Source organism: Miniopterus natalensis, chromosome 3, assembly GCF_054644295.1.
Source record: "Miniopterus natalensis isolate mMinNat1 chromosome 3, mMinNat1.hap1, whole genome shotgun sequence".
Classification (NCBI taxonomy): domain Eukaryota; kingdom Metazoa; phylum Chordata; class Mammalia; order Chiroptera; family Miniopteridae; genus Miniopterus; species Miniopterus natalensis.
In genome coordinates, this window is record NC_142083.1 from 45,598,045 (window position 1) to 45,742,223 (window position 144,179).

A 144,179-nucleotide genomic window follows, 5' to 3' on the forward strand; every position below is an offset into this window, starting at 1 on the left:
GGCGGGGCGGAGCGCGCACCGTCCGAGCCACGCGCTGCGCCCCCGAGGCGGGCGGGCCGCTGGGAGGAGGCAGGAGGCCGCCCCCTGCTCCCGGGCCGCAGCAGCTGCCGCCAGGGGGGCTGACCGCCTCCCAGCGGGAAGGAATCAGCTGGCAGCACCCTCTCCAGAAGCCCGTCTACTGGAAGGAGCTTAAGATCAGGGCCACCTTCCCTGCCCGGAGCCGCCAGGGTGGAGGGAGAGCGCGGGAGTGGGGAGGGCTCCTGTCTCGGACTTGCTCCGGGTGTTTCCAAACAATAGCAATTCCAGAGGCCGCAGGGCCTCGGCGGGAGCGCTGAGGATGGGCCGCCACAGAGGCAGGTGCCAGGGCCCCGCTCCATTCCCAGGCGACTCTCCTCAGAAGGTTCTCGGGCCCAGCTACGATAACATCGCAGTGTTAGAATCCTTCCTAATAGCACCTAATTTATTTCCTATTTGTTCTGCTTCTTTGTATCTGATTCATGAACTGAAACCTTTTGATTTTTAACAAATTGAGCAATTTAACAACTCAAAGTGTTTCTATTTTCAAATAATCTTCTCTGAAAAGTAATGTTGAAATTTCTCCTTGAATTTTTAAAGCTTCGTGAAAATTCATTGTTTCCAAAATTATTTGAAAAAATAAATATACTGTGTTTTTATACAATCGAGCTAGAAATAGGTGACATTTAAAAATAGATCGATATTAAGAATATTTACACTAATGAGGTGTCCTGGCTTAATAAGTATGTAGATATAAGCATTTCTAAGTTTAATTCCTCCTTTCCCTGCATTCTAATGGTCTAATAAGTTGGAGTGGAAGTCAGAATATATGTTATTGAAAAGTAATGGTACCCTGTAAAAGTTAAGTGTCTCCTTTAAGTCTATACTTTTCAATATAGCAGTCAAGAGTTTAGTACACATATGCATATGCATACAATATAGCAGCCTTTTCCATAAACTAGCTGGGTGAACTTAAGTCTTTTCTCTGGGTTCCAGCTTTGTTAATTTTGAAGACTGGTCTAAATCATCTACAATTCAAAAAATTGTAGTTTTATGAAACATTTTACTTCCATGTATTTTGCAGTTACATAAAATAAGACAGTAATAATATCAAGATCACCATTTTCCTAGCTATTTTGTACAATTAGTCTATGTCATATTTTAACTGTCTCTGTAATACTCTATTACATAGAGTTAGGAAGTGGACTTCCTAACCTGATCCATCACTCCTAACAGTCGAAATAAGGGTCCATGAATATACAGAAAAGATATAAAGAATTGTGTATCTTTATGCATAAAGATCTACTTTTCTGTAAATGAGGTCTTATGTTTCACTAGACTTTTTCCAAAGAGATTCATGATTTTTAAACTGTAAGAACCATTGACCTACCCTGGATGCACTCATTCATAAGCAAAAACACAGCCACCCCAGCAATCATCACATTTACATTCCTTTGCTTGAATGAAACAGTTGGTTCTTAAAGTAACTTAACGGTATGAATGCTATGTGAACTTCTTCAGTAGAACTCCGTTTAGCTGTAGGAAATGAATATCTCAGGAATGGTGTTATCTGTAATATTTTTATGCCCCTAAAAAGAGTGTTAAATTTTCCTCCAGCTATCAAAACTGGTAAATTACTACTACCTTTGATAAGTTTATAACTGTCTTTGGAAGACTGTTTATTTCAGCTATTATAAGAATCAAGAACTATGCAGAGAACATGCTGTCTGATAGTGTCCTTGAAGTTGTCTTTTTCCAGCAATAAAGAATCTTTTCTCAGTTTTCTCCCTACTCTACCCGCAATCCCACCTCTAGTCTCAATCCCAGTCCCCAGCTAGGCCCATTCTTCCAGGCTGACACTGAGTTTATTTAGTTTGCGTTACATTTTCAGCAATCATCAACAGATTACAATGAAATTTTTTTTTTTCCAGTTAAGGACCCAAGTCAGAGAAATTGATTTCCATTTCGAGAATCACAGGACTTCCCTTGGAAATATCAGTGAGTGCACAAGCCATAGACAGATCAAGAGTAGGTGCTCCATCATCTGAATGGGGCTGGGTTATGTTTTCAATTGGAACAAGGTATTAAGTGATTAAATTGTGCCAGCAGACATAGCACTTTTATCAAGCCCTTTTCTATCCAAGCAGGCACAAGGATAGTCAATCCCTGACTCTGAAAGTCCCTAAGGAAAACTCAGAATGCTTTAGGAAACCATGTTTGCAATTAAAGCACTGGCATTTTTCTTCTCATCACTGAATAAAGGCTGAATACCATTTTTGAAACTTTACCTTTTTTTATTTCAATAAGCTGCTTAAGATCCTCTTGCATTCATTGACAGGATTTTTGGCGCCATTCTGCTGCACCAGTCTACAACCATTTAATTGTTAAATGTTAACAGATTACAAGTGACTTAACAGAGGCGCATTCAGAATTCCAGACACCATTGTCTTAATTCTTACCAGTCAGCTTTCACACGAAACAGAAGATCAAATGCCAATTTGGGCACCATATTTGCCCGCTTTTTTGTACACAGAGTTAGAAGACTGGTATGGTTTCTTCTTGTTCCTAACAGCGTAACTGGCACATGGCTGAGAACGAGTGAACTAGTGAATGAATAAAAATGCAGAGAACTCAATGTCTGTTCGACTCTTTGGAACCATGGGAGAAGTGGCAGGTTTTTAGTGTTTCCTATCATGGTTCCTAAATTATAAGTGCTCTTCAATGAAAAATACAAAAGTAACACAATAAAATTCTAAACACATATTATAAACCTGAAATAAAATTGTTAAGTGGTCCATTATTATAAAGTTCTTTTAAAAAGCCTTCCAGCTGAGGAAAATGGAGATGCAAAAACCAAACTTCCTTGGGAACTCCAGAAGATTGCACTGTCAGGAATTGTTCTTAGTGCTTTGTGTGAATTATCTCATTTAATCTCCCAGGAAAACCCTGACACAGGGACTATCGACACCATTTTACTAGTGAGGATACCAAGGCCCAGAGAGTTTAACTCGCTGCTCAGCATCATGCTGATGACTGTACGTGGTGGAGCCAAGATTCAAAAGGAGGCAGTCTGGTTCCAGAGACTGAGCTCTTAGCCAGTAGGCAGTGCTTGACCCAAAACGGTGTTAAATTAATGCTTATATAATTTGCTCTTTTTCTTCCTGTTTGTTATGTGTGTGTTTTTTCTCATCTAATTTTTTGAAAGAAGTATAAGGACATGGGAATTAAAGAAGCATTAAAAAATGCAGGTGCTTCTAAAAATCCAAAGACTACAGTCATATTGTTAATAGCAAAAAAAAAAAAAAGAATGAATGGAGTGAATGAATGAAATGATAGCATAGCATGAACTATAGAGTCAGCTGAGCTGGGATCACATTTTTAACTCCCCAGTTTTTGACTGTGAGACCTTGGGGCAGGTTACCTAACTACTATGAGCCTCAGTTCTTTAACTATGAGTTGGCAATAAAAATACTAACCCTATAGTATTGTTATGATTATCCATAATGAATACAAAATGCTTGATATAAAATAAGTATATAATAAATATCAGTTATTATTTTGTGGGAGATGAGAGGATTGAATTGTATCCTAATTGCAGCACTGACTCTATTTTGAAAATCAAAATGCCAATATTCAGTTAGTTTAGGCTCCCCTAGCTACTTCCACAACATCCCCACTTCTGTTCTTCCATCGTAATAATTTCAGAGAATGTTTTGATTACATTTAATATGAAATCAAACAGTTGTGTTCTTTGTATTTCAGAGGTAAACTTACAAACAGTCTTCCTGCCCCACCAAAGTTTTGTCTTGGAAGTATTAAGAATGTCTCATTTGGAAGAGGCCTAGAATATGAAGAAGACTTGTGCTGGGGCAGGAGGAGGCTTAAAATGAAACTGGACAGTCTTTTTATTTATTTATTTAAAATATATCTTTATTGATTCCAGAGACAGGAAGGGAGACGGAGAGAGAGAGAGAAACATCAATGATGAAAGTCATTGATCAGCTGCCTCCTGCACGTCCCCTGCTGGGGATCGAGCCCACAACCTGGGCATGTGCCCTGACCAGGAATTGAACCTCCATCACCTGGACCCTAGGTGGATGCTCAACTGCTGAGCCACGCCCAGCTGGGCTGGACAGTCCTTTTAATCTGGTCATTAGTTTTCCTGTAAAAGTTCTCTCTGTCAGCCATCTGCTATCTATCTATATCTGTCTGTCTATCTATCTATCTATCTATCTATCTATCTATCTATCTATCACCTATCTATCATCTATCTATCTATCTATCTATCTATCTATCTATCTATCTATCTATCATCTATCTATCATCCATCTATATCTATCTATATTTATCTATCATATTTGTCATATTCATTTAATTACATATTTTTGTAATTTTTTAAAATCAAAGTAAAGCATATACATGGTTTTTTAAATAGTACAGAATGACTTACAATGAAAAGCAAGTCGTCTAGCCTAACTTTCTCCACTTCCATTATAGCCTTTCATAAAGAGTCACTTTAAATGTTTTAAACTGTTACTGAATTTTATTTTTCTGGGGATTACTACCATATTATTAAATAAAATATTTGTACATCTTGTTTTTATTAATTTTGGACATTATCAAAAACTCCCTGCTATGAGAAGTGCAGATATAGCCTATCTGTACCGATTCCCACACCTTATCCCAATATAGTTTTATCACTATTTTTTACTATCGACATTACCTTTCTAATTTTAAATAACATTTTTTCACATGCATTTACTGATGGATCACCCTGTGGTCCACAGGCTCAACTTTAGTAGGAGATTGATTACTTGAGCAGAATGGGGTGAGGAGGGAGGAGTGATCCTAAAAAGAATGACATGTGAGCTCACCCTGTGAGCTTCAGCTCTCCTCCCATTTCACCACCCAAATAGTATTCTTTGTATTTCTCTTACCAAAACTAATACTTTTAATTCATAAAATTGTTTATAAAGTTTTTTTAGAAGTTGAATATAAAATTTAAAATAGTTTTTAAATTGTTGTAGCAATGTATATATTTATTGCACAACCATAATTATATTTCATCTTGCACAGCTTTTAGTTTTTCCTGGAGTTTCCCACTGCCTTTTATTTTCTTGAATTATCTTTATTGCGCATGTTTTGCACATTCTCAGGATGGTATCAAATCTTTGAAAGCTATTTGTCTAAAACCTCCCTCCATTAGCCTTCACATTTTCTGCTCTAATCTTGACATATTTATCTCCAAACCATCTGTACAACACATAGGCTAAGACATCTCATCATTATTTTGGGGGTTGTAGCCAATATTTTCTGCATTGCAGCTCATGTCATTCTTTTTAGGATCACTCCTCCCTCCTCACCCCATTCTGCTCCAGTAATCAATCTCCTACTAAAGTTGAGCCTGTGGAAAACAATTTCTCTGAGTCACTTCTTGTCTAAAAATGTTCTTTATTCAGCCCTGGCCAGTGTTGCTCAGTTGGTTGGAGTGTGCCCTGTACACCGAAAGGTCACGGGTTTGATTCTCCATCAGGGCAAATACCTAGGTTGTCAGTTAAGTTCCAGTTGGGGCTTGTACAAGAGGCAATCAATGTTTTTCTCTCACACATCAATGTTTATATCTCTCTCTCTCCCTCCCCTTTCCTCTCTCTAAAATCAATAAACCTATCCTTGGGTGAGGATTTTTAAAATGTGCTTTATTCAATTTTCACACTTTATTAATAATTTGGCTGATTGTAGAATTCTATGTTTAAAATAGTTTCCATGGGGAGAAACAAGATGGCGCGTAGGTAGCAGCTGCACCCGCCGCCTCCCGCAGCCACATCAAAATTACAACTAAAATACAGAACCACCGTCACTCAGAGCCTCCTGAGATCTGGCTGCACAGAAGCCCCACAACCAGGGAGCTGAAGCACCACCGAGACCAGCAGGAGGGGGGAGAAGCAGGCAGATTGGGGCTGATTCGGGGAGACGCGGCCACAGCCCACACCCAGTGCCTTGGGTTAAACCCGGGAGGGAATCTCGGCGGTGGGGGTTTCCCAGAGGAGTGAGGGGTCCCAGCCCCACAGCAGGCCCCAGCCCAGGGCTCCAGGCCGGGAAGAGACGTCCCAACTCCGTGCTGTGAAACCAGCGGGGACTGTCCCTGAGGGTCGCGGAGGCTGCGGGAGCCCCAGCAGCTCCTCTAAAGGGCCCGGCACGGACTCACTCGGACGCTCCCTCTGAGCCCAGCGCTGGGCAGCAGCCTGAAAGGACCCAGGACACTCGGGGGGAACTAACCTGCCTGAGATCCGGGCGAGAGGCGGAGGGCGGCTTCCTCCCAGGCGGAAGGGCTGGCGGAGGCCATGGCTCCTGTGGCGAGTCCTCCCCGCACACAGCCGGCAGGCAGGCGCCATGTTTGAATCGCCAGCACCTGACTCTCACCTTTGGCCCCGCCCCGTGATTCCCGGAGGCCCCGCCCCTCCCACCTGCAGCTCATCCAGGCCATTGCCAGGGGCTTTTCTGTGCAAGTGGCCTCTGGAGCCTCATGCTTAGGACTTTCCTAAAATCTCTCAAACAAGCAGCAGCGGGCCCCATACGGCTTGATAAGCGGCCCCAGGCCTGGCACTAGCGGCAGCCTGCATTGGCTCACAGCTTGGCCTCTCCTGACACCTCCAAGCCCAGCACAAGTAGCAGCCAACTACGGTTTGCTGTGTAGGTCATGCTGGGTGGCCCTGGGCAAGGCACTAGCACAGGCTGACTTTGCACCTCCCAGGAGGCCCCAGAGACAGTGCACCTGGTGGTCAGACTCGACCACGCTGGATTACAACCCTACCACATCCACAAGTGACACACTAAAGAGGTGCACTTGGTGAACACCAAAGCTCCAGTGAAGTAAATCCTGCTCCATAGGGGTGTCTCCAGCACAGCAGCTCTCTGGCTGTAGTTGCAGCTGGTCCTCACAGCCAATTTCCCGGGGGGTCAATTCCTCCCAGTGATGCCAACAGCAACCAAGGCTCAGCTACAACAGGACAGTGCACACAGCCCACACAGGGGAGCACCTAGAAGGCCCAGCTCAGGTGACTAGGAGGCTGAGCCACTGGACCCTACAGGACACCTACTACACAAAGCCACTCTACAAATTCCAGGAGGCATAGCAGCTCTACCTAATACATAGAAACAAACATCAGGAAGGAGCGACAAGGCAGAGGCAAAGAAACATGTCACAAAGGAAACAGAAGAAATCTCTAGAAGAGGAACTAAATGAAATAGATCCAAGCAAGCTAACAGATACAGAGTTCAGAATTTTGTTTATAAGGATGTTTAAGCAGACTGTTAGGGAAATAACTGAGAAAATCGATAACATAATAAAGTACCAATTTGAAATGAAGGCTACACGAACTGAAATGAAGAATAATTTACAGGGAATCAACAGTAGAGCAGAGGATGCTGAGAATCAAATCAGCAATTTGGAACATGAGGAAACAAAAAACACCCAACCAGAAGAACAAAAGGAAAAAAGAATCCAGAAATAGGAAGATAGTATACGGAGCCTCTGGGACAACTTCAAGAGGCCCAACATTTGTATTATTGGGGTGCCAGAAGGGAAAGAAAGAGACCAAGAAATTGAAAACCTATTTGAAAAATATTTACAGAAAACTTTGCCTACCTGGGGAAAGAAACAGACTTACAAATCCAGCAAGCACAGAGGGTCCCAAACAAGAGGAACCCAAAGAGACCCACAGCAAGACACATCATAATTAAAATGCCAAAGGTTAAAGACAAAGAGAGAATCTTAAAAGCAGCAAGAGAAAAGCAATTAGTTACCTACAAGGGAGCACCCATACGACTGTCAGCTAATTTCTCAACAGAAACCTTGCAGGCCAGAAGGGAGTGGCAAGAAATATTCAAAGTGATGAAAAACATGGAACTACAACCAAGATTGCACTACCCAGCAAAGTTATCATTTAGAATTGAAGGTCAGATAAAGAGCTTCACAGATAAGAAAAAGCTAAAGGAGTTCATCACCACCAGACCAGCACTACAGGAAAAGTTGAATGGTCTTCTTTAAGAAGAAGCTAATAAACAAAAGAATCTGACAAGCTAAATAGATCCAGAGATGCATGCAACAGATGATCATATTTGAGAGGAAAGAGGGAAGGGGGGTGGAGGGTGGGAAGAGATTAACCAAAGAAGTTATATGCATATATGCATAACCCATGGGCACAGTCAATGATGGGGTAAAGGCCTGGGGAGGAGGTGGGAGTGAAGTGGAGGGGGCCAATTTGGGGGGTGGGGAGGGACACCTGTAATACTTTCAACAATAAAGATAAATTTTTTAAAATGCACAGAAAAAAATAAAAAAATAAAAAAGTTTCCATCAGCCCAGCCAGTGTGGCTCAGTAGTTGACCATTGACCTAGGATCCAGGAGATCAAGGTTCAATTCCCAGTCAGGGCACATGCCCAGGTTTTGGGCTCCATCCCCAGTGAGGTGCGTGCAGGAGGCAGCTGATCAATGACTCCCTCATCATTGATTTCTCTCTCTCTCTCTCTCTCTCTCTCTCTCTCCCTTCCTCTCTCTGAAATCAATAAAGATACATATATTTTTAAATAGTTTCCATCAGAAATTTTAAGATGTTGATTCTCTATCTTTTACTCTGGCTGATGAGAAGACTAATCCAATCTGATACTCATTCCTTTGTAAAGGTTCAGAGATTTTCCCCATTATGTAAAATTTCCTGTAGCTGAGGGACAATAGATAGAGGCTGACAACATTGTTCTTACCTAAGAGTTTATTAAGGGAATTTACATACTAGGCTTTTCTCTGAGGGCAGTGAGATGACATGGATGTACCCTGTGCCATATGGCAGGTGATAAGGGGTTATATAGGACAGGGCAGGATAGATGGGGTACTAGATAGGGCATCACTCACCCCGGATAAGGGGGGAAATGCCTTACATGCTTGTCCATGGCAGGGCAATGGCCTATTCCAGAACCAGCACAATGTGGGGCATAGGTGAAGGAGGGGTTGATCGACCAGTCTCTTAGGGTATTTAGAGCCTCAATCTCTGTTCTGTCCCCATCTAACTGGATCTAATACAGGGTTCAGTAGTAGTCAGATCATGACACAGTCACTCCTCCACACATCCTCTGGAAGCTTTTAGAGTCTTCTCTTTATCCTTAGTCATCTGTAATTTTAAATAAGGTATCTAATTAAGTCTTCATTTATTCATTGTTCTGAACATTCAATGGATACTTTCTAATTATTCATGTCCTTCAACTCTAGTTCCACTCTTCAGTTGCCTTTTTTTTTGTTCCTAAAATTTCTATTAGTTGAGTTTTGGCCTCCAAGATTAATCCTTCTTTCTTGCATTTCTGTTGTTTTTCCATTTATTTCCCTACTTGTTTGACTTTCTTTGAAATTTACTTAATTTTACTGTTCAACCATTCAATTGATTTTGTAGTCTGATCATCACATTTTTAAATATCAAGAACATTTACTTTATCTATAATTTTTTCATAGCATATGGATATTTTTATAGCAGCCTATTCTTATTTTACAGATGCTGTTTCCTCATTTTTCTGTGGTATGAATTAGAACTTTTAAGGATTTTGGTGGTGTTGTTCCTGAATTATCTGTTTCTTTTGGGGTATTGATGTCTCCCCGTCCATTGCTCTTTATGATAGGTGTTCTTGGCCTTGCACGTGCATGCTGTTGGCTTTTGTCAAATAGAGATACTTGGTTTCTGTTTATAACTAGGAAATAGTAAATTCATTGCCTAGTAGCTCTCTGAACACAGGTAAGGTCTTATTTACTGACAATTCAATTAATGAAATGTGATTGAGAAGGTGGCCATTTTATTGAAGATCACATGCTTGCCATAATTTTGAGACCTTTGTTCTGGGATGTCAATGCCTGTGAACCAATTTTGGCAATTTCTCTAGAGAAGGTCCTTCATTACATTTGTCTGGAAAACAGTAAAATGCCTTTTCTCTATGCACTGGAGTGGGGCATTGATCATTGCATGCACAATTAAGTACCTGATTTTAGTCACACATCTCTGTTGTATCCTCTCTCATACTTGCTATTTCTGAGTTCTGAGACTTCCAGGGTTCCATAGGTTAGACTGGCTCCCTTTGCCTGTTGCCACCTCTGTACATATTCTAGGTAGTGGCTGCTTTTTCCCTGGTTTATCAGTTGCTACTACTCCATCCAGTTTTCAACTTCCTGAACTTTTTAAAAATCTCTCTTTTGCTCCTAGACTCTTCTTATGTTCTTTGTTCTGTACCTTTAAAGGTGTTTTTTAAAAAAATAACTTGCTAATGTTTTAGGGAGGTTAGATTGCCATACTGAACCAGAAGCTTACGATAAAAAAAGTTTAAACTTTTTGATATTATTTATACTTTACTTATTTCATGCTACATCTGATTTATTGCTTTTTATTGGCAGTTTCTTCTTAATTATAAACCTGAGTTTAATTTACAGTATAAATTGAAAAGAATGTTAGTTCTAAGACAGTCTTTGATTATTTGAATGACCAAACATAACTCTTTCTTTTTCAAACTTATGCTTCAATAATGTGAAACGGATATAAAATGTTTACTTTTAGGGCGTCTTATATTAGTGTTAAGAGCATAGGAAAGACAATGTTGGGTTTACTGAAATTTCTTTATACCACACATCTTTTCAAAAGCTGCTTGAAGAAACTAGGAACTCCTACTTGTAGCAAAAGCATACAGACCAACATTTGGCATTCCATTACTAGATGTAAGCTTGCTTACAACAGAGAACCTAGATCCTTCCTCCAAAGTATCTTCAGTATTCCCACAATAGTCACAGCATTATACTTGATGCTGCAAATGATACACAATCTTTGACCCTAATTCATCTACTCACCTTACTGATCAGCTCCCCAGGAGCTGTGGTCATGTCTGCTTTTCACCACTGCATCTCCAGTGCCTAGCACAGCTCCTGCACATTGTGGTTGATTGATATATGTGTCAAGTAGATGCTGAATGAACCATGTGTCTGGACAAAGTTCTAAAACTGACACTCGGGTTTGGAAGATGTATTAAGATGTATTAGGAATAAGACTCTGCAGTGTGTGATAAATGTTATAGGGGGTCACCTGAGCAAATGCAATAACAGGCATTCAAAGAAGGGAAAGGCTGCTTTAAGCCAGGATGACTGCAACATCCAGTAGAAAATGAGGGATAGGATTTTGATGGGCAGAAGTGAGAAGAAAAAGCTTTACATGACATAAAGGTTTCAGTCAAAATAATATCCAGCTTATAAAATGTTTGCATTCATTCAATATACTTAAGTTTAATACAAAGGCCTAACTTACATTATTCAAAAGTAATAATTTCCTAAAAAAGGCAATGAAGGCAGGTCAGATTTTCTATCTTCAATCAACTCTATAAAGTTACTGAATCTTGGTATATAAAACCACATTCTTGAAGCAAAGTTTAAGAGTTTCATACCATATCTGCTTTGCCTTGGAGCTGAATTAAAATATAAACCAGTTCAATACGTAGATGTCCCTTACTTGTGTTGATTGTCTCCTTTGGAAATAAAGACAGGTATCTCTCATTCCTGATTGTTTTGCCAATTTCAGCTTGTAGCTCTTAGATTTTCTTAATGAAAATAGAATGCCTGGAACTTTTAATGTTCTGTTTACAAATATCCAGGTGCTTGTACTCTAATCAAATAAACTGCAGAGTGGATTGGGCAGAACTAAATGAATCTGCTGAAATTCTCCAACAGAGCACAGCCAGGGAGATGGTGACACTCAGGGTGGGTCGGTACACACACTTGCAACAGTATTATCTGGGGCACCCTTCAGAGCAAGTCTAATATTCCTGATGAGAGAAAGCAGCATCTCAAAAAAGACAGGGATACACATGACTATTTGGAGAAAGAATGTAAACAAGGAAAGAAAAGAAGGAAATAATAAAACAAATGATAAAGTAATAAAATAGTCAAGTACTCTAAGCTCTTTAGTTGGATTAGCTCATTTAAGCAGAAAAGAGAAGGAAAGCAGAGAGGGGGGAAAGCAGATTTATTTTCCTAGAAATTTCTGATTTTATTTTATTTTACTTATTTATTTAAAAATATGTCTGTATTGACTTCAGAGAGAGAGGAAGGGAGAGGTAGAGAGAGAGATAAAACATCAACTCTAAGCGAGTCACTGATCGGCTGCCTCCTGCAGGCCCCATGACTGGGGATCGAGCCCACAACCCGGGCATGTGCCCTGACCTGGAATCGAACTGCGATCTCCTGGATCCTAGGTCGATGCTCAACCCCTGAGCCACGCCTGGCCGGGCAAAATTTCTGATTTTAAAAGGACAAATAATCTTTCCACTGTTGTCCCTGAAGAAGTCTGATGAACTAGACTCAGTCTTACCCTACGGTGGCTCTGAACTTTTGGATCTTGTCAGAAATCAGTCTTGCTTCATATTTTGCATGATAAAAGAGGCATTTACAGGTGTCCCCTGGAAACTACACCAAGACAGCCAGATAGGAAAAAATTCTAAGTGCCTTTAAATTTGGGGGTGATGGGCACTCAAATTAATTATATTAATAAATTTCAATACAAATTTTATATTTCTTATGCATAGAATAACACGTTGCTTTAAAAAATTACTTATAAGCTGTATTCTAACATGTTAAGTCCTCTTCTACAAGGGTGCACCATGCTCTCCAACAGAATGAATGATCAACAGCCTGGTGGAAAAAAGCACGCTGGTAAGATAAGAGCCTAGGAAATGTAGACTCACCTCAGCTCTGGCAAGAATCACCTGCACGAGGAAACCACAAAAGCCAAGGTTCCCCAGATACTCTTAATGTTGCTGGATACTTACATATTAGAGGGCTAACTGCCCCACCCCACCCCAATTGGTTACGCCTTTGAACTGACATATGGATTTAGCTTTGTTCTGATTTAAGATCGCCTTCTTCCTAATAAACTAGTTGAGATCTACAACTCTAGTTCTAAAGAAATAAAGTGGTGTGCCATTAGAGCCATCGCACGGAGGGCCATGTGTCAATCAGGATGCATCTTGGCTGTGCATCTTCATTTTAAAAGGCAAAATCACACATGGGCCTTAGTGGAATCCCACATTAAAAGGCAATGTCAAAACCACCTGCTCATTTTAAATTTCAAAGATTATGCCATATTTTTCCTATTTCACATAGCAGGGCTTACTCTAAAACATGCAAATCAAAGTCCAGCAAAATAATACAAGCTAAAGGCAAAGCAGAAAGAAATCATTAAACCTTCTTTTACAAAGTTTCAACTTCTCTCAAAAGCATCAACTTTTCAAACTTTAGTTTCTTGTGTGTCTCAGAGGGACTAAAAGGTCATTTTCTCATTTGAAGTCTCTAAGCCACCTTGAACACCCCGCTTATCCCGCTTATTTTCCGCTCCCCATATGCCTACGCCCACCCATACACCAATTAAGTGATCAACTGTCAGCAGTTTTTTAGACCAATAGTTTTTAATTCTAGCAAAGCTGTACAACAGAAGGCTGCTTTGAAGTTTGCAGCATTGCCAAAATTACACCCATGTGTGAGTACTGTTTTTGAGGCACACAGGTCCCCAGAACAGCAGCTCTGCTGCTGTTAGCGACAGAGTGTCTCTGGGCAGGAACATTCAGAGCCCCCAGGTGTAAAGGAGTAATACCTGGGAAGATTATGACAGCATTTGCAGGCTGTGCATAGTACTAAAAGCTCTGCTGAATCGTTCCACTGCTGCTCTAGCCAGTAACAAATTGAAGCACTTTATAAAATTTGTAGCTCTTCAATAATTTTGAATCACTTTAAAGTGCTCATGCTCCAAAGCATAAAGTCTTTCTTAACCACTGCAAATGTATAAAAGGCACATCATCAAAATGACAGTAATCAACTCCTTCAATCTGAGGTGTGAAATTGTTCTGTGTTTTTTCTCTTTGTTTTTGTTGTTCACCAAGCACAAAAAAAAAAAAATGGTCATAAGGACACAATGTACAAAATTTTCATTTTTCAACAGCACCAAGTAATCAGAATTCTAAAAAAAGTTCTCAGATGAAAAAATACTTGGTTTGAGATAAAATACCATAAAGGGTGTGTGTGTATGTGTGTGTGTGTGTGTGTGTGTGTGTGTGTGTTACATCAGTCCAGGATTCTAAATGAACTGAAAGAAGCCATCTGCAGGTGCAGACAGGACTGCTGACACAAGTCTTTGGGAATGCCCTTGAAATAACATGTTTCATGTTGTCAGGTAAAGTAAGAGAAGTGATGGCAAAGGAAATGAATTATGCACTTTATAGTGTATGAGTTTCTTTTTGAGTTAAAATAAATTTCCTATGGTTTAAACCATTAACTGAAGAGTACTAAAACATTGTCATGTTAACACAATTTTCTAGTTTGCTTTAGTCTTTAAATTATTGAATCGCTTTCATTTAGATTAGGTCCTTCTAGCTAATGGATCATATCAACCCTAGTTCAAACTTCTTCACCACCAAAACAAGAAAAACACACTTATTTTCTAAATGAAGGGGTCATACCAGATTAGTGCAATAATGCCTTCTATTTCCTAGGATAGTTGGAAACTATCTTAGAAACATTCTATGTCCAGTTTTAACACAAATTTAGTTCACTTCATGCATAAAAAAATTAACATATCCTTACAAATTTGAAGCTGCAGTGACACACACCGCTTCTGCTCACAGCTCTAGCTTGTAGTAGTTGACAGACCTACTCACATGGCTCTGCCTAACTCCAAGAGAGCTGGGAAGTGCGAAGGACACTTACATATTGGGGAAATATCTCTGCCTAAGTTTCTACCCAAAACAGCAGGTGCATCCCACTGTCCATACAGAGGTTACTCTCAAGTCTAAGGTGATAATTCTTTACCAAACATAGTGTGGGGCAAACTTTATTTCCCCTTCCTATATTTGTCTAGTTGATGTAACTAGATTTTTTCTCTTCTAAACAAGAACTCAAACCATTAGGGTAAAACATAAGCAAGCTCTTCCCCTTTTGAGTCCAGTGTGCAAGGGACTGAGTGTTTGCATCTCCCCCTCCCCCTGCCAATTCATGCTGAAATCCTAGCTTCCAATGTAATGGCATTATTGGGCAGGGCCTTTAGAGGTCATTAGGTGATGAAGGTGGAGCCCCATGAATGGGATTAGTGCCCTTTTAAGAGACTCCAGAGAGGTCTCTGTCATTCTGCCCCGTGAAGATACCAGAGGACGGCAGGCTGCAAACCAAAGAGGGCCCTCACTAGAATTAGGCTATGCTGGTATCCTGATCTTGGACTTCCAGCCTCCAGGGCCACAAGAAATAAATTTCTGCTATTTATATATTTATATATAAGTAACCCAGTCTATGATATTCTGTTCTGGCAGCCCAAATGAACTAAGACACAGTGGAAAAGAAACAAACCTCTAGTTGAAGGACACAGCTTCTTTGCACTGTGTTGAAACACACCAACGATGAAGTGAGATGAACTTGTTTCAACAGCCTGTGGTCCTGAACAACTGTGGTGCTTCCTAACCAGGGGAAGAGCAGCCCCGCCTTTCAGCACTTGAACAGGTGCAACAGGCTCTGGCAGCCCTGGAGAGAGGGTCCTGACTCTTAACTAGAAGCTATCTTCCTAAACCCGAACATCCTACTATTCCTATGAAAACAGGTAACTAAAAAGCCAATAACATACATTTCATATGTGGCATTGGGCCTTAAGTTAAATATTGATAACCCAGTTGCTTCAGACAGCTTTATATTTATGGCTTACATACTTCAATTAAGGCAAATTTCAATGTCAAAATCTTTTTACAGAGCTTTTGTCTTTAGGCCTCAGAACCCAAAATAGGATCAACAGGGGACATTTAGCAAGCCAAAAAGCATCACATTTTTCTTGATTAAAAAAGAAAATATGATTTGACAAGGCTAACTTGATGTAGAACAGACTGAGGTAACACTGTTGTGTGTCAGTTTCCATGTGAATTACTAGCATGAAGTTAGAGTGTATTAGGAAACCAATTATATAAGCGGCAGAGCTCCAGGGATTCTCAGGTAGGGGAAGGCTGCCTTTCTAGGATGCAACTAGAAATGTGTACAAGGACTTTGCTTTTGTTTTTTAGTTATTCCAAGGTTTTGTGTGTTGTTGTTTGTTTGTTTGTTTTTTTTGGGGGGGGGAGGCAGGGGCTCTGATGGTAATAGAGATAGAAAACATCTTATAGCATGTGGGACAATCCTACCATAAAGAATTTCCTGCCAAAAATGTCAATAGTACTCCAGTTGAAAAATACTGAGCTAAATAAATACAAAAAACTTGGCAAGATTAAGAAAGCACTGACTCCTTTTTATATTCTTCTTGATGAAGCAGAACTCTCCCTATCATATACCCAGAGAAATGCAGGTTGGCCAGCAAAGAAATGAAACACACCAAGAGGTTGGAGGAACTTGAGACAAAAGTCTGTAACATCTGGTTAGCTTCTATTCAGACATTAAAAAAGTAATCTTTGATACCTTCCTTTCTGAGCAATGCAGTCCTTAAAGGCATTGGGTGGGCTGAGAAAAGCATCCAATCCTGGGGAGGGACACCCCCATGGTTAATATATATTGCTGGATATGTAACCAACACAATTGCAAATGTGTGTGTATGTATGTTTTCATGTGTGTGCACATGCACTCATATATTTCATAGCTCTGCCCACTGCCCACTGCCCACTGAGAGGCTCTGGGAACAATGACAGTCCAAAAACCATAAATGCACCTAAATGCTCGGCTCATAGTTTTTAAATACCATTCTCCACTAAAAGAAACCAGGTTTCTTAGAGAAGTGATAGATCCCAGATTAGGTCAAGTGCAAGATGAGTCTGGAATGTGTTACTGTGCCGGAAAGAAGTGCTCAAAGCATGATGGGGAGATGTCAAAAGGTCACTGAAGGAACTTACAATGGAAAAACATGGGAGAAGTTGAGCATCAAAATAAATAATAGAACAGAAAACGACCCACTCACTAAACAGGATTTTGTATGATTTAAATTAATAAATTTAAGTTTGGTGAGAACCAAGACGTTTACAATTTCAAGGCACCTCTCCACAAAAGCTTTTACGAAAGGATGAAGAACATCTTTATAGTGGCAGACACCTCCTTACTCTAGGGATCGAAGTGAACATCATCAGTAACTGAGTCAGCTGATAGGCTGCAATGAGAAAAGCAAGGTGTCACTTCTGTAGTAATCTTGCCAAAGTTAAATAATCTGAATTTGCTCACAAGGAACCATCAGACAAATCCAAGCTGAGGGTCATCCTATAAAATAAAGGGCCTAAAGTCTTTAAAATGGTCACGAAAGCCAAGACCAAATGAAGGAGCTATTTCAGACCAAAGGGCTGGAATAGAGACATAACTTACTTTAGTGAATGATTCTGCACTGGATTACAATAAAGGCCATTATGGGGACAACCGGAAAAACTCAACTGTGGTCTCAAATTTAGATGGAAGTCATATATCAGTATCAAATATCTGATTCTGACGGTTGTATTGTGATTATGGAGGAGAATGTCCTTGTTTGGTGAGAAAACACACTAAAGTATTAGGGAGTTAAGGGCCACTCTTCGAGCAATTTACTATCCAATAGTTGAGCAAAAATTTTAAGTCCTTTGTACTGTACTTGAAACTCTGCTGTAAATTTACTTCTGCCACTTGGTGCTCATAGTCTGACAGGGAAAACAAGCCTTGAACAAGTAATTATAAGTGCAACAGAGGGAGCTGTTTAACTGTAGAGACTGAACGAAGGCCCCGAGAAGGTGGCCTTTATGCTGAGGATGTAGTGACGCACAGGATTTCCTGGGTGATGGGTAAATGAGAGTGTCTGGGGGGCGGGGGGGGGGGGGGGGGGGGCGGATTTTGGACTTTGCCAATAGGATAATCACTAGTTTGATATAGCTGCCCAAAATCCACTAGACATGTAAAGAAAGTGATTACTGATGATGTCCACCATCAATACCAATAGTTTAAACTCCTCAATGGTTAAAATAAATTTACTGATAAATTGTTAAAATGTGTAAAGAGTAGATTAAATTTTGAAAGAAAAATATGCCATAACACTTTGATTTTAAATAGTTCCTTCCCTCAAATTCAACATATTTTCACTTAGTCAATTTTTGAAACAATCCTGTTAAGAAGTGGTTTAAGGCTATGACTTCCCAAATTCACATAATTCTTAAGGTATAGGGTGAGGACCATGTACTTAATTTTTCCCCCCAATTAGTTTACTTTCAATATTATTTTGTATTGGTTTCAGGTGTGCAGCATAGTAGTTAGACAATCCTACACTTTACAAAGTGCTCCCCCCGATATTTCCAGTACCCACCTGGCCCACACATAGTTATTAGAATATTATTGACTGTATCACTGTGCTGTGCTTTGCATCCCCGAGACTATTCTGTAACTACCAACTTGTACCTTGTCCTTAATTTTTAAACACCTATCCCTAATGCTTTTTTAAATTACTTGCATTGAAACTGTCAGCCATATTCTCATAGCATAAAAAACATCCTATCTTCTTCATCGCAGAAACAAATACATTTACCAAGTATGAGTAGTGCTGAGAAGCCAGGACAAACAGAGAGCTGCGTCGCCGGATCAGCGTCAACTTGCCCGCTTTCCCGCTGTAGCCTGTCCTGTGTCCCTGCTCTTCCGCTGTTCGATGACTATTCTGCTTCTAGGGAATTTCGGACCTTTCCCCCTGCAGTTCACTCCGAAACATAAATGAGCTGCTTCCACGATTCTTAACCTAGTTTTAGTTACGTATCTCTCTGAGAATTATGAACCCCTCCTCAAAATAGTCACACAGAACCATTTGCATGAAACGTTGCGTTTGCTGAACACTCCCCCCTCTCAAGGTCACCAGTGCACCCCAGATTTTGAACCCCTCGTCTTCCAGGCGCCAGTGGCTGACTGTCTCAAGTTCATCTCGGCGCGAGCCCTGCAGGCGGGCTCCGTCCGCCTCGTCGCACAGCCAGGGAACGGGCGCCGCGAGCGGGGGCCGGGAAGGGCGGCGCGTCCCGCCGGCCCCGCCCCGCACTGTCTCGCCGGGAACAGCGCGCAGCCCTCCGCTCCCGCGCCCAGACCTGGCCCCGCCCCGGGGCGACACGGCGCAGTCGGCTCCCGCACAGGCCCGGTCGCAGCCGTTCCCGTCACCTGTGAGAAAGTCTAGCGGAGCGGCCGCCCCTCGGGCCGCAGGGGATTATTTTTCGTCACCCTCTTGCTATGCGGCTCTGGAGGCCGCTTCCTAAAGGCCAGCGGAGCTTCTAGGGTGGCTGGGAGCAGGGTCAGGAGTTCCCGGGGAGCAGGCGCCTCGCCCCCACCCTCCGCACGCCGGGCGGACAGCGGGCCCGGGCTGGGCGGGGCTTCCCGCGGGGCCGCCCCCCCCCCCCCCCCCCCCCAGCCCAGCCGCTCCTCTGCTTTCCCCTCCTCTCCTCTCGGCGCTAGATCCTGGCAGCCAGACAGGATTTGGGAATAACAGGTGCCACATAACTGAAACGCGGGCAGGTGGACACGTTACTTCACCCGGCGGTTACTTTCTAAAGATCTGTATGTCCAACCCGAAATGAAAATGTTACTTCCTTGTACTTCTATGCACCCGCAGCCAGACGGACAAATTTATTACTGTTTGTCTGTTTAACTGATTTTTGGAGCAGGCGGGAGCAAGAGCTTAAGTCCCATTAAACGAATTAAACATGGGCACATTCAGGTCTTAGGGAACCTGAAACAATTAGGTTACCTCTTTTAAGAAAAATATGTAATCATGTATATAAAATTAGGTTAAAAATAAATAGTATCTTAAAGGCCACATAAAATCACAATTATTACAACATTGAAAATACACAGATATCATAAAATCCAGAAAAATAACATTTTAATTAGGTGTCACATCTCTGGGCCAGCATCTCATGACATGAAGCTGGAAGAGTCAATATGGTGGGAGTTAGGTACATTCTGGAAGCCAGTCCTATGCACGAGCGACAGGAAAACACATCAACAAACCTCATAAAACCTGAATGGTATACACCACGGAATACTACGCAGCTGTAAAGAAGACGGATCTCCTACCCTCTGGGACAGTGTGGATGGACCTGGAGAATATTATGCTAAGTGAAATAAGCCAGGCAGAGAGAGACAAACATCACATGATCTCGCTTATATGTGGAATCTAAAGAACTCAATAAACTGATGAACAGAAATGATTCAATGACATGGAAGCATAGGTCAGACTGACGAATGTCAGAGGGAGGGAGGAGGGGGGTGGGTGGAGGGGGAGAGAGTAACCAAAGAACTTACACGCAGATATGCACAACCCAAGGACACGGACAATGGTGGGGAGAGGGACTGGGGAGGGGGATGGGACGGGGTGGAAGGGGTCATTGGGGAGAAAAAGGGACATCTGTAACATTTTAAACAAAAATAAAATTTTAAAAAACAAAAACCTGAATGACATGTATCTGTAATTCACCTTCCCTTAGCTGATGCCCCAGCCACTCGGATACCATCCAGCCTCAGGAGCAGCGCAAGGGGAGGGGTTGCCCGAATTTGAGTCAGCCGTTTTAAACAACTGCAAATTTTGCAGAGAATGTTAAAATTGGAAGAGATCCAAGAAAACAGCTGCTACGCCTGTCTTCATTTTGCCTAGTCGCAAATAATTACCTTTTGAGACCATCACAGAGCGTTTGCCTTAGGGCCAACTGTGGGCTCTGCAGTGAGACTGCCTCTCCCCCCTCAGGACAGAGCTGGTCCCTTGCTCCACTGTCTCTAATCTGGACCCCATCTCTAGGCTCCTCTTTGTCTCTAGATGAATATATGGTCTATACACTTGGTGTTTTCTGCTTTGTGTTTCATTAGCAACTACAAAATAAAGAGTTTTAGGAAAGCGACACTGAGATAGACCACTTATATTTTTTCTCTTCTTCTTATGAATGAGGAACCCTGATCAATGGAAGTTTATAATCCAGATCCCAGACTTCTAAAATAGTGGTTTAAACGGTGCTATCCCCATATCTATGATTCTAGAATATATACATCTTTTCCTTTCAATATCATTCCAATTGCTAAGTTTGAAGTTTCTCCCTTATTACTCTTAACATTAAGAGTACTGATAACTTCTAACATCTTGCTTTCTTACCATTCGGCCACACAAACTCCAACTTTCAAGGCAACCTTTGTCCTTCATAAAGTTCTCTCTAAAAATTAAATTTGCATCAATCCTTTCCAAAGCATTTACCACACTGTACGGCAACCACATCTCTCAACTAGGGCAAAGACTCTTGTTCACATTTAAATATGCAACACACATTATAGTAGGAAATAGAAACCACGAAATGTTTGCTGGGAAAACTAATGCACATTTGAATGAAGGACACACATCACTCAAACATACACTTAGTTTATAGAGGTGTATCAGTGAGAACATCTGGAACTCTGCCTTGCTTTTATAATGTATCTGTTACCACACGAGGCAATAGCAGTTGTAGAAGCTGATGGAGGTTCCCATAACCTCAAAGGTTAGTCAGCAGAACTTCCAACTCTTGTAATCTAAGAGGAAAAACACCCCAGCTCACTCCGCCCTAAAGCAAAAACCCTGATGAATCTTTCTGGGTCCCATTATGAACAGATTCCTACCACTCACCTTCTGATCCATTGCCTTCTGGAAGGTCCTAGCATTTCCTTTTACCGCTGGTGCCAGATGAGACTGGGAAATCTTTGCTTTTATTTTACTTGGGTTGTTGTTTTTATTTCCTTTGCTCAAGGGAGCCAGAAAGTATTAGAAACCCATTTAGACTTTGAAAAATATGTAGATTTAAGAGAAACACCACAAAGCAATAGTATTTTGGCTCTACCCAGCAGGAGGAGATTTCTGTGTTTTCAGGAACTGAATTGGTAAAGGCGGTGTGGCTCTCAGACTTTTTGATTTCAGGGCCCAATAATCAACTTTTTATTGTAGCATAGTAGACCAAATCTATTAGCATCATTCCAAAGCAAAAGATATTTTAACATCACACACACCACAAACCACCTTAGAAAAAAGAACAATCCATTGTATCAATTTAGATTCATGAAAACATATCCTATTCTCCTTATCTTGCTACAGAAGAGCAAATACTCCATTACATTCAGAACCTATGAGCTCTGTTCTAACTCACTGAGCATTCCTGGAGGCTAATATTTACATGATTTTAATAACCTGTAGATAAACTTCACATCTATTTTTAAAATAAGCTTTTTCTTTTAGAATAGCTTTAGATTTACAGGAAAATTGCAGTCCAGAGAGCTCTACATATCCCATACCCAGTTGCTCCTGTTAACATCTGACCGTATGACACCTTTATCACAACAAATAAACCAATAGTTTGTTCAGATTTCCTTAGTTTTGACCTAATGTCTTTTTTTTCTTTCTGGGTCCCATCTAGAATACCACATTACCAGTCATTATGTCTCCTTAGTCTCCTGTAGGCTATTTCTCAGAATTTCTTTTGGGGGCTATTCTTAAAAGTTCTGAGAAGTACTGGTCAGGTATTTTGTAAAATGTCTCTCAACTGCCATTTTTCTGACGTTTCTCATGATCAGACTGGTGTTAAGGGTTTGGACAAAAAAACCACTGAGGGAAAGTGGCATTCTCATCACCTTACATTAACGAAACTTACTGTTGAAGTTAATCTTGATCACTTGACCGAGGTGTCCCCACTGTAAGGTTAGCTACCCCCCAGACTGTACTCTGTAAGAAAGTCCCTATGCAAGTATTTCTGTCCTGAGTAGTATCTCATTGCAGGCATGTGGCAGGGTGCTTATCTGTTCCACTGGTGGGTGCTCGGGCTGTCTCCCATCTGCTTATTATGAGTAACGCTGCTATATTCTTAAGTCTTTCTTTCTGTGAGTGCATTTTTACTTCACTTGAATAAACATGTACAGGATTGCTAGATTCTCAGCTAAATGTATTTTTAACTTTATAAGAAACTACGGGAACTTTTTATAAAGGGGCTGTATCATTTCCAGTGTGGTTGTACCACAAAGTGGGACTCACAAAGCTTGAGAGTTCCAGTTGCCCTGTCAGCATCATGGTGTCAGTTTTTACTTTTAGCCATTCCGGTCGGTATATAGTGGTATCTCACTGTGGTTTTAATTAGCATTTCCCTGACAACGGATGTTCCGTGACACATCTTTTAAAATAATAACTGAATGGAAACCTGTCTCTGAACAGACTCTTGGTGAGAAACAGTCTCTAGGAAGAAATTGAAACCCAAAGTGGGGGTTCTCCACTTCTGGCCAAGAACTAAAATACTGAACAAAATACACAACACAAGTTTTCAGATATTGAACAGGCAGCACAGAAGAGTGATCCCTGAAAGCAGGAAAATTAGGCGCTGAACTGACTGCCCCAGCTTACGGACTGAAGTGTACGAGCCACAGCACAGAGAACTGAAACAGCCGAGAGCCTCCCTGAGCTGAGAATCTGGTGAGGAGAGCGGAGGATCAGAAAGGAGTCGCACACAGAGCTCCAGAGGTTGGCAGGATTCTGATCAATTCATTGCTTCTGAGATTACCCAATGCGGGGGAAGGACCACCAGAAAGGAACAGGCAGAACAATCATGGGGAATCGAACAAGGGTGGGAAGAGGCACCAGCCAAAATGAGAACACTTTCCAATACATGGGGCACTGGTGGAGTACTCAGAAGGATATTTCCTCAGTGGTGGGTAAAAATTAGCACTAAAAGGCTGCTCTTGTCTTCAAAGCAAGCCTCAAAAGAATCAAAACCGTCTCCTACGTTTCCTAGTAACTTAACTGCATCACAGAACAAAGCTCAGGAATAAAGAAATACAGAAATATCTGGTACCCAACAAGGCAAACTTCAGTGCCTAGCATCCAAAGACTTTTCAGGAATGCAGAAAAGCAGAATATGACCGATAATCAGAAGAAAAGTCAGTCAACAGACACAGTTCCAAAATGACACAGAAGATAAAATTATATATTTTGTATATTCAAGAAATTAAAGCATAAACATGTTAAGGAGAGATATGGAGAAAAGATAAAAGATCCAAATTGAACTACTAGAGGTTAAAAAAATAAAGGTCTGAGATGAAAAGTAACTAGATAAATTGAGCACCAGATTAGACTTAAAAAAAAAAAAAATTAGTGAACTTCAAGACATAGCAATAAAAACGATCCAAAATGAAACAGAGAGGAGGGGGGGAAAAAACTGGAAAAAAGTTAATAGACTGTCAATGAGTTGCGGGACAAATTCAATTTAATAACAGACGAAAATCTTTTATTTAAATTGCTTTACAAGACAGTAACAAATACAGCTGAATAACTACAAAGATGATACTTCTAAATTCTCAAATGGAATGACAAGACCAGAAAGTGCTCTTCTACTTAAAAAGCTAAAACTGAAATCCACTACTTCTGCCAAGGACTTTAATATTCTCAAGCATAATCAATACTTAAAGAGGCAAAATAAAACCTATTATCGACTTTGATGTATATGTCTGATCATGTAAATTGAAAGCTTTTTATGCTTAATCCACTTAGTGCTATTATTTAACATTTTATGTAACCATTCTAATCTTTAAGAATCTAGCACCCTTTTCTTTCAACACATTCTTTTGCAGAAAGAGCTGTCAAAAACTTATTGTAAAATTCAATAACGCACTGCAACTGCATTTCTACTCCTCAGGATGGAAAAGTTAGTCTTTAACTCAACCTGCGATAAAAACCCAGTGATCTAAGAACCTTATTGAACTTGTACAAGAATAAAATAAAACCTGTAACAGGACCACCATATTAAAATTGCTAGAAGTTGAGCTCCTTTTATTGTGCTTTTTTGGTCAACTGTGAAGTGTCTACTTAACCTTTTGGTCATTCTTTAATCTTTTTATTTTTTGTGGTAGTTCTTTATATATCCAGAACAAGTCTTTTGTCTCATATTTTGCAAATATTTTATCTCAAAGTATGACACCTTATTTTCTTAATAGGTTTTTTAATGAATTTTCTATGAAAACTTATTATTAAAGTACATTTTATGGTTATTGCTTTTCCTCAAAACCTTTGACAACCCCTAAAATTATCTAGTATTTTCTTATGACTACTTCTAAAAACTTTATGGATTTAGCTTTTGCAATGAGGTATATGGTCCCCCTTGAATTAATTTTTGTGAATAGTGTGATGTAGGGATTGTTGGGTGGGGGTGGGGAGGAGGTTGGAGGGATTGAGAAAAAAAAGAGAGAGAAAAAACTCATGGACACAGACAACAGTGTGGTGATTACCAGGGTGAGAGGGGTGAGGGAAGATGCAAGAAGGTACTGGGGGGATAAGCGGTGATGGACAGACTTAACTTGGGGTGGTGGGCAAACAGATGATGTGCTGTGGGATTGTGCACCTGAAACCTGTATAATTTTGTTAACCAATGTCACCCCAATAAATTCAATAAAAAGAAAATAAAAAATAATAAAAAGCAAAATAGTTTATGGGGATTCCTTGATATAATATATATGCCAGTTGAAAGCACCAATAAATGTCCAGTAAAGAAAAAAAGTGGATATCCTATTATTCCACTGCCAACTGTTGAAATGACTCTGCTTTCCCTATTGTTGTAATGTTGCTTTTAAAACTTTATTAAATTTTAAAAACGCTTAATAATTAAAATTTTTAAATTAAATGTCTTGGTTTCTATAATTCAGTTCTTTCTCTAGTGTTGATATTTGGTTTCAACAGACTATTCACTTGACAGACTATCAATTTTAATGACATCAGCCACTTATCCAAAACAGGTAAGCGGACCAACTACTATAATTTAAAGATGTGGAAAAAATTATATTTCATGCTCTAAGAAATTGTTAAAAATAGAAATGAAAGAACAAAAATACACATAAACACAATTACAGTAATTCCTATATCTTATCATCGCTACTTATTTGAAGTAATTCGAACACGATTTCATCTGTTTAGTTTTTAGAATTTTCTATTCCTAAGTACAAATTGTTTTTCTGTAGAATTACATAAAGAAAAATGCATTCCAAATAAAATAAATGTTAAAGCTAATTTTTGCAGAGCACTATTTTAATACCTCTCATTTTTAAAATTTCGGTAATGGGTACTTAATATACTCAAACTGTGTCATACAGTTAAAATGTTGACATTATCATAATCTGTCCTCAGCCCCGTTACCCTTTGTGTAATTATCTTTGTGTAACAGATTATCTGACAGATTAAAGAGTGGTGGGAAAATTTGTCTGCCAAATGGACATATCATAGTGCTCTAGGCTCTTAAAACTCTTGAAATCCTTTGAGTCCCTTAAAGGTTCTACTGAAAAAATAAAATGTAAACATGTCCAAATTAATTTAAAAAGCACTTGACAGAGAAAACACAAAAGTAGACTCGTGAGATTATATTTGTTGCATGTTTTACTATTTATTAGCAAAAGACGGTACTTAATTCAATGGCTATAATCCTTCCTGTACAATAAACCAACTGAATAGGGGAATACATAATATTGTCCATCTTCTAAAAAACAACTGCAGTGACCTCACAACTAGCCAATTCCAAGTAATCAGAGTGTTCTGTTCACCAATAACTATAGTGAAATAAGAAAAAAACAGTACAATGATCCACATTTCCTTGAGAAATCACCTTCTTTCTCAGTGAGGCTTTGCTTCAATGCTCTAAAATTTTAGCTTTATGCCTACCATCCCTTCTCATTGCCCCCACCGTCCACTCATGAGGTCTGACCACTGCCTACCATATCCTATATTTGACTCACGTTTCTCTTTGTGCAGTATCTGCATTCCCGACTAGATTTTTGGTTCCTCGAGGGCAGGGATTTTGAAGTTTTGTTCACTGCTGTATCGAGGGCAGTCTTTGGAATTTTATAGGCAGTCAAATATTTATTGAACTAATAAAATGAGTACAAACAAAAATATTCCTAGAGAAAACACTCTTTGTGAAATCATTTTTTGATTAAAAATAAATGAATGTCTTCTAACTAACATGATGTATACTCATTCCTGAAACCAAAACTAGCTATTCCATTTTTCTCATGCTTTACTTAACAAAGAGAAATTGATAGCCAACTTAGAAATATATAGCCTTTCATTTAATGTAAACTCTTTATTTTATTTAACATGATAAAACTGAGGCAACAGTGATAATTTAGTTCTATTTAATTAGGTTGAATACCTAATAAGTGCAAAAAGTAGTTCATTATAGGCAGAAAAGGGATGAGAAGAGATGTTTCTTGAGTCTGAACATTCTGTCTACAAAATTATGCTGCTACTTTATTTTGAAAATGAAGTATTTTACCAAATGGAAGAAGTGAGGGGAATACACACGTATAGGGGGAAAACAAACAAACAAATGGAATAGAAAAATATAAACTCTCTCACTCATTTAAGATAGGCCCATTCAACATAAAGTTTGTAGTTAAAGGAAGTCCCTTAGTAAGAGAAGACAAGCATATGCATTATATCTGGTTTTTCTCTTTTCTTATAAATAAGACAAAAAAATACATGAACATTTTACCATTTTAAAGAAGAGAAAGATTGATATCAGCCTTCTGACCATCCTTAGTGTCCATGTCAGAGTATTCATGGCACATATCCAGCTCAGTTATAAACCTAAGGTATAGACATAATGAGATGAGTGGGAGTTAAAAGATGAGATTGTGTGACTATTTGAGACACTGGGTTCAAGCTCTTGGATCATAAGTGTGTTTAAGTTTGATTCTTTAAGCCACCTAAAGCTCTGTGAAGACACAAGATGATCCACATTCAAAAACCACTTAGCTTTATTTTGCTGAATAGAGCCATACACCATGATAGACCATTTTTAATTATGAGACGGCTCAGAATGTGTGTATAAATTCAGAGAATGTTGAGACCCTATGCTTTGTAGTACTGAGAATTTATTTGAAAGAATAAAATCTATCTAGTGAAGTTCCAATTATAGATTTCATAATGAATTCTACTTATTGCTTCCTGGACCTATCAATTCCATTAATAGATGAATATCTTTTCTGAATCATAACTCAAGAAGAAATGTCAGTATTTCAACAGTGATATTTATATGAGAAACAATAAGACAATGAGCCCATTCTACTTGGATGCACTGGTCATTCATACACAGCAATTGGAATTCTGGGGAAAATACCAAAGATAATCAATATGTATACAGGTATTAGGATAAAATTATATGCTTTTCATTTCAGACAAACCAATGGGGTAGGAAGGAGAATAGAGCTCTGTGATTTTAATAGTGCAAAGGGCAGGGAGGGGGAGGAGAAATGAACAAATTATCAAATAAAATTCCACAAATCATACAAAGTAAGATTATAAGGATTCCAAGTTAATTTGGAAAAAATATATAATAAAAGTAACTCTCTGTTGAAGCATATTACGTTGACTAGAGTCTGATATAAAAAAATAATTCTACTAAATTCTAATTTAGGCTATTAAAATATCATTTGGAATCATTTTGCAATACATACATATATCAAATCATTATGTTGTACACCTAAACTAATACAATATTATATGTCAATTTTATCTCAATTAAAAAATATTATTGGATTTACATAAAGTACAAACCCTTTTACACTTGAAGAACATAATTCCTGGTACAAAGACAAAATGCATAAATAAACCAGTTAGTAGTTATAACCATCATTCTCTTCAATTTGTTTTGAAAGGTTTAAAAAAAAAAACGAAACCAAACCCATTACTTAATGTTCAACTGGTGTGAAATTAGTATACTTAGGGAGAATTCAAATTTAAAAAGAGTGAATCAATAGTATTTTAGAAATACATGCTATTCCACACAATAATGAATTCTGTGCCTTTCCCCCCACACAAATGCATTGTGCAATCTTTGAAACTCAAAATAATAACTTTAATAATTTTTAAAATGTAGCTCTTTAATAAAAATGGTTATACCAAGTGAGATTCTTTTCAAGTTCAACATGTGAGAACTTTCACATACAAAATAAATGTTATACTTTGTTGTAATCTTATTATAAGATATTATAAGAAACTGATTTTAGTGATGCTAATATATCTCAAGATATATATGGAATGCTTCTTTGTAAATATACATGAAGTATCATTAGGCTATATGAACAATTCACTTCAACCAAAGAGTTTAAGCCAACTTAAGCACTTATTATTCAGTCTTTTAAAAATTGGCTATTTCCAAAATATTTAATCTACACCAAAATGCAGAAATTTGCTGTATTGAGATTATTCAACTGAAAGTGAATGACAAGCCTTGAAAGTAATTCCAAAAGAAGTTTCAAAATTGCTTTCAATAGTAACAATAGCACTGAAAAATATATATAGCTCCTAAAGACAGTTATACAAAAGAATAGCTATTTATAAATTCTACTATTTGTTAAAAAACACACACACAAATCTGCTTTTCCCTTATTCATTCCCTTTATAACCCTTCATTTTGGGTTTTAGATATAAAAAGCATTAAAAAGAAATTTCTTTTCATTTTGTTTAAATTTTTCAATCAAATGATCTCAATTTCTGAACTGTAAAATAAAAATTTAACACTTCTAAGTCTGGACACTACAAATGTAAGCAAGTCCTATTTAACACAGATTTAAATAGTAACTACAGATTTGCTTATAGAGTGGGAAAGATTCTGATTTTTTGAAAATGACCGAAAAAAATTTTCATTTGGGAGAAATCACCTAAGTATTTATAAAATATTAACTATTCTCACACAGGCAACACAAATAAATTGCTTGCTCTAATAAATTTTCAAAATGTATTTTAATCTCATTCCAAAAAGAAAATGTCTAGATACAAATACATCTCATTCAATGTTTTAACATACATTCAGCAACTTAAAATATATCCAATATTTTCATCTTTTATAATCTCAATATATTATATATTTAATATATAATATATACAATACATACAGGTAGTCAGCAGGATTACAAAGTAATTTTTTTAAAAGTCTGATCAATAGTGATAAATAGTTTTAGATTACTAAAAAGAACTATTTAGGATCATAAAACAAAATAAAATATGGAACGCCCAAAACTAACAGCAAGATTGCAAATGTTCATACAGCCAGTCATTTTAAAAGATCCCTCAAGTTGGATAGAATACATTTTGAAACAATGCTCTTGCTACTCTCAAGCAGCAGTACTTGTAGATAGTAAGCATGTACATCTCCATTAAATTTAGTATTACTATGCAGCTTTCTTTACTGTAATATACAGTAGCTATTTCTTCCTTTCTGTTGGACTTTTTTTTTGTTATTGGTGTTTGAAGAGTGACTAATGTATTACCAACAGAAGCAACTTTAGCTCCTTTACCTCCTCTAATACATGGCTCAGTTTGAAGAGTTTCCTATAGGCAGCCACATGAATGTTAACAGTACCTTAATACCATTAAGAGCAATCAGTAACTGGAGTCATATGAAAAGTTTCAAAGACTGTTTCAGAGGTTTCTGTAAACCAAGGTAATCCCTTGTAGATAACCCTCTCACATCAGTTTATACAAGGAGTTAAAATTTCCAATGCCACAGTATAGTACTTAACAATCTACTCTGTAATTTTACATATTATACCATTAATTCACCTGAGAATACAGAGGAAGCCACTCAAACAAGATACTCTGATATGTTTCTCTTTTCCTTTGTATTTGCTTTCTTCTGGTTTTTGCCAGCCCTTCAAGGGCACAAATATTTGAATCCAAAGTGTGACTTGGATATTCTTTTTTGTTAACTGAGACTCATGCCACAGTGAGATACTGGTGATAGAAAAGCCCAAAAAGGCTTGTAGAAAAGAGACAAGCAGCAATCCACCAGGTTAGAAAAGACAGAAGTCCTCGAAAGAGCAGCGGAGTGAAAATGTTCTTTAAGCTGCTCAGTGCCACTGTTATTTGTGTAACAGTTACCTTCATCTTCCCATCAGCATTTGGTAATTCAGAGTAAACAGAATTGGATGGTAGACTATTATCCACTGGCAAGGTAGAGATAGATTCTGGATAAATGCCCCAGGAATGATTACCTAGAAAATTCAAGACACAAATACAACTTGAAGAATAACTAATTCCAAAGCTTCTCATTAAAAATAATAAATTTTTTAACATATTTAAAATTAAGAACAAAAATTTTAGTGGCACAGCAAATCATTTTATGTTAAAAATAAAGTAAAATAATAATCTTTCAACATATCTAGTAAAAAATTCATTTAACTTGCCCAGCTGGGCGTGCTAAGTGGTTGAGCATCGACCTAGGATCCAGGAGATCGAGGTTTGATCCCGGGTCAGGGCACATGCCCAGGTTGCGGGCTTGATCCCCAGCCGAGGGTGTGCAGGAGGCAGCTGATCAATGACAACTCTGTCATCATTGATGTTTCTATCTCTCTCTCCTTTCCTCTCTCTGAAATCAATAAAGATATATTTTTTAAAAAAATTTTCATTTAACTTGACCAGACTATAATCTGGCCTCATCAGAAGTACATATAAAAGCTACAAGTGTAATTTACTTTTAATAACTGTGCTAAAATCTTCTAAAATAATAAAAACAATTTTTTTCCTTATATATGAATCAACTACCTCTACTAAAGTGACAGGGATAGACTCAGTAACTTCTCAGAAATCTTTTCTTCCCCTAGAATATTAGAATAAATTTCTTTCTCAGAAACTATCTATGATTTCAATGTGAAAGAGTATTAATAGCTTCCAGAACTTTTATCATCATATACTTTGCAATGCTGGATAGGATATGAATCACATAATTTACAACTGAGCTTCTCCTTTATGTTCCATAGATTCCTAAAGGACATTTCCATCTATCATTAGCTCTACGGTATCTACTAAGCCCGCCCAAATAATACTTTTAGTTCCTGTAGCTTCTTAAGCCCCCACACTGGCACCAAGGAAAATGATCAATACAACAGTAGACAGTTCTTGAATAACACCACATGTGGACTTGACACCTCAGTAAACAGACTCACGGGAGAGCTAACCTTGTTCTTCCAGAGAAATCTTTACTCTTTCAACATAAATTATCTATAAAGTAGAACTCACAAAAGGGTTCTGTAATTCATATAAGTTTAGAAGTACCTGGTAATAATTTAAATATTAGGTATTAACAAAACCTTAAACAGTCCTTTTATAACACAAAATAATTAAGATCAACAGTGCTCACTCAAGTTATTCTGTAAATTTGGAAATTAACCTTTAGTAAGCAATTTTTATAAGTAAAGCATAATAAAACCATATGGGCCTGAGTTTTCAAAATCAAAATGAGAAGTCAACTTCTAAAGCTAAAAGTTTCCTATGTTTCCTCTCCAAACTTTTAAAGAGAGAAACACTTTTAAGAGGCACATTTATATTTCTTTGTAGGTAACAAGAGGCATTATTAACTACACGTAGAAAGTAAAACATGCTTCCCACTTGCCAGGGGTCACCTACCTAGTGTCTTCAAAAGCAGAGTTGTGTGAAGCAGCATCACCAGAGGTGCCACATACTGAAGTGCGATGACACAAAGGTAATAAAAGACTCGAGCCACCTGCAACCAACAACATTCTTCAGTGTCTAAGGTGGCTGACATGTTATGAGTGAATTAAACTCCCAAGTAATTGTCAAACTGAATTGTTTAAGAGATAAGAAATCCTTTCATGGAAAAGAAACTAAATGGTAATAAGTTTGTACTTCATAATAAATGCCCCCAAACTGACTTCAAAAGGCTCAGTTTTTTAAAACGTGAAAACATTAAAATAACTTCCTTAAAAAGGTTTAAGTGGTTAATATAAATTGGAGAAAATAACCATTAAAATTTAAATGGTATATATTCACTTACATTTCAAATACAAAACAAAATGATAAAATCTCTAAAGACAGATACCTAAAAAATATCAAACTAAATGACAGTAACAGGAGCATAAACCCTTCAAAAATAAAAGCATCAATTCCCCACCCCATCCTATATGAGCATATCTGACTGAGGTCAAATTATAGAGCATGAAAATATATAAAAGGAAAACAGAAAAATTTTGAATCTTGATAAACACTCCTGATCTATAAATGAAGTAAAAAACAGGGGATCTAACACCAAATCTCTTAAAAAAAGAAAAACACACACAACCCGATTAGAAGTCCAGTCCACTATAATAGTGGAGGGATTCCTAGCACTTTCTTTCTCTGGAATCCCCATAAGTTAAGTATTTACATTTCATGTTCAATTCTTGGAATAATGTTAAATAGAATAAGTGTAGTCGCTAAAATCAATATTTCCTACCCTTTAATTCATAAAGGTTTGACAATATATTGTAACGTCTTTCAAATCAATAAGGGGTCTCATTTTAGCAACAGCAGACATAGCACAGCTTATACCACACAACTGTATGGTACTTAAAGCACTTAAGGCAGGAGGAAGAGGAATTAAGACCCTTTCTCCACTTGGCACCAAAATCAGATCAAGGTCTCTTGATGTCTGTATAAAATCATCCCATTTATTTACAATAAAAATATTATAAAGTAAAATTACAATCTATTAAAGAAAACTAAATCCTTTTTTCTCTTTCAACACGGTATTTGTTCTTTTTCATTTTAACTGGAGTATAAAACGCACCATTTTCTGTAGCTCCACCGTACGTATTCGCCCTGCTTCTTTCTTCATCTGATCCACACATTTCTGGGCTAAGTTTAAGTAAGCTTGCAGGTGATTACGCATCACGGCCAGCCGCAAAGCGCACAGCAGGATTATTAACCACAGTCGCAGAGTATCGAACGTAGCTTCTGTCATTCTACAGACCAAAAAGGTGACATGATGCTCTCAAAGATCATATTATGCTCGCAGGCCAGTTATATGTGTTAATGTTGACCCTATGGCCTATACCTAGAAACCCATACTTAGCTACTGTTGGAGACACAAAGCGAAAGTATCCCACTCTGTCACACACTTACCTGTAATACTTTCAGTTGCATAACTGGACCAGATAGACAAATGTGTCATGAAAGTAAAGCAGCAACAGATATCTAGAGGGGAAAAGTAGAGCAGCACTTGGGATCCTTTTCTCTATGTGCCTTCCTCAATGGAAAAAAATTGGCTATGAAATGAAGTTGAGTGCTCTGAAACTAGAAACTAGTAAAAAGAAGAGAACCACTGGAGACGGCCTGTGGCACTATCGTGGCAAGGAGTCTTCTACAGGGTGGGGGAGGGGGGGAGTTGTTCGTATAGAAAATAATACAATAATTAACAGATAAAACAAGAATTAACTCTGTGTTTTGTGTACTCACAACTGTAAATCTACTTTTGCCCACCCTGTATTATGGCCAGAATTTTCTCTGAAATATACATATATATATATATTTGAATAAGATCTTTCACTCTGCTGAGTTACTGTTTGGGATCATAGAAAAAATCAAGGTTCTGACACATTATGAAGACATCAGATGCTTCGGATTCCTGTCCAAAAAGTCGTTTATCCTGCTATGCGCTGAAGATGGCTCAGTTTCTAAGCAATTCCTCAAGGCTAAGGTTAAGACTCCAGGTGAGATGTAACCTTTAGGATATTTTTTTCTTTCGGAAACTAGACTACTGGTGAGGATTCCTTAAAGGACTTTAGAAATAAGAGGCGATGTCCTTTTGCAGTTTAATGTTCATAAAACCATGGTTCTGCTTTGATAAGAGGATCATATTGTAATTTGAAAGTAATGACTAGACCATGTTGGGCATCTATTCTAATCTCTAGCACAAATAGGGTACTTAATACCTGACTATTGAAATGTGTGAAGTGATCTGCCATGTACGATCAGGAATGTACAAGGGTCTTCCTCAAATTTTTAAGACCATGAGAATAAAGTGGATGACTATTTTTAAAAAACCCACACACATGGAAAAAGGTAAAACACCTTACACACTTCTCCCCAAAACAAGTTCTATTATCACGCCTTCCTTCTGTCCATCTCAAGCACCTAGAAAAGGAACTAAAACTACAATACAGAAGTTGTGGAATTGTACAGTCTTGTTTGAACTATCTGTGAAATGGACGTCAGAAACGGGGTGGAACAAAGGCTTTACTATGTATGCTCTCTTTTGGTTTCCTTTTCAGAAGATCATACATGCACAGGGATATAAAAATGCCAATAGGAAAGCACTGTTGGTTAAGAAAGATAAAGGAATCATTTTTTATCCCTTCGTTTCCATTCTAATGAACGAGAGTAAGGAGATGGTCAGGCATCTGAGGCTGACAGAATGCAAGACAGAAGGGCATCCACAGCCTTGAACCTTTCCAGGGGGCTACAGGCAACACTGTGCTCCCTAGAGCTGTACATCAAGGAGGCTTGACTGGCAGCATGCTGAAGACAGCTATTACACAGACTTTGAGGGTGACAGGTAATGAAAACGAAGGGAATAGAATAAAGCAGTGAATCAAAAAATATTTGCTCAGTTTATGAGTTCAGGATTTAGGATAATAGTCATTAAATAGTACTTCTAATTCAGATTATTTAATTAACTTCAAAAAGATTTGATAAGTTTATCTAATGGGGTATCTCAGGAAGGAGCCTGAGCTGGGACAAAATATGTAAGTAAAGAAGAGGCAGAAGACATTTCTCCAAAATCCTAAAGTCATTCTAGGTTTCACTGTATATAATCTTTTGGTTTTCTTCTTACAAGGTTACGAGAGTAAACCAACTGTTTGCCCACATTTTACTTTTTTGATGCTAAGTCAGAACACACAAATGGGTTTAAATACATTTCCGGGTTGAAACTGCATTATAACCACTTTTGCTTCTGACTACAAATAAAGACCTTTCCATAAACCATTTAGTCCATGTAATAGGCGAAAAACCTGTCACTTGCTTTCTTCTTCATCCCATTTTCTTTGATTGATGGGCAGCCATTCCTTCTCAATCTACCACATGGACTTTGGATTTTAAGCAAAAATTTAAAATCACCTTTGTCTAATCATTTAATGTAATGGTCTAACAAATAGAGAATAGGATAGAGCAGAGCCAAGGCTGTGATTTTGTTTGAACTGCTTACCCAAATGGGTTAGAAATGGGGATGGAACAAAGGAAACAATGATCCCAGGTCAAAGAGGATCCTAGGTCTTCAAGAACAACAAAATTTTCCTATATATACACACAAGGGAAAAATTCTATATCTCCATTTCATTTAAGCAAGTGCTACTAACGATTTTCTTTCCTTCTGTGCTACTAACCTTAACAAAGTTTAGTTAGGCTGAAAGTGGGAAATGAATGTTGGTATAACCACCAAGTACTTTATATATACCAAATCTAACTGAAAACCTTAGCCAAATGATTTAACTTTTGAGTCCATTACTTCATCTATAAAATGAGATGAAAACAGCAATCACACACAGAATTACTGAAAGAATAAACGATAAAATATGTAAAGTATCGATACCTAGCATAATAACTGGTATATGATGGATACATCATAAATGCTGGTTTTCTGTTTTCCTAATTAAACTAAGGCAAATGAAAATTTAAAAAATCAGAGAACATAATAAAAGGAGTATAAAATCCAACTTCTATGACCAAACTTCAAAGAAAGACTGGGGATGCTTTCAGCATCAAAAACTTGAGTTAAAGTTTCTCTGAGACTTTGTCTAGAACCCTGGGATTCTCAGGCTGTACTCTCCCTGCCCCTCCAAATACAAGCAAAAGTTTATTTAGAAAGTCACAGAGGCAGAAGAAGGGAGTCGTGGAAGAAGTGAGCCAGCTGGGCTGTGAAGGCTCAGGAAACAAGTTCAGAGACAAAAGAAAAGCTCTTGGAGCTTAGGAAAGAGAAAGGCATTCGTAACTCAAGCCTGAAGTTAAAAGAAGGGGGAAGTTCCTGGCATGGGGGGGGGGGAGACAGAGAGAGAGGGAGGGAGGGAGGCAAGAAGGGAGGGAAGGAGAGAGAGAATATGCCACTTTTAAATACTTTAATGAATGTGCCAAGTTAAAATTACCATTTTAATAGTGTGTGGGGGGGAAACATTATGACTTATATGGATACTGCCCTAGTTCAATAAGATTAATTCTTTTAAAAAATGTTACGGCCCTGGCTAGGTTGCTCAGTTGGTTGGAGTGTTGTCCATACACCAAAAGGTTTCGGGTTGAATTCCTGGTCAGGGCACATACCTAGGCTGCAGGTTCAGTCCCAGGTTGGGGCACATATGGGAGGCAATGATCAATGCTTCTCTCTCACATAGATATTTCTCTCTCTCTCTTTCCCTTCCTCTCTCTCTAAAATTTAAAAAGAAAAAAGTTATGTTCACCACTGATTATATACCCCAAGACAAATTTTGTACTGGGATCAAAAAGAAATATATAATATAAAATGGATACTGTGGAGTCAATGACTACTCAAGGTTTTCTATTTTAATTTTGATGAGGCAAAACACTGACTTACAACTGGTTGCATTATTTGTGTACTTTCATTTAACTCCAATGATAACTTTGTGAGGTAGATACTATTATCTTCGTTTTCCAGAAGGGGAAACAGAGGCTCAGTGAAGTTAAATAATCTCCCCCAAGTGACAGTTTTAGTGAAGAGCAGAACTGGGGTTTAAACTAGCTCTGTATAAATCTTTCTATTACTTTAACATCATTTCACAAGGCTAATGAGTTAACATATCAAGTACATTTATTAATGCCCTTTAATAAATTGTGTGTTTCCTTACCATCTTCTTCTGTTAAAATATAGTTGTCTAACTGGGGAAATATGACCTAATATTAGATAATAAAGTTAAGGCACTATTTTTAAATTTTGATAGGTGTGATGACAATATTGTTATGTAGGAAAATGTCATTTTTTTAGAGGTACATAGTAAAAATGTTAAGGCTATATCTTACTTGAAAAACTACATCAAAAAACAAAGCAAAAAAAAAGTGAAGCAAATATGGGAAATGTTAATAACTACCATGGGGGCTTCATATATGAATTTTGATTTATACTTATTTTTTCCTCCATAACTTTCACAATTAAAAAATAAAAGAACTACACAAAGTATCTTTAAAATAGGCATAATGACAACTGAAAAATGTCAGATAACAAATGGACAATAAATGAAAAAGCAGAAAAACTTTTAAGTGCATAAAATAATGTTAATGCAGGGTAATGATCATTCACATTCATTAATAAATAGCACAAATTAAATAATGACTTGTAGCTTCAATTTCATAACACATTTTTTTAACATTTCTATTATTTCAAAAACAGTGTCCTAATATTTTCCTTAAAAGACTTAAATACAGTATATATTATTATTTATTATATAATGAAACAAAAACTAGCCCTCAAATACCCATACTTACAAAGGGACGCTTTCTTTACCCAATGGTGGGTTCATAATGTAGTCTTTGGTGATTGGTTTTACCCAGAGCAGAACCATAAATAAAGGTGCCAAGAAGTTGATATGAAGTAATGTTCTGAAAGTATATACGAAATAAACATAAAAATCCAGAAACAAAACACACTAGTAAACTACAGAAACTTGGGACTTAGAAAATGAAGGTAAAAACTTATTTTCAGTATTTTATATATTTAAGGTACTACTATCACCATTATTTTATATTTATCACTATCAATTAATACTGATTTAAGCCCTTGCAAAACTACTTCATTGTCTTAATTTTCAGATAAGAACATTTAGATTCAGGGAAGTTAAGTGACTTGCTCATGGAAATATTACAGGTCAAAAGCAGATCTAGCACTAAAATCTAAATCTGTTCATTTTTGGTCTATTGTTAAAAATCCCCTCCTATCTTTCTGAGGTACTGAAATGATTCTTCAACTTTAAACAATCAATGAATACAAAGAATTTTCAGTATACAGAAGTCATCTTTTGATACTTTTCGGTGTAGCTAAAACAAAACGCCTCATCATTTACAAGCAAGAGATAGTGATGAGCAAGGTCCCTAAAACTAGAAGGCAAACAGGAGATGGAACCTATTGTAATAACTTATAACTAAGGAAACTTTCCATATATAATGATCATGTATATTGTTTTAATTATGTTGTTAAAAGTAAGAACTCACACACTTTTATTTCTTCTTGGAGTATTACAAACATACATGAAATACATTTCCCTATTTTTTACTAACCGAAGAAATTTACATTACTCCCAACAAAGCAATATACCTTAATGCAGCAAAAGGCTTCATTCAGGTATGAGCTATGACTTCATTGTTAACTGCTGTCCCAAATTTGTACCCTACAGAGATAGATAGCTAGTAGGGATTTTTCATATTTTAGAAAAAAGACAAATCCTTCAGATTATTTTATTATCATGTACTACTTTCATCATCTACCACACTGAAGGGCTAAACTAGAGGGTTTTTAATACATATAAACACACACACACACACACACACACACAAAATATCACTACAGTGCAAATGATAGTAATCTATATGTGGAAACAGACCTGGGGCTGGGAACCATAGACACCTGACAGGGAAAAGTGAAACTCTGGTCCTAAGCTCTGGCATGAAAACAAGTACTTGTGCCTGGCCATGGGGGTGAGGCGAATGCTGCTCTTTGTACCAGTCATGTAACTCTCACAACAGAACTAGCTTGCCCACACCCTTGCATCAGGCAGAGTGCTACAACACAATTGGGGGGGGGGGGGGTACAATAATCTGAAAATAAAAACTCCAAATTGCTAGTGAAAAATCTTAAAAAGAGGCCACGTTTTACTGAAAAGGAAAATAAAATGTACCTCCACCACCACCCCAAACCACCACAAATGTTTTAAATGTTTTTATAAAGTGATTCTTTCATCCCACAGGCGGGGTAAACCTTCGGGTGTGGGGGAAGAAAGCAGCAGTATTAGGTATGCAGTGTTGCTAGGGAACACTCTAGTATTAAGGAGCAGCCCACAGCGGTTCAGTTGCTGGTGAAGGACTCCCCTCCACCCACCCTTTCAGCTTATTTAAATCGTAACACTGGGGTTAGTGGACTGAAGTGTGCGTGTAGAGAAGGAGGGAGAACCAGGTTTTGTTTTAAAAGAAGCCATTAGAGAGATGGATGTGGGAGAAAGGCAGGATGTAGCCAAGAGCACACCAAGTAAAAAGGAGGAAAAAGAGGGATGAAGGAGTGTGCGCTGGGAGGTGAAAGTAAGTAAACACACACATGCATATGTTAAAAAATAGAGGTGAAAAACCAAAAGACTGTCAAAATTAAAATAAAGAAAAAGGAGACAGGTAAGAGATATGCATGTAAAAACACTAGAGAATCAGTAGCATTAAGTACGGGGTTTTAGAGCAGAAATGTTAAGAAATAATCACTTGGAAACTTAATGACTATAAATACATATATTGAAAAAGACTATTCTCAACTTGGGCTTCTACTGCAAAACAAAAAGATGAGGTGGGAATTTAGATGTGGATATGAGCTAGAGAGTAAGCCTGTCATTCTGCCAAGGTGTCTACATCAACGACAAAAATCTATGATGGCCACAAAAATCTATGATGACCAGTAAATGGGCTTTGAACTATATATAGATTTTCAAATCTGATTCCTCCATTTGAGAACTAAAATAAAATTTGATAGTTAAAACTAGTCTATGATATTAGACATTGTAAAGTACTAACAATCCCAAAATAAAACAACACATCGTTTTAACGAGTTGTACAAACACCTCTTATATATACAGATTTTACTTTCAAAATGTTTAAAAATATTTTAAATAAAAAATATTAAATTATTTAAATTATTTATATAAAATTTAAATAAAATATTCCATAGATCCTTAGTTCAGTTGTAGAGATTACAATATCATAAATTGATCTAGGTTTAAAAGAATTAATATGAAAAATGACATTTCCATTGTAACAAGTAAAACAATTTAGCAATGATGTTACATATTTTAAATACAGGACTTAAAATTTGGAAGTGAATAAAAAGAACTTGCTTATAGTAGAAACAGAGTATAGTGTGACATCAAATGGTTATTCATTAATTTTCAATACAATAATTTATGATTTCATTACAATAATATACCTTCATTAAGATGGAAAACATATATTTATCTGCATGTGCTTATGTACATTTTCCGCTTACTGTGTAATTTTTTCTGTTGCCAAATTCAGGGCATCCAGATGCATTTGAGCCAGCCGTAATCCAGGAAATGTCAAAAAAGCCCCAATGAGTGAACAGAAAATAGCCAGGAAAAATTTGAAAGTAAGTTTTGAAACAGGACCCCTAAAAATAAAAATTTTAAAAATCTGATAAATTTTTTAAGTTAAGTTTCTAGAAATTTTTCTTCTAATCAATCATTTAAAAAAACCATAATAACAATAATACACAAAGAGTAAACTTCTATAGAAGGACTGTGCTTATTCAATTATCTATAATAGATTTTAGTGAACTATACACTGAATCAGGCACCTCTTTAGCCACATTTGAAAAATACAACCTACATATTCAACATAGAATTTGATATGTGACTCAGATATAAACTTAGTGTAATCTCTGCTGGCAGAAGAATTAAATCAAATTCAAGTAAAAATTCTATGAAAGATACTAATTTTATACAAATGTAAAAATTACAAGTAACAATATTTCTAAAGTGACAGTCCTACTTAAAAAAGAACTCTTTTTTTGCTAATTAAAAACAAAGAACCACTCATAGTAAATCTATTTTAATAAGAATGGAAAAATTTAAATTTAAATGATGCTTAATTAAAAAAAAAAAAAACTTACTGAGATTCTAAACCTTGCTTTTCAAGAAACTGCATCGCACTGTTTGAAAAATTTGTAAATCCTGTAGGGAAAAAAAATTATTCTTACCACTGAGGTAAAATACAGAATCATTCTTTGGAAAGAAAATGCTAGAAAACAGAGCATCTTAAACTTTGAAGTGACTAGTTTAGCTCTTTCATGTGCTAATTAGCATGCCATAATGCAACAAAATTTGGTTATTAGCAGGAACAGTCTTTGAAAACATCCTTTTGATATTTGTACATTCCATGAGTGTGCATAAAATTTGCATTAAGATCTGCATCTTTATCTACGGGAGTAAACTTTAGCATTACAGAAACTCACTGAATTATAAGAAAAAAGTGGAGAAAGAGCAGCATTTCTGCTGGTAAAAAAAATAAAAAAACTTAGCTAAAACAAAAAAGGAAGGAAGATATTACTTAAGAATAATAAAGGTTAGTTATTTATTTAGAACATTACAGAATATGCACCTCTAACCTAATTTTAAAAACTATCTGATATAAAACTTACTTGAATATTGAAGTAAAAAATATTAACACCAGATAAAGCAAAATTGATTTTTAAAGTTGTATGAATTACCTGTTTCGAGTCCAAATTCCAGATAGTTTTCTGTTACAATCAAGACTGCCATTGCTTTCACGAAGAAAAAAAATCCAAAGGTAACACAGACCGATCTTTCACCACCATCTTTTACTTTAAAATAGTGTGTAGTTAATGAAAATAGAACTTTGCTGCAGAAGAAAAAGTTCAGGAAAAAACTACAAATAACTTTGTGGGAGTTAAACACAACCATCTTTACAGGACTGGAATTCCAATAAAATTTGACTAAAACATCTATTTTGATTCTGCAACATGATTAACTATGAGGTGCTCTTTGGAAAGAAGTGAAAAAACTAATGAAAATCTGAACAATCTTCTAAGATTAGGACATAAAAACAAAGCAAATCTAAGTGAAGTCCATAACATTTAAGTGTACATATACAAATTAAGTTGTAATTAGGAAAAGAATGTATTTCTAGTTTTTCTGACTGAAATTTTACTAGGGATATTATAGTAATTTTATGGCATAGGTTCTCAGTGACAGACAAGCCAAACTAGAGGTTATATTAGGGAACTATCTTTTATTGGGACTTTGATTAAGTAGTTTATATTCAGACTGAACACACAAACACAAATCACAGGAATCATCTGTAAATCATTCAGTAACTCAAAATCTGGAAATTCCTAATACCCACTGGTAAGCTGTGGTACAAAAACAAAGTATCTGGTTCACCATTTCACAGTATGATTAAACAAAAGTTCCAGTTGACTACTCAAAGACAGCCAAAGGTTCAACAAGCAGATATATTAAAAATATCAAAATATTTTAATTTCATATGAAAATATTAAAGATAACATTTTATCTGAATTCCCCATAACTAACTTATCAAATCAAGATCAGATCAATGGGTGATCCAAACCAGAACCCAGATTTCCATTATACCAAATAGTTCTCCTTGAAGGCATAAACCCACCAAACAAAATAAAGTTGCTTTGCAAAAGAGTATAGAAAGGCATCTTTTACCTAAACTATATGTCAAGCCTGAAAATAATAACCACTGCCATGCAGTATTTGCTAACTGCTAGGCATTACCAATTAACTCATTTCACCCTCACATTATAGCCAGCTATTATCGCTACTTTATAGATTTAAAAAATCTCTGGCACAGACAGGTTAAGTAGCTTGCCCAAGATCACACAGCTAGATCAGAGGCAGTTGGGATTTCTAAGCCATCTGGATGCAGTCTGTTCAGATTATACTGCCTCTACCAAACTGTATGCAGCATGCAAGTAACATGGTAGTTTAGCAGTCACACATGAAATCTTTTACAAAGAGAGCTTCCATGACAGGAGTAAATAGTTCAAACATTCTCACAATCAGAAGAATCCTTATTCACAAATGGATGGGCAAGGATAAAGACTTTCATCCTTAGTCTTTAAAGGAAGCTGTCCTGCCCTGGCTGGTGTGACTCAGTTGGCTGGGCACTGTTCTGTGCACCAAAGGGTTGATGGTTCGGTTCCCTGTCAGGGCCACGTGCCCAGGTTACAGGCTTGATCCCCAGTAGGTGTCATGTAGGAGGCAGGAGATCCATGTTGCACTTTCATATCTACGTTTCTCTCCCTTCCTCTCTCTCTAAAAATCAACAAACTATTCTTTAGAAAGCTAAAAAAGGGAAGCTGTCCATTGCTGCTGTATTTAAAAAGTTAATATAGTTATTCCCATTCTCTATTATTAGATACTACCTAGTATACTGGATATAAATCTAGAGTCCCAGCTGCTTCTAGGTACGGCACTTATCCTAAGTTAGGCAACTTGAGGGTATTAAAGGTAGATGACATTTTGGCATCTTTCAAATGGAACTTAAAAATGGAAATAAATCACTACTACAATGTATACTCCATGATATCAAAGATTCTTGTCTCTTATCCACTGTTGTAGTTAGAACACCAAGAAGAGTGCGTGGCACATAGTAGGTACTCAACCAATCAATCAGTGAATAAATTTTGCCATAGAAATGTTTTACACAGTTTAGATAAGCTGAATTACTACTAATCATATGCTTTAATGGTAATTAGATCTTTTGAAGAACAATATCAGAAACAACACTATTTCCCTGGGATAATATACTTAAAGGAGAAAACAATACAGAAAAGGTTTTAGTCTAAGATCTGTTTGTATCATTGGCAATGACAAAAATAATTTTCCACTCATAGTTTTAAATTTAAAGGATTTCTGGGTTTTATAAAGGCTAAGGTTTTGGTGGATAGTTCCCCCTTTAAAACGTCAACAACAACAAAAGATACAAAGTACTGTACAGGAATAGCTCATCTTTACTCACCTATTGAATACAGTGGTACCTCGGTTTCCAAACATCTCCGTTGACAAACATTTCAGGTAACGAACGTTGTAAACCCGGGAGGAAATGCTTCGGTTTTGAACACACCTCAGAAGTGGAACATGCCACAAGGTTTAAGCTGAGGGCAAGATCCTGAGGCCTAGCTGTCGGCTGTTGATCAGTTTTTGAACGTTTCAGAACTCGAACAGTCTTCCAGAACGGATTGCATTAGAAAACCCAGGTACCACTGTATTTTTATTAACTTCCTTTAGTCAAGCACTTCATTTTTCAGTATCATCCCTTTACCACCTGCCCTTCACTGTTCTCACCTCAGTTAATTCTACTTTAGCTAAACTCCCTACCCACAAATCTCTCTGCTTTTTCTCAACTGCTAATAAGTAATTATGGAAACAAATTTGAGAAAGTATTTATCTTAGATCAAATGAACTTTCATGAGCTAATCTTGCCACTGCCCCACCCCTGCCGCAAGGTAGTATTATTTTCTAAAAAAAAAAAAAAATTATTTTATTTCCAAGCATTTTAGAATATAATCTACATGTAAGTTGGAGGTACTATCTAAAAATCACTGTACTAGGAAGTGGTTTCAACTTTAAGGACTATTATAATGATATTACTTATAATGTTATATTTTATGAAGTGCCTCATTTGCCCCTAAGACAAGACAAAACCAGATAATGAAAAGCTAGATATAACCTCTTTGAACTTTTTGACTAAAAAGACCTCTGCAAGTTTTTAAATTTGCTATAATGAATAAACGCTTTGGAACACATATAACCAAAAACACATATATGGAGCTTCAGCATTCAACTTCTGAAGACATTTACCACGTCTGTTACTTTCATTCTAAATGTTTTCTTATATTTACCATAACTCAGGTTATATACATACAAACACATATATATACACATATATATCCAGTATTTGAACAAATTACTTCTTCAATGTAAGAAATAAACAAGTAAACAAGCAAATGTCAGTGGTTTATAATTATTACCCCCACCAAATATTTAGCACCTTAACACAGGTTATCTTGCTCAGTTTAACTCTGTAGTGCTCTGGTTATAGAACAACACAGAAATTCGAAACTACTGAAATTAAAAAGCTAATCCACATAGTATAAGTTTTCCCTAAACATACTTGTGAATCTTCTTCCTATTTTGGCTAATAGCTACTAAATCATTTATAAGCAATAAGAGTATACTGCACCACTGCAGAAGTTGGCATAATTTTGTAATAGTAAGCTTAAGTAGGATTGTCGAATTAATAGAATATCAATTTCAATTAGAACAATTAATGGGTTTAACAAAGTACATTTACTTCCCATGTCATTTTAAGATGTAATAAGAATTTTTAAAAACTTTCCCACAACTTAATCATTGCATACATTCTATCACTATTTTTTCTCCTTTTCTATAAGAGTATAATTCATTTCAGCCCGGCGAGGCATGGCTCAGCAGTTGAGCATCAACCTAGGATCCAGGCGATCGGGGTTCGATTCCCGGTCAGGGCACATGCTCAGTTGCAGGCTTGATCAATGACTCTATCATCATTGATGTTTCTATCTCTCTCTCTCCCTCTCCCTTCCTCTCTCTGAAATCAATAAGATATATATATATATTTTTTAAAAAGTATATAATTCATTTCAGAGTTTCTGCATTTTTGCTCTCACATCAAAGACAAACACTGGCAGATTATAGTTGCTTAACGTAAAAACACTTCCCAGGGGAAAAAAATTATGAAGACTATACATCCAAGACAGGACTCTGACAGTATTCAAGAGTCTCCAGCTACGGGAGATAAAGAAAGGACCTGCCCCCACATCAGTGCAAACTCATCCCATTAACCTAGTGAAAATACATGGATCATAATGACAGGAACCAGCTGTGTGTGTAGGCAGAAAAAAAGGTTACAAAACATTGATCTAAACTATCTTGCATAATCTAAGCTTTTGGAATAGTATTCTAATTAACCAAGATAATAAATACATTGTATTTTAAATTTACATTATGATTTGGTTTTCAGCAGTGCAATTAATAAAGAAAAACTACAAAGTTAAGACTTCTCTGCTTAAACTTTCTAACTTCTCATAGGAGAAAACATATATCTGCGTCTATTACACAATTATTTAAAAAACTAAGCAATTTTAAAAGTATAACCTCATTTTATTTATGATTAATAAGTGATATTAACCATTTCCATGAAAGTTGAAGCAGGTTAAGTGTGAAAAATATGAAAGCAAGTAACAAAGGAAAAAACATGATTTTTAAATATATAGGACTACTAAAACTTTTCCCCATGCAAATAGTAGTTTTTGTACAGAATCTATCTCTGAGCACCAAGTTTTCTAAGAAAACAAGTTAAAAACAAGTTAAGTTTTAAAAAAACTTCATCTAATTTTCAACATTCAAGATGGAATTTATGAAACACAAAATACTGTTTCAGAAGAGGGATCATAAGAGTCTGTAATACAGATGCTCAAACTTTTCCCTTTAGGATATACTAACATGTTCTTTACTTATTTCTTCTCCAAAACTTAAAAAAAATAAAAAATAAAGCTGATGGTTCCTTTTACTAGTATCAAACACAACAGGTCCATCTCTTTCTTGGCATTATAAGGAAGAGCTTACAAATTGGGAGACTAAGGAAAAAGAAACTAAAAAACAAAATATAAAAACTCCAGAACTACAACTGAACGGCTTTTGAGATCCAGCTATGATATATCTCATTGCTTGAGGGCCCTGAGCCCTGGCTGGAACTGAAAATGGATACTGGAATCTATAATGGGGCAATTTCTAACTCATTTATTTACACTAAAAAGAGAAATAATATCTTTAGCCAAAACTGATATCAAAAGACCAAAATGAAATTTCTCAAAGATGACATCTACTACCAAACTTTGTTACCATAGAAATAAATTACACAATATGTCAACACTAACAGGAAAAAACCTCCACAAAATTAGATGTAATCTTATCTGTGAAGCATAATCTTCCCCATATCATTAATACTTAAATCAAATATAATCCTACACCACAAACACCTAAAACCTTATAATCCCTGCATCCTCAATTAATATTGAATACTGAATGAACCTTAAAATCAAGTATTTATTGAGTCCCCTGTTAAAAAAGAACCTTCCCATAACCCACAATGTAAAATACACATACAATATTCTATTAATACTATCATTGGGCTATGCCCATATGTTCAAGCTTTCAGTCAATAGTCCCCAAACCTCCACTTAAACCCGAGTGGTGTATTTATCATCTCCTAAATGTAATAGCTATATAGTCTTGGGTCATAACCTATCATCAGAACTTTCTTCCCTTCCATCTACCTAAGTAAGACTCAACTGAAGCCCTACATCCTTCATGAAGCTTGCCTTTCTCTCTCAAGCCAAAACCCATAGCACTAAACTCATAGCACTTACTACTATAATTTACTTGTCAAGTACATCATCCTGCAGTGTGACATAGTTGTAAATAAAGCATTCTCTAGATCTAGACTGCCTGGCTGAACCTTGATTCTACTCTTACTATGTGATCCTCCATGTGAGGGGTTAATTAATCTTTCTGTTTCCAGTTTTTCCATTTGTAAAATGCAACTAAAACACCAACTTCTAATATCAAAAAGTAATATGGGAATGTACACAAGGACAAAAAAGCTAAGTTAATTTTACTTTGGTACAATTCTTAATTGTGTTTAAATCTTTATCCTTTCCCTTGAAAATGTAATCCAAGAGGTACAAGCTTCTACAAAACACAGCAATGTGGTATAAGTTGAATACAGAGGTATGAGTTGACCTCTACAAAAGTAGAAATTGGACTTCCAACTTTCTACTACTATTACTTTCCTGTGCAGCCAGGTAACAAACTCCACTCTGACTCCAGCAGAAGACTAATATTAGCCTCTGAAGGAACTGAATCTAAAGTACAGTAGAGTTTAGATTAAGGCAACCGTACTCAGCACAGAAAAATTAAGTGAAAGTCTACATACTCAAAGGTATACTCACCTTTGAAACGTGCAACAAGCTTCTACACTCCAGGCAGGAGTTTACTCTCCTCTACAGAAACTAAAGACGCAAAGAAAGACCAACAGGTAATGACATTATGGGCTACCTAAAACAAAACCAGCTTCAGTATCACCAAGTCATTCTTCAGTGAAGCTAACCAAGCCCTACTGACATAGAATTTCCAAACTGCTTTTAGCATCTGACTCTTAAATATGAAAGGAAAGCCAAGAATCCCCAAACATTAGAGCAGGGAGCAGAAACCTTTTCTGTAAAGGACCAGGTAGTAAATATCTTAGGCTTTGTGGGCCATAACAGTCTCTGTAGTATATTCTTCTGTTTTTTAATTTTTCTAAACAAGCCTTTAACATTTTAATCATTCTCAGTTCAAGAGCTATACACAAACAGGATGCAGCTCACATACAGCAAGCCATAGTTTACCAACCCCTGTATTACAGCATAGCATTTTATATAAAAGACAAAAGAGAAAGGGTAAGGGGGGGGGGGAATAACTCAGAGAAAAGAGATGGTAAAGGCAGCAGAATGTATCTCATATATACACACACACACACACACGGGTTTTTATACATATATTATCTATATGAGATACATCTCTATTTCATAAAGCTGAGCAAAGATAAGTTCATCTTTGAAACCTGAACAAGATGCTATGGGAAAGGAATGGTTAGATACAAAAAACAAACAAACAAAAACCCTCAGGAAAATAAAAACCGGGGCAGGCAAAATTTTTAAACTAGATTTGAAAGATAAAGTTGAGGAAAAGTTTCATCACGCAAAAAGGGTATTAAAATGACAGGATCAGTCCAGGAGGCAAGCTATCTGACTAAGAAAAGAGAAAGCCCTAGCCAGTTTGGCTCAGTTGTTAGAGCATTGGCCCGCGGACTGAAGGGTCCTGGGTTCAATTCCAGCCAAGGGGGCATGTACCTTGGTTGCAGGCTCGATCCCCAGCCCTGGTCGGGGTGTGTGTGGGAGGCAACCAATCAATGTGTCTCTCTCACATTGATGTCTGTCTGTTTCTCTCTCGCCCTCCCTTCCACTCTCTCTAAAATGCAATGGAAAAAATATCCTTTGGTGAGGATTAAAAAAAAGAGAGAAAGAGAAATGGGGGGGGGGGGAAGATTACAGAAGGAAAGAAATGATCAGAAATAAAAAATAATTTCCAAACTCAAAGTTTCCAAATTAAAAGAACCTACCAAAAGCCCAGCACGAAGAATGAAAAAAAAAAATTCCCAAAGAACTACATGATCATGAACCTTCAGAAACCAGATAAAAGTAAAGATTCCTGAGAAGAAAAACAATTTAAAAAGTCATATGCAAAAGATTAAATATCATGACACTGTATTTTTCAAGAGCCACTTTTGAGGTAGAGGACAATGGAGCAATGTCTTCAAAATTATGAAGAAAAACACTGACAACTTAGAATTACCAATTTAGGCACTTTCAAAACTGTGAGGTCTAAAACTAGTTAGTTATCTCATGTGCACACTTTGGCAGAAAGCACCACCAAAACATCTGAACAAATCAAGATAGAGAAAAAACACTGAATCCTGGATACTGAACTTGGGAGAAAGTTCAGTAATTACAACAAAAATAAGTCCCAGGATGACAGTTGTACAATAGGCTTGAAGAGCAACCAGCCCAGATAAAAGTCAGAGAACTGAGGTCTCTAAGAAGAGTATATCCATTTGGGTTAAAAAGTGAAACTAACAGAAGTTACAAGTGACTCTGTGCAAAAGTAATCTGAAAAGCTAGTGGAATTAATAACACACACACACAAAATAATTTTATGAAATCATTAATTAATGAAAAAATTGCAAAAGAAGCTATACTACCTTATAATGCTCACACATATATTTAAATAGGAATAATAACCACTGAATATTGATTTCAGCAAAAATTGTAAAGTAACTACATTAAGAACATAATGAAGAGGAAGCACAGAGGATGGCACGTTTAAGAAAGAAATATCCTCATCTACCATAACTGATGAATCATTAGTATAAGCATTATATTTTAAAATATGAAGAGTTTCAAAGCCAGAATTAACAGCTAAAACAGAATCAGAAGTGGCCAGGGGGCAGGGAAGGGGACTCTTGGTTTTTAATACAACACTTTTAGTACTTTTTGTCTATAGAAACTATATATCCATATTATTTGATAAAGGTTAACATTTTAGAAAATTTAATCTGTATTTTAACAAAGTTTTGACCTACAATGTACCCTCCACTCAGGAAAAAAGTACATTATATCCTGGAGTTTAACAGGACCTAAAGTACATACAAATTCACAATGTATAAAATACACATGTATGCTCTTACTAATCTTTTCAATGTCATGCACTGAGATTATTTCCACATCCTATGAATTAAAATATAGTGAAATGTTAATGATTAATATTAACCACCTGTTAGAACTGTTTCCTATTCTTGTGAAATACTATCCTCATAAAAATCTTAAGATTTCAACAAAATCTAGTCCTTCACTGACAAAGCCCTAATACATATATATACAACCAGAACAAAACAAGTATTTAACATAATTTATAGAGAAGTAAACAGGTAGCTCTTCTAGGAGTTATATTCTCTCTCCAAACAAAAAATTCTGAGTATTTTCTAGCAATAACCCTAGTGTGTAACAGTTCATTCCTGGCCAAGAAGATTTGCTAAACCAACTAACGTCTATTTTGGGATTCTGTTTTGTAGAATCGTCATAATTTTTCAACTCAAAACTCAAATGCTTCTTCCATCAAACTTCTATTTTATTCCATTTATATGTAAGCCCAAAAAGTAGTACATGATAGTAGAATAAACAAAAACCTCCTAAAAAAAGACTTGTTAGCATTAGATATATCAGAATAAAATCTGGCTTTCTTTTTAAGAGACAGGAGAAATAAATACACTGTGGTATCCCATCTGGAGTTACTCACTGACAACTATGGTTAACTTTGCTTTGAGATCACTTATAGAGAATTCCTGTACTAGCTAAGATAGTAGCGAAGTTTCTTAGTGAGCTACTTATCCAATTTCTCTAATACCTATATAACAAATTGTTTTGAAATAAAGAAACAAAATCTGCTTATGCTCTAATACGATAAATATGCTTATTAACAGTAAGTTATTCACATAGAAGAATAAACTACACCTGAATTACTATAGGAATGGATTTCAAAATAAAATTTCTCTAAGAGCTATTTCCTTTGAATGTTTCTTCATAAATTGTCCACAATTGCCAAGTAAATTAGATAGACTTATTTTTTCCCTTTTATACATAAATACAACCTGATAATGTGAATAACATTTGATAACATACCAAAGTAAGGCCTCTATATTTACAGACATGTAACAAAAAACACTTATTAGGTAAAATCATGGCATTTATTTATTTATGCCTAAGTGGAAATAATGAGCAAGTAACCTCACTGTGAGTAGACTCCCCAAGCCCCACCTTTATCCCTCTAGTACTATTTTCATAAATCATTCTGTAGACTTTGATCAAGAATATGATATTAATAAATATTCAAAATTGCATATGCAAATCATTTTCTTCTTATTTAATAATTTCCCCCCATTATTAACCCCAGTCCTAGTTGAATGTACTGCCTACTTTAAGTGCTAAGTTATTTTGCTTTCCTTGAAGTAAACAGAATGTTAGGGGTAAGATAAAACTTTTTCTACTACATGGCTGATATTTTTAAAGTTCTAATTTAATATCAACTTTTGCAATTGGAATTTGGTCATAATTTCTAGATGCAAATACAAAAACTACAATAGAAAAGAAAAATCATGGATAGTTGGAAAGATTACTTAGTAGCAAAGTATTCTAAATGCATTTATCTTTGAAGTGGAAATAAGAGCTTTCAAATGATCAACAGTCTTAACTTTTAGTCTACAACTGCAAATTTCTCTCAAATCTAGGATAATAAATAAAAAATACTTATCAAGCCACTAATATGTTTTAACTTAGTTTAGATTCACATTGCTATAAAGACCCAATTCTTATATTAAGAAAATATCTTCTATACCTTAAAATTTTAAAATTATTCAATGTTTTATTGAGGAGGAAAGAGATCAAACAAGACCATATTCTAAGAAATATTTTGTTGCCAATAGACAAATCAAATAGATAGTCTCCTAAGGAAGAAACAGAGGTTTTCAGAAGTTTCTCAAAATTTATCATTATCTTATTGTTTCAACTCAGCTAAGAATTTTCATGTAAACTGAGAGTTTTCTACACTGTTCTAAAAAAAATCTTGTTTTGCTATCACTAACAATAATAAAAAACAACTGTTTTTTCCTATTCAAATAGTTAAACCTCCCACATCTATTTTTCCGTAAGAAAAGGCAACTAAAATACCCCAAACACATTACAGTATGCTTTCTCACTGCAAAGAAACCTGGAAACTATACCAACAATCTGCTATAGTGTGTACATTGAAAACTAACAATAAGTACATCAATCCTTATGACCTAGCAAGTAAAATCCTTTTAAAAACAATCTCATCCTATCTTCCAATGTTAAAAACACAAAACAAAACAACCAACTAGGATAATTTTTAACGGAAATATTTTTTCATATTTTGAGATAAAGGTTTAATTCGTATTCTAGTTAAAAAGAAACAAAACCTAAAATTCTCTCAGAGATAAGCTAAAAACTACTATGCATATGTAAAACCATCCCACGAGAAGCTTACAGCCAGCCAGCCTCAACCTAGCCAGATTGTGGACGGAAATAATAGCCAAAGATCTTTGAAAGCATAATACACAGGCTTTATTTTAAAATAAAAGAAAGCAAGGAAGCAAACAAACAAAAAACTATTATCTAATCTCCTGGATTAAAATAAAGCAAAACAACATAGGTTACTTAAGTTTTCAGATTCAGAAGGAAAATGATGATTTCCAAACTAAAACAAAAAGTCATACTTAATTAAAAATTAATAAACAGAAATATAACCCTATCTCTCAAATAACTTCCTGATAATGCTAGGTTTCTGAGCTGACAGGTGAATTAATTTGGCAATATTAATGTCACAGAAGATCTCCAAAAGTTTATAAAAGAAACAAAGCTTTGACACAACATGCTATGTGCAAATTTTCAAGATAAAACAAGTACCTTGGCTCAGATTCAATAGCTTTGACTGTTTCTTTCTCACTAGGAAATCTGATATCTTATGCAGTTCACTTCAGGGTTTAGTGTTTTGTTTTTCTTATTAATCTAAAACAGATTACTTTTGTAAAGTAAAAAATATAGTAATTTAGAATCTTTTAAGGAATTTAGAAGAGGTCTTAAGTTTGCTGTAGTTGTCTATTTCCTACAGCAAACAAATACAACAGTTAAATTACAGACCTTTAATTTACAGATCTACATATAGAACTGAGTAACACACATGACCTTAGAATTTATTTCAGTTTAAATCTAACACATGACTTTTTGCTTTGTATAAAATTTGCATGTCTGGAAACCAAGGCAAATTAAAATTTTAAAACATAGCCTTAAAAACATACATAATAGGGTTTTGTACCTTAAACCATCCACATTGTAAAATACAAGCACTGTGGAAATGTGACTAATGATCCAGTCCTTTAGCCAAATATAATAGGACTACTGAGAAGCTTTATCACTTTGTAGAATAGCTTTCTTCTCACTCAAATTCACGTAATTGATTCAATATTACTCTGTGATACAGCTTATTCATAAGAGGTTCTTTAAAAAATTTATTGTATTTTAATTTTTAAGTTTTACTTTCACCAAAAAAATCTGTTTTCTTCAAAAACACTTTTACCTTTTTACTTTTCCTTTATTCATAAATTTAAAAAATGTTTCACATTATAATATCAGTGTTTAAGACTTCGTGGGCCTTCACACAAAAAAGGCAATTACTACAACTGCTTCATCCTCACTGTAAGGCTTTCTTTACTCTACCTTCCCATAGTATGCAACCTGTCATAAATGGAATTAGAACACAAAGAATTAGTCAGATGGTTAGAAGCACAAATGGGTAGGACAGTATTCCTTTGGGTTTAGAAGTAATACTGGAAGCAGGTGTGATAGCTAAGATGCACGTACAACTCAGCTGAAGCAAAAGCAGGACTGACGACAAGAGGTGCTCCGTTTTATGTTCCAGCGTTCAAGACTTTAGTGTTACACATTTTAAAAAGTCATTCCCATGATTTTAGAACTTTCAAGAGTCTATAAAAATTATAACTGTTGTCATACATAAGTATGTCAAATAAAACTAATGGGGGGATAACCATGGAAATAAAAAACCATTTTCTTCGTCACCTTTAAGTGAACTAATTATTTAAGTTATACGTGTCTAATTTTGGGGGCCACTTTAACAAAAAAACATTTCATCAGTAACAACTGCAGAGAATTTCTGAATCAACTGATGTATGTATAACTGCAATTAAGTGGAGCTATTGTCCTATGTAATCAATGGGGACGTGTTTGACTAAAAAGTAGGCACATACAACAAGAAAGAAAAGAGAAGCCAGACAGAGGTCACTGAAACTGGACTCTGTTGTTCATAGGCTATGAAAGGCATACCAGATATGTTATAACTAAGATAAAAGATAGGCTATAAACAGATTCCTCCTTGGTTTTAATCTGGATATCTGGCATTTAATTCTGATTTCCTACATGCAGTTCAAGGCAATAGGTCATTTTCTCACATGGTACAAGTTTGAAGAAAAATCACCTACCCAAGCACAGACATGATTCTACTTTTCTTCTTCCCTAACCCCTTTGCGGAGGGTCAAAGTTGGCAGAAAACAGCTTGGAATCTAAAGCCCTTCAGCCCTTTCTGTCTTCTCTGGGATGGAGAGACAGGCAGCTACTAGATTCTCGCAGGGATGCTATTGTTTGGTGTCTTTTACAAGTGCACTACTTAAAACTAAGCAGAGCCAGTTTAGTGCTGAAAATTGTATGGGGGCCTTTGCTCTCACATTAGGCATTACTGAGTGAAATGAAAGATGAAATTTATTCACATAAACAATAACTAGAATAAGCTATTAAGTATTTTTTCTAATTTCTTGGTAAGGGCTGTATATACATACATTAAAAAAAACGATATCAAGAAGATGCATTTCTATGTAAACATCACTATTTTAATATCATACCTATAAACCACGAAGAAAATGAAGCAAGATAAGAATATTCCAAAATAAAAGTATTTCAGACCATGAGAACCGAAAGTATGAAAAAATTAACATGACACATAATCAGCTAGTACTAATTATCGTTAAAACATTTTTAGTGTGTTTTATATGACTTGATGCCTAGAAATGGGTCTTTATTCTGACTAAATGGTATTTTCACATATTTAATACTAAAGAATTAAATAGCAATATTTTAAATGCTTGAATTTAACTTGCTCTTGAAATTAGTACAACACTGGATGTTTCTCAAATGACACACATGATCAGTATTTCTACCCAGAACAATATATACTTTGTGAAGCTGTTGACTCCTAAGACTTTGTTCTGGCTCTTTTGGTCTAAATTATACCTAAATGAATCCAAAAGAACCAATGGAGAAAGAGCAGAGTTTTGTTGAATGTCAAATCATATCACATAATTTAAATAAAATTCACTTACAGCTCTAAAACCAGTTAGTCTCTGGTTGAATATAAAAATTGTAAGACATGCATTTATACTGCTTACACCCTAAATCTAACTAAATAAATCATATAGGAAGGAGAGTAAAAATCCCCAAAAACAAAGAATAGGAAAAAAGGTGACAGGAGAAAAGAGATTTCAACAAAATTTGGATGACACTAAGTAGATGGACAAGCAATAACTTTTTTAGGTTTCAGCTTTCTTTGCTATGCTGGATCTACAATAGGAGGAACCCAGTAAAAAGACCATTCATAATATACCCTGGAAGTCTGGAATTGGAGACAAGTACCTCTGAAGGCAGGGTTGCAGAATGAATGAAAACGGAATGATTGGCTGAATGACTAGTAATCAGACTTCCCAAATCTTCTGTCTTACCTAATCATACAGTTTAGATGACGGCCCTTCCCCAACTCTGGCAGAACCCAGAAGAATTAATGTTAAACCAGAGAAGACTGGGCTTGGGAGACTAGACAAAACTTGGGGTGACAATGAAGAGCTCACAACAAGGGAGGGTACTACACTGATTCACATTTAAATTACTGCCTGCACACTGAATGCTGAGTCTCTGAGTCTCCTTCCCCAGTCAGCTCCTACAACACTGGCTGTCAGACATACCCCACAGATGAGAAAAATGTGCAGGTCTTCTCTGGAGAAAATGATAGGCTTGAGAACCTGCAGACAATGGTATTTAGAGGTTTCTCCAAAAATGCTGCCAGGCCCTGGCTGGGTAGCTCAGTTGGCTAGAGCATTGTTCTGATATGCCAATGTAGTTGTGGGTTCAATCCCGGGTAAGGGCACATACAGGATTCAACCAATAAATACATAAATAAGTGGAACAACAAATCGATGTTTCTCTCTCTCTTTCAAACCAATAAATTAAAATTTAAATTTAAAAAAAGAATGCTAACTGGTCTTCAACTCATCATCCAGTAAAAGTCCCACCAATCAATAAGTTCCCACCACTTGCACAAAACTTCCAATATTTTCATACCACCCTGGAATATAAAGAGATACTGAAAGATCATAAAACATTTGAGAACAATCTTTAATATAACCGTGATTACAGCAAAAAAGGGGGCAGGGGGACTCAAACAATGCAAGGTTTAAATTAAAATGTAAAAGATATCAATATCCTTAAAAATAAAGATATTACACATCCATGACACATGAATGCTATGAAAATGGAACAAAGAAAAAGTCTTAAAAATAAAAAAATAACAGTTGATACAAAAATTTCAACAGAAGGGTGAAAAGAGAAAATTAAAGAGAAAACTCAAAAACATAGTATAAAGTAAATGGGAAAGGGGAGATAATAAAATTAAAAGAATCATTCAAAGAAATCAAACATCTCACTAACAAGAGTTTCTGAAAAACACAGAAAACAGAGAATCTTACCAAAGAGACAACATAACCCTAATGAATACAAATAGCAGACAGAGCAACATCTGCTTACTTTTGTCCTCTCCCCCAGTCCACACCAAAGTGACGGTAAAGGAATGTTTCTGTTTATAAATACATAAATACAGTGAATGAAAGAAAAAAAGCAGTAACATGTTGGAGGCTAGAAAGCAGGCAGGACTAAACAGGATAAGGAAACTTAATTAGAAAGCCAAGATACAACCTGATTTACTGCAGAGCTCCCAGAAAGGACGAGGAACTGGTCAGACCGGGTAAAAGTGTGAAAGTGTGTGTTGGTGGTAGTATTAGGGAAAAAGCACTACTAAAAATAATTACTTTTTAAAAAGTAACCAGTTGAGACTTCCCCCACCTGAAAGAGGTCTGTAGATTTATGCTTTGAAAAAGGTAAGAAGGAGAATCTCTGGCCTACCCAGATGATTCAACAACTTGCCTCACCATGCGCTCAGAGCTTCCATTCAGTCTTTTAGTGTCTCACATTTAAACAGACAAATATCACCAGATCTGAGAAAGACTTAAACATGAAAGACAGCAACCAAACCAAACAAAAACAACTTAGAGGAAAATGATGCTTGGCATAAAGAAAACCTTTACGAAATCTATCAGTATCTCAAATAGACACAAGAAAATGTAATCATAAAACAAGTAGGATTCCATAAAGTGGGGGGAGAAACAAAAAAAAGAGCTCTTGAAAATTAAAAATTATAGCAGAACCTGGCCGGTGCTGCTCCGTGGTTGAGCATCAATCTATGATCTAGGACACTGTGGTTCGATTCTCAGTCAGGGCAAAATGCCTGGGTTGCAGGCTTGATCCCTAGTAGGGGGCATGCAGGAGGCAGTAGGTCAATGATTCTCTCATCATGGATGTTTCTATCTCTCTCTCTCCCTCTCACTTCCTTTCTCTGAAATCAATAAAAACATACTTAAAAAAAATTATAGCAGAAATTAAAAACTCAACTAAAGGATTGGGAAGGCTGAGAGTCTCCCAGAAAATTAAAAAAATATAAAAATATAAACATAAACATACAGATGAGAGAAAGCAGATCAGAGGCGTAGAGAACTAGTCTAGGTCCAATATGTGAACAATACGCATTCTAGAAACAAAGAAAACAAAGAAAAGGAATCACAAATAAAATAATTCAAGAAAAAATTCTAGAGGTTAAGACCATGAGTTTCCAGACTGGTGAAATCATAGCAGGATAAATAAAAACAAATCCTCAAGATCCTCAACAAGGCACATCATAATATATTTCAACACACTGGATGGCTAAAGAGAAGATGGTAAGGATTCATAGAGGAAAAATATAGAACATATCAAAAAATTCAGAAATCAGATTAGCAAACTGGAATTCTTAAAGAGAAAGAATGGAACTTCAAAAACTGATATAATGCCTTCAAAATTATTGAGAATGATTTTAAATGTGGAATTCCATTCTGAATCAAAGGATCAATTAATATTCAGGTAGAACAAAAATATTTTCCAGCATGCTAAGTCACAAAATATACACTTCCCATGCAACCTTTCTGAAGATAATACTTAAGGATATGCTCCACCAAAATGAGAAAGTAAACCAAGTAAGAGTCAGACATAAAATATAAAAAAAAGGGCACCAATTCAAGAGATGCAAAAAGAATACCTAAGAAGTAATTGGTGCTTCCTTGGAGAGAGCTGTGTATCAGTTGGGAAGGTTAGCCAATCCAGACGAGGGCTCCAGAAGAACTCTCTCCAAGAACATGACATTGACATACCACCTGATGCTTCAGAACATATTGAGCGATTTATACACCCAAAAGAGTCTGAGGCTGAATTAATGATATGTACAAAGAAAACAATGCAAATGAAAAATTAAGACAAGTATTTATCTGTGAATAGTATATACATGATCACAACATACACATTAAATATTCTTCTTATAAATGACATTACTATAGTCAGAAGATGAGGTGAATAAGAAATGATCAGCAGTAGGTGACAACCCAGGCAGATGTGCAACATCCTCATTTCCAGAAGAAATGACAATGGTTAAACCTAAATCTGATCTCAAGCAGTGGTCTTGTACACATATGGAAATACAGATCTGAACATCACACAGAAAGGGGCTGGGAGAAGCTGCCTCTGGAAAGGTGGAAATGGAGGAGAGAATGTTTAATATTAATAAAAATAATAAAAATAAAATAAAATTATTGCCCAGTAGTGAAGAAAATGAGTTTCCAGATTTAAAAGTTAAACCTAAAACTTAGCACAATTCATGATGAAACTCCAGAACACCAAAAGGATAAAGGGAAAAGCTTCTAGAGGATGTATGTAAGGCGTAGGGGGGGGCACATGCCAACCGCAACAGGGCATCCAATCTCTCGTCTTCAAAATTCAGGAAAAACTATTGCTTTCTTACAACTTGTGCTGAACCAAATTATCAATTGACTATGGGGGGAAAATAAAGGTAATTTCAGGCATGCAAGATTAAAAACAAAAAAAAGTACCACCCTAAAGACACTACAGAAGAAGACACTCTGTCAAAAGGAGAGTAAACCAAGGAAGAGGAGATAATGTGATCCAAAAAGAGGCACAAGGAATTCTTAGGAAAACAATAAAGAAAATCCCAGGATTAACAGCTATGTAGGAAGTTTAGAGAACTGAGAGCCCTAAGATTCTAAATAACCTCTCTAAGAGAATATTTTCATGGGAAAAACAAAACAGAAATGATGTATCTGAACTACTGAGGTTTAGAAATCTGTAGAAGAGTTTAAATTTTATGTAACATGAATAAAAAATTGTTCAAGGAAGGTAATAGGACACTATAGTGCTTAGCTATATTTTCATAGGTGTAACAAAAACCTGCTACTGACTTAATTTTAAAAAGTCTCTTTACTTTCTTAAAATAGAAGAAAGGAGAAAGGTGCAATAATATCTAATATTAAAGAAATACCATGATCACTTAACATTTATAAACATATGAAAGAAATCCTAAAAGAAGTAAAAATGGATCAACATGAGACTTGGGAAAGGAAAGGCAGACACTGGCATCTTTCCTTGTATTTCCGTTTTTCATTTACCTCTACTTTGAAATTTTTTCAATTAAATAAAGAAGATTTCAACAAATAAAAATTATCTAATGATCTAAAATTTTTCAAATAAGGATGAGATCTAATGGTGTTAGCTGCAAAAGGAAAACAAATTCATAAATTAATATTAATGATCTTCTGAAGGATACATTGCAAAAGACAAAACAAGCAGGCACCAGACTAAGCTGATATTCATTTCCTGTGTGGGCTTCATAAAATTGTAGTAGACCTCAGTTACTAGATACACAACTGTAGCAGCCACTGTGAAATCCACCAGCCACTGGTATTCTGGAAAGTAATGCAATGCTGAAAAATAAAGGTTAAAAAAGAAAGTTTTACTTAAACCCTTAGAAGGGTATATCTATAATTAACTATAAACATGACACACTTTATTCTATTTGGTGATTTGCAATGTAAAGATTACAAATGTAAGAATCTAAAGATACAGGAAACAGATTAAGAATTCTGGAATCCAAAACTAAATTTTAATACCACATGAATTAAATAATTAAAATAAACCTGAAATGATTACCAAAAGTTATTTAAATTGTTGTTAAAAACGTATGGATGCAAAATGAGTTGGTATTTTCTTAGCTGATTAGCTATATTTTACAGACATTATAAATCAAGATTTTTTTTTTTAAGAATCTGATGTATATTCTTAAGAAAAGCAATTTTTAACCTTTTTCATCTCATGGCACACATAAACTAATTATTAAATTCTGCAACACACCAAAAAATACCTATTTTTGCCCATTTGACAGAAAAAAAAAAAAGGTATAATTTTGATTCATTCACACCAGATGGCTATTGTCCTGTTGGCTGTTGTCATTTTTTTTTTTTACTTGACAGTCTAAGGGAAAATAGGTCAGTGCCCCTGACTAAAGTCAAGTATAGCATGTTTTAAAAATTCTTGCGGCACACCAGTTGAAAATCACTGCTTTAGAATACAACCTAATATAGATTACTACAGCTTTACTTACATTCATTTCTATGAAAAATGCTAAACTTTGTTACAGTTATTAACTGTACTAATGGGAGGTTAGTAATTTTAAGTTACTGCAGGTTAAAATAATAAATAAATCTACTTTTTATTAAATTATCCACTCCTGCAAGAAAAACTAATGAAATGCCTGTCAATTTTCCATAAAACCACACCCTTTCAACAAACTATTCCCTTCTAAGGATTTACATTAAAATTAGCATTCTCTGGAGTAAATATGATTCCATCTCCGTTTTCATTTTAGATATTCTGGTTTACTTCTGCCAGAATGTAGTATAAAATATCAACATCATTTTATAGAAGGCCTCCTAAAAATGTGGAAATAAATTACATACATAAACATTAATTTGTATGTTCTCACTGGTACATAATAAACCGACCTACATTGCTTTGAAAAAATTTTAGTTGTAAAATGTAACACCTGCGGCTATTTTAAAATCACAGTTTTATTTAAAAGTATTTTTAAAATACCACTCAAAGTAAGACTTATTTAAAATATCAAAATAAACTAAGCAAACTTACATCATCTCTATGAGATGACAGCAAAAATTCCAAATCCTTTTATGACTGGGTAAATTTTTTTACTTGGTTCAAGTTATTTTAATTGCTTTACAGTGTTTTGGGTTTTTTTTGTGATGTTCAGCAAAATTTTTCATTTACCCTAAAGTAGCTGCAGGATTCCTACCCTCTCTCCCCACTCTCTCCCCATCTAAAATCACCCAGTTAAGCCTTTTGAATAACTTTCTGGAAGAAAGACAAGGAAATGGATGAAAGAGATAGACAGATATCTGTGTATCTAAAGGTTTTCAATTTTTATTAACAACAATTGAAGTAAGAGTTCTAATTCTCCATGTCTGCCCACACTCACACAGGTTACCTCCAGGAAACATAACAGCAAACAGCCAAGTGACATTCAAATGTTCTTATGTTCTTTAAGAGGAACTTATAATGAATAGCTAACAAAAAACTTTCCTAAGATAGTTATTCAGATATCAATAATAAATACATTCAGCAAAAGTACAAATTATACATATTCTTTGCTATATATTTAATCCAAGTATTATATTCTTCTTTTTGTATTCAATAATATAATTATATACCTGCCCTTTTCATAGGATACTGGAATCAAAAGAAAATTTAAGAGTTTATCAAGTCCAGTAATTTCCATTAAGCTCCTTAGAGTATGTAAAGTTCAGGCAAAAAACTCCACTTCTACCTAAACACACATACACAGCATGCATTCACAAATAAATACATCAATATAAACATAAATAAAACATTTCCTATTATTCTAATGAAGTGCTATTGATATTTTGTGGCCAGTTGTTAAACTAGTACTATTTTTAATTAGTTCTCAAAATTGTATAACTGAAACAAAACACTGATAAGCTATGTGCTGAAGCCACAGTACCCTAATTTCAATTTTTAAATTCATTAATAGCCTAGTTCTCACTGACTCTGTATGTAATACTGTCTAAGTTATTTAACCTCTATCTAATGAATTTTTTTTTAAAGCTTGATAATAGTTACATACCTCATAGAATGTAAGGATGAGTTAATATAAGTAAAGCACTTACATCAATGACTGACAAATATGGAATTTTAAGCTGTTATTAAAGCTAATTAGCTGATAATTATTTGATAAACATTAGTTATTAGTAAAGTAACAAAAATGTGTACTAGGTATCAGGAAATATGTATATATATTCTTGCACTTATACATGTCTATCAACATTTTATATAAGTATGCACACATATAGGATAGTAAAATAAATGTGACAACTAATAAAATAAGTCAAAGTGTTTTTAAATGTTTTAAATTCTGCATGAAAGATAGTTTAAAAGAAAAAAGAATGACATAACCAGTCTTAATGCTACTAGACCACTGACTTAAATTGTTTCTCCTTGACATTTTTGGGTTCTAGGACACCCTTTCCACATTTAGACATAAAATCTTTGTAGGTGTAGGATCAACTTTCAAATATGTGGAAGCTACTTTGAGTCATAAAATAATTCTAAATTACATAGATGCTAGAAGAATTTGAAGGTTTTTCTGGAGTGGTACGTTTTAACATAAGAAGAAGGGCCAAATTACATAATGATACTTTATACAACACTACCAAAATTATTTTTTTAAACATGTTATTTTAACTTCTCACATAATGTAAACCATTACTTCTCAAACCTGCTCAAAAATCAGAACCACTTTGAACATTTTTAGAAATACAAATTCCCAGAACCCACTTTATATTTATTGAATCTCTAACAGTAGGTATGAGAATTCTTTATTTTTAAAGAGCTACTCAAGTGATTCTGAGGTACAATGAGGTTTGAAAACCAGTGTTTTAAATAATATCACATTAGATGCTTTTCTCTTCTAGGATTGAAATAATTTCATTTTAAATTTAAGATCATTACAATTACTATATAATTATAAACACTGACATACAGGGGGAAAAACTGAATGACTTATTCAGAGATACCCAAAGGGTAAAAAAGTAAATCTCGAAGAAGAAAAATGCTCTTACTCCTAATCCGGTTTATTATTCTAAAATCACTTTCTTTTCTACTAACTGTGAGCATAAAGTTGAATTATTGCAAATATAGGTAATTCAATACAAATATACAAATGCTTTCTGCAAGCCACAGTATAAAAGAAACAGCTGGCATAGATGGCAAAAAGTCTAGAATTCAAGATAATGAAAACTGACTGATCTCAGCATGAACAGAAACTGTGTAACAAACTTGTGTAAGTCAGCTTCTACTAAAAAAAAAATGGGAAAAATAATGCTTACTGTAAGTAAGGTGAATAGAATGAGAAATTCAATTTAAATGAAGTCATTTGAGCTTCTAAGCTCTGAGAAATATTTCATATTCTGAATAATGAACTTAATGATTAGAAAAACAAACAAAAAGTCTAGCCACAACAGATAAAATGAAAGTACTTTTACTAGCATAATATAAAACTGAGATTTACAGAACACTTTACCCATGATTTCCCTTACCAAAAGTATCCACTTCTGTAACTGACTTTGTTTCTAGATGGAGGTCAATATCCTTTGGAATGGTTAGTGGTTTACTTTCAATGTGACCATTATATTTCCTACAAAAATCAGACAAGTGACACAAAAAGCAAGTTACCTACACTGTTATCCAGTGTCTGTATCAAACTAATTACAAATGAAGTTTTAAATTTCACTGAAAAAGGGGAAGAATTTCTAATATCTCATCAAAAGAATGTAAGGTACGCCAAAGGTTTTAAAAGGGAACTATAAAATGTGGATGTAAATTATTATATGAATATAGAGATTACCAGGAAGACACCTTACTGACAGGAGTAAAATCTTAATTGCTAACTTAGCATTTCACCCCATGTCTCTTACTATCTCCTGGAGATTTAAAGAGAACCTACCATCTCTTTCTTTAGGGACAAGAGTAAAAGCAAGTGAAGACAACATGTGTTTCTCTTTGAAATTATATATGTACACATATACATACATATAAACATATCTGTAGTTATAAACAAGTCAGAGTTAAAGAAATATATTAAGATTTGTGTGCATGAGAAGTTGAGAAACATGAAAGGACAACTCAGAGTTGCTTGTACTAAGAATCAGGAATGGAGAAAAACCACAGAATTCTTTAGGTGCACGCACATTGTGTCATTTCCAAATTTAATTTTTAAGAACAAATACATATTAAAAGTAAAAACTATGTTTCAGTAACATTAATTAAATACCAAGAAACAATTTTGCATTTATTGAATAAATATAAACCAGGAAAACCTCAGTAAAAATATTAATTCATGTCAATAAATCAAATAATAATTATTGCTACTAGACAGTGTCGTTTAGTGCATCTTTTTGTAAATGTAAAACATTTTCAACATATGGAAATTACTGTAAAAATATTGACTATAAGGCATACAGTAAAAATTAAATGTTTATAAAACAAAGACTATATTACATAACTGAATTTTACAAGTGTAGAACATGGTACCTATGAATAGGCAGAGGTGGAAGTTAAAGGGAAATGTAGAAACTAAAAACTAACCTGGATTAAAATACTAACTCTTAATAGTTATGTGAACTTGCTCAATTCATTTAACATCTTTGATCAACAACTTCGTCATTAGTAAAATATAAATTAAAATATTAGCTAACATTCAGAGATGTGTAGATTAAATGAAACTGTTTAAAACTGCTTTGGAAATTATAATGTTAAGCAGGAATATATTTTTTTTAAACATAACTATTGCAATTCAGAGAAAGAGGGTTTACACTTAATCTTCCAATGAACTTCAAGGTTTGTAAGCAAAAAAGAATGGTAGTGAGATCAGAAAAGACAACTTTTTCAAATTTCCAATTATGTGTAAACCAATCATTAATGTTTAAAGAAATTTTTAAAATTTGGTGACAGTTTGTTCTCACTGACATCTCATAATATATTAGAATAAAAGTTTCAGGTCCTAAGAAGTCCTCTCCATCCCCAACTGAGCAATCTAAAACTAAAGCTCATTCAGAAAGGCTAATTAACAAGCACTTTCTTTGGGAATTCAATTTAAATAGAGAAACAAAAGTTTAAAGCTGAAAGGATCTTTCAAAATTAGTTTATTCCTTCCATTTCACAGATGAAGCTGCTGTGGTCCATTCCGTGAGGTTCAGGTTAAGTTTTCTTCATAAACGTTAAACATCAAAATAATATTCAGCAGTTGAATGGGGCCTAAGAAGTTATACTGTCCACCCCTTTTATTTAAAAAATGAGGAAAGAGAGATCAAAAGCGGATGAACTTGCCCAATACCATAATAATGAGTGGTAGGGTCCTAGCTGGTTTGGCTCAGTGGTCAGAGCATCGGGCCCACAGACTGTAGGGTCCGGGGTTTGATTCCAGTCACGGACACATACCTCAGTTGCAAGCTTGACCCCTGGCGCTGGTCAGGGCACATGCGGGATGCAACCAATCAATGTGCTCTCTCACATCGATGTTTCTCTCTCTCTGAAAAGCAATGAAAAAAACTATCCTTGGGAAAGGATTAAAAAATTAAAGTTAAAAAAAGGGTGGAAAGAACCCAAACCAACTGGTATTTTTAAATGACTTATAGGGTAAAAACATGGATTATGGGTCTTCCCCTATCAGTCCCCGCACTGCATTTTAATATGATGGCTATTTGTTTTCATGACTGAAACACAAAGAAGAATATAGTTGACTATTCTTAAGTAAAATAATCACTTTTGTGCTTATATATTAGATTACTACATTTGGGGTCTTCTTAGATCATGGATTTTAAGCTCAAATTTATCAACTGTTTTGGGGTAATTGGAAAATGTTCTTTTAACCAAAGTACAAAAATGTATTTATATAAATTGTGTCAGATATTTAACACTTTACAAATTCAACAATATAACTTACCGATCTTTTTTGCTTTTCCCTTTTTGCTGCTTCCCTGCAAGTATTCTTAATTCTTCTTCTGTAGGATGTTGATACCATCTTAAACTAAGAAAAGAGGAATCCTTTTAAATACAGCAATTAAAATCACCAGAATTATTCATTTCTTCTACAAGTATTTATTGAGTTTCCTATTTGTGGAGATACTGCTGGGAAAAATCAGGTGAAAACTAATCTGAAACAGATACTACTGCTTAAGCCTTAAAAGGATTTATTTAGATTCAAATCCAGCAAACGCCAAGCACTTACTTAGATAGATGCCAGACCCTGAAATGCTGTTTGTTGGTATATTTCTTACAACTAACAATGTGTTAAACATACATTAAGACGAAACAGGCCTACTATTAAAAGTAAATGGAGTAAACTTCAGGCAAACTGCAGCAGCACATTAAAATTCTCCACCCATCCCTTCATTTACACAAAAGGAACTGATTATGTCTTAAAAAGAGTCCTTTGAATGTCCCCCAAAATACAAGTAGTCTTTGCTTTGCTTTCCTTCCTTTAATTTAGCTAGAGAATTATCAAATTTTATGTGTATAGGAATTAGAGTAAATTGTTGTTATTTAAAAAACCCTTTACACTCCTTTCTCTCTCCTCCCAAAAAGAAAGAAGGCTAAAGGGAAGAAGTTGGCGTCAGCCCCTACTGTCTTGAAGAAGTAGGAGGCCAAGGTGGTAAATCCCTTGTTAGAGAAAAGACCCAAGAATGTTGACATTGGACAGGACATCCAGCCCAAAAGGGACCTCACCTGCTTTGTCAAATGGCCCTGCTATATCTGGCTGCAGCAACGAAAAGTTATTCTCTATACGCATCTGAAAATACCTCCAGCCACTAATCAGTTCACTCAGGCCTTGGACCACCAGCTACTCAACTGCTAAAACTGGCCCACAAGTACAGATCAGAGACAAGGCAAGAAAAGAAGCAAAGGCTGTTGGCCCAGGCTGAGAAGAAAGCTGCCAGCAAAGGGGATGTCCCCACCAAGAAGCCACCTGTCCTTCGAGCAGGGGTGAACACTGTCACCACCCCGGTGGAAAACAAGAAGGCCCAGAATATATCTGGGTATGCCAGCTGGTAGTGACTGCCCAAGATATGGGTCCCATTGAGCTGGTTGTCTTCCTGCCTGCCCTGTGCCTTACCCCTGGACACTCTCATAAGTACATTCTGATCCCACCTTTAGTTATTTATCCATAATGCAAATCTTATCAAGAAATATGCCTGTTTAAATTTTTTCCAAGACTCTGCACAGGGTAAAGCAGTGAGTAAGGCAGCTAGACAAGGACTTGGCCAAGGTCCTATTTTCATAAAGGAGAAACATACAGTTAGTATTGCTAGAGCTTGTAATTTTTCAATTACAAAAAAATCTAGATCCTTAAAGTAAAATATGCCAATTAAAAAACTATATTAGCAACTGATCTGATGTTTTTAAAAACACTGCAGAACTGATCATTTGAGTAATGACTGGAAATTTGATGTTAAGAAATTTTTTAGCTGTAATAATAGTAATTTTTTAAAAGCTCATATATTTTAGAGATATATATGAATGAATATTTGCTATAAATAATATGTCGGGGGGGGAGATAAAGGGGAACAAAGATGAAACAAACTAACAACCAGCTATCAATTGTGATGAGTACATAGGAGCTCATGATATTCATTATATATTCATTATATTATTCTGTCTACTCTTTTATATACATTTGAAAATTTCCATTAAAATTAAAACACATAATATAAAGCCCAAGTATGTATAGGTTTTGTGACCTCCTGTTTCCACAGCATTTCAAGATTTCACTAGATCTACTTCACTGGACTCACCTTCAACAATTCCCCTTTTGAACATGACATTCTACCTAGACTAAATGACATTTTATTTCACAAAGTATTTCATTCCTTGGTGTTTTGGCATATATTCTCCTCTGCTTATAAAAACCTATGCCCCTATCTGGTAAACTCCACATTTACCTTTTACTGTTTATAAGACAGGCTGCCTGTGATATAATAAAAAATACATCTGGTCATTGAGCCCCAGGTCTTGGCACACAGCATCAAAAGCCCTTACGAACTGGCCACTGTGTTTCAGTTGGTTGGGCATCATCTGGAGCACCGAAGGGTTGTTGGTTCCTTTCCAAGTGGGGCCACATTCCCGGGTTGCAGGCTTAGTCCCTGGTGGGGGCATACCAGAGGCAGGTGATCTATGTGTCATTCTCACATAGACGTTTCTCTCACTTTCCCTCTCTCACTGAAGATCAACGAAAAATCTTTTTAAAAGCCCTTGGAATTTCCTGAGTAATAGGGGGTGTCTTTGTTATGCTAATGAGGGGATTTACAGTACAGGCAGCCTCAGGTTGGAGGCTCATTACCAGAAATCGCAGGCATGGGAAGGAGAGGAAGACAGGTTAAGTTCAATCATGTGGTCAATAACTATGTGACCAACCAAACACCACAAAATCACTAGACACTAAACCTCAGAGGAGCTTCCTCGTGGTTCAACACACTGATGGGCCTGGAAGGTGACATACCCTGGCTCCTTCCCAAACCTCACCCTACTTGCAATCTTATAATAAAACTGTAACTATAAATATAACACTTTACTAAGCTCCGATCACATTAGCAAACTATTTAATCTGAGGGAGTTGTGAAAATGCAATCATTTGTAGCCAGTGGCTCGTTGTCAGAAGTATGAGTAGCCTGGGCATGCCAAGAACTTCCTCTACTCCATTTCAGAAAACGTACCACCATCCTCCTCAAATTGGAAATGCAGACATCGTCTTTACTCCTTACTGTTTTTCATTCCCTGCCTTTAGTCCATCAGCAAGATCTGTTGATTCAGTATCCAAAATATATCTCTCTGCTATTCTTGCCTCCCTCTAATTCACAGAGCAGCAAAAGAGATCTTAAAATGTAAATTAAGTCTTTCCTCCTGCCTTGAGACCATTTTAGAAAGTGGGTCCACAAAATAAGAGTAAGCAAGCTTGAATATATTTTTAAAAAAAATAGGTCTTAGAAAATGTAAGGGTCTTAACATATTTTATTATTATAGTACTCTAAATGTAACCTAAGTTTTCTTATACTAAGGACTAAACAACTAGTTTTAGTTTATAAAATGAGTTATTGCTTAAGTGTTTTTCTAAGTATTATGTACTTAATTCTCATCATTCGTGGATTCTATATTTGTGACTTGCCTAGTTATTAAATTTTATTTGTAAAATGTATTCTAATGCACCACAAAATCCATAGTTGTGATACTTTTGAGGTAATTCACAGACCTGCAGAATGGGGAAAAATTTGAATGGCCCTGTGCCCATTTTCCCAGTGAGTGAGGCCTTATTGTTTCGCCTCTCATACTGTAAACAGGTGTCCTTTTTATGGTCTATTTTGTGCTACATTTTTCACATTTTTTGCTTTTTGTTGGTGAATTCACTATTAAAAATGGATTCCAAGCATAGAACTAAAATGCTGTTTAGTGTTCCTAAGCAGAAGAAGGCTATGATGTGCCTTATGGAGAAAATTTGCTGCAAATATTCATAGAACTCAGAAAAATGCAAAGAAATAGGTCAAAAGTAAGGAGTGGATATGAGGGGGGTTTTCTAAGGAGGAATGCTGAGGCGGGGGGAGGGTTTTCTTTGTTGTTGTTACTTTTAATTGGAGATCTTTTTGTTTTTAAGTGTGTGTGCTAACTGGAATAATCCAAAAGAAAAGCAATTGACAAAGAGAGAAAAGGCCAAAGATTGGGTGAAGGTTAGAAGAAGTGGGGTACAAAGCACAAGCGCAGGAAATGAGCCCTGACAGACAGGATACTTCCTTCACAAATGAGATTAAAATATATAAACACTAAAGAAAAGAAGGGTTGCATGTATAACTAGGTTTGTGGGTTTGGTGGTGTGAAAATGAGAGTTATTGGCTCTGGTTTCAAGAGCTTAGTGTGAGGCTGAGGCAGGCAAGCATGTTTCAAGAGAAAGGACTTGGGTTGAAAAGTTGTCCAAGAAGTAGAACACAGAAAGACTGCCAGGCATCTAAGTGGACATCTAAGGTCTGAGATCATTAATTCAAACTAAAACCTAGAAGTACAACTGCATGATATTTTTTCAATAGTCAGTACTTCCTACACAGTTTGACTGCATACCATATGGTTCCCATTTACTATACTTTAAGTTCTGGTCTCAATTTTTAGTCTTCTCCTTACTGTTAGTTGGTATGTCTATCTCAGCAAAATGATTTACAATATGCTTGTAACTGCTATACTATGCCTTTCTAACGGGGGCTTGGAAGACAAATACAAGTTTATTACTTTAGATTCTAAGTAGCAGTTAATAATGGTAACAAAAATACAATTAGGGAAAAATGCTCTATGTTAATATATTAAGCCAAAGGGACATGATTTATCATGAAGGTAAAATATGAATAGAAAAGATTAGAAGGAAATATAACAAAATTTACACAGTGGTTATCTTTGGCTGATGGAAATATACTCCATTACCTCCTCTTCTTCCTTTTGATCAATTTATCATCATATTCTGTATCACAGACATGTATTGTTTTTGTAATTAAAAAAATAAACGTTTTTTAAAAATAAAAAGTGCCCACGTTCGCAGCACATATACTAAAATTGAAATGATAGAGAAGATTAGCATGGCGCATGAGCAAGGATGACACGCAAATTTGTGAAGTGTTCTGTACTTTTTAAAAAAAGTATTAATAGGATCTCACTAAAAACGGAAATTGTAGCATTTTAGCTAAGTATGTATTTTACGACAATCGCCTTGGTTATTCAGTGGCTTTTTTCACTTATATTCAGATGGTCACAGTGTCTCAGATAATACTATATACCACAAAATTATTAAAATATTTTTTCAACGATTTTCTTGTATAGACCTGTTACATAAAATATGACAGCCTTTCTTACTAAAGCAGTTCAATAACACTGAAAAAAATATGTATCAGAAAATATAGAATGTACTGACACAGACCCTTTAAAAACTTTAAGCAACAATGTCATTTAAAGCAAATGACTTAAAAAATTTTCAGAACTAAAAATTTCAAAAGTTTAAAATGGAAACCTGAACATGAACAAATACAGAAAAACTACTACTCAGAGCAAGCTAAAAAGCTTTCATACATAAATAATACAAAACTCTATTTCAGGGTACACAATATAGGTCACTAAAGAAAGCTTTAGTCTCCATTCTAAATCTCCATAATTGACAAGTGGGGAAAAAACTTAAGAGTAAACAAATACTACTTAAAACTTAGAAAACCTTTCTGTACAAGAAGCTAAAATATTGTTTGTTATATATATACAGTCTCCTATTAATAATTGGAAATGTTAATAGAACATCATGACATTCTGGAACTGGAAGTTAAGACAGCTAATGCAAGGAGAGCAAGGACTCAGGCATTCCACAAGGGTAGCAGCTAAAGGTTTAAACCTTTCCCTTAGGTCATAGGTCCCACCTACTGTGCATTTGAATAGTAGGTTTCTCTCATCAAAGGGAACTTGCAGAGTCGTGAATCAGGCAACATGCAAAAGACAACAGGCAGAAAGAATTAGAGCAACTGAATATGAAGGTGTTGTTACACCCTCTTTACCCAATTATGGATGAGATAAAAATTAGAATCCAACCATATTTTCGATAAGGGACATATGAAGGGAAGGAGCAGACCAAAGTGAGAGCCAAGGAAGGCAAAGGGGTAGAGAAAAATACATAGGTTTGAGCTAAACAATCAGGAAAATGGAGAGCAGGTTCATTAAAGAAGCTATTAAGGAGAAAAAGCAAACCCTACTCCTCATGCAAAACCCACTATTCAAATGTACAAAGAATGTAACCTATCACTTACCTCTCCATGAAAAGAGGGGCCATGCAAACTTCAAAACAAAAAGGAACTTTAATTACAATAGAAAGAAGAATACTTTGGCTACAAATCAGTGGTATGCAGGACACTATGAAGAACTAACATCTTTAAGGCGATCTAAACAACTGTTAAAACAAGTGCTCCTTAGGTTAGGGAAAGCAGTTTACATTAAAAGTACAGAAAGACCTACTTCCCAAGAGTCTTCCTTTTGGGAGAGGGAAAGAGAAATAGGTCAATCTGAGAGCACTAGACTCCTTCACAGTTGAGTTTTTCAAGGTCATAGCAGAGATTTTCATGTTCACACGTTATAGGCAGAATAGATCTTACTAACGTTTTTGTTAAAGCAGGACTGACTCCCTTCAACAAAATCTGATAGTCATGTAAAAAGGCATGCAAAAAAAAGGAGAATAATATTTTCTAGAAGAAAAATATTTTCCTATTTAAGAACGAATGGAATACAATATATATATAATTTAGTAATGCAGAATAAATTTAATCTCAAATGGTGAGTGAGAGGTATAATTTGTATAGATGGTATTTCTTAAACTCTACTTCAATGTGTCTTTTAATTTAGTTTAGGACTAAAGGTCGCTATGTAGCCATAGAGAAGCCATAACTATACATTAAGTAAAGAGAAACCAATCATACACTATTTATAACCTGAAGGATATCTTCTGAAAGCCTACGTACAGCTAGGAAAACAAGTAGAAAAAAGAAAATCTTAAATAAGTTACTCTGGAATCTGCCAAGAGAAGTCACAGTGGTTGCAGAAAAGTTCACCTCTACCAATTCAAAGCTCTTTTCAAGTATGTCAGTTCCAGGACAAGGTCTTGAGTGGTTGAGCAGCCAAAAATCAAATCCACAGTAGACTGTGTCAGACTTTAGGGTAAAAGGCCCGTGACCTGTTTCACTTTTCAGTATGTGAAAGTAATTAAAGTTAAAACTTGTTTTCTCATTTATAAAAATAGAGAAGGTCTAGACACTCACCAATCCTGCTTTTACTTTCTAAGTAAAATGAAAACTACACTTCCCACACTTCCTTGTACTTTGGCCTGAACTAGCCACAGGGCCCCAGCCTATGTAATGTGGGCAAAAATGATACATCTACTTCTAAGCTTCACTCCTAGATAATCTCCAGAAAGATCCATAGCCCTCTCTCTCTCTCCTGACTTGCCAACTGGCACAGCATCTAACAGAGGACTCGAAGGTAGCAGAAGGAACAGTTGGCACCACAAGACAAAAAAGTTTACAATCCCTAAGTCACCACTTGAAGGATAGATAGCTGAATCCTTAAAACACCAATTTGTGAAGGATCTACCTGGAGAGCTGCCCAACCCCTGTCTGATTCCCCCATTTGACCCTCACTCCTGTCTGAGGAAACTGAATGAGAAACTTTTATTAAATTCACACACTGAGATTTCTGAGGTCATAACATATCCCAAATACATGTCCTCTCCTACCTAGCTTAGCGTGTACAAATCCAAATGAGATAGCAGAAATAAAAATTTTATCAGGATGAAGTATTATAACATGGCAAAGGTAATACTAATGGAATTTAACCAGACTAAAGATTATGCAGTTTTTAAAAAAAACCTACAGATCTACAACAGTAACATCAATATATAAATGTTATTTAACAAGAGCCAGAAAACGAGTCAATTTTTTCATATTAAAAATCACCACACTGCTAATTTACAAGCAAAAATTGCTTATTCCTTCAAGGGATTTACTTCTTTAGGGAAATGGCAGGCTTACTCATTAAATCAATGTAACAGAATCAGGTGCCACTTCAAATCCTCCAATTCGAAAAGAAAGAGGTAGATGATATATAGACAAAAATTAATTTATAGAATACCAACAAAAAAAAGCCATAATGTTAAAGAAAAATACAAATATTTATTTATAATTTGAAGATATTATACTATTAGAATAAATATTAAGATGATAATATACAGAAACTGAAAGAGGTTTCTTCTGTCCTTCTCATGAGTAAGCCATGTGGTTAATACACACATTGGTTAATATACACCTATTTACCTGAATAGTTCTATTAAATAGTTCTATTCAATATAGTCACTCCCAAGCCATCCTATACTAGTCATAATTTAAAGTCCTCATGAGCCTCTCCCCTTAAATTCCTTTAAGCACTTTATAGACAATAAAGAATTGCCCTCAGATCTATCTTTTGTCAACTCAGCAGCATCATATGGTTTAAAATGCAAACTATCATTTCTAATCAATAAATGTTTATATAAGCAACTTATAGGAATTTTAGATTTTCTCAATATTAAAAGTTTCATGTCAGATCACAAAAGACTGGTAAAATAATAATTATCCCAAAAGGGCAAAATCAATTATTTTATTCAATTGAGCTAGGAAATAACATTTAGCAATTTGGCTTCATGACCTAAAAACTTCACAATTAACCATTAAAGAAAGGTAGGTGATTTTAAAAATGCAAAGCAAAACAGGGAGGCAGCCTGGCTGATGTGGCTCAGAAGTTGAGCATGGACCTATGTATGATCCTGGAGACTGCAGTTTGATTCCAGGTCAGGGCACATGCCAGAATTTTGGGCTCGATCCCCAGTAGGGGGCATGCAGGAAGCAGCAGATCAATGACTCATCATTGATGTTTCTATTTCTCTCCCCACTCTCTTCCTCTCTCTGAAATCAATAAAGACATATTTAAAAAAACAAAACAAAACAAAGAAATGGGGAGGAAAAGTAACTATAGCAGAAGAGTAACTATTACTAGAAAATTCAAACTGGTACCCTTAGAACCTGATTTGGCATTCGAAAGAGCATTAGTTAACTCTAAATTTAATCTGTTTATAAAAAAATAAAATAAAAAAAATCAAGAATATTAAAAAAATCAACTTTGTGTTTATTTTTAAAGATTGAGCTCCCTCTCAAATTAGTAGTTATGTGGTATGCATATTTATGACACATACTTGTCAAAAAGTAAAGATTTTAAAATACATTAATCTAATGTTAACAAAGAGAAGAGAATCAGGTGTTTGATCTTTTAGCTTTTACCTGTGAATGTTTTATAGAAACAAATGAAAAAAGTAAGTTACAGCCAAAAGAGATCTAGAAGTCTCACTGGGGACTCATCATAAACAGAGTCTAGAAATGTACACTTCTCAGTAGAAAATAAGCTACCTTACTGTATTCATCTAGTTTATTAATGCAGATTCCGTTTATGAGAATTAATAATAATTAGCACAGCTGATGTTTTACTCTTTCAAGATCTATGGCAAAGGGCTTTTGCTAAGTAAAAAAGTAAACAAGATTACACAGGGCATAACTAGTAATCTAGTTAGAGACAATTGATTTTTTCACTTATAAGTAGCTCTGATAGATGCTTTCAACTTTATTAAAACTATAGTTATTATTTACTTTGCTAATAAAATACACATTTTCAAATAGCTGATCTCATCATACTTTACAAATACATATATCAGTGTTCAAAACAATTTTAAGTGGTCTGAATAATATTTTCCTATATTTAAACCCTGACGTGGAAAAAAATGTAAGCATACAAAGAATATAAATAATTAAAACTGGAAAATAAATTCTATAGAGGAAATTTAAGCATTGTGGATAGAATAGTCCCGAATTAAAGGTTTATTATTTATTTTGCAGTATATGAAATCATTAGAAAGAGCTATCCATTGTATTCTAATTTTAAAAGGTCTAAACAAAAGAATACAGACATACATATCAATAACAGAATTTGGTTATTTATTGGAGATAAGTATTTGGAATAAAACTATTGCCATGGCACCAAATCTATAACTTACCTTTCAGAATTACACAGGATTTTGGCATTTATTTCTGTGTGCAGTTGTCCTGCTTTTGCCTCATTATATCTCCTATACTTCTTTACTTTTGATTTTATTGTTTTACTGTACAAATTTCAGCAAGGCAACTTAGCTCCTTCGTAAAGGAGTGGGGACAGCAGTAAGTTTATAGTGCAGTGGAAAAAATTAAAATCCTACAAAATAAGTTCACCCCCATCTTCGTTGTTAAAGTTACAAATTCTTTGCAGTAAAAGAACCCCTAACTCATAGTAAACTTTCAACTGAGTCACTAATAACAGGTCATGTGAGTCATTTTTTCCAACAATTGTGAAAATATTTAAGTACTTCAATTTATAGTCTCATCATTTTGTTGACCAACTTTTAAAAAGGTAACTGGAAAAGTTATGTGGTATTTTCAGTGGCCATGGACAAAAGGGAACAGAGAAGGAGGGTGGGGGTGGGAACTGAACTCTTGACCATGACCCTATTACCTTTGTGTTAAACAGATAAACTACTAATAACTCAAGAGAAATAAGGAAACTAGGTTTTCCCCATAACTTTCCTTTGTCAAGTTTTTATTTTTAGAAAATAGGAATTAGCACTTAACTATCTAGGAAGCTAATCAGCCTGGTAAATTAAACAGAGATTTGAAAGTGCCAGTCACAATTACCCTATATTTGACTTACCTGCCGTTACAGAGTAGCCATCGAGCAAGAGAATAGTGAGGTATAATCTTCTGCATGATGCTGGCCATCACCATGGTAACAACCAGCTGTATACCTATTACACCCTGTGTAAAAAAACAAACATTTTAACAATAAATGAAGTTAGATTTAGGGACATTGCTGGAAAACTTTCTACCCATTTAGAAAATGAAACTTTAAGAAAGAGGAGTTACTATTAAAATATGTATTAGGCATTCAACACCACATATGTTTAAACTTAAAATAAGCAATCTCATTTTATAATCCTCTAAGAGTTACCCAAGAGTCACATCCATGTGAACAAAAGTTAAATGAATTAGCATACACATTTAAAATCTATTCCCACCTGGCCAGGCATGGACCTAGGATCCAGGAGATCAGGGTTTGACTCCAGGCCAGGGCACATGCCCGGGTTGCGGGCTCGATCCCCAGTTGGGGGAGTGCAGGAAGCAGCCGATCAATGACTCTATCATCATTGATGTTTCTATCTCTCTCTCTCCCTCTCCCTTCCTCTCTCTGAAATCAATAAAGATATATAATAAATAAATAAACAAATAAATAAATAAATAAAATCTCTTCCCCAAGAAATGTTCTCCATCATGCAAAGGGTATCAAAATGAAGTAAAAATGAGTGATTTTTTATCCTCCAAATTTACTCTGTTCAATACACATGAAATACTAGCTTGGCAAGCTTTAAAAGAAGTATGCCTATTTTTTAATTCTAGTGTGGTAGTGAATGATTAAAGAGTATTAATTATATTAAGTGTGATATGGCAGGACTGGCCTGAAAGCCTCTAGAAAAAAAAATTTAATTCATGCTATCATCACCAACTTCCAACGGGAAGGCCTTCAACGATGTCCAAAATCCTCTTAGTTTGTTCTTATCAATCCTGTCCTGTTCTCCATGATAGCTAAAATTCAGACCTTCTCCTCTCTTTATACCCCCAACCTCCCTGAAACTTAAAACTCTCCACTCAGTAGAGGACATCTATTTCACAGAGAAAATACACACCATCAAATGTGAGCTTCTCACTTCCTACCAAACTCACAAGCACTGTATCTACATTAGACTTTTTCCATACCCACTAGAAAATCTGTACACAAAGCAAATCTGTACTTCAAAGCCCATCCTTTCTGATTTTCAGGAACCACTGAATAGCTTCCTTCCTGTATCTTCTTTAATCTCTTCTCTATTTAAATCCTTGCTATCAGCACTGCAACACCTCTGTCTTTTATTGTTCTAAAAAATAACAATAATTTTCCCTTACTTTACAGCCCTCCTCACTCCTCATATTCACAGCCACTTCTCAAAAGATTTGTCACTGACAGCTTCTACATTTCATACCTCCCCACAGTTAACATCTGACTTCTGCTTCATCTCATTCCACTGTAACACCTACCATCAAAATCACTTCATCTTGCCAAATTATATTTCCTTATCTTAAATCTCAGCAGTTTCCCACAAGGTCTACCATATCCATTGTTTTACTCCCACCTTGAAGATCCATTCTTTATATTCCTCTTTGGTGGCACCCCTATCCTAGCAGTCCCAAAATAAGGCTGAATTGCAACCTCAAACCTAATTTACCAAACAAGTGCATAAAAAATATAAAATGTTTAAAAAGAAGCAGTACAGCACACTGGTTTGAGAGCATGAATTCTGGACCCAAACTACCTGGGATGAATCCACCATCAATTAGTTCTTTGACTTTGAATAGGTAATTTAAATATTTTTTACCACTATTTCCTCTTCTATAAAATGAAACTCATAATTCAACCTACCTATTCAAGCTGTGGTTAGGAATTGTACCTGGCACAGAGTAAGAAGTCAATGGGTTACTACTATTTGTTGTTATTGTCATAGTTATCACTATTATTATAGGAAAACATTTGTTTTTAATATAAAGAATAAAGGTCTTTCAAAAAATATCAGTCTAAGAAATAAGTTGAAAAAGTCAAATTTCACTGATTGTAACAAATAGTTGGATCGGTTATTCATCATGTGGTGTAGGATGTCCACAGTAGGGAAGGTTTTGCACATATAAGGACAGGTATGTAAGAACCCCTTGTATTTTCCTATTCATTTTGCTATGAACCTAAAACTGCTCTTAAAAATGAAGTTTATTAATTTAAAAAAATTAAAGTTCTACATAGAGAATCAATATAAACAATGTCAAAGACTAACTGAGAAAAAGTATTTGTAACTCACATCACAAATGGATATTTTACTTGTTAGATATTATATAGAGTTCTCATAAACTAGTTAGCAAAAAAAACAAATGCCCAAATAAAAAAGAACAAATATGTACGAACAGTTGTCAAAAAAAAAAGTAAAAATGGCTCTTAAATAGGGATGTTTTTAAAATGTCTTTGAAACCTCTCTCAACTGTGGTTTTACTGTGGATATTTTAATGCCTTAAATTCTACCAATTGTTAAGGCTCAGGCCACTTTTATATTCACCTAACATCAAAGGGTACATTTTCACACTTTTTTCTTTCACATCTTCTATCACTCGAATTTACTATCCCTTTTTTTTTTTTATGCTGAGGAAATAACATTTATTTTTTTAAATAGTATAATGTGCTATTTATTTATCAAATTTATTGGGGTGACACTGGTTAATAAAATTATTTAGGGTGCATGTGTACAATTCTATAATATATCAACTGTATATTGTATTGTGTATTCACCACCCCAAGTCAAGTCTCCTACTTAGCACAATAAAACTTAGAATAGGTCAAGGCACATAGTAGAGCACTTTATATTTGCTGAAGAATGAATGAATGAATGAATGAATGAATCAATGAATGGCATTACTACAAAAGAATCTGTCTTAAGAGAATACGATAATCTGAGATTACCATATCAGGTAACAACAAACACATACATTAAAACAATATTGCAACCCAGTTTCATATAAACAAAGGGTTATAGAAATTCAAAAATTTGGATATGAAAGTTTCATAGAGTAGATGAGATGTAAGGTGGAAACTGAAATCACATAGATGGAAGAATAAAAGAAAGGGAATTCCAAGCTCAATGACAAATGTGAACATTATAGTAACCATGGGACAGCAAAAAGCCTACTTCAACCAAAGTAGGCTTTAGTATAACGGCAAAGAATTAAGAGAAATAAGATGAAAGAATTTTAGATTACTGAGTCTTTAAAACCAAGAGGACTCATTTAGCTAATGTGTTTAAAAAGATCGCCTTGAAGACTTTTAAGCAGGTAAGGGTAGGAGGACGAAAATGCAGGTAATGTATAAGGAAACTTAGAGCAACATATTGATCAACTGAAGAGAAAGCTGAAGACTAAGGTAGATTCATTTTAAAGAAAGAAGGCAAGAACAAAGATAAAAGTCCGTCCAAAGAAAACCAATCAAACTTTAAGTGTGACTGAACATGAAGGAAAATAACTTCAGAATAAAACTGAGGAATACCTCAAAGTTTATTTCAGGATGTTTTAATTTAGGTGATTGGTAGAATCCTAGAGCCACGAACAGAACAGACTGAAGGAAATTCAAAGAAATGAGCCAGCAAGTCTAAGACAGGCCTCCCAAGGGCAGGACTTTGGCTGCATCAACTTTTCAGAACATGCAGAAAACATGCTTTGCTGGTACAATCATATGACTTCATATGATTAAATCAGATATTTAACTATTTTGACCTATAAATAATGGCAACTTCATATAGTTCAAATTCATACTACATTTAGAATTATACATATAAGGTAAAACGAGAGAAAGGGAACTGTAAAACACAATTATCAACAGCTATGATTTTGAACTCAAGTACACAGGTTTTCAAATTTAATTGTTTACAGAATTAGGTTGGTTTGCCAGCATCAATGCTTCATAGCACAAAATACATTTTTTATTTCTTTAAAGTGAAAATTACAGCAGACATTCTGCTACTTTCCAGCTTAAGAGTAAGAAAAACAATGTACTTTAAGCTCAAAAATTATAATCCCTAAAAAAAAGGAAAAAAAAAGATGAACCCTGAATAAAATGCCTAGGTACATCCTAAATATCTTAATTAGACCTACAACACAGTATAACACATGAATTTGACATAACTATATTGAAAAAGAGCAGCTCTAGGCTTTCTGCTGAAGATGATGATATAAAACCATTTTTCAGCGTTTGATTAAATCTGGAAATAAACTTCAGACACTTTCCTCAATATAAATTGATAAGGCAAAGTGGAAGACCAACAACAAATAGAGGGCAAGGATACTTTTTCACAAGAAAAAAAGCATTCTAATTAAATATATTTCATAAACCACTTTAACATATTAGTGTTAAAATTGTTTTATTATAAATTTATCTTTATTGTTGAAAGTATTACAGATGTCCCCCTTTTTGCCCCACTGACCCTCTCTACCCCATAGGCCTTCATCACACTATTGTCTTTGTCCACAGGTTATGCATATATGCATATAAATTCTTTGGTTAATCTCTTCCCATCCACCCATCCTGCCCCATCTTCCCTCTGAGATTTGTCAGTTTGCTCCATGCTTCTGTCTCAGGATCTGTTTTGTTCATTAGTTTATTTTGTTCATTAGATTCCACGTATGAGTGAGATCATGTGATACTTGTCTTTCTCTGACTGGCTTATTTTGCTTAGCTTAATTTAATACTCTCCAGGTCCCTCCATGTTGTCTCAAAGGGTAAAAGATCCTTTTTTACAGTTGCATAATATTCCATGGTGTAAATGTACCTCATTTAGGCAAAGGACCTAAATAGAAGCTTCTCCAAAGAGGACATACAGATGGCCAAGAGACATGCAAAAAATGCTCAAAGTCACTAATCAGAGAGATGCAAATTAAAACAATGAGGAACCACCTCACACCTGTCAGAATGGCTACCATCAAAAAATTATCAAATGATAAGTGCTGGCAAGGATGTGGAGAAAAGGGAACCCTAGTACACTGCTGGTGGGAATGCAGACTGGGGCAGCCACTATGGAAAACAGAATGGAATTTCTTCAAAAAATTAAAAATGGAACTGCCGTTTGAACCAGTGATCCCACTTCTAGGAATATATCCCAAGAAACCTGAAACACCAATCAGAAACAACTTATGCACCCTTATGTTCATAGCAGGGCAATTTACAATAGCTAAGATCTGGAAACAGCCCAAGTGCCCATCAGTAAGTAGTAAGTAAATCAGTGGATAAAAAATTGTTATTTTAAAATATAATTTTCCAGACACAGAAGGTTGAATGAATTATGAAATATGTCATGTAAAGCAGTATCATAGTCATTAAAATGTTGATGAATAAAATATTTGTAAAGATGTTAAAAAGCAACTTCATCTCTAGCCAAGACATGAATAAATGTTTCATTATAGTACTGATAGTAACAAACAAAAGGTTCAATGGAAAAAGGCACCCCTAAATTCTGCCATTTTTCCTTAACTGCATTTTCTGATATTATAGAAAAATCTCCCTACAGATCTATATTCAAAGAAGCTATTAGTCAAAACCAATAAGTTTATCCTTGACATTTACAAATTATCTTGTTGAGACTAATTCCTACTCATTCCTCAACCTTCACTTCTTCTATAAAACCTTTCTTGCTAAAAAACACATTCATAACTTCAAAGCAGCCTTTATCATACTCAGCTGTGACCACTAACTTAAGGGTCTCATCCCACTAAAACTGCACTTACCCAATTTCTTTAGCCCCCTTCCCACTACCAGGAAAGAGCCTAGCATGTCAGGTTTTCAATACTAGTTGAATTTTTACCTTTTAGATGAAATTAAAGGATAAAGCATAAGTTTTCCCACTGTTCTTCACTACAGTCAGGTCCCTACTATGTGCCAAGCAATAAATTTTGGCATAAAAAAGAAAATTATTCATTTCAAGATCAAAAGACAATTTGTGTTTTTTACGTATCTCAAAGGAAGAAGTATATTTTTACAGGATATTCCTCTTAATTTAATGCAATAGGTATTTTGTGTTAAAATACTTTCTTCTTAAAAAAAAGGTTTATTTTAAAGATTGTTGTTAAAGATTTTTTAATGTTTTGAGAGAGAGAGAGAGAGAGAGAGAGAGAGAGAGAGAGAGAAACATCGATGTGAGAGCAAGACATCAATCAGCTGCCTCCTGCACAACCCCTACTGGGGATTGAGCCTGCAACCCAGGCATGTGCCCTGACCAGAAATTGAACCGGTAACCTTTCAGTGCACGGTCAATGCCCAATCAACTGAGCCACACCAGCCAGGGCTAAACTACTTTCTTTTAAACAAACTAAAAACTACAACTTTGTTAAGTGCAATAATAAAGCTTCATTAAACAAATTTAAAATAAAAAATTTAGCTTAACTCTAAATTTTAAGCCTTATACAAACACCAAGAAATTTAATGTGCACCCCCTAAAGTTAACTATTAAAGATGCAGTCATTATGACTTTAATGTGCGTAATAATTAAACACACTAGGGTCACATTGGTTCTGTTACTAACTAGCTATACAGCAATTAGTCAAGCAATCTCTGGGACTCATTCCTTATCTAGAAAATGGCAAGAGTTAGCAAATGATTGCCACATCTTAAAAGATCTTATTGATGATTGCAATATTTTAATTAAATACATAATAGACTGTTGGCCTTCACATATTTACCATTTCCAAACCACCATCAAAGCCTGTAGTACAGAGTTATTACTAATAGGATTAGCAATCACAAGGATTAAATGAGCTAACATTTATAGGAGACTTGAAAAGAAATCAGAGCTCCAAGTTAATGTAAAGTACACCTTAGCCCATTGCTCAGCATTCTCAACTCAATTAGTGGTTTGTGGGAATTTCTCTCAGGACAGTTGTGAGTGGCAATAGTTCTACAGTTTGTTTGTTTTAACTTATCTCAGATACTCAACCAATTCTCTCTTATTAAATGGTTCATTTTCTTTATAATCTGAACAATTTTTAGTGACTATCAAGAGAAAGAATTATGATGAACATAAATACCTGATATGAATGATGGAGAAGCTTTCTATAAAATCAAGAATAAGAATGTTAGTTGAAATCAGAAAAGTTTTAGTCATAAAGAACTCCTCAGTTAAAGTTAAGACTTACATTACAATGAATGTTACCAAAGCTTTCTTATCTGTCCCTCCTGATTAGAAAACATATTTTGTTGACAATTAATTCTAATTCCAGTTATCCATATACTTTTCTACTTTATTTTTTGTTTTAAAGATTAGATTAGGAGAAAATTGGTATTTTCAATGTGAAACATCTGATCTAGCCAAAGAACTAAGCTGTCTAGTGATAAATAATACAGTGAGGCTTCATTGTCCTAATGTTAATTAATCTCATAGGGCAAAGGAGGGGAATGTAGTAAGCATAAATTTAAACAGAAGTAAAATTATACAATGAATTTAGCCAATAACAAAAGCAAAACTTTTGAGCAAAAAACAACATGGCTTCTCTTTTGAGCAAGACTGTATCCAGAAACAAATGATTCTAATCATGAAACACTTATTCTTGAATACATATGCTCATAAACATAAAAAATTGGAGCCATTTTCTAATCAATCATTTATACTCATCATAAAAATGGCCAAAGTCTTCTCAAACAATAAAAATACTCAATAAACATTCAAGTAAATGAATTTTTGGCTGAGCAGAATCCTCTAGTATGACTTCAGGAAAAGGAAGCATGAAACTATAGCACTGCTTTTTCTACATGGATCATTGTATTTGGGCAAACACTGGCAATCAACAGGTTAAAGACAACTAAAATTAGCTAAGCACTGTGTAAAGGGTAGACATAGATAACAATATAAAAAATAAGCACTTCAGATTAATATTTCAAAAGGCTTCTGCTACTTATCACAAAGATAAAAATATTAAACTATTTTAAAAGGAAAAACAGCCAGAGCTTTTGTGACATTAACTGATGGCAGTCTATATAATTATATACTGACAATATGGAACAGAACAGCTTTCTAAAGTTCCCTTTTCATTAAGTCATCTCTACCTACTGGTGGAGAAAAGTGTCCCTTTCTCTCTTCAATGCCCCTTAGTATCTCCATCTTATCTCTTCTTCACAATCTAAACCTCTCCACTTCAAGAACCTATTGCAAATACCCCTCATTATCATCTACAGCATCTATTTTTTTTCCTTAAAGGAGCTTTATGATAAATAAAATAAGGTGAAAGGAATTTGAAGGAATCCTTATAGTGACTTACAGCAGCAGTGTCAGAGTGTTTGGCATCTGAGTTAGAAAGACCAAAAAATAGTGCTATGTTTGACAGTAATAATTAATTTCCTTAACACTATCTGAGATGTAATATTAGGTATTAACTGGATTGGGAAAGATTTTCTAGATATGTAATAACCAGAAACTATAATATTATTTCTACAGAAAAATATTTTTTAAATTCAATCTTTTCATAAGTTGAAACTTACCAAAGATAAACAATAAAACTGGCACAACAGTATGGTGTCCAAACAGCCCGAGTTAAAGTCAAATCCTACTAGCTGTATGAATTTGGATGCGTTACTCTAATCCTGCTGTGCCTCCATTTCTACATCTGTAAAAATATAACTTCTAGGTATTTATCCAAAGAAATCCAAAACATTGTTTTGAAAAGACATATGTATGTACCCCTAAGTTCACTGTAGCTTTACTTACAATAGCCAAGATATGAAAGCAACCTAAGTGTCCATCAACAGATGATTGAACAAAGAAGATGTAGTAACATATATACACTGAAATATTAGCCATAAAAAAGAATGAAATCTTGCCATTTGTGAAAACATGGATGAACTTAGGGGGTATTATGCTAAGTGAAATAAGTCAGACAAAGAGAGACAAATACCATACAGTTTCACTTATATGTGGAATCTAAAAAAGAAAATAAATGAACAAACAAAACAGAAACAACTCACAGATACGGAGAACATTTTGATGGCTGCCAGAAGGGGGGGGGGCAGTTAGGGAAATGGGTGAAAAAGGGAAAGGAATTAAGATGTACAAATTACCAGTTACAAAAATAGTCACAGGGATGTAAAGTACAGCCTAAGGAATAGAGTCAATAATATTGTAATAACTATGTATGGTATCAAATGGGTACTAGACTCATCGAAGTGATCACTTTTTTAAGTTATTTATATGACTAATCACCATGTTGTACACCTGAAACTAATTAATATCGTATGCCAATTGTAACTGAAAAATAAAAATTAAATTTTTTAAAAATCAGAAGAAAAAGGTTTAAAAAAATCCCCAAGATTTAACTACTTCATAAAAATTTAAATGAGTTAATATAAGTAGAGCAAATAAATATTAATCACTAAGTAAATATAGCTATTGTTGTTATTGAGGAAAAAATTCAACTTCTTATTCCTCAGAATACTTCCAACTTCTACTAACCCTTAAGGCCTAGTCCAATCAATCTTTTATGAAACTCTTCTTGAACTTAATACAAATTAAATATTCCCTCCTTTATCCCCTAAATGTACATTGATAATATTCACAAATTTACATATTCAAAATCACAGAACCTTGAGTCAAAATACAGAGGTCATCTAGTTCTAGTTCAAGCAGACTATTTATTCAAGCCACATATTTACTGTACTATCCAGTTCAAGCCATATATTTACTGTACTTTTCCCAAAGTCACTTTAAAGATACGCTTGTATGAGCAGATTGGTTTTCACAATGTCTAAATATTTTTTTAAAATAGAACACTATAATCAAACATTAAGATCCCAAGTCTCAATATCAAAGTATCAAAAGCTAAAACTGTTTCAGGTTTTTCTACATCTTTTGTTTATGGCTAAAACATAGAAGATATTTAATCTATTTTAACAATAGAATTACTAAGTCTGTTTTATGTAAGTAAAAGATGACTGTAACATCAGGATATTTTGAGTAAATGAGCTGTATTCTCTCAAGAAATGTAATAATTTAAAAACTAAAAATATGTGGCACAAAAATGCAATTTATGAAATAATGCTATAGGGTTCATTTTTTTAAAAAAAAACATATTTCTATTATTTTTCTGTTCACTGTTTAGAAAAATGATAATGTATAACTTTAGCACAAGATTTACTACAATAAATTTTAAGCAGTTCATAAATATGTAGTCATAGGTACTAGGCATATAGGCTGAATATATATATATATATATATATATATACACACATATATACACATATATATATATTTATTCATATTTGTTCCGATGTTACCTCCTTCTGGAGGCTTTCTCTGAATGCCCTATTTAAATGACTACCCCAATCATTTTCTAGCCCCTACTGTGCTTTATCTCTTTGTTGCATTTACCATGACTAACACATATTATGTCTCATGAGATTATCATCAGATTGTCCCAATAAAACATAAGCCCCATAAAAGGACTGCTTCTGTTTTATAAACAGTTATATTCCTGTTGTCAAAACAATACCTGACATATAGATGGCACTTAACAAATAATGAATAACTGAACAAATACTTTTGAGATAACAATTTTTAAATGTTTGGTGAAACAAAAGGTACAACCATTTCAATCAAAAGCAAGAGAATGTTCATTTCCAGGACTGGCGATTTACAGACAAGTTTATTTCTTCAAAGTTTCTTCGGAGCAAGTTGTGTTCATTCTTGATTTTGTAACATGGACAAAACCATGGCACAACAGTAAAAAAATAATAAATTCTCTCTTAGAAATGAACACTTTATCTTCTGATTTCCTAAAATCAATTAATTTTGCTTTAAGCTTTTATCTCAGAGCAAATAAAAGAACCAAATTATTTAAAAAGTGGACCCAAACCCAAAGCATAAGCTGGTATTATGAATTAACCTGAATCAACCAAAAACTAACCAAGAGAATAATCTCTACGATTTCTTGAACTAAACTTCTTTTGGAAAGAAGTAGTAAATGAGAGAAGTCAGAGAAATAGAGAACTGAGAAAAACACAAATCCCAGCCACTATGTGATTAACTGATGAAACCTGACCAAAATCCATCCTTCAGGCTACACATGTCCATTCACCAAGATAGACCACATTCTGGGTCATAAAACTCACTTTAGCAAATTTCAAAGAAATCATATAATGTCTGCTCTAAGAGCACAATGGAACTAAAATATAAATCAATAACAGAAAGATAACCGGAAAATCCCAAAATATGTGGAGATTAAACATTTCTAAATAACACATGGTTCAAAGGGGAAATCTCAAGAGAAATTAAAAATATTTTGAACTAAACAAAAAGACAATTTATCAAAATGTATGGGATGCAGCAAAAGCAGCACTTAGAGGAAAATTTATAACATTGAACACATATATTATAAAATATTTAGAATCGATCACCTAACGTTCCACCTTAGGGAGCTAGAAAAAGAGCAAATTAAACCCAAAGTAAGCAGAAGCAATAAGAATTAGAGTAAAATTCAATGAAATTGAAAACAATAGAGAAATCAATAGAGAAAAATTAATGAAACCAAAAGCTGTTTCTTTGAAAAGATCAATAAATTCAATAAATATCTAGCCAGAATAACTAAGATAAAAAGGAAAGACACAAATTACTAATATCAGAAATGAAAGAGGGAACATCACAGATCCCATGGACATGAGAAGGCTCATAAAGGAACACTATAAACAACTCTATGCCCACAAATTTTATAACCTAGGTAAAAGGGACCAATTCCTTGAAAGGAACAATTTGCCAATATTGACACAAGAATTAGACAATCTGAATAGGTCTGTACCTATTAAAGAAATTGAATCAATAATTAATAAACTTCCAAGCAGAACACACGAGGCCCAGATGGGTTCACTGGTGAATTCTACCAAACATTTACGGAAGAAATTATACCAATTCTCTACAATCTCTTTTGGAGGACAGAAGCAGAGGTAATACTTCCTAACCAATTCTATGAGGCCAGCATTACACTAATACCAAAAGACATAAAAAGGAAAAAAACCCAAAACTATAGCCCAACATCTCTCATAACTATAAACACAAAAAATCCTAAACAAAATATTAGGAAATCAAATCCAACAAATATAAAAATAATTATACACCATGACTAAGTGGGATTTATTCCAGATATACAAGGCTAGTTAAACATTCAAAAATCAATTAATCCACTACATCAACAAACTAAAATGTCTGATTATCACTAAGCACAAAAACCTCCAATGTCTTCATCAGTCTCCAATGTCTACATTACAGTTCTCTCAAAATGTGGTTTAAGGACCACCAGTTTCAGACTTAACTGTAATACTCATTAAAAATAAGATTCTGAGCTGTGGCTAGTGTTGCTCAGTGGTTAGGGCGTGGCCCACACACTGGAGAGTTCTGGGTTCTATTCCCAGTTAAGGGCATATACCTGGATTGCAAGTCCGATTCCCAATCTCAGAAGGGATCCATGCAGGAGGCAACTAATCAATGTAATGTGTGTCTCTCAAATCAATGTTTCTTTCTCTCTCCTTTTTCTCCCTCTCTCCCACTTTTCAAAACACAGCTGAAGTCACCTACTACCATGACCCCCTCTGCACAGTTATAATTGCTTTCCTCTGCACTCTTTCAGCAAATTACATGTATTTCCCTTATAACATTTACCACATTCTCTTCCCAACACTCCTCACCACCTCCCAAAAGGAAAACTTTTTCATAAACTTTAAGGTAGAGGCTTACAAACTTTTCCAAACCTCAACAGACCATAACTCAATCCCAGCAGTAAAAGTTACCACAGGATGCTATACAGATAAAACAAAACATAGGATGCCTTCAATTCCAGGAGCTAGCTCTAATCTACTTTTCTCCTACAAACCGGCCTAAAATGGTGAAAAGATCTATTTGATTAAAGTTGGTCTGAAAAAAATAAATAAATAAATAAATAAATAAATAAATAAATAAAGTTGGTCTGTAAGTTTAAAAAAGAAAAATTAGAAAACATATAGTTTTATTCTTTAGTAAATTGCCTATAGACTATCCACTTTCTCAACATGAAACAAATTAAGAGTGAATACACGGTATTTTTAGTCTGGATCATAATCCTATTGTCATCTGCACACAAAAGGAGAACCGTATTACATGTACAGGTGTTTACTGAATTTTGGTCTACATAATGTATCAGAGAATAAGAGAGCAGAATGAGTTTATATCTATTAAAACAAAAATAAAATTAAGGTGTCCCAAGGCCTTGTCTTCCATTTGGACTAGTATTTAAGACAGCTATGAAATACTTGGCCAAACATGGACAAAAATTCCAATATTACCTACATGATGCATAAAAAAACCCAAAAAGAATGATTTAAAAAATCAAACTTGGAAAATCAACATGGAAAAAAAAGTGGCAATCAGACTAAATCTTAATAAAAAACATGTACATTGTACTTATTTCGAAAAACTCCTAAGGGAAGTCATGAATCATAAATATGAGCTAGGTGTTTTAATTCCCATCAAGTCCCACTTCTCTTATATAAGAGGAAAACGGAACTCTTGTCTTACCTAAGTTGAGTAATTTTGCCAAATTCATGTAACTAATAATGGGCAGAATCTGGGTCTTCTGAATTCAAGTACTGCACTGTTTTCATTGCATCATTAGGCCAATCAGTGCAAAAGTTTTCAATTCAACCAAACTAAAGCCTAAAGAAATTCAACCCTTGTTAACTTCATTTAATGGCTAAATCCTTTCTTTTGAAGGATTCTAAGCACTGACACTTACACATACAGACATTATCAATTCCATATCTGGGAAAGCTAAAGTGGAGTTAGGTAAATTAATTTAGAAATATAAGCAATACTAGAATGAAGAAAGTCAACTACCTGGCCCCTGGTGACATTCTGCAGGTGACATTCTCTTAAGTGAAACTTTAAGAAACATCATGAGTTTGTTTACCTCAGCTTAAAACAAAACTACCTTTTCTGAGAGGTTTCTACTTCTAGCATTAGAGAATACTGGGAATAAGTTCACGTTCAGTTTCTCTGTGGTTATTATGAATTTGAGGATTTTAACTACATTCTATCTTAACCTTTTAAGACCAAGGAGTCAAAAACAGCTTAAATTTAAGAAGTGGAGATCTGAGTTTTAATCCAGACTGTCGACTACTGTTACTTTAGGTAAATCATTGCCTATTTCTAAATCTCAGATTCTTCCTTCTGTAAAACTGGGGAGAGGGTAGGCTAATTATCATGTTTGGCTCCTTCCCATTTTACTGTTCCCTATCTCTACTTCCATTGATACTAAAGGAAAAAAATAATACTGTATTATTCACTGAGGTGCTAACACACACACACAGTGTCTAAAAGTCAGAGGTTAGTAGTCATGGCACAGAGTGCACTAGGAACAACGTTATTTGGAGTTTCTTGTTTCACATTCAGTTAAGTTTCTAAAAGTCATTCAAAAGTCAATCATCATACACAATAGCTGAACAATGTCAATATTAGGTGCTGAAAAGTATGGCAAACTGAAGATAAATTCCAAGAAAGAATCCCCTCCAGATGAGGATTTGAAACCTTTTATATAGTCAAGAAACTGACAATGTTGAATTTTACTGGACCCCTGTGATCTTGGAAAACAGCAAAGGATAAGAAATTCCCCCACCCTCACCTTTTGTGTTCTAGAAAAGGATAACTGCAAAGAACCACTGGACCCCATTGGACCTGGGTAAAGCTCACAGGTGACCCTCTTGTTTACATACAAGGCCAGACACAAACCTCCAAATTCATATTCTTTGCTTCATAAATGACTAGCTGAACTACTTGTCCCTGTAGATCAACTGGAATAAAATGTTTGTTACTCAAATTCTGGTTAAGATCCCCTTCCCCCAGGTCCCTGAACTTCAGCCCACCCTCAGTCTGAAACAGCATACAACCCCTCAACAGCTCCTTTACAGAATAGACTCATCTGAGGGTAAAACAATCCATGATCTGCTATCAGACCATACTACCCTTTCATCTCACTTCCCCACACCTGGTTCTTTTAGCCCTGTTTACTCCTCTCTATAAAAGAAAAACCCCTTTTGCCTAACCTTTGAGACTCTTGCAGATCTTACGGTCAAGGCATTCTCCCTATTGTAACAGTCCCTTCCCCCACCTCCTTACAATATTCCTTTCGAATAAAGTATTTCCTTACTAAAGTCCCGATTTTTTATTTGGCACCCTTTCCAATTCCAAAAGGGCTGAGTTTGAAAGACATGCTGACCTTGCTGTTTCTTTAAGTAAGTGACAGGTGTTCACCTGTACATGGGGATACGTTGTGCCCGCCTGAAAAGGCTAAAGGCATTTCTAAGATCTGAAGCTTTGGCCACTGCCCTGCAACTACGGAGAGGAGGAGATGGTCAGCCAGGCAAGGTCAATTGTGGGACCACCTGAGACGACCAACCGAGCAAGGTCAACTCTGGGACCACGCGCCGCACACTGTGAATGGGCCACGAACATTTTGGCTACCGTACTCCTGGACAGGAGTCGCGGTTGGGCAGGACAAGATATTGCTCCCTCAGGGGCCCAGGCGCCCCGGCGCTCCAAGGCAGGTGTTGGGTCCTGCCCTGCGGCTCATTCCATTGCTTCTGCCCGCTCCATCCTCAGCGGGGCACTGGACCGGCTCCCTTCCCAGGACTGACCTCCGAGCCCTTCCCACCCACAGTAGTTACTCCAGCCCTCACAGAAGGACTCACCATGGCGCCAAGCACAGGTAGTGGACCAGACGCCCTGGAGTGACCGTGAGTGTCCCGGATCTCCCCTCTTCACCCGCAGCCAGGAACCTGTCGACACTGTGAGGGAGAGGGTCTTCCGGCTCTTCCGGAAGTTCAGCCCGCGCGGGACAGGAAGTCCCGCCCCTCTCCTGAATAGCGTCAACCCCACGCCACGCAGAGGTGAGGATACGCAAGACGTCCTCTAGTGCCTCTTCCGTAGGTGCTGGGTTAGAGGCGGGGGCGGTGCCGACCTTGAGAGCGCAGGGGAGGCGCAGGCGCAGGCGCAGGCCAGGTAGGTGGGCGTGAGGCTCCCCATTGTGGCGCCTGCGGGCTCCCGAGGTGGTCGGGTGATGTGGGCAGGAGCGCGTCCTCCCTGGGAGGTGATGGAGGAGCAGGCTGGGGAATGGGGTCGGAGCCGGCCCGAGACCCAGCGGATTTAGGGAGGGATAAAACCTCGGTTAGGCTGTGCTCGGGCTGAGACAGCATTGCGAGGCCTCAGCTCCGCCACGCCCTTTCTCTTTTTACCTCCTGGGTTTTGGGCTCGCCCTCTTTGGAGACTTTAGGGGTCGTGAGAGACCTGTGTGTCTGTCGTCTTCGCTCCCTGCATTAGCGGGTCCTCCAGCTCGACCCTTCTTCAGGGCAGTGGAATTTGATCGTGAGAAGTTGTTTCACTATTCAGAGATGCCAGCTGGAGCCAGAAGAACATCTACCAACAGCAGAGAAACCAAGAAGAGAATTCTGCCTATTTGATACATTACAATATGAACGGTTTCCTTTTAGTTTAAATATATATGTGTGTGTGTGTGTATAAATATATATATATCATCAGCCCAAAGAAAGTAAAACTCCCATATACCTCTTAATTTTGTGTTTTTTTCTTCCCCTAATCTGTACCCATCAACTTTCTCTGCCTTTTTATTTGGCGATAATGAGATAGTATTGGACGCAGGATTGAAATGGATATACAGAGCACCTTTATCCCAGAAATTAATCTCACAGCTTGCTTAAGTAGGGACTATCTGCAGTTTCATCTGTGGGAATCTCGTTTTGTCATAGTGTCTAGTTTTGTCACAAAGCTGACACTGAGAAGGGAAACTAACTAGGAAGCTTCCGAAAAGGTTAAGAAGGTTGGGCAGGCAGAAGTGGCTGTAGATTTTATATTTCAAACTACCTGGAAAGCATGATATCCACGCTGTGAGTAAATGGGAAAGACCCTGGGAATGAGAGTTCTGAGCCATCCTAAAGAAGCATATACAGGGCAGTTGCTTTATATTAGAAAGAGGGCTAGAGACTGCGTGTATGCACTGGGTTAGGGTTATGTTTTGTGGGTAGATGAGTAGCATAACATTCAGAAGATAAAGGAATCATAGGTCCCAACACTGGAAACAGCTAGAGGTGGGGTGGGGCTGCCAAAGGGTTTGTGAAACGGCTTGTGCTGTGGATGAATCCAGAACTTCCCTGAGGGTTCTACTTTGCTGTAGAGTGTAGACGGACAAAGTTGTGAATAGCCCCAGGGCATCTGCAGATGGTCAGTGTGGTGGAGGGATTTCTGGTCTATCTGTGGGAAGCAGCTGCTAACCCTTGAGGAAGAAAAGGTGTAGAAGGAAAATGGCTATCAGTCTCAGTGACAACACATCTAGTGAAGTCTTACTCTTTCATTTCTGACACTGGTTCTTAAATCTTCCCTAAACCTGGCAGCCTCATTGAGGTTCACAAAGCATGTCCTATGTGACGATAGCACTGGACTTAATATCAGGGTGGAATCCATTCCTGCTAGAGTACAGCCATGAAAGGAAATCACAGTCATTATTTGTTATTTGCTTATTACTTTTAATAGGTCAGGGGTTTCTTATTGGGTGTATGGAAGTGGATAACCCTTGGTCAATATTCTTTAATGTTCTTATTTATATTATTTTTTAAAGATTAAAATGCATGCAATATATGTTTTAAGACAGCATTTCCCAGTTTTTTCTTAAATATTCTACAGAATAATTATAATGTTTTGTATTGGTTACATGCCTTGAAGTAGAGAGATTTACCTGTTTCCATTACTTAAAATAGATGAGAATCTTTGACAAAGATGTAAAGAAAAGGGAGAATAATGCAAGGGATAAAAGATGTGGATGATGGAGATTAAAAAGAAATTTGGTAGTTTTTGGCAGAGGAGATAAGAGTCCAATCTTTGATAAAAGTCTTGGTTGCTTACTGCTTTGTGATGGGGGCTTCCTAAGTGAGAACTAAGCTCAAATACTACTTAAGAACACCAAGAAAAAGTTACCTCCTCCAACACCCACACTCACCTGAACATTTTCAACCATTAAGACCTATCACTGTTCCAAGTCCAGCTCCATAATCTTTGCAAAATGTTTTTTTAATGAGCTCCTCCTAAGAATTTCAACTACTTTTTTTAATCTTTAATAAATATGATTATTGCATGGTTTCATATACAGTGCCTTTGTAATCACCCCCCACCATGTGTATTTTCCTAATTAGACATAAATCCTTGGAATTACCACTCTAAAACAACCTTTCTTTAAGGGGGTAATTTTTTAAATTTTTATTTTCTTTTGCTTAAGAACAGGTGCAAGGAGTTTTTTATTTTTTTTATTTTATGCTTTGTAACATACACCTATGTTACTCTCATCTTAATTTGCAACAAGCAAACATGTTCTTCAGAAGCATATTGCACCCCTTTAGTAATTCAGGAGCATAGCCTTCCTCTGAACCTTTCTTTTTTTACATGTTACCATAGTTATATGTAGGACTACACCACATACCTGATTAATTAATGGAATAACTGTGATTTTAACATAGATTATACAATGCACATTTTCAAGGATCACTAACATACATAAAGGGGATCTGGATATAATTTGGTAACTTTTAGAATCAGGAAAGTCTTTGAACTACCACCACCAAGACAGTAAACATACAAAACCATAAGAAAGTACCTGTTTAAGAGGTAAATTAACTTTATTCATTCATTAAATATTTATTGAGTATCTACTTTCCTAGTCACTGTTCTAGACTTGGGGAAACAGTGTAATTAGAGCAGACACCATCCCTACTATCAGTGAGTTAACATCTCAGTGGTAATCGGCCATAAATAAATAATAAAATTATAAGATAGTAATAGTGCTAAATAGGAAATTAAAATAGATGACCATTTTAGATTTTATGACTAAAGAAAGCTTCTAAGAAAGTGCCATTTAAGCTTCTTTTGACAAGAGAATTCAGTTTTGCAAAAATTGGGTAACTCATTGCTCTTAGAGGGGACAGTAATACAAAACCTTCAGGCATGAACTAGCTTGATTATTTCAGGGACCAAAAGAAGGCCTGCCTGGTTGAAGCATAGTGACAAAGAAGGTTAAGTTTGGCCATAGGAAAGAGCTAAATTATGTTGGCATTGAAAGCCAGGAAAGGGTTTGGATTTTATTCTAAGTGTGATGGAAAAAGCATACTAACCTGAGGACTGGTATGAAATAATATATTTTTAAATCTACTCTGATATATTTTAATTAGAATATTTAGCTTGCTTATATATAATACAACTGCTAATATACTTGGATTTAAATCTATCATATTATTTGCTCTTTGTGAATATTTATTTGAATTAGACCCATCTTACATGGCAAGCTCTACTGGCAACCACTTCTACACCACCATGTTTGGGCTGAAAGGCTTTGGGCAAGGTGGATCTGAGAGTCACACTTTCTAGTAGACCCAGTCCTTGGCTGCCTGCTGGACTACTGCCCCTCCAGGCTGATGCCCAGCCTGGCACCTCATACTCCAAGCACCTGGGGCTCCACTGTAGACCCCATGCTCTTAATGAACCCAACACTGGGAAGAAAAAAAAAAATTGTAATAACTATGTATGGTGTCAAATGTGTACTAGACTTATTGGAGTGACCACTCGTAAGTTATACGTCTGAAACTAATATAATATTGTATGTCAACTGTAGTTGGAAAAAACAGTTGTATCTTTTAATAATAGCTAACAAACCTTGGATAAGGCTACCCCCGAAAGAAAAGAGAGACAAAGAATATTAGAAATGAAAATGGGGATATTACTACAAATTCCGTAGAGATTGAGGAGGCATCATTAACAATTTTGTTATAAAAGATAGGAAAGTAAGAGTGAAATAGTTTCCAGAAAGTGTAACTTTTCAAGTTATTTAAAAAGAATGGTCTGATTACTATGTAAGAGATTGAATGAGTAGGAATATTTGAAAAACAAAAACATGTTGCCCAGAGAGTTTTGCCAAATATTCAATGAACAAATTTCAATCTTACACAAACTATTCCAGAGTATAGAAAAGAGGAAACATGTTTGTATTCATTTTATTTGGCTTCTGTAATCTTGACACTAAAACTTGACAAGGACAATAAGAGAGCCCAATCATATTCATAAAGATAGAGGCAAAAACCTTAAATAACATAGTAGCAAACAGAATCCAGAAAATGTGTAAAAAAGATAATAAAACCTCAAGGTGAATTTAGCCCAGGAATGTACTTTAACATGTTAAAAGATTAAAAGAGAAAAAATCATAAGCTTTAGAAAAAATTAACATAGACATGGATAAAACCTTTTGCCAAAATAGAGTTGTGCAGAACTTCCTTAAGTCAATAAAACCTACAATAAACTTTTAAAAATGAAATTTTATTAAAAAGAGGGGAAAAAACTCACAGACATGGACAACAGTGTGGGGATTGCTAGGCGGTGGGGTGCAAGGAGGGGTGGAGGGCAAAATGGTGATAAATGGTGATGGAAGGAGACTTGACTTCAGGTGGTGAACGCAGTACAGTGTACAGATGATGCGTTGTGGAATTGTGCACCTGAAACCTGTATAATTTTATTAACCAGTGTCACCCCAATGACAATAAAAAGAAAAACTAAGAAAAAAATAAATAAAAATGTAAATTTTGAGGCAGTACCTTAGAATCAGGAACAAGTACCACATTGGAGATACCAGCCAGCATTGAAGGCAATAAGAACAAAGTCTATAAAGATTGGAAATGAAGAAACATAATTTTACAGATTATTAAAATAGCTTTGCAAGGATTCTGGGTATAGTAATATAAAAAAGCAAACTGCATTTCTCTAGCCAAAAGGAACTGTGAGAAAATAATTTTTAATGACACACTTTACCATATTGTTTTAAAAATATGAATTACATGTGAGTAAATTTAAAAATATAGATCTTTAAGGGGGGAAAAAGTCACAAAATGTTATTGAAAGACAGGGTTGCAGTCTAATAAAGGTGATGGAAGACTCAGTTCCAAGATGGCTCACTCACAGGGCTTCCTGAGTGTCTTTACAACATGGCATCTGGCTTTCCCCAGAGCAAGTGACCCAAGAGAGAGAAGTCAAAATCACTCAAACAGATATATCATTACTTCTGTATTCTATTAGTCCCACAGATGATCCCTGGTACGGTTTGGCAGGGAACCACAAAAGCACAAATACCAGGAGTCTGGCTACCATAATTTGTCCTTCAAAGATTCACATTCTTCCCATATGCAGATACATTCATACTCTCCCAAAGTTCTCCAAAACAGTCATCCCATTATAGCATTAGCTAAAGATCTAGAAATCAAAATCAAGTCCAGATATGGATGAAGCTTTTCAGGTGTACTTTCTTAAGCACAGCTCCTTAAATACAGTTCCTCTTAATAAGAGGACCTGTGAACTAAAGACATGCAGTATTTGCTGCTACATACCTAATATGAAATGGATACAATAACCATGTGCATTTAAAAAGGGGTGAGGGTGGTGAGGCACACAAGTTTACAGAAACTTTGAAATCCACCTGGGCAACCTGATCAGTAGTACCTTGAAGAAAATTCAAGGCCTACGTGTAATTCTCCATGGCTCTTAACTCTGCCTTCTGGTCTCTTGGGTCCACCCACTGAATCATCCTTCCTTTTCCATGTTTATAGCTGTGTAATTTCTACCTGTAGCAGTTTGGATGTCCAGAGCCTGTTTTCATTTGGTTCTCTGTCCTTTCCAGTCCAGGCTGGCAAATAGCATGCTAATATAATTCCTTTTTAAAAAATCTCTTAAAAATTATATTCTGCTAATATAATTCTCTTATAAATTTTGTGGGTCTCCTGTGAATTTTATTTTAGTTCATACTATTAAACAAAGCAACATTCATGAATTTCTTCCATATAAACCCTTTTCTACCTTGGGCCTGCCATGTACCACACCCTTAAACTTCTTAGAAGTCCCACAGTTTGATTAAGAGGTTGTGAGGCACACGCTTTATGTCTACATGAAAATATTCTGAGTTACCACATTAGATCTTTTTAGGTCTTAAAGGGCTTTACAACTACACTCTCAACTTCATATTTTCCCATTAGTGCTCTGGATTTGTTCTTTGTTCTCAGCTATTTTCTAATTTTTTATCTGTCACTGGGAGAGGCTGGAAACCAAATCTCACAAGTTCTGGCTCCTTTTGAATAGTCCTTTAACTTACCTCTCTCCTTACGTTTTACTATAAACAAGAAAAAACCAGGTGACATCTTTAACATTCTGGCTGGAAGTCTCCTTAGCTAGATCATTTACTTCGTTAGGCATATTTTCTACTTTGCACATAACTGCAGGTGACAAACCTCCTAAGGTTTCTGCCTCTTTCCTCCAATTTCCAGTAAGACTGTTCTAATCTGCTGAAACCTCATCTGCAGCCTCTTCAGTGTTATCAGGCATCTACAATTTCCTTAAGGCTCTCAAACTCTCTACCACTGTCCTTCAGGTCCTTCCACCTTCTGCCCTCTGCCACCTCCAAAGCCACATGTACACTTTAGGTTTTTGTTATGTCACCATGTCACTTTTAAGTACCAAAAACTTTATTAACTTCCTATTGCTTTATAACAAATACAAGAGTGGGAAAAATGAATTGCAAATCCTTAGACATGGATGAATCTAACAATGATAAGCAACAAAGCAATTCACAAAAGGATATTACAATAGGACTCCACTTCTATAAAGGACCAATAAAAGTAAAAAATATCTTGTTTAACGGTGCAAACAGAAGTAAGTCTATAAATTCAAGCAAAAGAATGATAATCATAGAATCAAGACAGTGATTTTCTCTGGCTGCAGAAGGAAGGGAACAGAATAAGGAGCACACAGGAACATAAAAGTGGTGTGATTATACGTGTTGGTTTAGCTGGAACAATCCTGATTTGCCTGTTTTCCTGGTATAGTAATAGCACTCTTTTACCCTCAAAAGTGTTCTGGTTTGGATAATAAATTTTATGTTTATTCTTTTTAAGGTAACTTTTTTTCCCCTTAATCTGGATAGAGGGCATAGGGGTCTTCATTGTACAATTCTTCCTTATATCACACAAGTATTTTATAAATATTAACTTAAAAGTGGTCAATATTTAATGATATTTAAAATTTTAGCAACAACACAGTAAAAAAATAAATCTATATGTAGGATAAATGTAAATAGAATTTGAATGAAATCTTCATCTGGGTAGATGTGGAAACATAACATACTATGTATCTGTCATGGTGTTAAGCCCTTTACAGATATTATTTCATCTTCACAGCAAGATTTTTAGATAGATATTATCTTCATTTTAGGCGTGAAGAATCTGAAGCATAAAAAAGTATACGTAATTTATCCAAAGTCGTACTGTAAGTGACAGAACAAAATTTGAACTCAAGCAATGTGACACCAGACTACATGCTCTTAAGTATAATTCCAAAGTCCATAATAGACATTCCTAATATTTTTTGTGCCATGCATCCCTTTGGCAGTCTGAAGCCTAGAAAGCCCTTTTTTAGAATGTTTTAAATAAATGAAATATGAATAAGATTATAAATGAAACCATTATACTAAAATACAGTAATCAAGATATTCTACAAAAGTGTGCTATACATGTGCTTCTTTAAGTTGCTATACATGTGCTTCTTTAAGTTGTTATTAAACATGTGCTTCTTTATTTTTTATGCATCAAGTAAAATATAGCAGAGGATCTAATAATATCTATAGCTTTTAAGTAGTAAACACCAATTGTATCTTGTGATTTCTACAACTATAGAAATGTGGTGGGAAAATATCTGTGATTTTTATTGGTAAAAAAGTCAGCAGTACTTCTCATAACACTGTGGTTTATTACCTATGTTCACAATGAAAGAAATACTAAATTTCACTTTGAGGTTAGCAAAAACTGAAATTCACAACCCTTTGTTTTATGACCTTAATTAATGGACTTTCTGACATATATTTTACTTCAGAGAGGTTATATTCTCCGCCCTCCCTTCCACTTTCTGGTTTGGAATTACACTCAAAATGAGATACACAAATAAATTCATTTATTAGAAATAAATATTTCTCCATGTGGTGTACTTGAGTGGGGGATGAGAAACAAGAATGCGTTAGAATGAAGAGGTGCATATAGATAATGGGAAGCTGCACTAGAGTGTTTTATTTGGTTCCAAACATACATTGCACATGCAATTATTCATAAAAAGAATTCATTGTTGATACCACAGTGCATTGCAGTATACTATTTGTCAATATCTATAGCAATGCAACAATCAAAAAAGAAAATTCAAATAGCTGGACACCTTTTAAAAGTTTCATTGGGCTGAAAGAAAAATATCTGACAAGTTTTTGATTTGCCTTTCTCATGATTTGATGTCCCAGCAGAGCAACTGGGGAACCTAATTCTGACCAACAAGGAGGAATTGCTTGGCTAATTGGAAGTGACAGAAACCTTGGGAGAAAACAACCACATACCAAGGATAATTATAAGAAGGTAACATGGGCCCTAAAGGATAGTGTCAAGAAATCTGAAGCCCCTAAATGAGGTGAGACTTGCAAAAAAAATGCTAAGACAGGACAAAGAATGGGCTTTTTAAAATTCTGTTCAGAGTCAGAAGATGATCAAGGAAGAGAAAAGCCCACTTGCAGTTTCTAGTGTAAGGTTAGAGCTGACAGAGAAAGCAGAGCTCCCTAAATATTATAGTGCTTCATTCTCTACAAAGGAAACTTAAATGGATTGACGTAGTAGAAAGAACTATGTGTATTTGTGAGGTCAGGCAGACCTGGGTTTAATTCTGTTTTTCAACACTTAGTAGTTATATTATGCTGGGTCTCTTTCTCATCTGCCACATGGAAATAACTGTATCCTTCTCGTAGGATTGTTGTAATGGAAGTAACACATCCAAAACACTGAGCCAGGCTCACAGAAGTGATTCAATAAATAGCAACTTATTACTGTTACTCAAAAGAGTAGTATAACTATTAACAAGAAGCAATACTCTTTCCAAATAGGAGAAGAAATTCTAAGAAACCTAACAGTTCCCATTTAGTTTATATCATCTGAGGTACCTTAAATTGAAAACTTTGGGGGTGGGAGGTGGGGAGTACAAATGAGACCTGAGAACAGTTGTCCTCATCTTTGAGGAATGATGGAAAACAGTTTAGGTGTTAAAACACCAAACGTAGGCAAGTGTTGGACTTCAGGGTGAATCAGGGTGAAAAGTGGAATTCTAAAACCTGGAATTATTTGCTTTTTGACTCCTTGATATTTTCTCCCTTTGTTACAGTATTCATTTGCCCAGGGAAGGGGGAATTTTTTTAAAAAGCAACTGAAATGTTGTAGACAATATTTATCTGTACCCAATAGGCATTGACATTTTTCGTCATATACTTACGAGTAAGGTGGGGAAGAAAAGGGGCTAGATGATTGACTGACTCCTGGACGGCAGTCAGCCTCTGCAGAGGTTTTTAGTGCAGAATCACAGTCCCTCACTAAGTCAACAGTTAGTATTAAGAGAATATGTAGAACTCATATTTATAAAAATTTTATCTAATTCAAAGTTGGAAAGGACAGGGTCTTTTACAAACCTTAGAACAGCTTGATGTTGACTCTGGGCTAAAGTCTAGATAGTCATATTTAGAATCATAAAATTTGGGGATTCTAACCATGTAAGAAGAGTCCAACAAACTAATACAGAGTTTTAAGTTTATTCACTCAGGTGTCACAAATTAATGGAACATCTACTCTGTGTAAATGTCTCTGTTGGGCTTTAGAAGCTCCACTAAGGAAGGATTGGGGGAAAATGTGAATGTTCATCCTGGTGTATATTTTTGGGAGCATGATGGCTGTCTTCAAGTATCTAAAGTACTGTCATGTGAAAAAAGGACCACACTTCTCAGGAGAGTCTCAAAGGATGAAACTAGACCCATTGGTAGGACCTATTGTAAGCATTTCAGTTCAATGTCAAAACACTTACAGACTTGTGTATTTGTTTTTAGGCCATTTCAGTTCCATGTCAAGAAACACTTCCTAATAGAACTGGGCAAAAAGTGAGTGAATTCCTAGTCACTTGAAGGATTCAAGCATAAATTGTCACCTGCTTAACTGGACAATGTAGAAGAGGTCCAAGTATCAGAAATGTATTTTTTGGTATGATTCCAGCTGTGTGAGAAGTTATTTTACCTCTCTGTAACTCAGTTCTCTGTAAAATGGCAAAATCTGACTAAACTGCCGCCATATTCCTTTTGAGTTTTAAATTGTTTTGATTTTATGGTAGTGTAATTACATTTTGCTGTCTTTGTCAGATTTACATAATATTGGCCTTTTATCACTTGAAATACATCTCACTATACTTGTGAGAATTAACTGAGATGTTTAAAAAAGTATTTGTAAAAATTTAGAACACTATGTAACTGTAAGATATCATTATAGTTCAACATCATGGGCCATTAGGAAAATGCAAATTAACACCACAATGAGCTACCGCTATACACATATTAGAATGGCCAAAAATATATATATATATACTGATGATACCAAGCGCTGACAAGATGAACAATGGTACATTCATATCATGGAATACTATTCAGTGATAAAAGGGTACAAACTTGATACATGCAGCAACTTGCATGGATCTCAAAACCATTATGCTGATTGAAAAGTCAATCTCAAAAGGGTACATATGGTATGATTTCACATATATAATATTCTTAAAATGGCAAAATTATAGTGGTTACCAGGTGTTAGAGTTGAGGGAGGGTATAACTATAGGGTAGCATGAAGGAGTTACTTTGGAGTGATGGAGTAATTCTATGTCCTAATTGTGATCACTACATGAATCTATTACATATGATAAAACTTTATAGAACAAAACACCAAAAAATTATATTTATCTTCAAGGTTCTGGAAAGCAAGAAAATGTATATCTTTACTCACTTTTTGATTTCACTGACTTATTTTGTTGTTGTTAATCCTTATCGAGGACACTTTTTCCATTGGTTTTTAGAGAGACTAGAAGGGAGGGAGGGAGAGGGAGAGGGAGAGAGAAACATTGATGTGAGAAAGACACATCAATCGGTTGCCTGCCACCCAGGCCCCAGTTGGGGCCCAGGACTGAACCTGCAAACCAGGCACAGGCCCTTGACCCTTTGGTGCATGGGCCGATGCTCCAACCACTGAGTACACTGGCCAGGGGCTTCACTGACTTTTTTATGTTTAGGTATGAACTGTCTTGCAATCAATAATGTGGAATGTTTTTCATATGAAACATTTTCCTTCTTGAAGAATACCATAGAAATAAGGGTGGGACGTATACTTATTTGATGGTAATTTACTCCTTTCCTATGGAGTAAAGGAGTAAATGGTCAAATGTTAAAGTAAATTTGGGCAAAGCTCACTTTTATTTGTATTTTATTCTTGTTCTAAAATTTTACAATCACATTTTCAAGGAAGCCTCTGGAAAAGATTTTTACATAAATTTTCACAGCTCAACTCAAATGTGATCTATTCTTTACTATGTATGAAGAGACTGTCAGCCTTTCCAGGTTCTACTATAGCTGCTGATTCTGTTTATACTTAACTAAATATACTTCCATTTAAATTGCCAAATCAACATAGGAGGTTAAAATTAATTTCTGTCCTAGGATAAGATATATACAGAGAGTTTGTCCCAAAAGTGAAATTCTCTTAGAAGGCGATCCTTCTGGATACTAAAATATTAGCCTCTCTCAGTATAAGGCTGTTCTTGTGACTGACATTACTAATGTTCATTAATATTTTCAATCTCTTTCCTCTTCTCAATATGTATAATAGACCCCTTTTATCTGCAGTTTCTCTTTCTGGAGACTTCTCTTGTTCTTTCATTTGGGGCTTGTTTTTTGGTTTCCCCATTTTGGCTGCCTATTTGAATTTGTTTCTATGTATTAGGTAGGCCTGCTAGGACTCGGTCTTTTTGGAGGGTCCCTGGTGCAGGCCAATGTCAGACGCTCTTTGTGACTGGCCCTGAGTGCCCTGTTTAGAGCTATCAACACCCCATGGCTTGAGGTCCCCTCTGTTGGGGCTGGGTACGTTTGGACAGGACCAAGATGCACACCAAAATCTGCTTTTCCAAGGCCCGGGTCCAGAAGCAGATCAGGCAAAGACCCAAAGCACTCTGAGGTCTGCCTTTGCCTGTAGGTTCATTAATCTGATTCTATTAATGAGCCTCAGGCTGTAGAAACTCCACAGGGTAGGGTGGCTGGTTGTTATCAGTCTCTGAAGGAGCCTCAGGCTGTAGAAACTCCTCTGAGTAGGGGGAGAGGTTTTCCAGCAGGGTGGGGCAGTTGCTTCCCCCTCAGGCAAAAGCTGCTGGAAGGTAAACCTCTGCCCGTGAAAGATGTCCTCTGCAGTTTGGGGGAATGACTCAATCCAGAGGGGTGCCCTCTGAGCTCCGTCTCCAGAGCCCACAAGTCTAGATTCTCCTCACACAGCTCCAGTCCACTCTGCCCTCCCTTTGCTGGAGCCCAAGGTGAGTGGTGCACACAGAACTTTGTGCGTTGGCTCTTGAAGAGGGTGCCTGCATTTCCAGCCGTCTCTTCCTGGCGGACAGAAACCTGGCTGCTTTTCACAACCAGTTGTTATGTGAGCACCTTTCTCAGTTCTGATGCTCTGGGCTGGGAAGCCCAGCCTGGGGTTTAGGCCCCAGAGTCCTCAGTGGGAACCCCCACAGCTGAGATCTCCCCCCGGACCTTCAGCTGCTGCCTGTGGGAGCCCAGCCAGCCCTCTGGTGCCTCCACACTTCCTGCCAGTCTCTCTGTGGTCTCCACTCTAGGTCCTTGGTTATGAAGGTGCTCTCCAGCTAGTCTTCAGTTGCAGTTGGTTATTCAGGATGGTTTTTTATATTTTAGTTGTAATTCCAGTTTGGTTGTGGGAGAGTGTCAGTGTAGCTTCCATTCAGTCCACCTCCATCTTTAATTTCCTATAGTTTCTCTATCCACGGTTTCAGTTACTTATGGCCAACTGAGATCCAAAAACAGTGAATGAAAAATCCCAGAAATAAACAATTCTTAAGTTTTAAATTGTGCGCTGTTCTAAGTAGCTCCTTTGCACCCTGGACGTGAACCATGCCTTTGTCCAGCATAGCCACACTGTATACACTACCTGCCCACCAGTCACTTAGTAGCCATCTCGGTTATCAGCTTGACTGCTGAGGTTTTGCAGTGCTTGTGTTCAAGTAACCCTTACTTTACTTAATCATTGCCCCAAAGCATAAGAGTGGTGATGCCGGCATTTCACTTATGTCAAAGAGAATCCGTAAAGTGCTTCCTTTAAATTAAAAGGTGAGGACAGAACAATTATGTATTTTTGAGAGAGAGAAAGACCACATTAACATAACTTTTATTATAGTATAATGTTATAATTACTGTATTTTATTATTCTCGTTGTTAATCTCTTACTATGCCTAACTTATAAATTAAACTTTATCATGGGTATGTATGTACAGTATAGGAAAAAAAAAACACAGTATATATAGGGTTTGATACTGTCTGTGGTTTCAAGCACTCTCTGGGAGTCTTGGAACATGTCCCCCACAGATATGTGGGGACTACTGTAAAAGGTTACATTTCTCACTTCTGCAGCTAGATAGGAATACAACTAGTTCTACCTATGGACAGTGACCAGGCTGTGCTACTTCCAGGCCAAAGGATTTAAGAGTCAGTACATGATTTCCCATGCTGCCTTTCCTAGCACAAAAAATGCTCAGGCATCACACTGAGATGGAGATACCAGAAGAAGGAAGCAATTTGGAGTGTTGATCTTCTACATGAAGCGATATCCTGGAGAAACTTCTGGACTCTTTGCTGACTTGCCTGAATAAGAAACTTTTGTGTGATAAACTTCTGATGTTTTGGTGTAGTTTATTACTGCAACATCATCTAGCTTATCCTGACAAATAAAATCATCTGTATACTAATTTTGCCAATATTAAAGTTTTTGTGCCCTCTTATGCTTTCTGTACATCAGATGAATAGTTATATATAAGTTGTCAGTTTTTCCAATAAGAAAATATTTAATATGATAAACATTTCAATTAACTTACTTTATTAGTCTCCACCAACAACTTAAGATCTGAAAATTTTAATATAAATGCACAATAATACTTTGAATTATTATTTCAAAAGGTATATTATGTATACCTTTATCTCAAAGGTATTTATACTTTTGTTATACTTCATGTTAATCATTACCAACCAATAAACTTTATACTTTATGTTAATCATTACCAACCAATAAAAAGGATGCATTTTTATGCAGTCTTTTAATTCACTAAATAACCGTTGATATTTCTAGCCATGTTCTCTGGGAAGCAGACCCTGAGATAGAGATTTGCATGCAGGTAAATTTATTAGGGAATTCTTATGGGTCAATACTTTAAAGACAGTCCTTGTGGGCCCAAGGACTGAAGGGTCTCGGGTTCAATTTTGGCCAAGGGCACGTTGCAGGCTCGATCCCCAGCTCTGGTCAGGTACTTGCAGGAGGAAACCAATCAATGTGTCTCTCTCACACTGGTATCTCTCTCTCTTTTTCCCTCTCTTTCTCCTTTCCACTCTCTCTGAAAAGCAATGAAAAAAATATCCTCATGTGAGGATTAAAAAAATAAAAATGAAAAAATAAATAAAACATATCTATTCCTTTAATTTCACCACCACACCTGCCCCCAGAAGACAGAAATTGAGGGCTGAGTTTAAAAGTCTTTGGGGCTATCTAGTTTTGACTAAGGTGTACAATGCTTATGTTAACCCCCATATCACTGGTTTTTATTTGGTAATTTACTATTGATACATAAACACCAAGAAAGCTGGGTTTGAATTGAATGAGACTATCAAAGAATTCTATACCTAACTTTGGGAGGACACAGTTTATGAGAATTGAGCCCAAAAGAATTGAGCCCACCACCTCTCTCTGAGGTTTTTGCATTGGTTACTTACTTGTATTCCAAATAATGGCAACACAGTAACATGATATATACTGTAATATTATTGATCTCTTTGGATTATGGACCTTCCATACTCTGAGGTGCTGACTTTAAACTGACTTTGCAGTTAAAGCTTCAGGTTTGTGACTTTTGGACACCACATGTTACAAACCTTTGAAATGATCTTTTTACTAGACAGTAGGAGCATTCTTCATGCTCAGTGCAAAGGCAGCAATGGCTGGACCTTGTTTAGCTGCGAATGCTTTTTAGAGAAATTGTGGATGCTAACATTTTATTATATTTCGGGTCCTCTCACAGCCAGGTCCATAGATGACATTAATTTGGGCAATAGGTCAGAAACTGAAAGGGTTGCCATCGATAAGTGTTGCCAATGATGCAGTCTGTTCTCTTTGTTTACTTCCAACCACGAAAAACAACACTTTGTACTTTCCAGAGAAACAGATCACCCAGTCCTTGCAACTTAGGTCGTTTCAGTCTGGGAGGGAAAAAAACACAAAACTCTTTTCAACTCTTTGCCAGCTCCTTCTGGCTTTTTGAGAAGGAGAAACCTCTGAAAGAAAATAGATCAAAGTTACATGGGACTGAGGGCAGCTCAGATAGCTACACTTTGTAGTCTGTTGAAAACAGAACTAGCTTTACTGGGAAAGAGATCATGTGTTCTGGTTGTAAGGAGCAGAGAAAAGGTTAGAGGGAAGGTTACTAGCCTAAAAATCCAATCTCAATTTCTCTACCTGTTTGTCAGACCTTAAAACTCCACCATTAAAAATCAATTTGTTTGCATTTTAAAAGATTATTTCTTAAAGCAGTTACCTGGGGGGCGGGGGGGGGGGGGTAAATGCTCTATCAGTCTCTTTTCCTAAAAGTGAATTTTGAAAGCATTGAGACCAAGAGGTAGCACTAACTCCTGAAAACTGATTTGACTGTAGGAGTGCAGTGGAGAGAAAGGTTGGAAGAGCACAAACCAAAGTTGAAGAGAGGCTAGAGGGAAATCTCTCTGGTCACAGAAAACAGTGATTTCAATGTGTGATGACTATGAGGAGAAAGACAAAAAAGTGGATTTTTTTTTTTTTTATTTGCTGCTCTGGGCATCTACAATAGAAGAAAGAAAATACATTGCTATATGATGAGATAGAATGAAAGTGATAGACGAAATAGGAGAGTAATTCCTTTGTCATGCTTAGAATGTGAGAGCAACTTCACTTTCTTAAATACCCTGGTCATTAGGGTTTTTTCTAACCATAATCACACTGCTATATGCTAATTCATTCTGCTATATGTTTTCCATTTCATTGCTTTTGGCTGTTATTTTTCTTGTTTCCTTTCTCCCACTTATTTTGAGTTGCTTTGCTTTTTTTGTCTAGCTTCTTAATTTAGAAAGTTAAGGTATTAATTTTTATAACTTCTTTTCTAACATATACATTTAGAACTGTTACTTTTCCTCCAAGCACTGTTTTAGCTGCATCTCATCACTTTTGATATGTTGTATTTTCATTATCTTTCAGCTTGAAATATTTTCTAATTTCCATTATAATTTCTTGTTTTACCTACTAGGTTAATTAAACACATTAATTGGGTTAATCTCAAATATTTGGGTCTTTGGAAAAATATCTTCTTAATGATTTTTCATTTAATTTGTGATAAGAGAACATACTTTGCAAGACTTCAGTCTTTTAAAATTTATTAAGATTTGTTTTATGGCTCAGCATATGATCTTTTGGCAAGTAGAACATGTGTACATGAAAACAATGGATATTCCTGCAGTTGTCATGTATAGTGTTCTATAAATGTCAGTTAGGTCAAGGCATCCGGTCTGGTTCGGATCTATATCTCCGCCAATTTTTTTCTAAGTTCTCTGTCAATGCTAGGGGAAGGGTGTTAAATCCACTATGATTGCAGTGTTGTCAATTTCTTCTTCATTTAATAGTGAATTTTTATTTCATGTGTTTTTCAGGTCTTTTATTATTGTCTTCATAACAAATTAATTCTCTAATTATGATGAATTATCCCTCTCTATCTCTGTTCACTTCCCCTGTCTCATGGTCTATTTCATCTCATACTAACATAGCCACTTCCTCCCTCTTTGACTATTGTTTGTATAGTTTATACAATGTTCCAACTTTTTACTTTCAACCTTTTTTTAAAGTAAATCTCTTTCAGATGGCATATAGTCAGGTCTTGCTTATTTATCCACTCTGAAAATTTATGTCTTTTAGCTGGTTTTCAACCAATTTATATTTAATATAACCGTTATTTCGGTTCTATTTCATTTTACCACTTTACTACTTGTTTTTTGCTTATTCTATCAGCTTTTTGTTTCTGTGTCTACTTTTCCATAGGTTTTAAGCTAATTGAGTATTAGTTCTTTCAGCCAATAAGACTACAGATTTTCATCCAGTTTTTACTCATCCAGCAAGTCACCAGCCAGCCAAAAACCCACAGAAACAGGAAACTCACATAGTGCCATTAACTTGATCAATTTTCTGCTTCCCTCCAGTTTTTTATTGCTTTTAGTCATATTCCCATGCCTTCAGATAGTTGTTTTTGATATTTTGTCCATATTTTACTTTTGTTATCTGTGGAACAGTCTGTTCTATAGAAGTTACTTTCTCTTTGCTAGAGTTGGAACCTAATTTTTAAAGATCGTAACTACTCTGTTACAGTGCTTCTCACTCATACAGTGTCTATTGAATCTAGCTGTTTAACACCCACCAGTTTGCAGCTATGGCTTTCTGAAATAATTCACTAGTAGATCTGTATTTCTTTAATGGATTACTGCTAGCTTTAAATCTACTATTGGTGGATGATTTGTGTGTGTGTGAAGTGTTTAGGATGTTGGTAAAAAAACGAATAAGCAATATCTTAAGTGTTTACTTTTGGATAGTGTAATTATAAAGTGATTTTTTTTCTTCATGCTTTTTAGAAATTTCCAGATTTCTATGATTGGCATGGTTTGTAATTGGATTTTAAATGAAGGATTTTAATTCTTTTTGAATAAAGGGAATGAAAGGACACTGACATCTGCTGAGCACCCATCATGAGCTGGGGTGTGAAATTGGCACAATCCCGTTGTCAACTTTTATGATTTTTTTAATCACAAGGGGAAAATGTCTTTTGAGGTACAGTGTAAAAGAATATTTCTTTTCCATCCCAATATGTCCCTTGCTGTGTTATCCAATAGGAGCCTTTCCATGTCCTCCTTAGGTTAACATCAGTAGATGAGTTGTCGACACACATCCATTTCCAGGATGCAGTAATAGTAAAGCAAAACCAGTGCTCCTTCAGTATCCCCAGGCATTAAATCTGACCTGTGGCTCCCTTGGAAAGGGACAATTTCTGTATTGTCTTCCTGATGCTCTTGTATAGATTTTCCTCTCTTCTGAGGAGCAATAAAAAGTTTCATCTAATTCAGGAGCGGTAGCACCTTTCATCTAGCCCCGTTCAATTTACCAGTCTAATTTTTTCTTCTCACTCTTTCAAAGTGCTTGAGTACGATGAGGACAGTAAGCCCTAACTTAACATCCTGGATAGGTTCGGCAACTGTAAGTGAATCGACATAGAAGGAAACCAATTGTATCATAGGCTAATTGATATAAACCAGAGTTAAGTTCCTGTGGCACCTCATCAACGTTATAATGAAATGACATTTAACTAAAAGACCTCATTCGAGGATCTGCTGTATATTTGATAGTAGAGCAAGGCTGAGCAAAGTAACTCTTCAGCCCTCGTTTCCTGAGGACCAAAAACAGCTTCTGCGTTCTTGCCCCAGGGCTTACCCTCAGTGCTTTCTAGGTGAGACTACCTTGGCCTCCCTCTCCTAATCAGGGAGAGGTGATTGGATTCAGTCCTACTTTACCTGAAGTATTTTGGCCCCTTATTTGAACAGTCATTACATCTAGAGGCAGGTGTATCTAGGGCTGCTATAATGATCTGATAAAAGACCTATTCCTTCAACATTACCAGTCATTAACTCTCCAAGGCAAGATGTGACATGCCACAGCCCTCAGACAGTTTATCCAGGAGTCTCCTCTTGACAAATATAATCCCCTTCTACCTTTGTTCATGACAATTTTATTTCTTCCACAGTGTCAAACTACCAATTTTTACAAAGTTAGCACTCCCTAGTTGGACCAGAGGCTTTTTTTCCCTTCAAAGGGAGGTGCTATTACCTTTTCACTTTTGACTGTATCTTACTTTAATTGGTCTTCCTTAGAATAGTAACTTTAAGTAAATGTATATTTAAAATAGCAAAGCTTGATACTAATCTCTATAAATGTTTTCTTTCCCCTTATTTTTGCTGCAAATTTTACAGTGTGAGGTATAAAGGCTTGTTTTAATCATATGCAGTACTTCAGGTTCTGTGTACACAATACATGCTTATACCACAGGTGTGATGTCAGAATGAATCCTGTGATTGGAATTTTTCCTGAAAGTAAAAGAGAAGTTAAAAAACAAAAACAAAAAACTTGGTGTCTAGCCTTTAATTCTTTATTTAAGTAGCTGTGCCTACCCAGGAAATTATAAAATAAATTCTCTAGTAAAATTGGGATCATTGGTTCAGAATATCTCTATCCTTTCCCCTCCAGTGGTTAAACCTATACAAAGGTGTAATATTGACACCGAAGTTGAAAAGAAGCACATTTCTCTGCACACTGTAATTCTCCCTGGAGAGTCTCATTAGCTAGAATCCAGATACAACTTTCTGCAGCCTAGTGCAAGGTTCTGAACAGAAGTAAAATGGATCATGATTCTTTTTGAATTGACATAAAATGTAACTAGACAAACAATACAGGAGTTCACAGAAAAATAGAGCCGATAGACCAGGGGAAAAATATGTGACAGAACATAATGGCCTTTTAGCAGTCTGAGGGACAACCTGAAGAATGGTCAGAGAAAGACACTCCGAGTCAAATTCAGGAACCGGCTGAAGGGAATCAATGAAAGTGGATTACGCAATTGCCAGATGTTATCTGAAGACAGAAAGACACAGACTCTCACATTGGGCCCAGCTTCTCTGCAGATAAGCCTTCTCTGAGTAGAGAATAGCCAAGTTCAATGGGATAGCGTTGATCAAGGATTGCCTTAAAATGCAAAAGAGAAAGAGGAAAAGCTAAGAAATACTGGATGAAGTAGTAGCTTCCAGGTCAGGTTTAAGGAAGAGCTCTGGTTCTCCTGAAGACGGCCTCATTGAGTCTCACACAGGGTCATCAGCATGGCAGGGAGAGCTGAATGGGCGAGCTCACTGGAGAACAGAGAGAGATCAAGCTAAGGTCTGAGTGGTGGGCGTACCTGGAGGGGTAAGGCTAGAGGAGGAAAGATGATGGCAACAGGGGTGTAAACTCATGCAGCGTGAGTAGTTAAAATTAATTATTAATCTCTAGGTGACTTTCTGATATTCAGTTATAGAGCAAACTCACATTTTGAGGTTAAAATTACTTCTCTTAAAAGTGTAATTTGGCCCTGCCGGTGTTGCTCAATGGTTGAGTATCTACCCATGAACCAGGAGGTCAGGGTTCGGTTCCCAGTCAGGGCACGAGCCCGGGTTGTGGGCTTAATCCCTTGTAAGGGGCGTGCAGGAAGCGGCCTATCACTGACTCCCTCTTATCATTGATGTTTCTCTCTCCCTCTCCTTCTCCCTTCCTCTCTCTGAAATCAATAAAAACATACATATTTTTAAAAAGTGTAGTTTGATGTGCTCTACTTCTCCAATATATATAATAAAAAAATAATAGTCTAGATTATGAACTAGATAGTTATTACCATGTAACAGTTTTATGCAATGAAATGTAATTGTTTACCAAATATTCCAAGTTCTCTCATTTTCTGGTGTTTTTTTTCTTTCTTAGTTAGATTTCTAGTACCTCCAGGGATGGATAAATATCATGTATTGCTTAAAGGCCTAAACTCTGAGGGTTTATAAAGCAGGTGTGATCCCTATTCTCTTATGTACGTAGCCTTGAGCAAATGATTAACATCTCCTAGCTTCAGTTTCTTCATGTACAAGAGGAATAATTAGAATACCTTTCTCATAGCATTGTACTGAGGAATAAATAATGCAGAGTGAATAAAATGATGTAACATAAATAAAACATTTCCACTTTGTGACAAATAGCACAGTATTTAAGTTTGCTAATGTTGAAAATAGAACATCCTGTCTTCTGTCACATAAGCCTTTAGCTCTGTTGCGGAAAGCATATTGTATTCCATTTGTCTGTTATTGCATCATGTCACAAGTTCAGGGCCCACTTTCACCAAATTTGAGGTTATGTTTGGGATGGTCTGACTGAAACTAAAGATTCAAAACTGTGAAAAACCCTCAAGCTAAGAGCCAAGGCACAAGAAAGTGTCCCTATGACTACTCAGTGGGAGAAGCATGCCACAGGCAACAAGATGCAACGGAAGGAGTGGACAAGCAAAGGTTTCTGAGGGACAGGACTCCAGGTGGCAGCTGGTCTGCATTCGGCCACTTCCCACATGGGCAATTCCAGGTATATACAGAGAAAGCAGCAGCAGCAAGCTACTTATTTATTTTTATATATCTCTTCTTACAACAATATATTTATATGAGGAAGTGAGCATAGGAAAGATAAGTTACTGTGTTAAACAAGCGAAGAATTTACATAACCTCAAATAATTGCAAATACAAAGCCGAGGAGAACTGGATGGGATTATAGTTTTTAAAGAATCTACTGGGCCCAGCCACGGAGCTTCCTCACCATTTCCTGTGCTTCCAGAACCTCCGCCCTCCCCGCTTCTGCTGCTCCTCCCAATAGGGACGAGTAACCTAAAGGCGGGGCCAGCTTTTAAGTTTGCCTGGGATGAGTATAGCTGATTCATGTAAGACAGCAATTTTCAGCCTTCTTCATCTCATGGCATACATAAACTAATTACTAAGATTCTGTGGTACACCAAAAGATACACTTTTTACCCATCCGACAAAAAAAAATACAGTGGTACCTCGGCTTTCGAACGTCCCCGAGGAGGAAGATTCCGGGCGAGGAACGCGGTACCGGAAGGAAGGGCTTCTCGGGACCGCCTCGGAAGTGGAGCGCCCGCTTCCGCTGAGGCGGGACCCTGCGCCCCCGGCGGCTGGGACCCCTCGGTTCCCTCGGTTCAGAGCTCGGCCGGGCTTCCGGAGGGGCCACACTCGGAAAGCCAGGGACCACTGTAGGTATAATTTTGATTGATTTACAAAAAAATTTAGTAATAATAGTAAATACTTACCCTTTTTGCTCCAAAATGACTTTTTTAAAAATCAGGTGCCTATACTTGTATATAAGGATTTCTGGTACGAAGAATTAGCCAATCAGACACAACCTTCTTATGAGACGTGGCCCACAAGATGCAACCCTATTATATGACCTGTATATTTATGGTTTAAGACAGGGCATTCACACCAGATGGCTATTGTTGAACTGCCTGTTGTCATTCTTTTATTTGACAATCCGAGGGAAAAGAGGTCAGTGGCCCTGACTAAATAGTCAGGTATTGCGCATTTTAAAATTTCTTGTGGCACTCCGGGTGAAAATAGCTGATATAATACACTGGAAAAAACCATTCAAGGACAAAGAAAAACATATACTATAATTGAAGACACATATCACTCACCCAATCTATAACATGTTTCTAAAAATGATATATAAGTATTTACATAAAACACATATAGATATAAAATGCATAAACATAGCCACTAGGCAATCACCAGAAAGTATATAAGGTAACTTGTATACCTTATAAAAACCTGTCATATATTTCTATTTAATATGTGCAAATGCCCTAATGATTACTGAATGGAAGCAAGCTGATAACTTGCAACTATCTTTGTGTAGAAAATTGGTCACTAAGACTATACTAAAAATCTTTCAAGAATAGAAGTAAACAGAAAACAGGTACATCTAATTGTTTGCAGAGTTCTTAAAAGTATTAATTAAAATGTACCTCATTGCCCTGCCAGGTGGCTCAGTTGGTTGGAGTGTTGCCTGACACACCAAAAGGTTGTGAATTCAATTGCCGATCAGGGCACGTACCTAGGTTGCCGGTTTGGGTTAGGTACCCTGTTGGGGAGTTCATGGGAGGCAGCCGATCCATGTTTCTCTCACATAGATTTTTCTCTCACTTTGATGTCTTTCTCTCTCCCCTCCTCTCTCTAAAATCAATAAACATATCCTTAGGTGAGGATTAAAATAAAATGCACCACATGGTTTTTAAATTTTTGATTCAAAATTTTTTGGCTTTAAACATAAAGAATGGCCTGGCCAGGAGTGGCTCAGTGGTTGAGTATCAACCTATGATCCAGGAGATTGAGATTCTGATTCTGGGTCAGGGTACATGCCCGGGGTTGCGGGCTCGATCCCCAGCAGGGGGCTTGCAGGAGGCAGCTGATCAATGACTCTCTCATCATTGATGTTTCTATCTCTCTCTCTCTCCCTCTCTCTTCCTCTCTCTGAAATCAATAAAGGTATATTAAAAAAATCATTTGAAAATCACTGATTAGATTCACCCTCCCCCCGCCACTTGCCTCCACAGAAGATTTCCCAGTCAGGGCACATACAAGAAGCAGCCAATGGATGCATAAATAAGTAGAACAACATCTCTCTCTCTCTCTCTTTCTATTCCTTTCTCTCTAAAATCAAGTAAAAATTTTAAAAATTAAAATTAATAATAAGCAATCATATACAACATTTCATTAAGAAGAGTGAAAGCAAAGCTGCTCTGGTTGACTTGGGAAGGGGGGGTGGGGCTCCTAATATGTCTCAGTATAGGCCTGAAGCTTCTCTGCACGGTTTTAGGCCATTGCCCGACTTAAGTAAAAAGGGCTGGACTAATGACTTCTCCAGTCCTCTATAACCCTTCATCAATGATAAACTAGCCTGACTTTGTAAAGATGTGTCCTTAGATTTTTGCAAATCAGTCAATACCACCAAAGTATATAATTATTTTCACCCCCACCCCCCAAAAATAGCATAATTTTATCGGAGTGACTGCATATACAATAAGTAGAAAACTATGAAACCATTCTGAAATGACAGTGCTGGGTAATTCCCTAGGCTCACTTGTTACCTATGTGACTTGTTTCCTCACATCATCAACCTTGCATAATAATGTAACTGTTTCGATACAGCCTTTTGCATAGTCCTTTCTATAATCCCATTTTTGGTTTAACGTTGGGCTTAGTATTTCACTCCAAAGTAAGCTTAATAGAAACTAAGTACAACCCATAATTTCATTCTCAACATTAGAAATTATGATGGAAATGTAGTGAATGATTTTGTGAAGTTCATGTTTCAATTCTATATGTCCTGTTAAGGTCTGATGAAATTTATGAATCAATGAAATATTAAAATGGAAGAAATTAAGGATATCCACTGATAAAAACCCATACTTAAATATACCAAAGTTAACAAACATAAGGACCTCTAAGGAGTTCAAAATGCCTCACAGGTGATTCTTTATCACTCATGTTAATGAGGGGCAATGATCTTCACTTTGGTTAATGGGTTTAATTTTTTCCACCCTGCCAAATTTTTTACTGATCCCACTGCAAAATAATTTAAGCTTAAGGCCCTCTTTCTCTTTTGCATCATCCTTTGAGGGGAGAGCTAGTGAATGATAAAAACAGACACAATTGGACAACAGCTCTAGACAGGGCAAAAAAGACATTCTGAATGGTTTATCACTTTACAATCAATAGGCGACTGCCATATTTAATCTCATAATTCTCTTGTGAGCTAGAATGGGAAAATGCAATTTGCTAATAAGGAAATAGGCAAAGAGAATATATTCACTATGCAAATTCCACATGATTTATCCAATGTCACCCTGAGCGAAGGCTCAGCATAGAATTGAGTGATTATTGAGATAATCCAAACAGGGCATTGGATTACTACAAAAGCACATGGATCTCCTTCTCAGAAAATTTAAAAATAAGATTGGTGCTCATCTTGGCTTTGTATAATTTTGCCAAAAGATACGATTATTAACTTTAAGGAAAATAACTCCTTTTAAAATAGCATTAGATATTTCAATTCAAATTAAAAATGTTTGTTGTGCCCGGCTGGCATGGCTCAGCGCTTGAACACTGCCTTATGATCCAGGAGATCAGTGTTCAATTCCCTGTCAGGGCACGTGCCCGAGTTGTGGGCTCGATCCCCGGTAAGGGGCATGCAGGGGGCAGCTGATCAATGACTCTCATCGTTGATGTTTCTATCTCTCTCTCCCTCTCCCTTCTTCTCTCTGAAATCAATAAAAATCTATTTTAAAAATTTTTGTTGTTGTTTTTCCTATTAGACTGAGGACACTGTGTTATGCTGGACAGGTGCTCAAGGGCAGCAACACACAGACCTTACCTCCAAGGGACTTCAAATCTAGGGAGAGTATAAAATGCATGCCAATGGTTATAAAATGCTCACAGCAGCATTAGTGCTGCAAGAGAAACAGAGGAGGGGGTGATTACATTCAGCTTGGAACCTGATAAAGGGTTGGGTAGTGGGTAGGGGTACAAATGAAGCTGTATATGAGTATGTAGGGATTCATTACATTATTTTGTCCATTTAGTTTTTTATAATAAAAAAGTGCTTCTTAAAAAGGCTTTATGGATGAAGTGGCATTTGAGATAAACTTTGACAAAAGGGAAATATTTGGTAAACCAAGAAGTGCAGATGGAAACAGCAAGATACTGACATGTAGTTAAAAAAAGCCCTGGCCTGTTGAGATTCAAAGTTGTACTGCTTAGCTAGAGCATAAGGCATATATTGGGATATAGGAGAATGAGGTAAAACTAAAAATTGTTTTAATTATTATTGTTTGGATGACTTTGAATATTAAATTGTGACCTTTAAAATTATTATAGCAGTTAACAGCCATTGGTGACTTTAGCATGATTTGATTAAAGCTCTGATTATGAGGAAAAGAGACTAGAGTAAAGCAGATCTGGATCCAAATTCCAGTTAGGAGGACATTGCAAAGTAGGACAATTGAGTGAATTGGGAGGAAAGAGACAGAGGACAGAAAAATTCAAAGATAGATCCCAGGTTTTGTTCCCAGCCTGGGTGTGCAGAGCAGTGATGGCAGTATCAGAATCCGTCAAGGTAGGCTTTGGCCATGACCAGTCTGAAGGGCTGGGAGGAGAGCATCCAGACAGAGGCGACCAAAAGCCACCCTACAAGAGAGAGGAATGGGAGAAGGGAGAAGCTTGGGACTTACTCATGTGGACCTAAGCACTGAAGCACAAAATTGCTGAGCAGGTGGGTGTCTAAAGAGAATAAAGACGGGAGGCCTGAGAACAAAATCTTGGGGAATTAAGGGCTTAGGTTTGATATGAGAAAAGAAAAAGAGATAAAGAAAGAACTCGGATAATAAAACTACTAATGACATCTTGTATATATTCAAGATTGGCTAACAATAAACAACGCCAAATTTAAATGGCATAAAACAATAAAAGTTTATTTCTCACTCAATCACGAGTCCAACAAGGATGCTTCTGCTAAGAGAGCTCTTCTCTCAGCAGCGAGGCAGGGATCTAGGCGCCTCCCATCGTGTGACTTTGCCCTCCTCAAGGTCCTTGAAGTCTTTCTCCTTCATTCGAAGGATGGGGAAAGCAAGTGGAAGATTGTGGTGGGGAGGTCTTAGGGGTCATGCCTGGAAGTGATGTGTATCACTTCTGCCCACATGTGATTAGCTGAACCTTAAGTCACCCAGCTGCACACAGCTTTTGCATCACATTTTGGTATCACGCAGTTTTTAGAGAACTTTCTTATACTTCACTGTATAGTACAGTTTCATGGAAGGCAGTAAGCACGGTGGTTAAAAGTGTGAGCTCTCGGGTTAAAATCACTTGGCTTTGTTCGCTGGCGTCGCTCTTTGCAGCACAGGTGTCACCGAGGATGAATTCATTCACCTCTCTGTATCTTGTCTGTACAATGGTGATAATAACAAGATCTAACCCATAGGATTGTTAGATTAAATGAGTTTGATGAATGTAAAGTGTTTAAATAGTGCCTAGCATGTGTCTGGCATGCAGTAAATATTAGATAAGGATAGCCGTTATTACCATATTAGAATTATTATATTAGGACTATAGCAGTTTAATAGCAGATGGACATGAACTAATGTGAAATGTAGAGAGACAACAGCAGAGGTCAGAGGAGAGAAAGCCATAGATTTGTCCATTAAGTTAAATGAATAATTGCAGAAAGTTCTGCTTCATTATAGGTGTTTGATTCCTGCCAAATAAGAGGTGAGAGAAGCAGGATTCCAAACTTACAGCAATTTCCAGTTTATATGTTTAGAACTGCAAAATAAACGACCTCTGAGCAGATTGGATGGCGTTGCAGTTAAATCCTAGAAGGTTGAGATAGGGTTTTAAGCTAAAGGTTTCATATTAAGGCAAGTCAACCATGCCTTGGAGAAAGAGTGCTTATCAATTTGAGATTCATGTTCTATCCCTCCTCTCAGAACAAAAACTTTTAGTAGGTCACACTGGAGGTCTGAGTCAGATCGTTTCACCTGAACAAGCACTTGAGTGTACATTAGACATACATTAGGGTAAGTACGAGTATTGCCCACTAGCATTTCTTTATTTGGGAGAAGTTCACTTCTCTCTCCATCTTCCATTGCTCCCTCTCCACCACTGTCACATAATCTTTTTATTTTGTCACTTTGGTGGTTTCTTAGTAAGTGTTCAAATATCCTCTTTTTAAAAAAAAAAAAATTCTACTTTAAAATAAAACCTTTGCTTTGACTTAGTTGTAGATTCACAAGTAATAATACAGAGCTCTAGTGCACCCTTTACCACTCAGTTTCCCCCGGTAGTAATGTGGTACTAGTAAATGCAGTACAGTGTATTATAATATCATAATCAGTATATTACAGTATATTACAATATCATATTGACAGTGATACAGTCAAGTCACAGAACATTTCCATCATTGCAAAGAACCCTCTTTTTGCCCTTTTACAGCCACACCAACTTCCCACCCACCCCACCCTCTCCTTGAACCCTAGCAACCACTAATCTGTTTTCTATTTTTATGATTTTGTCATTTCAAGAATGTTATATAAATAAAATCATGTAGTATATAACCTTCTTGTCATTGGCTTTTTTTGACTCAGCATAATTCTTGGTGATATTACTCCAGACTATTGAGTGTAATAATAACATGCTCCTTTTTATTGCTAAGTAGTGTTCCATGGTATGGGTGTACCAATTTTTTTTACCACAGACCTGCTGAGAGACATCTGAGTTGTTTTCTGGTTAGGACTGTTACAAATAAAGCTACTATAGATATTCATGTGCAGGATTTTGTGTGAATTTATGTCTTCATTTCTCTGAGATAAATACCCAAAGTGCAACTGATGGGCTGGAAAATACTTGTGTTTATTTTTTTTTAAAAGAAATCCTTAAACTACAGGGTGTTCCAAAAAATGTATATGTGCTTTAACAGCTGATTCTATTACATTTTGAAAATGAAATGTATTTTAATAAACACTGCCTTTATAATTACTCAAAGTGTGTATAGATTTTTTTGGGACACCCTGTATTTTCCAGAGTGGCTGTACTACTAACCTGCATTTTATATTCCCACCAGCAATGTATGCACCACCCAGATTCTCCTCATTCTCACAACATTTGGTGTTCTCGTTATTTTTTTAAAAGGCATCCTGGTATGTGTTTAGTGACATCTCATTGTGTGGGTTTTTTTGCATTCATCTAATGGTTAATGAAGTTTCTGAACATTTTTTATGTGTTTATCTGCCATCTGTATATCTTCTTTGGTGAAATATCTTTTCATGTCTTTTGCCATTTCCATGTCCTAATTGGATTGTTTACATTTTTACTGTTGAATTTTAAGAGGTCTTTCTATAATATGGATACAGAATATGTTTTTGTCAAACATACACATACCTTTTGTCAGATACGTGATTTAAAATATTTTCTCCCACTTTGTAGCTTCTCTTGTTATCCTCTTAACAAAGTCTTTGCTGGCCAAAACTTTTTAATTTTGATCAAATCAGTTTATCAATTTTTTCTTTTATGGACCATGGCCTTAGTTTCAGTATGAGAATTCTTTGCCTAGTTCTTAGATCCCAGAGATTTTCTCCTATGTTTTTGGTAAAAGCTTTATAGTTTCACATTTTACATTTGGTTTTGTGATCCATTTTGATCTAATTTTTGATAAGGTATAATATGATTATCTATGTAGAAAATCCAAAAGAACTGACAAAAAAAAAAAAAATCTGAAAGTAATAAGTGATTATAGCAAGGTTGCAGAATACAGGGTTAAGAGATACAAAAGTCAGTCAATTTTCTATATGCTAGCAATGAACAAGCAGAATTTAAAATTAAAAACACAATGTCATTTACATTAGCATGCTTATTCATTGCTGTTAGAAATACAAAATGGTACAACACTGAAAACAGTTTTTCAGTTTCTTAGAAAACTAAACTCTTACCATACGATCCAGCTATTGTGCTCCTTGGAATCTACCCAAAGAAATCATAAACTATCTTCACACAAAAACATGCCCACAGATGTTTATAGTAGCTTTATTCATAATTGCTAAAACCTAGAAGCAATCAAGATGTCCTTTAATAGGTGAATGGATAAATACACTGTGGTTGGTACATCCAGAAGATTTTTAGGGCAGTGAAAATACTCTGTATGATACTATAATGATGCATACCTGTCATTATACATTGGTACAAATCCTTAGAATGTACAACACTAAGAGTAAACCCTAATGATAATGCTGTATCAATGTAATTTCATCAACTGTAACAAATGTACCACTCCGGTAGGGGATGTTGGTAACATGGGAACCTATGAGTGTGTGGGGACAGGGACATATGGGAATTATTTGTATCTTCCACTCAATTTTGCTATGAACTTAAAACTGCTCTAAAAAGAAAGTTTATTTAAAAGAAGTTTATCAGACAATTAACTTAAATAACAGGATTACAAAAAACTGTATATAGCAGGCTCTTTGGTTTTGGTAATTACTCTAATCCATTTCCACTAGAGAATCTGTGAAACCTCCAGTTAGGTATAGCTTTTTAGTAATGCTATGACAATAACTATCAGTGAGTTTAAAAATCTTTATTAAAACACATATTTTCTGAGTCAAATTACAAAGTCAATTACATACTTTTTATAAGAGTCACATTGTCAAACAAAATAATATTTTAAAGTAAAATAGTTAAACTGTTCTGACAAAGTAAAAAGAAAAAAAAAGCAGATATATTATTAATGCTGGTAATAGTAGAACCAAGGCAAAGAAAGAACACTAAACAGGAGAAAAGTAATGATTGTTTTATTTTTATAACTCTATAATAGACATACGAGAATGTGCATATAACATATAAAAATGTATAGAATAAAACTATAAAAGTAATAGACAATAACAATTCTATTAGTATTTGATAAGGTAAAACATTCATAAGTTTATATGGTACCTAAACAGCATACTTTTTAAAGTTTGTTACACATAGATGTACAGTATATACTTAACTTTGTACCCTATGAACAGAGGATAAATTATCTTTCAAGAATCCATGTAACTTTGAACAAATTGATCACAAATTAGACAACAGAAAAACACTGATGATTTTAAAACGTGAAAATTATACAGACCTCATTGTCTTCCTATAAAGCATAACATTTTAAATTAATAACAGAAGATTAAATAAACACTTGAATATATGAAGTCTTATAACTAATTATTGGACTCAAAAGATATCAAAAGTGCAATTATAAAACATTTTAAAAGTATGAAGTTCTTTGACTTTCTGTATAGGTTGGAAGATTTTCATAATAAGGTTTGGGAAACTGCAATGTGGGAACTACGTAGGGTTGAGTGCTCTCTTCTCTGCACTGGTGAAGGGAAGAAATCCCATGGATGACTTTGGAATTAGGCATGTTGAGAACAACTTTCAGGATCAGTACCACCTGGAGGAATTCTGTCCTTTGAAATAGTTTGGAAGATCACTTCTGGCGGCACTCTGATTTATTTTTTAACTAATTTAAGTTTATAAGGTATGGCCTTCAAGGATATGTGGCCATTCAAACCACTGTCCACTTTAATACAATCTTTGTAATAGAGTTTTCCATGTGGGTATTTGATATCTGGTGGTATAAGCCTCTAATATGATAGTGTGATCTAGTAAGTTACAAGTCAACATGGAAAAGCCTCATGGGGTTCATTTAGGTTCTGTACAGTTCCTCACCCAGCAGATCAGTGCAGACTATTCGGCTGGCAGAGGGAGGGTTAAGTAGGAAGAAAAACTCCAGAGCTCTCCTTTTAGATAGAATAAAATTCTTAAATTTTACGATTATCCTGCCCAGAAGAACATGTACTTTTTGGTGGCAATTCAGGATTAAAACGCTGAATTTGAAAGATCAGGACAGCTTGACTTTTTTTTTTTTTTTTTACTTTTAGATGTGAGAATAAATGGTCTATGTCTGGATATGAGAGGTAAGCACTCTCGCTGTTCAAAACGGCACATTGTTACCAGTAGTGAGTCTGCAAATAAATATTTTTCCCTTGGACTTCCAGCCTCATTCTGTTCCTTGAGCTGGTCAGTGTTAAAATGCAGTTCCTAAATATTTGATAAAATTTGCCTTTTCTTCCCAAATTTCTGTAACAGTTACCACTTAATTTCCTTTCTTCACCTTGTTTTTGTTAGATCTTTCTATTTTAAACAAGTAACCTTACTATGCAATTAACAAATTAAGTTTTAAGTGGTTGAATAAGAGAGGGTTCAAGAATATCTTTTGAGAATCTAGAAATATGATCATAAATCTTGTCACTAAAAGTTGTTTTTCAAAAAGTATGATTTTAAAAATTGAGTTTACAAGGCTCATTCAGCATTTGCTAGCCTTTGGTTTCACTAGTAACATGAAAATAATGAAAGTTAATCATGGACAGTTTTTTTGTTTTGTTTTGGTTTTTTGCTTTGTGTCACTTATCCGATTTCTAGATAAATGTCTAAGTTCAATGGTTGAAATCACAGATCCAATGAACCATATCTTCAGATGTGTTTCCCCTCTGGTGAAGTTTAATACACTGCTGAAGTATTATTGCTTCTAAGAACTAACATTTTATACCCAAACAATTAAAATATCTTGAGAATAGAACAGTTAATAATACAGTAACCCCCATTATCCACTGTTTTGCTTTCTACACTTTCAGTTAGCTGCAGTCAACCTCAGTCCAAAAATATTAAATGGAAAATTCCGAAGACAAACAATTCATAAGTTTTAAATTGTGTGCTATTGTGAGGAGCATAATGAAATCTTGTGATTTCCTGCTCTGTCCTTCTGGGGACATGAATCATCCTCTTGTCCAGAGTATCCACACTGTATTTGCTCCCCCCTGTTAGTCACTTAGTAGCCCTCTCAGTGTATCATCTAAAAAAGTCACTACTTTTTATGCATTTATAGTAGTATATCTTAGGATGAATGCTTTGATTTCAACTTCAGAAAATAAAATTAAAAAGAAAAAAAATAACCAATAGGATTTTGATAACAGAACACATTTCCTTAAATTTAATTGCAATTCTATTTAGATTTAACACTATTTTACAAAAGATATACCTCACAAAAATAGGTTTACATGTTTGAGATGGAAGTGGCAGAAATTTGTGGGCATGAGAAAAATAAAATGTATTTTGAGTCTGAAAGACTATCTCACATTAGAACAATTAAGGCTAGAATATGTATTATATTTTGATATGAGGAAAACTTTTCTTAAAATCAGCCAGAACTACCAACCTTACACATAAGAAGTTCATTATGCCTGTCTCTCTCTTTCTTTACCTTAGTTCTTATAATCGGAGTAGAATGCCTGTTAAAACAAACAGTTTACTCATTTGCTTTAAAACCCTCTTTCTCAAGTTAACCAAGAATTACCTGTGCTATGATGTCTCTAGATCAGTGATTAGCAGCCTCTTAGTTTTTGCTAATTGTATTTTATTCCTCTGTGGCTTGCATTGATCACCAGATTTTATATGTAAGCTAAATTTTTACCTTATGTCCTTACGAAAGTCAGGAAAAAAAAGAGCTCACAGAATGCCCCAGAAAACAGATAAAATAGACTCTCACTAATATATCATTTTGAAATTTTGGTACACTGGGTATGGTGTTCTAGAGAGAAAAGAATAGGTCACATAACAAAACCAAGGTCAGTAGAAGCACACCTTCAAAATTTCTGAAGGAAAATGACTTCCAAACTAACATTCCATAGTAAGCCAAATTTTAATCAAGTTTCAGGATAAAATAAGTACTTTTCAGGCAGGCAAGTTCAAACAAATATGTTTTCCTTGTTTCCTTCTTTCAGGAAGTGACTGGAGGCTGAGTTCTACCAAAATGAGGGAACAAACCAAAAAAGATCTGGAAAACCAAAAACAGTATTTCCAACCCAAAAGAGAAATGAAAGTAATAATGATGATGCTCCTGAAGGGAGACCTCAGGATGAAAAGTGAGAGCATATAGAATAACTCATCTATGTTGGAGCATGGCAGAGGATCTGTGAGAAACTCCCATTAGGAAAATGAAATGGATAGAACAGCCAATCCATTTGAACATTTTGAGAAGAGATTTAGACAACTTGTGATAAGTTTGGATGGAATCATTGATAGATATATGGACAGTTAAGCAAATAAGAAAAGAAAAATTATTAGTTCTAGACAAATAGAAGTTAACAGTAAAAGAAAAGTAGTCATGATTCCCTTTCTGGCCCAGCTGGGAATAGTGTTTAAATTATATTAAGTTAGCCGCTCCAGCTGTCTTTTAGTTACTCTTTCCATGCTATATGTTATTTTCTATTATTTTACTTTTAACCTATGTGTGACTTATCATGATGGACTCGATCATCTGGGTGAGGTACTGATTGTCATATTTCTCCTTTGTAAAGTTACTCTCACCCTTTCTCCCTTTCCTACTGTGCTTGCCAATGATTTTTTAAACTATGTACATTTATTACTTTGATTTAATTTAAAATTAATTAAAATATATAGATGTTTTCCAGATGTTGTATTTCTGAACTACATTGTGCATTCCTAGAACTTCAGGCAGCAACATGGAAAAGTGCTAGACGAGTAGCCAAGAAAGAGCTATAGTGAGCATGGAGAGGCCTTTAGCAAGGAGAAGCAGAGCAGGCTGGTAGGCCAATACAAGCTGGAGCAAAGCCATCTCCAGGTTCAGGGTTAGTCATGGAACGGAAGTGCATGTATGGGTTAGAAGTTGATGGGTAGTGTCTCAGGGCCCAGACAATGAGAACTGAGATAGACTAAGTTGCCACAAAGCACTGAGGTGGATCAGACAGATTCCCAGGCAATTGGTTTAAGTATTAGAAAGTCAGGGATCTATTAAGATAAATAATGGATCAGGAATTTAAGCAAGGAGTCTGGATAACGGGAACAGAGCACCTTTGAGAAAAACAAACAAAACAGAATGTGGCATTATGAAGACATTTTGACTCAGCTCAGGGACTATTTCTGAGCGTAGGAACCGACCTCCATTATTATCTACCTTGAGGCTTTCAGCTGGAGTCCTTGAGGCTGGGCTGGATCTCTTGACTGGAGTGCGGAATGAGGAAGCAGCATTTCTGGTGTAATATAAATCATACCTTGGTAATGTATGTCATAAAGTTTCAATAAAATGGCACAGTTAACATTTTATGTGTTTGATAAATTGAAGCTGGTATCCCTTCCATCTCCAGAAGTGTATAAGTCACTATTTTGAGCCAGAAGGAATAAAAAAAAACCATTTTCTTCTGGGATATTTTTCTAGAACTGATGGCCTCTACAACAATAACCAAAACTGCTTTCCCACGTAGTTTTATAACGGACAGTGGAGTGTGGCGAACCTTTGTCTAATATAAATCGGCCTTCTGGGTGTGAATGTTACTCTTATGCAGAAGTAGAGGAATAATCCCCATTGTGACTTGCCCTCCCTCACCCCCAGTTTATTTATCCATGGAAGTGTCTGGTCAGAAATAGGTCCTCAAACCAGTTGTCCATCTTCACGGGGCGGGGGGGGGGGGGGGAGCTGGTAGCTAATTTAATTAAATAATTAAGTATTTAAGTCTTAATTGCACCTCTAAAAGCCTTAAAACTCTACAAGGGGCCAGGGCTGCAAGGTAAACAGGACACAGGCTGCCTTGGAGAAGCTCCCATTCCAGGGAGGAATGGAGGCAAGAACACGGTGCTGTCCCCTAGTGTGGTTACTGCTCTCATTAGGGTAAGCACATGACTTATGGAATACCCCTGGGAAGTATCTAACTCAATGCAAAAAGGTGTTTTCTTTTTATGAGGAGGGAGAAAGAGGCTAGAAGGAAGGAATAGGGTGTGGAGGAGTGGGATGAGCAGGTGGCATGATCAGGCGGTTGATGAGGAAAGGTCTTTTCTTGGGGTCAGCTAATTATCTGGAGAGGTTGTTGGGAGGGACTGTTCTGCTCCAGAGCCCAAGGGTGGAGCAAAGTTCAGGTGCCTGGGGAAGGGAGAGAAGCCTGACAAAAGTTTGGACAAGTCAGGTGTTTTGTTCAGATTGGTCAGTGGAGACAAGCAGTTTAGCTAATCATTTATGAGACAAAGATGGGAAGGGACGGGTCTGTGTCTGGCCTCGCCATAGGTAAACAAGAAGGGCATCCATGAGTCTTATCTAAGAAGAGGAAGACCGACTGGTTCTTGGCACTCAGCCTTTTCCTGGAGCAGCGAGCTCAGGGAAAGTCCATCGTTATCAATATCTAAACTGATACTATTAAGCAAATTAAGGGGGCATTTGAGATGGAGGTTCGGGAGGAGAGAGACAGACACAAGGCAGGATTAACATGGTATATTCAAGGAATGTGAGAAATTGGTGTAATTGGTCTTGGAAATGAATTGTTAAATGGCCACTGCAGCGATTCAGAAAGAAATGTTCACTTGAATTAAAGAGTGGTAGTCAAATGCCCAGATAAACGTTGTTCTGTGAGGTGGAGTAAAGGGAAATCTAGGCAATGTGAGCTATAAAACTACAAAAGAGATTAACTAAGGAAGACTGCATACCTCAGTTGAGAAAGCAGTCAAAGGAGAAATCAGATCAAGAGGGTAAACACTGAGTTGATCTAAAATAAGATATCAGACCTTTATATCCAGAAGGCCAAAAGACAGAACTACATAAAACAGGCCTATTTCTGGGCAATGATTTTTTTTTTTTTAATATGGTCCCAAAAGCACAGGCAACGAAATTTTTAAAAAATTTTTAAAAATAGACAAATGGTTAAAAGCCTCTACACAGCAAAGGGAACAATCAACAGAGTGAAAAGGCAACCTACAGAATGGGAGAAAATATTTACAAACCATACATCTGGTAAGGGATTAATATTCAAAATATATAAGGAACTATAAAGATAAATTTTTTTTAAATCCTAAAAACAAAACAAAAAACAAAATATATAAGGAACTCAAACAACTCAATAGCAAGAAAACCAATAACCCAATTAAAAAAGTGGACAAAGAACCTGAATTGACATTTCTTAAAAGAAGACACACAAATGGCTAACAGGTGTCTGAAAAATTGCTCAACATTACTAATCAGGAAAATACAAGTCAAAACATGATGAGATACCACCTCACACCCATTAAAATGGCTACTATCAAAAAGAAGAAAGAACAAATGTTGGCAAGGCTGTGAAGAAAAGGGAACCCTTGTGCACTGTTGATGGGAGTGTAAATTAGTACAGACATTAGGGAAAACAGTATAAGGTTTTCTCAAAAATTAAAAATAGAACTACCATATGACTCAGAAATCCCACTTCTGGATAGAGAGCCAAAGCAAATGAAATCAGTATTTGGAAGAAGTATCTGCACTCCCATGTTCATTGTAGCAATATTCACAACAGCCATTATATGGAAACAACCTGAGTGTTTGTCCACAGATGAATGAAGAAAATGTGGTATATACATGCAATGGAATATTATTCAGCCTTAGAAAAAGAAGGAAATCCTGGCATTTGTGACACTATGGAAGAACCTAGAGGACATTGTAATAGGTGAAATAAGCCAGACACAGAAAGACAAACACTGCATGATGTCATAGATCTATGTGGAATCTAAAAAAGTCGAGCTCAAAGAAGCAGAAAGTAGAAAGATGGTTGATGGGGCGGATGGGTGGGGGAAACAGGGAGATGTGAGTCAAACAATACAAAGTGTAGGTTATGCAGGGTGTACTTTAGGTCTCCTTCTGGAAATCTAATGTACAGCATGGTGACTGTAGTTAAAAACTCTTGAAATTTACTGAAATATTAAATGTTCTCATCACACACACAAAAAGATAACTATGTAAAGTGATGAATGTGTTAACTATCTTGACTGTGGTAATCATTTCACAATTTTTACATAAAACATCATGTTGTACTCTGTAAATATATATACTTTTTGTCAATTATATCTCAATAAAGCTGGAAAAATTTTTTAAAGACCTATTTTAAGCCAATTAGGTGACTGAACCACTAGAATATGTCATACTTTACTAGTCTGTTCATATTCACAGTTTCAATAGCTCGGAATTAAGCAATGTATTCACGTGACTAGTCATATTTAAAGACTTACCTAAGTATACCCAGTACTAACCCCGAGACTTAAGTCCATCACTTATGCTAGAGAGCAAATGTTTAAAAAGTATACTATTCCCATTTCCACTCGACATGGGCTCCACACAAACTTCCCTAAGTACTGCACCCAAGAACTGAGCCTCTTTCTTTTTAAAAGTACCACAAAATCAAGACTATGTTTCTTCCAAACAACAAATGAAATGATTTATTTGCCAATATCTGCTTAACATAATGTCAACAAATACTAATATTAAACCAATAGAGCTTTTTGAGGTTTGGGGTCTTTTTAAAATTTATTATTATTACTGTTTGTACTGATGAAATTAACTGGGGAACTGTCACATCTCTTATCATTGGCTAGATTTTGCAAATGCTATAGTTTCTAATATTTGTCTTTCTTAACAGGTCTCCCATTCATCCATCCAGCAATTACTGAGTGATTGTGATGTCCCAGGAGATGTGCTGGGTTTTAGGAATATACAAATAAATGACAAAGCTTTATACTCGAGGATTTCACAGAAACGAAAAAGATAAGCATCCATATAGTTACAAAGTATTATAAATATATCATGTACTAATTTACAAACTATCATGTGAGCTCTTTCATTCTGTAGTCTCATTCCACCCCTGGCATGGTTTTGTATGGCTGAGGAATTAAAAATATTCTTTACATTTTTAAAGAGTTGTAAAAACAGCAACAAAGAAGACAGGACAGATGCCTTATGTGCCTGCAAAGGCTAAAATATTTACTATCTGGCTCTTACAGAAAAAGTTTGCTGACCTGTGCTCTAGACTAGTGATTCTTAAACAAGAGTGTTCCTGAGAATCACTTGTGAACTTTATTTTGAATATACATGTTGGGTGGGATCCTGGCATTGCTCTTTTAATCAGAATAGGGTGGTTCTCATGGGTACCTTGGTTGAGAAGCTTTGTTCTACACACCTTCCCTAAGACAGTTCCCAGACCCTACCTGAGTTTATAGAGATGCTTAGCGAGGACTTTCTTTATTAACAGAGCTTATGCTATAAATCATAGAATATTCCTTTCATCTTATTTCACATGCTTTGGTAGAATAGCCCCCTGCCTCTTGTATATTAACATTTTAAGCTAATATAGCACTTTGAAAGGCAGGAAACACATTTACACCTATTATATGATTTGATCCTGTAATAATATGGCCTAGAATTACTACTTTATAGATAAAGAAACTAAGGTTTAGAAGAGTCAAGTACTCAGGGTCACACAGGGTTCCTGACTCCTATTTCATTGTTCTTCCTCACCACAGTCTCTTACTTACTTTTCCTGATTCTCCCTTGAAACAGACTATGCAGCCTGTTCTTACTACCCACTAGCAAAATTTCATTACATTCCATAAATCTGTTAGCTGAAGAATGTAATTCCTGTTTAACTTGAGAGCCTGTATGTCTTAAGGCAGACTTGTGTTACAATAATTCCTCTAATTTGCAAGCACTTTTTCACATATATTATGTACTTGAAATAAACTAGAAGCTAACTCCTTCTTGGGTATAAATGGAGAAAAAAGTATGTCTCTAGAGCATTATTCAACATAAAGCTCATGGAATAATTTGCAGAGGCACAAGGTTCATCCTGCCTAAGCAAATTAAACAATTTTGTTAACCCTGATGTCTTTTGTTAGAAGTGAAATTTATGATAACTGTATTGGCTCTGCACTACATAGCACCCAGAAGCCTTTGTTTGCTCTCAGCTAGAGCTATTTATACCCTACGATATTGATATTCTTCTACTTAATCAAAAAGTATTCTAACTAAATATAACTGCTACATTCTTTTGAATATGCGAATCCAGAACAAAAGAAAAATAATAAAGGATTATTTACAAACATTTTAGATGCATTATTACTTCATTCTTTCCACAAGTCTTTATTTTTGACCAATCATTATATTCAGAAAATGTCAGAAGAGATAGAACTCGATGACAATCCCTTGTTAAATTGTGTTTTTGGCAGTTTCATTGAGAAATAAACTTAATGTTAGGAATGAAGGCGTGCCACATTTTAACCCTGTATTGACATAGCTTTGAGGATATTTAACAGTTACACAGGAAGTATGATATCTGTGTTGCTGTCCAAGGTTGGGGAGAGAGTTTTAGCTAAGAATAAATTTGGAAGTTCATGCCAAAAGAGGCAGTGGAAAACAATTCTGGACACCATTGTGTGCAGAATACAAAGCATTAAACCAGAGAATTCTGAGTACCCTTTTAAAAGATAGACTTCATTTTTTAGGACAGTTTTATGTGTACAAAAAAATTGTGCAGAAAATATACTCCTCCCCTCCCCGCCACTGTTTCCCCTATTATTAACATCCTGCATTGGTGTGGTACATTTGTTACAATTGTTAAACTAATATTGATACATGACTGAGTATTGTTTCAGAGACAAGTTCAAGTTATATAAGTCAAAAGAGAAACTTCGGGGGACAAATGATTAATTAATAACAAGCGTTTTGAAGGGAAATCTTGTTTTCAACTAATCATTGTTTTCCTGGCACCAAAACACACACACACCAAAAAAACACCAAAAAGCCTTTTATGTGGTGCTTAGACCCCAAAAGTTGGTGTTTTCCAGATTTGGAGGGTAAAGGACTCCATTTTTAGAGTTGTAATAAAGTCTCATAAATGAATGTTTATTTTAAGCAAGCAAATGGCAGACTTGGGCCCTATCTTTTGACACCCAAGTATGAAAATTACTCTCTCTATATCATTTATAAAATGACTACTATTCCTCAAAAGCTAACTTTTAATTTATTTATCAATGCTGAAGCCATTTTGTTTTTGTGAATTAAGAATAAAGTTGTTGAGCAAAAAGTAGATTCTTTCTGAGAAATGTGGGATGTCCGGGAAAGACCTGCGGTGTGTTATGACTTGGTTTAATGACTAACCACTAACACACTTTCGATAACTCTCATTAGAAGACTTTATTTCTTTTGAAATACATATGAGACCTTTGAGTATTTTCTTCTTCATATATCTGTTGAGTTGGTTATTTTATTTTAAAAAATATTTGCAGCTCAGGTACATTTAAATCCTTTTAAACTGGTATTTGAGAATGACAATAAGAATTTAATTAAATATAGTCAATTTTCTCACTTTTGACCTGCATGTAGCAAAGTCTTAGCATGAATATGAGAACTTAAAATTGAGAGAACTGTTCTAGATTTGTACTGAAGAAAATTTAAAGTACATCTAGTTAATAGATGTGACTAATACTTGGACCCACTGGGCTCAAGTGGGGCAAGTAGCTTGTGCGGGATGCAGGAACAGGATCACCGAAGGTTCGATGGGTTAGAAATGGAATTTTAACACTACTCCATTGCTTAATAAGGAGCCCGTGTAAAGAATAAAGTCAGGCCTGGCCAGGCGTGGCTCAGCGGTTGAGCATCGACCTATGATCCAGGAGATCGCAGTTCGATTCCTGGTTTCCCTGTCAGGCACATGCCCCAGTCAAGGGCTCGATCCCCAGTCCGGGGTGTTCAGGAGGCAGCCGATCAATGACAACTCTCTCATCATTGATGTTTCTCTCTCTCTCCCTCTCCCTCTCCCTTCCTCTCTCTGAAATCACTAAAGATTAAAAACAAAAAAGAATAAAGTCAGTATGTATGCTCAGAGGCTAGGGAGCGAGTTAACAACCCAATGACAACTGCCTTCAAACTGACCAACAGAGTAGAGCCAGAGGCATGGATCCATGGAACAGACTGGCAGAGCTTAGAGGGGAGGGGGGCTGGATGGAAGAAGGTGAAGAGGTTAGCCACAGAACATACATGCATAACCTACAGACATGGACAATAGTGTGGTGATGGCCAGAGGTGGGGGCTGGGGGTGCTGTATGGAGGTAGGTAAAGCAGGTGGAAATGGGGGACATCTGTAATAGTGTCAACAATAAAAAAATAAAAATAAATTTTAAAAAGCTGTGCAGAAGTGCTCTGGGCCATTTTCTAATGTATTCCAAGGCTGAGGCATTGCACCCCCTTATTGATCCTCAATTCTGGTAAAAATACAACCAAAGGACTTTGATGACTCCAAAACTGATTTCTTGGGAGGGGGAGGTCCCTGAGATCAAACTGTAAGGTTAAAGAAGCTCTAAGACCAGACACCAGTAAATAATGGCCTGAACCTCACAAGTCATCCTTTTTGCACGCTGCAGCGGGTGCTCTTTGGTTTCTTAAGTCAGCTGTAACTTCAGGCAGCCTTGGACTATGGACACTGTGATAACCTCACCTCACACTGACGTTAGAGAATTGTTGAAATGGAATAGCATGATTATGTTTAAAGTCAACTTTTTGTTTAACTGTGGCATGAACCTCTTTTGTTCCTAATCGGTAAATTAATAGTTATAAGTGTTATACACAAAAAGTGACTTTGAAAGGTGATTTAGAAATAGGATTTGTGTTTTCCAGATGTTCAAATGCTTTGCTTATGCCAGCCTGGAATAGTTAGTGCTTCACTGGAGTCAAGAAGAAATATTTGAAAATTTTCAGTGACTAACAAATCAAAGCCACTTAAGATTTTGATTGTTTTCACCTGTCTTGCTTTTTAGGGTTACTATTAAGTGGAAGGTATAAGATTCCCTTTAACTTGGAGGAAAGACAGAAATCATCTGATATGAATTGATTGGCTAAGAACAAAGTTTAGATACATCTAAATATGTTAAAAATAAGATAAGATAAAGAGAAGCAATTTAAATTTCTTAAAGGGATAAAAAATTATATTTGTCTTGTAGTGATCATAAAATTCTCCTCACAGCAAAAATTTAAGGAAATATAATATAAGGGTAACCATTACTGGTAAAATGAATAGCATAATCTCTTTTCTTGCAAAGGAAGCTCAAGCAGTTGATATTTTCATGAGAAAATACTCATTTCTGGATTACAATCGAGTTTGGAGAGACCTTTGAAAAGCAAAGTGCTTTCAACCATGCCTTAGTGTGATATTTTGATTAAAAAACTAGCCCCTCAGGTAAAATTTAAATATATTTTTCAAAAAAAGTCATGTTAGCATATTTTCTAGCAAATTCAAACAATTGCTCAGAAGTACTCTATTCAGTATTAGCAATTATTAGTAATAATGATGATTAAATATTTATATGAACAATGAGCACAATTATTTCCCTTTAAAATTCACTTTCTAATCAAGCTAGTGAGCATATTCTCCACCTGACATTACACTGTGTGCTGGTGAGTGAGCATTTTTTCATTTAATATCCTCATTCGCATTTTTCTTGATGGTTATTTGTGTATTTCTATTGATGTAATAGTTTGCAAGAAAGAGAGCTCATGTCTCTGCCTGAAGGTGGAATCTTATGAATATGCAAATAATGTTTTGATGTGATGAAGTTTTTCTTTGGAATGGAACCGTGCCCTCTTAAGTTATATTGAATATTAGCCATAGCTTAGAAGGACACAAAGCACATGAAGACTTGAGTCCTTAAAGAAAAAATATCTGAGAAATAGTTGCTTTCTGATTATAAAGTACTGAATCTGGTCTTCTCAATTTAGGTTAATGCTTTTCTGTAAAAAAAAATAATAATAATAACTGCCATTTAATTTTTATTGAAAAGAAGAGTAGTGAACCAGTAATATAAAAAGATATATGGATTGTCTACCCTGTATGCTACAGTGTACTTCTTAAAATGCAAATTCTGGGGCACATCTTTTAAGAATTTTAATTTAACCAGGTATGAAGTGTCCAGATGGTTTAAAATGTTTCTTTGGTGAACTCTGCAGAATAAGCTAAGTTTTTCATAGTATTTTGTACTGTGAAAATATTCTACTGATGTTTAATTTTAACCTTAGACAAAAATCTTGCACACAAACCCAGTGAAATATTAGGGTGGGAATGTAGCAAGATAACATTGGCCTCTGAAGCTATTATCGGTGTATAGACAGGCTGATTGTGTATTTTCTATTCAGTGTTAGATGGGCCCTCACCTCCAAACACCAAAGCAATGCTGCTCAGATTTGGTTGGTATCAGAAATTCCCTGGGATCTTGACAAAAATACAAAGGCCCAGGCCCTATTCTAATTGAATGAGCCTCCACCAACTGTGTACTTTTTCTGGCTCTCTAAGATTCTGATACACATCAAAATTTGGGAAATACTGAAGTAAACAAAAGCTTAAAAGAAAACATTAGGATAATAAAACAAAATCTATGATGTCTAAGCAGTTCTAAAATATTTGAAGTATGAATACAGTTAAATAGAATAATATTTTTAAAGAAAGAGCATAGAAAAATATTGAGTGTAGGACTTTATGAGACAACAGTGAAGTTGACTTCTTCTCACTTTAAGAATTTAGAAATAAAATTGCCCTCTGAGATTTAAACTAAGACAAATTCACAGTAAAAGAAAGAGATTGGGCCATTAGAAGTCGTCCAATATACTATCTTTAAAGGCCATATAGAGATTTGGAGCTTTCTGAAAACACCAATTAGGATAAATTAGGGTGAGAAAATGACTAAAAAATGCCAAATCCAGTCAACCTTATTTCACTCTTTCTAATGAAAGACTATGTTAAAAAGAAGCATGGACTAGAGAAGATATTCAGATGGCAAATAAACACAGTAAGATTCTCAACATTATTTATTACTATGGAAATGCAAATTAAAACAACAAACTACCACTACGCACCTATTAGAATGGCTAAAATCCAAAACACTGACAATATCAATTGCTGGCAAGGCTGTAGAGCAATAGGAACTCCAAATACAAAACTGCACATCCACTTGAAAAACAGTTTGGTAGTTTCTTACAAAGTTAAACATAGCCTTGTCATAAAACCAGCAAACCATGTTCCTAGGTATTTAGTCAATTTGCTTGAAAATTATGTCCACAAAAAACCTGTATACAAATGTTTATTCATAATCACACAAAAAATTGGAAGCAACTAAGATATCCTTTAATAAGTAAATGGATAAACTAACTGCTGTACATCCATACAGTGGAATAATATTCAGCAATAAAGAGGAATGAACTGTCGATCCATGCAAAGACAAAAATGAATCTTAAATGCATATTGCTAAGTAAAAGAAGTCATTCTGAAAAGACTACATAATGTATAATTCCACTTGTATAACATTCTGGACAAGGCGAAGCTATAGACACAGCAGAAAGATCTGTGGTTGCCAGTGGTTTTGGGGGGAGGTAGAATTGATCAGGAGAAGCACAGAGAATTTTAAGATGGTGAAACTCTTTTGTATGCTACTGTAATGGTGGCTACATGTCACCATGAGTTTGTCAAAACCATGCAACATTATAGCACAAAAAGTGAACCTTAATGTACAAGTTTTAAAACATCTTTTAGGAGGTCAGGATGGAATACAGGCCATGACAAAGGAGCTTGATTATACTAGAAATGTATGAAAGCATCTCATCAAACCAAAAAAGTGGGCATATGTTGAAGGAACATAGGAGTTAACTGAAAGAATTCCCAATAGCCAAACTGAAAAAAATAATTGAGCAATAAATATAATAGCATTATTGTAACCCAAAGTATAAAATAAATAGCCATGAAAAAATAGATAACTGTCCTGTGCAGAAAAAGAATCCAAATAATTTATGTAGATATTCATCCTCAAGGAGGCAGAACATAGCACACCCTCCTTAAGTGTGGGCCATGTATAGTGACGTCCTTACAAAGAGTACAGTATGGAGAGGGGGGGAAAGAGTAACTTTTAAGAGGGGAAAAGCATCACCTCAGCCAGATCATCAAGGATAGCATCAACAGGGACCAGTCATATGGACAGTATGTACCCTTGATATAATATGATGAGAATGACACTTTAGTTCTGTGGTCGTCCTCCCCAAAATCCATAATCTCAATTTATAAGAAAAACTTCAGACAAATTCCAACTGAAGGACATTCTACACAATACTTGAACAGTACTCCACAAAACTATCAATGTCATCAAAGAGATGGAAAGTCTGAAAAATTGTCACAGCCAACAGGAACCTAAGGAGACATGACAACTAAATGTAATGTGGGATCCTGGATGGGATCCTGAAACAAAAAGACATGAGATTAAAAACTAAGGAAATAATAATAATCCAGACTTTGGTTATAATACTATATCATTATTTGTCCTTTAATTGTATGGGATGCTGGGAATGTCACACATGGAACCTGTAATGTTTTTATAACTGTTCTGTAAATCTGAAACTATTCAGAAATAAGGCATTTATGTATATATAGAAAACATGGATTCTGGAAGAAAAAAATAGAACAATAATAAGACTCCCTTTACATGGTCTTTTACTGAAGGTATGAGGACCCTGAGGATGAACAGTTCTGATAACCTCAGGCTCAATTTTCACTTCTCACTCTGCCTTACTGACTGGCCATCTTCTGTTTCTCCCCTACTTTCTTCTCTGTGCTCTTTCCATCTGCAGATTGCTGTTGCTTTCTGAGTTGGAGCCATTTAATTATTTGTTTTCTTATTGACTGTTAATCTCTTACCTCACAATCTCATATCCATTTTAAAAAGACACTACAGGGACCAAGGCAAATCTTTTGCCACATCATAACCTTCTTTACCTTTTCTTCCTTGATGCTTATAAGGCCCACTTGAACCAACTTCCTATGTTAACGTATTCTTTCTTCTGAAAATATTCAAGCCACTAATGTACATATTTATATTCATGATATTTCTGTCACGTCTTCCTGAGATTATAGCCTCCTTTTATTTCTTGGATAGAAATGCACTGAATCATTTTTGTTGATGGTGATGGTTCATTTTTTTTAAATATGTTTTTATTGGTTTTTAGAGAGAGAGGAAGGGAGAGGGAGAGAGAGAGAAACATTGATGAGAGAAAAACATCAGTATCAATCAGCTGCCTCCTGCACACCCCCTGCTGGGGATCAAGGCCCCAACCCGGACACGTGCTCTGACTGGGAACTGAACTGGCAATCTCCTGGTGCATGGGTCAGTGCTCAACTACTGAGCCACACTGGCTAGGTGTGTTGGTTCATTTTTTCAAAAAAATTAATTCCAAGTATATTTTGAAATAATTTGCCAAATAGGAGAGCTAAAACTAAAGCAAGCAGGTATTCCATTTTGCATATTTTAAGTTGAAAGTTCCAGCTTAAAGGAGTTCTTTCATTTCTGGAGCATAGAACTTTTACTTGTTGATTATTTCCTGCCACTAGTTGTGTGCTGGTAAATGATTAACGACTGGCTCTCAAAAAATATATATAATCTCATTTGTAGTATTTGCCAATCTACATGGTGTAAAAGTCTCCCACTAAGGCCAATTTCAAGCTAATAACATAACATTGCTGGTTGGTAAAAAAATCTGTGGTATCACATCATTATATACTATTGCCAATATAAAGGTACAATAGATGTGAATAATTTCAACACTAGAGATAATAATAAAATGTAGGGGAAAAAAATTAGGAAGTAATTTTTATTGTTTATCACCCTTGTGTTTAATGTGATTTATTTAATTATAAGTTTGTAAGATTTAACTTTTAGTAATGACTATGTTTAACAAGAAGTTTGCAAAGTTCTTGAAATTTTACAAACCAATTCTCATAATCACCCAGTATAAGCTGGCACTAGCACCACTACTGCCTACCACATATTTGGAGTTGAATAATTTTGGTCAAGAATGCACAATTTGAGGTTACACTAAGGCACAGAAAAAGAAATCTTACCTCCCAAAATGAAAAAGGTAAACTTACAATTTAAAAACTAAACTTGACACTGGGTTTTGAAGCCTGTGAAATAGTCACAATATCCATTTAGTGTTCCAGCCTGAAAGTCTGAAGGAAACCTGTGACCTGAAACAGGAAGAATGAGAATGAGGCTGGCAGTCATTTCCTAGAACCAGAAGTCTGTAATTGTCCTTTAAAAAGCAGAGGTAGTTCTAGGATAGAGATGGGAGGGAAGTGCAAAAAATGTAGTTCTTTGGACCCAGGGTCTGATTGTAAAAGGTGCGTATATATTCATATCTATACTCTCAAGAGTCAGAAATTAAGTTTCTTGCAGACAACAAAAATAATAAACGTGTGTGTGTGTGTGTGTGTGTGTGTGTGTGTGTGTGTGTTGGGTTGCAAGTGGAGAAGTGCCTTATACAACAGTTTACTTCAGGGTGATCTGGCCTCCTCATTTGGGGAACCTACAATGTCAGCATCTTTAAAGCTTTTCTTTTGAGCTGGTCAGACTGTATGGGGAAGGTTATTCCAATCTCCTGGCCATGGGTAAAAGTCGGTCAACTGTTCTGGAAGGTGGGTAGGTAAAGAAGGCTAGGGTTTTCAGTATCTAGCATGCATATTTCTATTTATTTTTCCTGCTTTCAGTATCCTTTCCTCACCTTCAACCCCACCTTCCCCACAGACTGGGTCTCCAGTCCTCTGCCAGGGTTGGGGGGATTGGGTGCAGAAGGAGAGGATGGTGATAGCTGCCTGGGTGCTTGGAGTTGGGGATGTCTCTGATGGATCTGATTGTGTTTTGAACTTTCAGCAGATCCTCCTATTTTACCCACCTCCCTCAGGCCCATTTCCAGAGACATCTAGTGCTGCCTGCCAATCTCTGCTGTAAAATTGAGTTTGTTGCTAGCTTTTCCCTTTGCTGGCTTCTGGATATGTATTCTCATGTCTCTTAAGTTTTCTTTACCACTTCTTATTTTCTGACCTCTCTGCTCTTCTGTTCTGTCTGTCTTTGTTGGTTTGTGCTTCCTAAAATTGTCTCTTAGTGCTATTTCTGGGGTTTGGGAAGAAAGTAACAGTAGACACCTATATTTAATTTGCCGTATTTACCAGTAAGTCTGTTTATGTTTTACTGGGGGAAAAATTATGGTTCCAGATAATTGCTCTACTGAAAAACAAACATACCAAAGACCCACCTGCCTTATCTTTTCTGGGATCTATCTGAGAAAGTACATTCATTTTTTTCCCCCCTAAAGCTTTGACTCAGGTCAGTAAATTGATTAAACAATTTTAGAGAATGGTTTTTTCCCTCTGGGGAGATAAAGAACATTTATTTGTCAATAAACATATGGACTGTAAAAGAAGTAAATGCCTTTTCATTGATAATTAATTTTTCATGCTCACATAAACCAGCGACTTCCACCTGCAGAGAGATTATTTTGGAATACTGTTGCTTGAAGCGGAGGTTTCTGTTAGCACTGACTCTATTCCATTGTTGACAGTCTAGTCCATCAAACCAGAAGAGCTCTGACAAAGTGATGAAGGACCACCATTGCCTTTTTCTTCTTTATTTTTTTGTGTGCACTTGTTCACACGGCAACTCCCCAAAATGATATTTACACCGGTTCGTAGTTGTAAAAAAAATGTTCATAATGTAAGGAATGATCTCTCTACAGATGTAATCATATGTATTTGGCAAGTTTAAGGCTGAGAACATCATCAAAAAGATGGTTACAATTGGCATTTAAAAATCTTTGTCTCTTGGGGCATTTTAACATGTTAGATTCTCCCAACATTCCTAACCTTGGCAAAGATGCCCCTGAAATATTTTTCATTTTTAAGAACTCTTATGAAATTCACTTCCCTGAGCCAAGTGTCCCAATAGTGCACTCGAGTGATTTTTTTCTGTTATAAATTGCTTATGTTTCTAAGTAATGTCATCTCCTCAGAGAAGCCTTTCCTGCTCACCCTACTCAAAACTGTCCCTTACTTGCAGCCTATAGCTCGATCTTTCATTTTCTTTATAACACATAACTATTTGACATCAAAATTACAACTAAAGAACCACCTGAAATCTAGCTGAATGGAAATCCTACAACTAGAAAGTTAAAGAAGCCACATCAAGATTGGTAGGAGGGGTGGAGACAAAGAACTGGCTGGTGGATAAAAATTGGAAGAAATAGCTCAGCTGCAGAGATCCCCTTGAGGAGCGAGGGGTATCAGCCCTACACCCGGCCCCCCAGCCCAAAGTTCCAGTGCCAGGAAGAAAAGTCCCCATAATTTCTGGCTGTAAAAACCGGTGGGGATTTGGGTGAGTGAGAAGGAGGGCTGCTGGAGTCCCAGGCAGTTCCTCTTAAAGGGATCACACTCTAACTTACTCCAGCTCACTTTGAGCTCCAGTTCAAAAGGCACCAAGAACATACAGGAAGAAACTGAACTGTCTGGCATCAGAGTGAAAGCTGAGGGGGGCAGCTTTCTGCCAGAGAGCAGTGCTGGCAGAGGCCACTGTTCCTTTTCTGAGACCTCCCCACCCAGACAGAGCCTACAGGTGGGCACCATATCTGAGTCTCCATCAATCAGGCTCACACTGTTCACCATGCCTGGTCATTTCCTGAGACCCTGCCCTACCCAACTTGCAGGCCCACCCAAGCTGTTTCCAGTGGCTTTTTCATACAAATGGCCTGTCTGGGCACATGCTTCAGACTTTCCTAATATCTCTCAGACAAGCGGCATCTGGCCTCAGCATGCCTCGTACATCTCGCTAAGTGGACCCAGGCCAGCACTAGCAGCAGCTGGCCTTGGTTTGCAGTTTGACATTACTCAAGCACCTCTAAGCCAAACACAAGTAGCAGCCATCTGTAAGTCACTTTGCAACTCATGCTGGTGGCCCTGTGCAGGACAGAGGTGGCTGTTGATCTTGGCCTGCACCTCCTGGGGGTCCCCAGAGCCAGCACACCTGGTGGATAGCCTCAGACCATGTCGAAACAGCACCCAACCATTTCTACAAGCAACACACTCAAGGGATGGACTCAGTGGGCACCAGAGCACCACTGAAGTAAATCTTTCTCTGTGGGGAAGGCCCCTGTACAGTTGATCCTCTATGGTGATCAGTTGTCGCAGCCAGTTCTTACAGCTGATCGGCCTGGGGTAAATCCCTCCTGTTGATGTGCCAACAGCAATCAAGGCTCAACTACAATGGGGGGTGTACACAGCCCACATGGAGAGCACACTTGGAGTGCCCAGCTTGGATGATAGAGGAGGTTGTGCCACTGGACCCTTCAAAACACCTACTACATAAGGGCACTCCACCAAGCCTAGAAGGCATAACAGCTCTACCTAATACACAGAAACAAACACAGGGAGGCTGCCAAAATAAGAAAACAAAGAAACATGTCCTGAATGAAAGAATAGAACAAAACTCCAGAAAAATAACTAAGTAAAATAGAG

General features: G+C 36.2%; 1 protein-coding gene, 1 long non-coding RNA gene and 1 other non-coding gene across 5 annotated transcripts; 2 read left to right on the forward strand and 1 right to left on the reverse strand.

Annotated features, from left to right (window-relative positions):
* Window positions 1-28,261: 28,261 nt before the first annotated feature.
* Window positions 28,262-93,255, reverse strand: TMEM161B (transmembrane protein 161B). Of its 3 annotated transcripts, XM_016210323.2 has the most exons (12): window positions 93,191-93,255; window positions 77,537-77,640; window positions 67,164-67,247; window positions 64,759-64,856; window positions 60,900-61,056; window positions 42,311-42,462; window positions 41,714-41,774; window positions 41,072-41,212; window positions 38,323-38,436; window positions 33,623-33,797; window positions 32,464-32,560; window positions 28,262-31,052 (listed from the first exon to the last, which is right to left on the reverse strand). In XM_016210323.2, the coding sequence occupies exons 1-12, from the start codon at window positions 93,191-93,193 to the stop codon at window positions 30,775-30,777; spliced, it is 1,464 nt and encodes a 487-aa protein (XP_016065809.1). In that variant the 5' UTR covers window positions 93,194-93,255; the 3' UTR covers window positions 28,262-30,774. The 3 variants fall into 3 exon arrangements, with proteins under 3 accessions (XP_016065809.1, XP_087671565.1, XP_087671566.1); XM_087815439.1 differs by lacking the exons at window positions 64,759-64,856; window positions 77,537-77,640; window positions 93,191-93,255 and having other exon boundaries at window positions 67,164-67,204; XM_087815440.1 differs by lacking the exons at window positions 64,759-64,856; window positions 67,164-67,247; window positions 77,537-77,640; window positions 93,191-93,255 and having other exon boundaries at window positions 42,311-42,424; window positions 60,900-60,987.
* LOC148093490 (U6 spliceosomal RNA) lies at window positions 71,774-71,878 on the forward strand. The gene has a single exon (XR_015714328.1). It is a non-coding gene; the product is annotated as a U6 spliceosomal RNA (small nuclear RNA).
* Window positions 93,256-101,592: 8,337 nt separating the features above from the next.
* On the forward strand, window positions 101,593-107,457 carry LOC107535078 (uncharacterized). Its single transcript, XR_001602998.2, has 2 exons — window positions 101,593-102,035; window positions 103,489-107,457. It is a non-coding gene; the product is annotated as an uncharacterized LOC107535078 (long non-coding RNA).
* The last annotated feature ends 36,722 nt before the right edge of the window (window positions 107,458-144,179 follow it).

Bases quoted from the DNA above. Each gene is read 5' to 3' on its own strand.
- TMEM161B (XM_016210323.2), bottom strand. The intron at 64,857-67,163 runs GTAAGTTATATT...TGATTTTTGTAG, and splicing joins GGGAAAAGCAAAAAAGATCG to GAAATATAATGGTCACATTG. The intron at 31,053-32,463 runs GTAGGTGACCCC...TGAATTTTCTAG, and splicing joins TCTGCTTTTGAAGACACTAG to GTAATCATTCCTGGGGCATT.